The 121,896-nt window shown below is 41.1% G+C and overlaps 7 protein-coding genes across 12 annotated transcripts in view; 4 read left to right on the top strand and 3 right to left on the bottom strand.

Annotated features, from left to right (window-relative positions):
* Positions 1-7,730: 7,730 nt before the first annotated feature.
* tmem161a (transmembrane protein 161A) lies at positions 7,731-12,939 on the top strand. The gene is made up of 11 exons (XM_010730611.3): positions 7,731-7,868; positions 9,116-9,219; positions 9,328-9,411; positions 9,626-9,717; positions 9,915-10,071; positions 10,265-10,480; positions 10,572-10,715; positions 10,799-10,912; positions 11,036-11,210; positions 11,298-11,394; positions 11,644-12,939. Exons 1-11 carry the CDS (start codon positions 7,866-7,868, stop codon positions 11,946-11,948), a joined length of 1,491 nt encoding a protein of 496 aa, XP_010728913.2. The 5' UTR covers positions 7,731-7,865; the 3' UTR covers positions 11,949-12,939.
* Positions 12,940-16,530: 3,591 nt separating this feature from the next.
* mef2b (myocyte enhancer factor 2b) lies at positions 16,531-26,878 on the bottom strand. 2 transcript variants are annotated; one of them, XM_019270830.2, is made up of 10 exons: positions 26,628-26,878; positions 26,420-26,481; positions 22,448-22,533; positions 21,154-21,357; positions 20,831-20,959; positions 20,451-20,640; positions 19,536-19,684; positions 19,237-19,351; positions 18,578-18,689; positions 16,531-17,822 (listed from the first exon to the last, which is right to left on the bottom strand). In XM_019270830.2, exons 3-10 carry the CDS (start codon positions 22,499-22,501, stop codon positions 17,510-17,512), a joined length of 1,266 nt encoding a protein of 421 aa, XP_019126375.1. In that variant the 5' UTR covers positions 22,502-22,533; positions 26,420-26,481; positions 26,628-26,878; the 3' UTR covers positions 16,531-17,509. The 2 variants fall into 2 exon arrangements, with proteins under 2 accessions (XP_019126375.1, XP_010728915.1); XM_010730613.3 differs by having other exon boundaries at positions 26,420-26,878.
* Positions 26,879-30,813: 3,935 nt separating this feature from the next.
* Positions 30,814-35,144, top strand: tmem221 (transmembrane protein 221). The gene is made up of 3 exons (XM_027290239.1): positions 30,814-31,531; positions 33,010-33,143; positions 33,972-35,144. Exons 1-3 carry the CDS (start codon positions 31,215-31,217, stop codon positions 34,514-34,516), a joined length of 996 nt encoding a protein of 331 aa, XP_027146040.1. The 5' UTR covers positions 30,814-31,214; the 3' UTR covers positions 34,517-35,144.
* Positions 33,631-37,599, bottom strand: borcs8 (BLOC-1 related complex subunit 8). Of its 3 annotated transcripts, XM_027290417.1 has the most exons (6): positions 37,458-37,599; positions 37,155-37,267; positions 36,138-36,202; positions 35,940-36,047; positions 35,151-35,242; positions 33,631-33,764 (listed from the first exon to the last, which is right to left on the bottom strand). In XM_027290417.1, exons 1-5 carry the CDS (start codon positions 37,492-37,494, stop codon positions 35,173-35,175), a joined length of 393 nt encoding a protein of 130 aa, XP_027146218.1. In that variant the 5' UTR covers positions 37,495-37,599; the 3' UTR covers positions 33,631-33,764; positions 35,151-35,172. The 3 variants fall into 3 exon arrangements, with proteins under 3 accessions (XP_027146218.1, XP_027146219.1, XP_027146220.1); XM_027290418.1 differs by lacking the exon at positions 33,631-33,764 and having other exon boundaries at positions 35,151-35,256; XM_027290419.1 differs by lacking the exons at positions 33,631-33,764; positions 35,151-35,242 and having other exon boundaries at positions 35,936-36,047.
* Positions 37,277-39,695, top strand: rfxank (regulatory factor X-associated ankyrin-containing protein). Of its 3 annotated transcripts, none has more exons than XM_027290415.1 (10): positions 37,277-37,417; positions 37,877-37,926; positions 38,050-38,154; positions 38,268-38,369; positions 38,464-38,529; positions 38,637-38,737; positions 38,839-38,964; positions 39,069-39,135; positions 39,221-39,301; positions 39,407-39,695. In XM_027290415.1, exons 1-10 carry the CDS (start codon positions 37,413-37,415, stop codon positions 39,457-39,459), a joined length of 756 nt encoding a protein of 251 aa, XP_027146216.1. In that variant the 5' UTR covers positions 37,277-37,412; the 3' UTR covers positions 39,460-39,695. The 3 variants fall into 3 exon arrangements, with proteins under 3 accessions (XP_027146216.1, XP_010728918.1, XP_027146217.1); XM_010730616.3 differs by lacking the exon at positions 37,277-37,417 and adding an exon at positions 37,645-37,788; XM_027290416.1 differs by lacking the exon at positions 37,277-37,417 and adding an exon at positions 37,645-37,788 and having other exon boundaries at positions 37,877-37,939.
* Positions 39,608-64,164, bottom strand: nr2c2ap (nuclear receptor 2C2-associated protein). Its single transcript, XM_019270829.2, has 5 exons — positions 64,064-64,164; positions 63,718-63,808; positions 40,962-41,067; positions 40,764-40,831; positions 39,608-40,135 (listed from the first exon to the last, which is right to left on the bottom strand). The coding sequence occupies exons 1-5, from the start codon at positions 64,102-64,104 to the stop codon at positions 40,013-40,015; spliced, it is 429 nt and encodes a 142-aa protein (XP_019126374.1). The 5' UTR covers positions 64,105-64,164; the 3' UTR covers positions 39,608-40,012.
* Positions 64,165-95,524: 31,360 nt separating this feature from the next.
* Positions 95,525-121,896, top strand: part of ncanb (neurocan b) — a 137,488-nt gene continuing 111,116 nt past the window's right edge. Inside the window, exon 1 of the mRNA XM_027290477.1 lies at positions 95,525-95,971. The gene's annotated coding sequence lies outside the window, so the exon portion shown is untranslated. The remainder of the gene's footprint in view (positions 95,972-121,896) is intronic.

The raw sequence follows: 121,896 nt of genomic DNA, 5'->3' as shown, positions 1-121,896 counted from the left end.
GTATAAGCCGAATGATTCAACAGAAATAGTATTTTTGCAGCACCAGACAAAAATATAACCCAGTCCTGCCTTAAAGCTCATCGGACATTTTATTTATACAAATAATGTTCTGGAAATACGTTGTTTTGTATAAAACACATTAAAAAGGTAAGATTTAAAGAATATTTCTGGTGTTTAATAGCAAAAAAACGTAAATACTGTACACGGTGGCCACTAAACGATGGAGACTAATTCTGTGTTCCTGAATTACGTTTCTGTTTTGTTTATTATGCTTTTATTCTATAAAGCTACAAATGGACTGCTCACCTGCTCTTAAAAGACATTTTAAAATGTCTTTATTTAATAAATTAATGCAATTATTTATTCAGTTATCATTATTATTATTATTAAGCACTACTTTCAGGAATAATGATTGGTGACTTTTTTTCTAATTGATGTGACAAAATATATATTTTACAGATTTCTGTGGTTTTAAATTTCTAAATGAACTCATTATCTGGGATGTAGCCTGGTAAATCATTTCAATATAGTAATAATAATAATAATAATACATCTCACACATAATTCACACCTTTTCATGTATTTAAATATATAAGTTGACACACACACACACCACCCAGGTGAAAAGTTTCAGTAATCCTCCCAATCCAAACTGTTTCCTCTCGCCTCTTAAGTTCATTCATTTCTGTCAGATTTGTATTTGTAGCTGTTATGTCATCATGCATGACCACACCGAGCCCTGTTGGGTTCAATTGTTAATAACTGACCAATTGAAGTGGACACCTCTGGGAATTGTAATGGCCGCTCTTCAAAGGGGCTTGACCTGACACAGGGACATGAAGGCGTCAGAGGTCATACATGAAGACCAACAAGGAGCAAATATTTGTTCTAACCCTCCTGTCACGAGACCAAATTAGCACCTAATAGCAGTTTGCTGATATAAGTTATTGTTCTGTGATGATGGAGGTTCTTTTGACTCTCAGGCGAGGTGATTTAAACGCTTAAATCCAAATTAATAAAACATTTATAAACTATTAGTGAACAGACATGCAAGAAGTAAATAGACACCTTTATTCAAATTCAAATTAAAGGTGTCTATTTACTGTTTGCATGTCTGTGTATAATCTTACAGTATTGTTTCTGGATTTAATCCTTGTGAAGAATGTTTCAAAGTATATTTTTGTCTTTTACCAGCCATGATTTGTACTGAATCTGAAGAAGAAGACGTCTTTACTAAAACTCTCCAAGCTCTCTTAAAACAATTTTGAATTTCTTGGTTGTATTTATGCTGGAACAGCGTTATAGATCTGCTGATAAGTGTCCTCTTGGTTTTCTAAGTCACAGAGAGCTGCTTCGTGCTACAGACATTATGGGAGCATTTTTCAAGGAGCCTCTCAAAAATGGAAATAAATATTATAACAAATGCATTTTTTTTTCACATTACATAACACACAATAGTCATTTTGCTCTCTGCTATAAACCACAAAAACAATGACAGAGTCAGTTAGACTGTCAAACAGGTGAGCAAGGAGAATCTAACACTGATGCTCAGCGTGTCAGCAACTCTTTAAGAAGCTCTTAACAGCCTGCAGCATTATGCTGACATGAAACACAGTAGGTGAAGTTTCCTGTACTGAAGAGGCACTCAGCAGAAATGCTGGATTGGCCCCTAATGGATCAGCACTAGTAGGGAATCAGAATAAAATCAGACACCTCAAGACTCATGAGGCACATTAGAGATGCTGTGAGCACATTTCTCACACGTTCAGGTCATTTTACAGCTGGAAGGAGATAAACATGCAGGTGTCATGTGCCCATCATGACTCAAGTAACATCTCATGAGCAGAAAAGAAATTTACACAGAGAGAGAGAGAAAAAAAATCACAGTTATATCTGTAGATTAATTTGTGTTTAAAATTAAAAGTGGAAATAAATTTCAAACTCATCAACTTACTTTGCAGCTGCTTCTTCTTCCTCTCCTCCTCCAGGTGCTCAGTGAGGGAGAGATGTTGGCTCATTCCCCGCCATGTGAAAACAGACTGGTGTCCTCGCTGCTTTGCTGGTTTAATTGGGAACAGGCTGAAGTTTATGCTAATGAGCGCTGACATCAGTCTTAACAGCCTCCACTCCATAAAGGAGAGGAGCAAAGGGCCAAAGTCGCGCCTCTTTTCCCAGGCAATTCCGCCGGTCAAGTTCAAGCGCAAGCGCCGGTGCTCGCACGATTGTCATTCAAGACACGTTAATGCACGGAGCGAATTCAACTTTGGGGGAGGCGAGAGGCACTGTGAACACACTCAGCTTAAAACGTGAAGACGCTTATCGATTATAACAATTTCAATTTATCAATGGTGAGTTTATAACACACACACAGAGAGAGAGAGAGGCAGTTTCTCCCCCAAAAAACAGAGCAGCTTTGACTTTTATATAAATACATAAAAACGGCCCTTTATTCGTTTTATAACTTCACAATTATTTATAGAATATCCATTTTTTTATTAGTATTTTGTAGTAAAATCCTCTCCTGTGTGGCTAGATTGACAAAATATGAAGAGCTTCTTCTTCTCATGAAGGATGAGGATGACAAGGTGAGTCCAGGTAAAAGCCATTATTCCATACATGTCATATATATACTCTATATCACCCACAGAGGAGGAAAAATAAAAGAGTTTCACGTTTTAAGATCATAAAGTTAATGTTTGTGTAAAAGGGGCTGCAGGTAAAAGTCAGAAATATATTTAATATCTGGCTCATTTTGTGTAAATGAACGTTTGTACAAACATATGTTCATTTGACGGAGAGCTAAAAAAAAAAGAAAAAAAAAGTGTAAGTACAAAATTACACTTGCATGTACATCACCCATCTGTGCATGCTGCCTGCTGGATCATCCATGGGATCATCTAATGCTGCAAACACTCACTGAAATTGAATTAGCAGCATACATTTGCGTAATTACAGCACAAGAGTGCAACGATTCATGTCGTCCAAATCCAGAATGTGTGTGAGCACAAGCCAAAGTAACAGCTTAACACATGGCAGCAGAATCGGGCCGTGCTAATTCTCTCCTGTTTGAATCCGGAGCCAGATACAGTCAGTCATTATGCAGATATCAAGCCTATAAGCAGATTTGTGTGTATGTTCTGTGATGCAGAGGGAGGACTGTATATCTGCAGCCGTGCGTACACACAAGATGGCTTTTAATATCTCCAGAAATGTTCCTGTTGTGGGGTCACTTATTGTTTCGACCAGCCTTCTTCACTGAAGACATTTGAATGTGTCACAGTAGGTAAACCAAATGAACGATGGCTGAATTAGTTGCTTCATTTCTGGTGTTGGCTCAACGTCACACTCAGGAACAAGTCTTCTTCTTCTTACTATATGACAAATATGCTCTGACAAAAAAGGTCAAATTCTTGAGGCTTTACAGTACAAACTTGAACACACTCACATTAAAAATCATATTATTTTTGAGGGGATGTCACATATTTGTTTGCAAACCACACACGCTACATGTCACCACGTCTGACACCATGACATTGGGTTTGATTGTATGCAGCACAGGCGGTAACGAGTGATCAGGAGGAAGGATAGTGCGCGTTACACTGTGAATCACCTTTACTGGCTCTTTTTCCATCCTCCTCGTGATGTACTGTACGTCTGGTAATTAACAGTCATGGGTCTCACTCCTCTTTTAAATAAATCCCTGTGGCAAAGCAGATCTGGGTCCCACCGCCACCTCTCACTGCAGAGGAGGCAGCAGCAGTTAGGAAAGAAACAAAAAGGGAAAAGAGCGGGGAAAATGAAGGGAGACGGGGATGGGATAAAAAAACAAAAAAACAAAAAAAAAAACAACAACCCACACCCACAGTTGTGGTGATGGTGGTGATGGTGGGAGTTTCCTTTGACGGGGCACCATTGCAACATTTGCATATATTCAAATCAGACGATGAATACCATGCATGGGAGCAAACAAAGACAAGCCAATGGGAGGGCTGCATCCCTGCTGCGGGCTCAGAAGCAGCCGCCGGTATCCCAGCAGCTCCCTGGGAGAGACACAGGGAAAGTGGTGTGGGAACCGAGAGGCCCCCCGAGCTGAGCAGAGGGAGGGGAGCCACTTGTAGCCCGTGGTGAATTAGCATTTTATTTGTGTCCATTTTCCTCAGTAATTTCTGGCCCCGCCACTTCAGCCACAGATGGCTAACATGGCAGAGGGATTAGCATTTGTGTCAAAGATGATGATTATGGAAGTGTTTTTCCACCCAGACAGAGACATTTCTTCTCACAGTGTGACTGACGTTTTAATGTGCGAGATGTTACAGAATATCTGACTTATTTCTGTGGATTTTTGCCGCAAATGTTGGTTTTTAACAACATGGTATGGCAACAGATGAATCAACACAATGCTGTAGTTCACCCGTCCATACACCCAGTGTGTGTTTGATCTTCAGCAGCAGCAAAAAAAAACAAACAGAGAAATGTATTCTTTAAAAGGTAAAATGCAAAAGTGACAGTAATTAAAATGTGATCTCACAAACTAATTGCCTCGGGGCATAGGGCTGGAGTTGCATCAACGAGACTCATCAAACAAGCACACAGAGTTTGATCTGAACAACTAATTTTGTGTGATTTATGTTTACAGATGCCGACCCGTTGGTGCATAAACGCCCGCCAGAGATACTGTTGCCTCATCGCACAAAGCTCCATTTGATCAGAATTCACAGCTCTCATTGAAATGTCATGCTCTCGCGCCCAAATTCACGGGGCAAAGGATCAGACACATCTTTTAGCAGAAGGGGTGCCACCAATTAGCAGAAAAGTGGGAATTCAATCAACTTTGGCAGACCACCCAAATAACACGAACGTGCACGCTAAACACAGATTTGAATGGGGAAAGATCTTTTGGAGGGCATGCTGTTGGAAACACTGCGCTCTGTTGGAGGCATACGGGCCTCTGCTTTACAGAGGATGAGCTGACATTATCATGCATGTACAGGCCAGTGTGTGTGTGTGTGTGTGTGTGTGTGGACAATGATTCTCATCCTGAGTGACCAAGCATACCACACATGGAGAAGGCATCAGTGCACCCAGAGCTGTCGCCCTCCTACCACACTATTCCCCGAATGCCTTGTGGTTTATAATAATCAGAGGCTCGGTGATCATACAACATAATACAGCAACAAATTACAATGATATCAACTTTGTCTACTGGTTTGATGATAACCACGGTGGTATTATAGAGTATCTCCTTATTTTTATCCATCTAAATGGAAAAATAATACTTTCATTCATGATTACATCGAAACGTTCCCTTCTCCCCGCTCCCTGGTGTGTTTTAATGCCGAAGTAGAGAACAAGCTGAGGAGCATATCTGAGACTTTAAGCTTCGCCATTTGCATAATGTTTGTTTCCGTCCAATGAAATGTTAAGATACACGGTGGTGGAAGCATGAAACACAGAGATTATCATTAGGAGGATCTCCCAGGGTTCAGGGGTATTGAAGAAGAACAAGAAACTAAGACGGATACAGTTTTACATTTTAATTAGAGATGAGGGGAGTGAGCATGTTGGTGAAATTAAAACTGCTCTACTGGATACTTCACAGTTTCATTTTTTTATTTCAAAGTGTCTAGTATGTCTAAGAACACCTGTCTGCTCAGTATTTCCAGACAAACAGCAATATTATGTCAAAATGATCCGCTTTAATAATATTTTATATATCATTATATTTTTTCAGTTAGTGTCTATGAGCCAAAGAAAGCACTGGCTGCTATGATGCCTTCACAAACATTAGAAATGCTGCTTATTATGATAGATACGGACGCTGAGGACCAGTACGCTTTTAGATGTCACTGTTTGTTCAATTGTTGGACGTTTAAACAATTTTAATAAAGATATTCAACTCAAAGGCGTAGGTTTGTTTTCATAAGTGGGTTTATGTGAATGCTGCTTCCTGTGTTTATATTCATATCAGTCTAATAAACATTATAATTTCCAAAAATTAGAATAAAGGCAGTAGAATTAACACATTAATGTGTCTTTACTACAAACAAAACAAAGACTATACTGCATTATATTTAAAAGATGTTCAATAGGAGAATAATGACTTTAAACAAATTTATGGTTTAAAATGTGCAGAGGGGGTTAAGGAGTTTTTACAACCCCGAGAGTTGCCTGCAGTCCTCCTTGTGCTGCGGTTGCCTGAGAGGTGAAATACGGGGCAACTTAAGTCTTCAAAGCTTTCGCTGCTGCTAACTGCAGCGAGTGCAGGAATAGCAAACTATGCATACAGCATACAGTATTCATATATCTCTTCTTTCATCTTAAAACTGGCGGCTGTACAGTTACAGTTAATACTGTTTAGAGAGATCTCAGTGGGTAAGTCAAACTAAGAGTGGACACGTCCCCTTCATTCCTTGGTTAAACTTAAATGTGCTTTTATTGTGCCGCTTTGTGAAAGTGTAAAAATGTGCTAATGTTTACAATTCAAAGCCCGTCAGATAGACACAAATGTGTTTATAATAGTGTTAGCAGTAGAAAAACTATTTTTTATTTTTTTACTATTACTATTAGTCTTTTCTCAGCAGCCATTTTGACATGAAACAGGTAAACACAGGTGTTTGCATTGAGACTAATTAAGGTCCTGTTCCATTCAGGTTAAACAAAGTCTGAGTGCTGCTGTTTCCAGTGACATGTCGGGTCACTGGAAAGTCTAAAGTTGCACTAAATGGAACCTTAATTAGTATCATTGGAAACACCTGAGTTAACCCTACAGTTTCATATCAAAATGGCTGCTGTGAAAAAAGATCTATTGGACACATCCAAAAGATTAACATTGTTCATTTTGACACAAAGGTGTTAATAGATACACACACACACATATATCTTTTAAATATGTATATAGTTATTTTCCTTATGTTTTATGTTTCTTAAGTTTTATGTTCATGTCTGCGCCTTACCTGGCGTGTTCTTTGTTAAACTGTATGTCCACACCTGTATGTACAATTGAGAGCACAGTGAACAGTAGTATCAGGACTAGAAATAATTACTGGGGCCTGTATTGTTTAGTATTAGTACTGTTGTTTTCTCTTTCTGCCTTTTAAAAATATAACGTCAACAAATAAGTCAACACATTTTTTTTTTTTGCAGTAAAACGAGTCAAAGAATCAATTAAAGGAAAAATAAAAGTTTAACAACCTGCTGTGTAGTTTAACGTCTTTATGTTAAATCGTGTTTTCAATGTAAACGTGTAGTTTAACGTCTTTATGTTAAATCGTGTTTTCAATGTAAACTCAGCCTATATAAGTTTGTAACTAACGTTAAATTAACGTAAGATCTGGTCTTAATTTTTCTTCTTATTTGTTTCGTTGTTGTAGTTTTATGCTTTTTTCCTTTTACTTCTTCTAATCTCTAGTTTTTTTTAATGCAAATGCTCTTTTACCTTAAGAACTGTTAGTTGTTGTTTATTTCTGTTTTTTTTTTTATCTTTGCTCTGTGAAGCAAACAACTCTGTATAAAAAGGTGCTATATAAATAAATAAAGTTGAAGTTAAACTTGGCCGATATGAGTTTGTATTTAACGTGAAATAGACAAAAACAATAAAACATATTTCAGTGATGTTAAACTTTACGTCTCGTGTCCATGAAGCAGCCGCGGCGGCGTCTGTCGTTGTTGTTGTTGCTTTTGGAAGTTTCCAAATTTACAGAGCTTTTCGAGCTGCACCTGAAGGCAGCAGGCGGCTCCACTACTACATCCGGGACATTGTGTCAGGTTCACGTGTCGGCTCAGCTGTCAGGACTCTGCTGCATGTGAAGAAGCTCCGGCTGCTTCTCCACCTCCTCCACCTTTAACTCCAGCTATCGAGAGAAGAGATGGTAACTTAATTAACATCGCAGTACTCTGTTAGATAACTCGCGGTCTTCGCTGTCGGGCTGTTTTTTCTCTTTTTGACGTGTTGACAGAGAGACAGAGAGAAGCTAGGGCTGCTAATGCTAACGCTGGCTAGCTGCTCGCAGCAGGTGGTGAAGTTTCGCTAAATTTAGCAACATAGCCATTTGCTAAGTTTCATTCATTGTGCAGGGGCGTGCAGCGTTTATTTAAGGTCGTTGGTTTAATGCTGATCATTGATAAATCATGTCACTTAGCAGCTAACTCACCTTTGGCTGAGTGAACAGTGTTTGTTCTTCAAAGTTTCTTAAATCAAATCTGATTTTATTTGTAAAGCTCAAAGTCACAAAGTACATTTGTCTCTGAGGGAGTGACACCCTCTGTCCTTAGACCCTCGGTTCAAGTGAGGAAAAAACACAAAAAACCCTTTTAACAAGGTGGAAGAAACCTCAGGAAGAGCCAATAGGTGTCACATGTACAGGACAAATCAACACAAACAATGACTGATAAAATGATTACAGTAGTAGTGGAGCCTGTGATAGAGAAATGCTGTCACAGTTGTAGCTGTCTGATCTGCTCTCTCATGCATTACCTGCTGAGTCTGAACTGTTTTCACGTCCATGAGCTGGATCTCGAACTTTTCCACATGTATGTTCGGCCTCACGCTCAGGCAGTAGCTCAGTCCATAGGGACTCGGATTGGGAATCAGAGGGTGGCCCATTCAAGTCCGGCATGGACCCAAAATATGGAAGGTGGAGGTGGATCCCTGCATCAAAACAATGTATGGATTGTAGTTTTTCTGCCCGTCCTGGGAGAGGGATCCCTCCTCTGTGGCTCTTCCTGAGGTTTCTTCCACCTTTTTTCCCTGTTAAAGGTTTTTTGTGGGTTTTTCCTCACTTGAACCGAGGGTCTAAGGACAGAGGGTGTCACTCCCTGTACAGATTGTAAAGCCCTCTGAGGCAAATGTATTTTGTGACTTTGGGCTATACAAATAAATTTGATCTGATTTGGACTGGTAGCTGGAGAGGTGCCAGTTCAGCTCCTGGGCACCCCACCCCCAACTGCTCTCAGGGTGCTGGTCTGGCTGGCCGCCCATCACTCCACCATCTCTCCACATTTGCATGTCAATGAGCCTTGTACTTGTACTGTGTGTGTGTGTGTGTTTGGGGTTAAAAATGCATGTAAATAAAAAATTTTGAGGGATTGATAAAGTATCTCTTCTTCTTCTTCACAGGCGCTGATGGGAATCCAGCTGGTGGTCAGCTTGCTGGCTGCCAGCATTATGCAGAGGATGGCTCCGCATTGTTCGTTCGCACGCTGGCTCCTCTGCAATGGCAGGTATTCATTCTCACGCTTCCAGTCAAGCTTATATACTTTTTTTTTACACACGTCCTGCGCTGTGGACTGTTTACACACACACACACATGTGCCTGTCTTTCTTTCCAGTCTGTTCCGGTTCAAACACCCGTCAGAAGGAGAGCTGTGCGCGCTGGCCGGGAAGCAGATGCCCAAACAGAACAGGAGAGACAGGTGGGAGTCGGGGGAGGGTCTGACCTCTGCAAGAAAGAGTCACTTCTGCAGAGTTTTACCTTTTGGTTGCAAGTGCTGTACTTTGCTTCTGAGCAAAAATATTGGCCCCTCCAGATAAGCTTGTCTTTGTCTCTGTTTGTCTTCTTGGAAAGACATTTGTTAACTTTTTTTATCTTTTTAACATAGTCGTATGTCTTCTCTGTTTGATTTCTAGGAGACAGAATGGGGAGAGCAAACCTCTCACTGTGCCCAAAGACATCGACCTTCACCTGGAGAAAGCTCCAGTCAACACCATTGACGCTCTTGGTAAAACAAACATTCGTTTATCTACTCTACAATGACATTGTGCAAGTACAAACACTGCTCAAGCTCTGCTGTTAATTTACAACTGACCCACCGTACATTAACAGTATTTAATTTTTTTTTCATAGTCCCTGCATCAAAACAATGTATGGATTGTAGTTTTTATTTATTTACTTATTTTTTCTTGTTTCTACTTTCAGTCCTGCGTTTCTTCCTGGAGTACCAGTGGCTGGTAGATTTTGCAGTCTATGCAACGGGCGTCTTCCTGTTCACCGAGTGTTACTACAGCGTTGTAGATGCCAGAAAAGAGGTCAACATCGGAGCCATCTGGTGTGTCCTGACTGTTCTCTTCAGCTTGTATCCTTCCACTGTAAAGTCACTTCATATACTCAAACATCTACACAGATTGATCCTCCAAAACAAAATTGTCTTTTACTTCAGCTGCAATCTCTATTTTGAGCAATAAACAAACACAATGAGGCGTCTAGTCACAGTTGATGAATGCTACTTTTTCCTCCTTAGTTGTTTTCATTTAACTCGCCACCCTCAGAAAAACCCTTCACACTCTGATGAGCCACTACTTTCGCTCTGAAGAGGGCGGCGAGCGCTCGGTGTGCCTTGCCTTTGGCTTCCTGTCTCTGCTCGTGGCCATGCTGGTGCTGGTGGTCAGAGAGGACTATCTGGAGTTCGGCCTGGAGTCGGGCTTTTCTAGCCTCTTTGACAATTTGGAAATCTTTGCCAAACAGCAGGGCTACGCTGACTGGTCGTGAGTATCCGCTGTTGGTTAACTACTATATATATGGCCTAGAAATGTCTCTGCACACATCATAACCTTTGGTTGTTTTGATTGCCATCAGAATCCCGGTGACCAAACTGACCGTGAAGCTCGGTCTGGCCGCTGTCTGTGCTTATATCGGATCTCTCCTGGCCTTCCCCGGCCTGCGACTGGCTCAGACACATCTCGATGCCGTACAGATGAACTCAGACCGCCCGCTCATCCAGTAAGAAGTGTTTTAATAGCGTGACAAGCAATGTAAATTAGCACGTATGTAGCTCTCTTAGATGTCTGTAATGTTTCCTTCAGGATTCTGCTGCACATGAGCTTCCTGTCTCCAGTCGTCGTGTTGATTCTCTGGGTGAAACCCATTGCAAGGGACTTCCTGGCCAATGCACCTATGGGGAAGACCTCTATCACAATGTGAGTGCATGTATATATTTGCTTATTTTTATCCACTACAATCAATCTGTCAATTCTCAAAAACAGAACAAAGGCCATTTAAAACATGGTTTTCTGATCCTCTTATAATTTCTCCGCTCGCAGAGTCTCCAGCGCGGCATTCGACAGCATGCGCCTGTGGATCATCGTGGCGATGTGTGCGCTGCGGCTTGCGCTGACTCGTTACCACATGCAGGCCTACCTCAATCTGGCTCAGAAGTGGGTGGAGCAGATGAAGAAGGAGGCAGGACGCATCGCAGCGATTGACATTCAGAGAAAGGTCAGCTGTTTGAACAGAGAAGAGTTTATTTGACTGGGCATCAGAGAAGTGATAACTTCCTAACTGCATCTGTGCTGTCTTTTTCAGGTCACGCGGATCTTTTGCTACCTGACCGTGATTACTCTCCAGTATCTGGTTCCTATTTTTCTCATCCTGTTCTCCACACTGGCACTCAAGGCACTAGGTGAGTAGTAGTAGTAGTAACGAGCTGCTGGCTGTGGCCATGTATTTACCAGACATATATAAGAGTAAACCTTATTTCCCAAGATGTCACACTGCGATATTTGCAGCTACAGTGGAGCTAAATATTAGAAACATCCATAGTAAATGTCAAATATGAAACATAACAAGCAATGATTTCCTTCAAAGGTCTACTTTCTTACATTTTCCTCCACAGTCAGTGCTAAAATCTAAATGTTGACCGATCTTACAGGGGACTTCTCCTGGCAGACCGGTGCTGAGGAGACCCCCGGGGTGACACCAGCCCTGGTGATGCCCACAGCAGCACCCGTGCAGCCCGGTGGTCTCGATGAAGACGAAGAGGGGGTGGATGATATGGAGGAGGACATCCAGGCCACAGTAGCGCGCCTGTCGGAGACCTTCACAGCGCTGCGATCTGTCCTCACACCGCTTTTCTTCCGAGGTTTCTTCGCCTTCCTCACGTGGTGGGTGGCTGCCTGCCAGGTCATCAGCTCTCTGTTCGGCATCTACTTCCACCAGTACCTTATGCAGAACTAACTGAGGAGTGCCACGAAGTCCTACCTGCAGTGCGACTCCAGCCCACAGCTGTTGTTATGCCGTTGCGAGAGACAGCAGAGGGGACATTTCATTGAAACACACAAATACAGACAGAATGCACCTTGTTTTTTCGGCTGCAACAGAAGTTTTGAGCGAGGTTTGTTGAGAGTAGACAGATGAATGGGCGCTGTCTGCTGCAACATTGACTATCTTGTTGCCATTATGACTTTTTGTGACCAGCAGGCTTCTGGTATCAATAACACAGTGGGCCTGTATCACAAAACAACTTTAGTCTGGCACTCTTTGCGTTGCCTGACGTTTAATCGCACGTATCACGAAGGTGGTTTTATCGGCTGGTTCGGTTAACTCGGGGGTTTACTGATCCAGCTACAGGTCAGTTATTAATTACATGCGACATCAAAAGAACACAGTGATATCACACACATGGAATAGGATAAGCAATAATTTCCAAATTATACAAGTAAGACTATATAAAAGGGTAAGAATTAAGTCTGTTTCTTTAAATCTCTCAATTAAAAGTGACTTATAAACAGTTAAAGCAAAGAAGAAAAGAAAGAAATTGCAAATACGATAGTACGATAACCATTTATTTTTGTCTCATCGATTCTCCTCCTCCATAAAAAATGTCTCTATTGCTCCTTAATATTTGTCCCTTTTATTGTAAAGTCAATATTTCCGTCCATGTTGGGATCCCATAGAAACGATGACCTTTTGTTTATCCATCCATCTGATGATTGAAGACAGGTTAACCGTGCAGCATCAGTTACCACGGTGATCAGTTCTCCCGATTTAAAAGTGAGCCAGCTTCGTGATACCGAGGGGGGAGAAAAAACAAAAAAAAAACGAGAGCTAAGCTACCCAAAGATGTTCAGCGAACCCGCTGATGAGGCTTTGTGATACAGGCCCCCTGGTCATCTTCCAGCTACTTCAGCGGGACGTTTTTTCCCTGCAACTTTTCAGATGTATCTATGCCAGTGTTACCCGAGTTGTTCTTAATAGAACGTTGTTTAAATGCTGCATATCAGATGTTTAATTGGTACCAGGATAAGTATTAGTGCTTATTCCCTGTGTAGATAAGACGTTTTATTTTTGTGAGGGACTCTGTGTCCCACTTAAGAAACCGATTCAAGAGTGCTAAATGTTTTTTTTTCTTGTTTTTTTGTGTTATCTTTTTCTGCTGTAACATTTTCTTTTTGAATAAGTTGTAGGGCTGAGATCCATCCTGTTGCTTTAAACGCAGTTGAAGGTGAATCGGCTGTGTATTAGCCAGGAACTGAAGAGCTGTTATCTAAAGTTTCCTTCAGAATCTTTAAGTGCCTGGGAGCTCAGGGGGGTTTTAAAATCCTCTTCCTCCTTGATCGTGCATATTTAGAATGAATAGAATCAGTTGATAGTTAAACTTAACACTCCTGACACATTTTTGTTTTTCCTTTCAAACACTACTCACTGGCAACATTTTTTAGTTGCAGTGTCTTAATTAGCTACACCAGCTTTTAGTATTTCTGCTGTTTTTATAGCCAATCAGTCATCTGCGATTGATCCACGCCTATTTAGAATTTTGTCTTTGTTTTAGAGTTTTGCGTCTTTGGGTTTTATTTATTTATTTAAACTTTGCCTCTAATAACTTTTGTTATTTAGAAATGTCACAGATTCTGCAGTTCTGTACATTTTTGTATCCTGTGTGTGTGTGTGTGTTCTCTCTTTTTTTTTTTTAGATAGTGTATTTGAATTGAATGCTCTGAAATCATACTGTGAAGTTCATATTGCTTTTTGAGATTTTCTGAATGCATGGCGTGCAAACTTTTTTTTTTGCCTGTAACCTGAATGTTTTGTTTTCTTTTGTTTGTCTGTGTGGCTCAATAATAAAACATTTATTATTTTCAGCAGTCTCACGTCAGTTTGGTTTCCCCCACGTAATTCTGCTTTCCCTCGAGGAGCGTGGGATACAGCACCGATAAAACATTTCCTTTAAAAAAAAATCTGTGCTCCACTTGACAAAAGACGTCACGCATGACAATGGAGTGTCTCGCCGCTGCGCTGGGTCCTGATCTCTGACCCCCAGCCTCCTGAAAAGATCATTCTTTAATCACTGATAATTGTTATGAACCTGATGCCCCTCAGGACTCTGGGAAGAAATATAGTCTGTAGATGCTCAACTTTACTAAAGGAACTCTTATATTCTCTGAAAATTGTCTCGATTTTTCAGTAGACGGACGCCATTCAAACTACATTTATAAACTTTATGACATCACAACGTTCAGATTTTACACGGCAGTCAGTTGAGGAACGTGACCTTTCACCAGAGCGAGACTGGAGAGGCTCTTTGTCTAAAAGGTGACATGATTTATTGGAGATATCATTTGACTTCCACGTCCAATCAAAAGCCACAAAGCTTCTCTTATTTAGGAAGGGACTGCCACTTCGCCTTTTTTTAAAGTACACTGGGACATGCTTCACTGGAGGATATTAACAGTCACAAAGCCTCTACTTTGGAGGGTACCAGTTAACAATCCTGACATCTCATATATAATATGGCTGTTTGAGATTTGGCACAGAGAATCGGCTACATTTGCAGAGAAAATGTTTCTAATGTTAGATCACATGATTGAGGAGTACTTTAATTTCTTGGAAGTTGCACATTTGGAAGCAACATCCACACCTAGCACGACCAGTGGAGCTGTGCTCCTCTCTGAGGTCTGTGAGAGTGTCCGGCCTAATGAACTGAGAGGTGACAAAGTTGACATATCTATATAATCACATTAATTATGTGCATCTGTGCTGGAGGCCTCAGGCCCCCCTCAGCCTGATCTGTGGACTGCAGCGGGCCAAGTCAGGCAGCCATGGTGGGTTGTGGTTACTATAGAAACCTGTGTGTGTGTGTGTGTGTGTGTAAGTGTGCATGCAGACCCAGACATGCCCTACAGACTAGGCCGGCCTGGTCTCAAGGGAGCAGACCAGACATGACCCCAGTGAGAGTCTCTTTTCATTTAGGGAGGAGAGACGACAGAGATGGGCCGAGGCTCGACTCTGCTTTTTAGATGAAATGCTCCATAGTGGTGCCGTAAGAAAACGTTCTGGCATCAGTTTCTGTGAGACAACCAGCTGTGGAAATGAGCCTTTTTGTGCTGAATGTAGTTTTTTTTTTTTTTTTTAAAGACATAAAGGTCCCCAGGCTTTTTACGTGGTCCATTCTTGATCCTCTCATTTGGTGGCTGCTTGGTGAGCTGCCTGACAGGGGCCAGACATGATAATGAGGGAGTGCGTGTGTTCAAAAGATGGAACTGAGGTGAATAAGACTAAATAAATGGACACATGAAAGCCTGATAGCTACAGAGCAGACAGCTTCTTTTTTTTCTTTTTCTTTTTTATCTGAACAGAATCACATTTTTCTCTCAGTGGAAAGATAATAAACTAAATGTCCTTTGTGGAAGAAGAAAAAGAAAGGCCAAGGAAAACGTACAAATCAAACTGGTTTTATTTAAAAGGAAACACAACAAATGTCAAAAAAAAATCTGTCTCTGTTCTGTTAGTGAAGCAAACATAAAAAAAAAACTCAACTCAAACATCAGAATACTGATAATTTGTTTTTTCATGCTGATATTAATCCACATAACTGCATAATTCCACAGCAGCACTTAAACTTGAAGACCTCTACCGGCCCGGCTAACTGAATCTCTGCAGAGTTTGTCATGATGTATTCGTCACATGTCTTCAGGGTGAACCACTGAACCTGCGTCTTGTCATAGAGATTCATTAGGTGATTAAACACCAGTTCAATTTAGGCTGGTCTTCCCTGCTCTGCACTTTCTCAAACAGAAATCTACATGTTGTGACATAAGATGACCCCTTGTGGACGTTACAGGGAAATTCATTCAGTCGTTTGCGGAAACAAAAAAAGAAACAACAAGAAGTAAATATGCAAAAAATAAAACACACAGAAATCCAGTGCACAAAATTACAGTGCAAAAATACATTTACAGATATAATGAAAACCAAAGATTCCTCGATAAAAACAAAAGTGTGGGGCTTTTATGAAATAAACCTTTGAATATTTAGACTCATTCATTACAGTGTGGCATATACTTCAAAATATCATAAGACAAAGATGGCAGTAAAGCTCAGTAATATCTACAATATGCAGTTACTAAATGAAGCCCTTCAGAAAAAAAATCATTTTTATATCACTTAAATCAAATGAGACCTAATATAGACTATATTATAGTCTTAGGCTGTTGCAGCATTTGGCTGCAATACATAGGGACAACATTTAAAAACTTTGGTCTTAAGTTGAAGTAGACTATTATAACTTTTGGTATTGATGGAGTAAAAACAAAAAAAAAGATGAAACTGGCATTATTTGGAGGAATAATACGACTAAAGTCTTAGAAACAAACATAGAAATAAATCATTTTTTTAAACATCCCAAAAGAAACCATCGTCCAAGTCCCTGAGACAAACTGATGCCCAGAATTTTAAAGGATAAATTCACCTTTTCATGTCTGTCTTAAAACAATACTCACATGTCCACGACGCAAGTGCACTGAAACAGTTTTTTTGGTTAGCTGTAATTGTTCCTCCTGTCCATACTGACCCCAAATATGTCCCCCCGCTTAACGTGCAGGAAGAAATTAGGGATACAATTTCTGATTCTGTCTAAAAATCCAGAGTCAGTCTGGAGGCAATGTGAGGCTTCAGCAGTCTTGAGTCAGACAAATCAAGTTGACATCTTTGCAAAGTTACAGTATTTTTAGCACAAAACTGCCTCTGTATGTTACTCTCTCTCTCTCTGTCTGTGTGCAGGCGAACCTATTGAAACGACATTTTAAAGATACCAACTTGATTTGATGCATTTACACTGCTTAAACCTCCTATTAGCTGAGTTTTGGACTGTATTTTTGCACAGGCTGAGGCTCTTCTTGTTTTTTCACGGCTGTTTTGGATTCTCACAGTGAAAAACTATTTCAATGAACCCATTTCTAGGAACTTATCCTTTAAAATGTCCTAGTGTATTTTAAAAAAAAAAGGCCAAGGCTCCAGTGACGGGTGACATCTAACTGGTTTTATGTGGGGAGACAGTACCACAGATTTTGGGGCTAAAGCTTCAAAGCGGTTTTGGAGATATTCAGCTGGTCCCGATGTGCTGCTGTAGCTAACTTCAACAAAGTAACAGAACGAAAAAAACCAACGCGTTTTCAAATTTGTATTCTTTGACACACATTAACCTCCACACAGAAAACTAAAGCTAAACCCAAACAAAAAGAATTAAATGTCTGTGTGCATCTTTCTTTCTCCTCATGGGATCAATCAAGTGATGCAGAGAAAAATTCTCCATCGCCCAGGAGAGACCAGCTCTGTGTGAGGAGACAAAGAGAGGCATTCCTCTCTGGGATGATGGGGACAAATCGACCCCATCACGCTATCTTCTGTGCTTTATCTGTGTGTGTGTGTGTGCGTGTGTGTGTGTGTGTGTGTAAGAGAGGACTGGTTTAGATGGAAGATAGCTGATTAAATTGGTGATGGTGTTAGACTGCAGCAGCCAGCTATCTCTGCCACCCATCACTTATCGCTAACTGCCTGAGCGGCTGCCCCCCTTCCTCTTCATCCTGTGGGTAGCCGGTTTTGGGAAACTCCTTCGTATCATTGGCCGGACGGCCTTCCGGAGGGGTATGGCGAGCCGAATCGGGGTTGCTCATTGGCGAGTGCTGCCTGAGGTGGTGTAGAGGAGGGGAGGTGGGTGAGGACATGTGCTCAGGGGAGCTACGCTCCGATTTGATGCTGAGGTTGAGGGAGGGCAGATGTGGAGAGGTTGAGGAGCAAGACTGGGAGGGGAAGGAGCACCCTCCACTGGACATCCTGGAAACAACGAGAGGAAAGACAAAAGAAAATGCCTGAACGTCATCAAATCTGCACATCTCTTATCAGGAGCAGCTTGATAACAACATGATGCAGTTCAAATCAATAAAAAGACAGTTTGCAAATTTGTCATTTACATTTCATCCAAGCATTATGGATTATATTCCCTACAAATAAACAACAATAAGATGAACCAGATGTAAACCAAGAACATGCATCGTTTTATATTCATTTAATTTATAGGGAAAAAAACCCAAAGTGGCAGTCCAGCTAAACACAATCTCACCCTCGCACACTTAAAAACACAATCAAATATTATGTTTTCCTTTATTCTACGTATATCTTTTCATTTTCTGTCTATTATTATTTATGTGTCACTTTCTTTTCTTTTTACCATTTTCCTTTTTTCATTATTTGCATTTTATTTTATCTTATTATTTCTTTCCTTTTGTATTTCAATTTCTTTTTTTCTTTTTTTCCTTTTTTATCTATTTATGAAGAGGATAATGAATGCCTAATAATTATTATAATATAATATAATATAATAGAATATAATTAATATAAAGAAGATAATATAAATAATATAATATCATGAATTACAATATAATAATTGACTGAAACGCTGCACAACAGGAGTGAATAAAAAAATAAAAAAACATTGCCAGAGCACAAGAACAGTGTGCAGATTTAACTTTCTGCCATGACTCCATATTTTATCCGCACAGAGGTACCGTATTATGCATTAATATCCTTACCCTGGGCTTATATGAGGCCCATGGGGCTCCTGAGGCGGCTGTGCTGGCTGCCAGGGGTTCACAGCTCCTCGTTGTAGACTAACAGAGTGATAAAAACCAGGTTGGCTGTACTCTGGAAAGAAAGAAAGAAAGAAAGAAAGAAAGAAAGAAAGAAAGAAAGAAAGAAAGAAAGAAAGAAAGGACATGGGTTTAAATTGAAAGATGAAAAGGCCAAAAAGATTAGCTTAGCTTAGCACAAAGACTGGAAACGGTGGGAAACAACTAGCCTGGCTCTAAAACTCACTGATCAACACGTTAGGTCTTGTTTGTTTCATGTGTACCTCTGGGAGTTCTGTGTGGACTGTTTCTTCGAGTAACTTCCTGTAATCTTCACTGTGAGGTTATCAGGCATCCAGTGGAGATGCTATGAGGTCACAGCACCCGGCCAAAAAATAGTCCCATCTCCTGGTAAAAACCACAACTTCTTGTTTTTGCACATCCGTTCGTGTACATGTGCCGGAAGTGCAGATCTCTTGGACGGAGACAGGCTAGATGTTTCCCCCTGTTTCTAGTCTTTGTGCTAAGCTAAGCTAAACTAAAATGTAAAATGTTTTGTACGTTCAGCACATTTATTGAATTCTATTCACCCTAATTTACCATAAAACATATAGCAGACGTACCAGAGCCTCCAGGAGAGGGAAGGCCGTACCCTCCCAAACTGTGACCCAGCAGCCCTGCCTTGCCCATGGCCACCATGGAGCTGCCGCTGTGCAGACCCTGGTACAAGACACCCCTCTGATGAACAGGGAAAGAGAATTAGTCAAACTGATACAATACAATCTGAACATCATATCTGTGAGCGGAGTTGTCTAAGCTTGCAGAACAATTAAGTGCAGGTTTTGGAAGCACTCGTCTGTACAGTTGTGTGGTAGATTCACTTCTGTCACAACTATCACACTTGATCGTGATAGCTACTTACAGCAGAGCTGTGGTTAACACGTGTGGCCCCCATGCCCTGAGAAGCTGAATCCCCTCGCTGGTTCTCAACACCCAGGTTCAGAGGAGGTGGACTTTTCATGTCCAGAGCTCGATTCAGGCTGCCATGGGAGAACACGGAGTAGCCGATACCTACAACAACCAAAGAAAGGAGCAGGAAGTGAAAAGAGATGTGAGTTTGTTTCACTCACAGAGGAATAATTTAATTTATTTTCACCTCACTCTTTCTACCAAGTGTGAACTTCTTCTTCTTAACCAAACTGATCGGTTTTTACAAAAACATGAACAATACGTTCAAAAAAAATAAAATACCGTGACTGTCAATGACATCATATTGCATCCAAATAGTTAAAGATTGTAGAAGAGGCTACCATGACTGGCAGGTGCAATACATTCTACACAGAAACCACAGAGCTGGTTACAGCCACTGTCACACTGGTGGAAGGCCAGTTTCACAAAACAGGCTGAATGCATGTGTGGATTAGTGCGCACACACATGCACGTATGCACACACTTCCTGTGAGTTCACAGCCAGCTGCACATAAGGTTTGATAGTATTCATGTGAATTTTATAGCAAGTACAGTACAGTATTCAAGAAGAGCGTTCAATGGATTTTCATGCTAAATGTTTCCGTCTATTTTTAAGCTCATTGCTCGTTTATTGCTAGATATAGTTTCAATTTAATGGATGCGGTAAAAAAAAAATCACATTTCAGATCGCAATTATGGCATAAAGTATCTAGTAATACACACACATATGCGTGATATGATAATTATAGGCTAGAATATGTGGAATCCATGGTCCTTTTGTCATCTGATGGTCTTGAGTCGACGTCTTTTGTAAAAAATAATCACAAACACCGTGCATACCTACAGTGCAGTAGCCAGTCCTTCTCACCTGAGTGTGGAGACATGAATGCAGTGTGTGCATGCGGTGCAGCAGGGCTGGCGGAGCTGGGTCTGGAGCTCAGAGATTTAAATCCCTGAGGTCTGTGGGACGCCATGCTGGATCCGGAGGAGTTAGGGAAACCGTTCTCACAGCCTGCAGAAACCAAGAACTGAGCCTCGGGTGAGAGGAGCGAAGGAGTCTGAAAAGTAAAATGGATGTGTAATAATAACATGACATTTCACTTTGTAAAAGAAATATTTTATTGTGTCTCTGGATTTTTTGATTTCACTTCATTAAAATGAGCAGAATTCACATTAAAACACATCGGCTTAACATGCACATGGTCATGCTTGTGTATGTGGGGAAAGCAGAAGTGTGTGTGTACTGACATAGAAGCGCTGGCGAGCCACAGAGAGATCCATCCCTTCGCTGAGAGGATATTTATCTGCGGCCACCTGCATGCTCTCCTCACTGTCGAGCTCTGAGCCTTCAAGACCGAGGCCCTTCCTACGCAGAGTCTGATACAGAACAGAAAGTGTGCATGGAAAATTACCCACAACGAAGCATGAAGATTAAAAAAAACAAAAAAACAAAGAAGTGGGTTTCAAAACTTAGTTTGAAACCTGAAAATTGTGCTCATGCTTGCTGGTTTTAAATAATTTACTAAATAATGCTCTACTGTCATTTCCTCCCATAGCAGCTCGGACAGTACCTCCAGTATGTCCGTGTTGGTGCGACTCTCGTGTGGCTCGCTGTACTCTGTGTACTTGAGCAGCACTTTGTCCATGTCTGTGCTGGCATACTGGAACAGACGGTTGGTGCTGTTGAAGATGATGAGGGCGATCTCACAGTCACACAGCACGCTCAGCTCATAGGCCTTCTTCATTAGACCAAACTTACGCTTGGTGAAAGTCACCTACGGCACAAAATAAACACAGCAAGGTTTGTGTTAGCTTATTTTTAACTTCAGCCAATTGTTGATCATTTAGAAGAATATATATACATCTAAATTGAAAAGATAGATCTTAAGTTTGTCGATCAAATAAATACATTCAAAAAAAAGTTTAGGTATGAACTTGGATGTTAGTAGAAGTTGCCACATAATCAGCCTCATGTGTAAACTTTTGCAATTGTGGCATCATTTTTTTATTATTATGGAAAAGCAAAACGCACAAATCCAAACTGATCACTTGCTAACACTCCACATGTTGACATTCAAGTATATTTATACAGCCTTAAAAACACAAGTTTGTCCCAGAGGGGATTACAATCTGTAGAGCAACAAGAACTGTCTATCCTCAGACCCTCAATTCAGATAAGGAAAAACTCCAAAAACAAACCTTATCATCAAAAAACACTCAGTCCTAAAGATCAGATATGAGAGGAAAAAAAATTGCCAGCAGCCTGAGCATTTAACACATTTTTCTTGTTGTCTACTACTTTAATTCCTGACGTGTATTTCATGTAGCTCTTCGTACATTCTGGTCAACATATAAATAGAGCGTTTCTTACACACTGCATAATCACACTGACTACATTTTAGCTTGTGGCGCCTCATAAAATTATATGTAACTTTTATTGTATAATCTCACAGTATCATTTTGACATCAACTATCAATCGTATCGTGCATACTATAATTATTAAAATGTAATGAAAGCCTCTTATCATTCCAGATATTGTAAATGTAATATTTCCGCCACAATCTTGCAGCATTAACAGACACACTTTGGCCACAGCAGCTGTGCAATGTGTATAATGCCACATAATGTAACAAAACTTATTTTTATATCCAAATCAGTGCAACTATCACATTGCTGTCAGACTCTCCATTATATCTATACAATTTAAGTGCGTCAGTTTTAGTCCGCTTTTTGCTACATCACCTCTCCTTACGCAAAACATGTAGTGCTGCAGTAATGTCTATAAACTGTCCTGTAAATATCACTGTAGAAAAAAAAGTTATGGATTTTTTTGCATATAAATAAAACATTTGATGTTGACCCACCTGTCTATTCCTCTGGTCCAGAATACGAGAAATTTGTATTTTCTTTCTTCCCATTTTTTTCTGCTGTCTGACACTCTGTAAAATACCTGGAAAAAGAAAATATGACAATGTTATATTAGCAGAATACAGTATGTTTATACTGTGTGCAATCTGCTGCAGTGACCATCAAGAAATAAACACATTTCTTTCCTTCTGTTCAAGAAAAAAATAAACGTTGTGAAAAATGTTTCTTGACTTGTACGCTGCGACCACAGTGGATTATTTTTACATATATGCGTGTACGTTTTACAATAACCACAGCACGAATGTTCAACAATGCTTCTCTTCACATTCACAATTCTGATGGGAAAATGTCGTCCATTTGGTTTAGGTGACTCAAGTCCCTTCCCCCTTGGTAAGGGCAGGGTGTTTATTTTTACCACCATGAGGCGATGTGGTCTAAAGTTAGAGCGGCCCTTGCCGGGCCAGCAGTCCACACAGTCTGACACCCCCACAGTCTGGGTTACCCCCGGGCCAGCAGCACAGGGCTCGACTGCACTGCACAGCCCCAAGAGACAGGGTTAAAAATACAGTCGATAGCTCCTTTTAAAGGTTCATCAGGCAATAGCTAAAACCAAACAGTGCAAAGAAAACGGTGTGTTTTTGAAAGATGGCTGAAGCTAAAAGCCACCCACTCATCTCTCATGCACAGCCAAGACAGAAAAAAAAAATCAGGATTTGAAGGGGCAGAAGGCAAAGGCATGGATGGATTGTGGTTGGCTTGAGAATGTCCATTTTTGAAACTCACACACTGTTTTTCTGTTTCTCTTGCTCCAGAAAACACCACGTACTTTCCCTGACCCTGCAGGACCGTATGCAGATGGGCAGTATGGAAAAAAATGTGATATTGGAGGATTACTTTCACTCTTTGCATAATGAAAGACAACCGTGAAGTGACTTTGCTGCAAAGTCACGAAACACTAAATCATGGTGCATACATAAATTTGCTCTATGTGTGAGTTATGTCCATTTTACTCTCCACCATCAGTCAAACGACTACATTAAGTGGTGGTCTGACTCCTCTGACCTCACCATATAGTGCTTCTCCAAAGCCCAGAGGAGTTTTCACTGGTTTTCCCCTTAATACTGGACACATATTGGACCTCTATATTTAGTTCCCTGTCCCTCCTGATGGTGCCTGAACGGATATGGCGCCTACGTTCCCACGACCCCGAAGTGCCCGCTGTCCCTCATCGTAAGTTTGGCACAGGCATCTGGGGCATTTTTCTAAAGGAATCCACCTCTTTGCCCTTTTTATTACTTTATAAAGTCCTGTGATATCCGCTGTGCAGAATATACTGCACAGACAAGACACACCTCAACGCTGACAGCTGCAGATGAACTCATCTTTGCCATCGGCTTTACGGTAAAAACAGACCACACTGCGGGCAAATAGCCCCTGCGTACAAGAGAAGGACCGCAAAAACATATCTAACAACTCGACTACAACGCAAGAATTGAACTCGGATCAAGTTGTTCTGGTTTTTTTTTGGACCAGAAGTGAGACAATCATATCAAGGCATGTTAATGGTGAAAGGGAAGTGGGACATATGGTCTAAGCAGGGTACAAAGATCTTTATCTCAGGGTTTTAGAGAAAGTTCCTCTCCTCTCAGATATAACCACCGACGACTATCACCGCCACAGACAGCCCTGTTAAAACACATGACTAGCTGGGTAAATATAGCTACACCTCCAGCCAAGTGGTGCAGAGTTTGCTATCGAACTGCATGTGGTTTAGTAGGTTTGTTCAAGGCCTAAAGGCCAAGACAGGCAGGAAAAGCATGGCCTGTGCCTCACACATCAGCTAATTCTGGATGTTTTCCCCCCCGTACGACAACTGTCGTTTGAGGTCTGTGAATGCACCAGAACGAGTAAAACAGCACACACCTACAGCCTGTGACCTTTCATTTATAAGGTCAACTCTCATTATTGAGAAAATGAGGAATTTAAACGAAAAGGCAGATCTTAATGCAAGCCGACTAGCCCCCTTTTATACTATCACAAATGTTAGAACGGAATCGCTGTGAGTCCTGTTAATAGTGCAATAATTGCACACTCGCACACTTGCCCCTGGGTCTCGGGCTTCTTCAGGGAAAGACGGCACCTTTGTCAGACGCATTCCCAGAGGCGAAACAGTGGAAAAAGCTCAGCAGAGACGCACAGCAGGCACCAGCACAGCGTAGCTCTGCTCTCCGGCATACCCTGGGAGCTTCTGACAGATCACCGGGGACGTCACTGGGACAACAACACATATGCACAGAAAACTAAAACCTTGTGCATCAGCAGACGAGATTATTTAAAAAAAAAGTATGATCAGTCGTGGTGATAGATATTAGTGTATATCGCGCACTGGATGTTTTTCTATGCTGCAGTGAACTGTATGCATGAATGAGAAGTAGGGCATTTCTAGAGTATTAAGGGTTCTGGTTTGATGATTTTCTTTCCATGACTCATTCAGAGCACGGTGGCTTGAAAATGTTTCAAAAACACGTGTAAGAATATTAGTCAGAGTGGCTAATGGCTTGCTTTGTGTTGGCAAAGCAGAACACACAATCATATTTTCTCAATCACGCAGGCTCGTTTGCAGCATTGGTTTGTTAACTAATGAGCAGATGAACCAAAGGCTGAAGTTATCAGTGTGAGTGAAACATTGCAACAATGATACGTGTACTACAATCTCTCTGAGCATTGCTCTTACTGCTGCTGTGAAATACTATCTTTCACACCTTTTCTTCAGTCATGATTCAATGAGATCAAGCTGCACCTCGCATGACTGCTGCGTTACACTGATATACTGAACTCTAACTGCAACGGCGGGACTTTAGCGGTGTGGGTTGACACCTAACTGAGCTGGTGCACAGCCTTGTTTTCACTGTTTTAATCATTTGAATCACTCTTTTGTTATCACATTAAAGTCCTGTGTTAAAATAGTTAAAACTTTCTTACTTGGACCATTTCATTTATTTATTTATTTATTTATTTATTTATTTTTTGCATGAACCAATACACAAATGGCTCAAATAGACGGCCAAAAAAATTGTAACTTTGAAATGTCACTGGCACGGTCCCATTCAAATCAAAACTGAAACATGTTAAAAGAAGAGGAAGCCCGCAGTGTAGCCGGTCATCTTACTAAAGTTTGTGTTTAAAGCTAAATAATTCTTATTTGTTTAAGTAATAAAGCATCAGTATATCAGGACAAACAAATACGTCTGTTATTCTCTATCTCTGTGTGTATGTGTGTCATCTTCAGGGTCAGACAGTTCATGCACTCATGGGTCTTTGCAGAGTAGTGATGGTGAGGAAATATTTGTCTAATTTTAACAGGAGATAATTGAATTGCCTTGATATATTTTTGATAGAGCCAGAATAGCAAGTACGAGAGTACAAGACTGGCCACAGAACATCTGATCTTTCCACGAACAGAGAAGTTTTTCATGACTTTTTTTATAAAGTTATCTGTGCGATGAGACACACCTTTATGACATGTGACCCCCCCATCTCTCTCTCATAAACGAGGCAGTCATCAATGACACTGAGTAGTCAGATGATTGGCAGCAGGTTGATGAGAAATTCAGTCTGAACAGGATTCAGAGAGTCATGAGACGTGTATGTATATCCAAAGCATGCATGGCGAGCTATTTGGCGGCTAAAAATAAAAAATGTAAAAATACACAGCTTAAAAAAAAATGTTTGCGGATAATTAGACCTAATAAATTGCTGACGTCATTCAAAATAGACCGTTTAAGAATAGCCCTGTCTGTCCCCGAGTTGCCAAGCATCCCTGTCTAATATAGCCTCATCTATTGGCTGCTTTCAATAACACAGCAACAGGTAGGCCTGCTTTATTTGCAGCTGTGTCATAACTACAGGAGAGACCCTGTCTGACTTCATGACAGAGATACTATAAAACAAAAAACATCTGATCTCACCTGATCTCGAGCTTCTTCTTCTTCTTCTTGTCTCTCTCTGTTTACCAACCGAGTTTCACCCACTTGATCGAGACCAGTCAACCAGGAAAAGTCGCAGATACATAAAAAAACAACAATAACAAAAAAAATAAAAATAAAGAAACACTGTAATAGAGCACAAGTCTTGTCTTCTTCTGGTCTCTCGTTGTTGTGATGTAGAGATATTCACCTGGTGCAGTAGTAGCGGATGGTTCAGGAGCGCTGCTTTCCAACAGCTGGCTGCTGCAGCCCGCCTCTCTCTTGTCACCGCACACCGCCTCCTCAGCCGTGCCATTGGACACACTCCTCCGCCTCCCATCCGCCTTCGAGCGCACCCAGTCAGTCACTCAAAGGCTGTCTGCGAGATCACAGCAGAAGTTACACTACATAGGCTTTAAACGTCTGCGAGGCGAGTGTGAAAGATCCGCATTACGGGGCAGAAACCAACCATTTGATAAGACTGTGTCCCAAAGGAGCCTTTAAAAAAACACACAAAAAAATAGTTACTGATTTTGTGTTTGAGTTTCATCACTGGAGGAGGGGTGACAGCGGAAAGTGCTGTCTTGTGATGTGTGATTTGCATATTTTCTGTTAGAAAAAGGAAAAGAAAAACAATCTCTTTCTCTCTCTCTCTGTCATATATATATATATATATATATATATATATATAGTATATATATATATATATATATATATATATATATATATATATATACTTTATTATGTATGCTTGCACAATCTATTGCAATTCAACACAACAGCTCATGTACAAAGTATATAATGTTCAGTTTTTGTTGCCATTGTCAATTCAGTTATGTTTATTATTCAGTTTTTGTTGCCATTGTCAATTCAGTTATGTTTATTACCGAGATCAGAGTTAAAGGTGGTGTTGTACTGGACTTATTATTATTATTATGGACTTATATATTGAGAGGTGGACTTTTTTTGGGGGGGTATCTTTCTAAATATATAGCCTTTATTCTCGAAAATGTCCAAACCATCACAGTTATATGACATTACATCAACAAGTGCAAATAAAATTGGTATGACAATTAATGCAGACCACCTATACCTCCGTCTCGGACCACTGGAGGTTCCAGGACCATGTTTTGAAAACCTCTCAGACTGGCATGACTGTTGGTTTCCTAATAATGTTTTAATGTTTTTCAAATAAAATTAACACATAAGAACTATTAACGACTGTGGTGAGACTAAAATACTCACATGTGACACATGTGTTTACCACCAGTTGTTGTGAGCGATGCCACTTCTTCAGCCCTCTCTTATTCAAGAGGAATTTAAATCAGCAGCTGTGTCTCCAGTTTGTTAAAAGCTAGAAATGACTTGGATGATGTATAAAATTAGACTATAAAATGTTTAGATCATATTACATGAAAGACACCATGACTCTGATCAGGGTATAATATGTTTAGAGTATGTGTGTGAACTTGGGTAGCCACAGAAGAGGCCTGAAGTAAGTGTGACCCATCGTGGGTCACAGTTTGCACGGTTTACTTTTTTAGACAGTTTGACCTGAATATGTTTAGGCCAAAAAATATGAGTTTTTTCTTGCTTCCTAATAACCTCATGACCCCTTAGACTCATCACTTGATCTAATATAGGCGTCTCAATCCTCGGGTTGGGGACCCTAACCCTACAGACACATTCTCTAAATGTGTAAATTGGGTGTAAATGACCTTTCATTTCAGAGGTGCTGCATGATTTTAATAGAAATTTGCATTGATATTAATATATATATATATTTTAACCTTATATAAAAAATCCCATACTAATTCAGGGTGCTATAAAGCTGCACTCTGTATGCTCTCAGTATGTGTGAAACTAGAGAAATGACATGGCAATTTTAGCATAGTTACAAAGCAAATTGTAACATCTTATCATCGTATCTAAAAACATCAACCATGTTCTGAAAAAGAAAAAAAAAAGTCAATTTAATGTTACTGTATATGTGTGCTTTTTTGGATCTCTGAATAAACAATAATTCTTGTTGCACTTAAGTTTTATTCAATAAATAATGAACTCTCTAAGTGGCAGTGTATCAATAAAAGAGCTTTGCACATCAGGGTGACCTTCTGCTTCAATACACTGTCCTTCAGCCGAAGGAGGAAGATTCAAGTATTTTGGCAAACTGTCTGCTGAAGTGCCCTTTAGCAATTCACCGAATCCCTCTGGATTAATTATCATGTACTGTATCTATAGGTTTAGTGTCTCAGTATCATCAGTATATGATCCGGTTACAGTTGCCTCTCCCTTACAACATGGCTAAATTCTGCTGTTGCTATGATTAGGTCAGTCAAAATGCATTCCAGTTTAATTTGGTTATTAAAATGAATCCTAAATGAGGCTGTGAACTGAAACTATAATTGTAATTTTGCCCAACGCTGTACATTCAGGCCCATGGGTTGGACAATATTACTGGAATAACAGGATTACAACACATTATAACACAAATCTCCAAATAGATTTGTGTTACATTGCATTATATTGTACAGTCATGAGTTATTCTTTAGCCACTGTGCATATAAAATAAAAAAACACAGACATATTAACCAGGAATACAAACATTATATGCAGCATTTCTATGTGAGTGTAGGTTCTGATTATGAGGCATCCCTTAGTATCACTGATGTAAGTGAATGGGGTGAGAGAGGTGAAGGGAAAAAAAATAGAAATAAAATGCTCAGAAAAGCAAAGTGAAGACACTAATGGAAAACAGACATGCTGTCAGCTTAATAGATATATTTAGAGGTAATAACTGAATCACTGCATGAGCTGCATTATTGACTATTTTTGGGATGTGACACAATGTACTCCTAAAAATAATATAGTGAGGATTTATTAGCACGGATCATCTGTGGAAGTGTGGACAACAACTCACTCTCTCTCACACACACACACACACATATACAAACATATAAGCAGACAAACATAGATAGACACATACAGCTATGTATGCGCAAACACACACAGTTTGAGATCCCCCAAGAGGAGGCTCAAACTGTGCTTCTGATGCAATAGTTAGCAACATCCCTGCAGACCTGGCAAAGCCTTTACCTCGAGGATACACCTTCGTGGGCACCGTCAATCCGACAGAGAATAGTGCAAACCTTGTAAATACAGCAAGCTAATCATCTGCAGCCAAGGGGAAATGGTTTATTTCCTCACCGTTCTGTTTAAGCAAATGTATTCTTCATGCATTTATTCTAAATCGCCGCGAGAGATCCATCAATCCGGTGACTGACGGTTATATTTCAATCACAGTTAGTAAATATTACTGGTAAACACATATGGCAAGAGCCATAAGGAAGAAAGTATAGAGAGAGACAACGGTGCATTTGAGAACTTTCCGTATCAAGTCCATTTTTTTTTTTTTTCATTTTCCTGAAACTTCTCACTTCTGCTTTCGACAAGATCAGCCTCGACCCTTTTAGAGCATGTGGTGAGGCTGTCGAATTCAGAAATAGCCTCCCTGGTCAGTGTACATGTGTGAGAGCAATTGTTCACATTGTGTACCTTTATAGCTACAGTCTTATCTACATCTCAACAGAATAAGGGTTATACCTTTACCCCTCACAGACACACGCAGACAAACACACACACACACACTTCAAACCCCAACCTCTAACAGAATAATAAGGCCCCTGTAACAGAGTCCTTAAGTATGTCTTGGTGTTTGCTGTCCAGTAGTGGTATGTGTGAAGCGTATATATAGCAATTATATAAAATGTTTATTGTATTAAATGGGGCCGTGACTTATTTTATTACAGGATTGCAAGTTCCACCTAAAAAATAAAACTATCAGTGACAGTTTGGGCGATTGTAAAATAAAAATCCCTGGTAAACTGTGCAGGTTTCCACGGCAACTAGAGAAAAGTTAATTAGATTCGGAGAGTCTGGAGGAGCTGGACTAAGAATAAAAGGGGTATTCTGTAATGAGGGGTTAGCTAAGGTGGCTGCTGCTGCTGCAAATTCCTCAAAAGATAGCTGTAATGTACACCTGCCATGGTTTCAGTTTGCAAAGGGACAACTTCAGGACTTTTTCTGTGCCCCTATGCATGTCTGTTCTTGCTTATTTCTTTCGGGGGTTAGACAGGAAATATTCACATGGACTGTTAAACTGTGCAATTATAATCCTATAATCACTTTATGAGAATACCAGACTGCTGAATAAGAAGTAGGTTAATCTAATAGCCAACTGTCATAAGGAGATATTTAGATATTTGAGGTCTGGTTTTGCTTTGAGGTAGGCCATAAAAGCTTTCTAAATATTTATTTGTGCATTTCACACACACACACACACACACATACAAAAAAAAAACATACAAAAAAAAAAAATAGACATTGGGTGCAAGTGTTGCAAGTGGGTCTGCACTGTTTTCACGTCCTTTGTTCAGCCATGGTGTTTTTGTGTTTAGTCGGTGAGCTCTGCCTCTCCTCCCAGGAGCACGTCAAACGCATTGTTTCCGAGGATCCAAGAGAAAAAGTCCATTGTTGCAGCAGAAGTTTTTAATCTGGGGATTTAAAGCACATCACATGCTCGGACTGTGCAGCGGGGCGCTCCAACACAACAAGCAAACTACTGGCAAAAAAAGAAAAAAAAAGAAAAATCCATGCTGGGGAGGAAACTATTCATCCCGAAAGGACTGCTGAAAACATTTTTATAGTCTACTACACACGCTGCAATGCAAGCGCACTTTTGGGGAGTTTAGGATCGCCCGGAGAAGAAAGAGGACACTATTCCGTGGAGAGTAAAAAGATGACGCTCAAGTACAGCCAGCGCTCTCTAATAGTGCTGTCTTTGCTGGGGATTTTATCGGCCATCATGTCTGTTTTATCGGTCATTTTGATTTTCCAGCTCCAGTCTCAACAGACGGCAGTGAAGGAGTCTCCACCTTCCACCTCCTCGCTCATTCCGGCTCCTATCTGGGCCGTCCTGCTGCCCGTGTCCACGGTGCTCTCTGCCCTGTCCCTCACCCTTCATCTAAGCTCTGTGGTTGTGTGTCTCCTCCACAGCTACTTTTCAACAGAGGTCTGCAGAGGAGAGCAGGATACAGAGAGGTATTTAACCTGCATGTAACTCACCTGTCTTTATTTATTTTTTATTTTTTTTATAAACACAACACCTGAACCTACCACAACCCTCTCGGTTTCTTATTGATCCATATTGTTCAGAAACAAAATAGTCCCTGTCAGTTCTGATAGGCTGGGTCACGTTTAAACGCACCTGTGAGCGCCTTACAACTAATTACAATATTAATACGCCATCACGTATGCGGTTAGGTAACATTTAAAGCGAGACTACACAATTCCTAAAAGAAAAAATAACACAATATTTCTCTAAGAAATAAAAAAAAGTTTTATTTATAAGCAATAAAACTCTGATTTAGTTCAATATATTTTGCAGTTTTGCTGCTACAGCCTTACTTGGCCTGGTATGACCAGTAGCTTAAGTGACTAATGTTAACAAACTTTACATGTTGTCCTACTTACTTACTAAACTACATTTAAGCGTTTACTATCATCCTGTTATTGTCTCTTGTGGCTACTGTCAAGCAATAAGCATAAGCATAATTTCACTTCCCAGCCATTAAACTTTACCACATAATGCAAACCAACACCACCACCCTTTAAAAAAAATGGGGCGACCTTTATTTTGAACAGTTGTTGAGGGATGTTAATTCAACTTTAATCTGTTTTTGAGCCTGTAGTTCAGGGTGTTTGTGTTTGTATGCATATTTAAATGAGAAAACCAAAATAATATGATAACTTACAATATTAGACAGAGTAAACACCACCACCAACACCAACAGCCTCAAATAACAGTCCTGAATGGATTAATCCATATCACCTAATGCCAAAAACACAATTATTCTAAAGTTATGATACTGCATTGCATTACATCCTACATATGTTCCTATTTTATGGTCACACAGTCAGTGTATGCTGTTGCTAAAAGTGGCAAATAACATTTAATCAGTTTAGCATGCATGTCTGCCTGAGCCCACACAATCTTTTTTAATTATTCTGTTAACCACAGCGGATCCTGGTGTCCATTTTAAGATTCATTATAAGAAAACGTAGTTTCAGAAGCAGAAAAGGGCCTTCGTTGTTGTGTCAAAGTGCAGAGGCCAGCACTGCAAGTGTTGTTGGTCGACCCCCACCTCTCAACCCCTATGAATCCCATCCAAACAATAGCCTTCCCCTCATTATACACCCAGCACATGGCCTGTCGCTGGCCCTTTCCCACGTCGGTTTACAAATCCAACAGCATGCCACCCAGGACAGAGGGGACATTCCAAGAAAATGTGAATAATAATGAGCTTCTCAAAATATCTGGCATTTAAAACACATCCAAATAATAAAGTTTTTCAGGACTCACAGTTGTTATGCACAAACTTGTCAGGGCAGAAATAAAAAAAAGAAAAGTTTGATTGATTAAAAAAAAAAAAAAAAAAAGGTACACAAGAAACTTGTCAACACAGAAATTATGTTGCATAAAACTCTTCATTTATGCACAGATCAGAAAACTACAATAGCAGTGTTAATGTGTAAACATGTCTGAGGCATTACATTGAACATATGACATTTGTGTTTCACAGAGCAGACTGGTTTCTTTTGGATAGCAGAGCTGTACGACATGTGGCTATTGGACTGTTCTGCCTGGGGGTTTCTGTCTATTTGGCAGGTAAGAGAAAAAAAAATTAAAAATTAAAAATCAGATTTTCTTATTTTGCAAGATTCTGGATTTTCTCTTTAAGAACACGGCTAATCTGGCACAGATATTTAATCCTGAAACAGGTCAGACCAACACCTGTTGTTGCCTTCTAGCACACATTTGAATGTTTTCTTTGTTTATGTGTTAATAATTAGCATGCAGGGTACTTTTTTTTTTAGTCTTTAGTCTTGAACAACAAACTCACAAAAACTTGTGTCCAAAACATTCGCAGTGCAGTGGCAAAACCAGCACGGCTGCTTTCTCTCTGTTCCGTCCAGCCAGTCCAACAGAACAATGCATTCTTTGAGCAGCGTCCATGACTTAAGTGTTTTTAATGCTGAACCTGGCAGCGCTGTGGCGCACTGTTCCACTGAGCGACTTGTACTGAGGGGGTCACTGGAGGCAGCCGCTCCATTGTGATGAGAAGCTGTCACCCCTATGACCCCCCCTTTACTCCCTTCAGCCCCAATCAAGGGGTAGCAGAGCAGGGGAGTGTAGAAGCAATACGGCCATCTCAGGAAGTCACGTCACATCCCAGAGCTGTGCTTTTCTCCCCCTTCCTTTAGCATGCCCGAATCCATAGTCCTTTTCCTGGGGATAAACATAGGACAGCTCAGCCAGCCTTTATATGACGTTTCAATTAAATACAGTTCTGTAAAGCATTCAAGTTGCTGTGGTGTGAAAAATGTAAGGTGAAAATAAAAAATTAAGCAAAAACTAGCAGCAAATAAGGTTTCTGCTCTGCTGGTCACCTAATGTTCCTGTTTATATAATCTCTCTGTTTCTTTTCCTTGGCAGCTATGTCCATTTTTATGCTCTTGATATTTGAGGTGGAGACAGGCATCGCAAGTGCTTGCGTACTCTCCTCTGGGATCTTAATCCTATTGGTCGTGGTGATCCACTCTCTGGTCAAAGCTTCCTGTAGTGCCAAGCACTATCGCGGCGACCACCTCGACACCCTCTACCAGAATGACCACGGGAGCGGCGGCACGCCTCTCTCCCGAGCCTGCGAGCTCAAAATTGGCACGGACAAACCACGGATGCACCGCACCCAGTCTCACCTCCAGCATCCCATCTCCTCCTACCCTCCCTGCAGTAACCCGAGACAGCGAGAACAGTACCAGCAGGAGCAGTACTCTCCTGCTGGAGGTTCCCAGGGCCACTCTAGCGATAAAGACGGCTACAGCAGTGGCGGGAGTTGTCCCCGAATGCACAGGACCCTCTCCACTGAATCTGGTTTACTGCAGACCCAGGCTAAACCCTGGAATGGGGTCAACAATGAGATGAGGAGCGTCCTTGCACGCAAGTCAGGGATTACCGCAAAAGACTCTACTCTTGTGTGACATGAAGGAAGCGGCGCTCGTGGTTAAAGACGCTGATTTGCGGACTGCTAACACATGTGTCATCTCAAACAGATGTAGAACTGTCAATTTGTACCTTTTTACACTCGGCATGTTTATCCTGACTGATTACAGTCAGCATAGGATTGAAAAAAACATACTTTACCTTCATCAACTGATCTCTCTTGTTCACATTTTAAAGCATTTTTAAATTAATTTGAACATATTGAGGACAACCTTTGTAGAATTTGTAGTGTTTTGCATGAATGAACTTGATTCAAATCTCATTTTACACACCAATGTTGCCCAAGGATCAATCTGGCAAATTTCTAGCTTTCATTGTTATAATGTAAATACTTCATTCCGATGTATGTGGTGGCTTTCTGCCAAATATTTGTGCACAATGTGCAGATGCGTTTTGTTAGATATTGTTCAAAATGATTTCGTATCAACTTTAAGTTAATTAATTTGAGAAAGACACATTCAGATTACATGTAGGATGCTTTTTGACACCTAAATAAGGAATTAAAATAATGTTTACAAAACCTGTCACCCTTATATCATTTAAATGCACATTTCATATGATATGAAAACACAGGCCTGAATGTGATTAGTCATGCCCGGAGGGATTACTAACCTTGGACACCTCTGTACAGAGGTCATGAGGAAGTGGATGGGGCATGTGGAGCAGGGACAAGGGGACTGGGAGAGGGGGTCACATCACTTAAGCTTCATGCAGTTGTCAGTGGGAAACAAAAAAATAAATGAATAAATAAATAATAAACAAATAAAACAGAAAACACGAAGCTCCCATTAACTACAAAGAGTTCAGAACAGGCCTGATCAATATTTTGCAGTTAATGGGGGAATCAATTAGTAGAAACTTAAAAAAGGAAAAAGTTGGATTAGCTGATGTCAAAAATATTAACTGATACAAATTATAGGTATGGATTAAATCAAACAAATGGAAACAAAGGTTATACATGAACAAAGGTATGGTGTGGAGCTAAGAATGAATACAAACAGTATAAAACTCCAGACGCTGTGTCACTGATTTACCTCATTGTCCTTTAAAATAAATCAATTATTCAAAGAGATTCAAGAAAATATGAAATTTTTATAGGTGGGCGATATTATATGTTGACATAACAGTTTCCAAATTTGTGTGACAGTCACTATAATGCTAGAAGGATTATATTTTGAGTTGACTGAAAACGAATGGCATGCGTCTAAATTTACATCTTTTGTTGCCTTTTATTGCTTTCTAGACATTAGTCCCAACAAAGCACAGTAAAGAGGCAAACACCAGAACAGTGATGCTCCTGTCTGATGAATAATAAAAGCAACAACAAACAGATTAATCAGTGTCCGATGGCCTTATATTGATATGTTAGTGTATGATTATAATCTCACTGCTGCCTCCTACCTTCTTCCTTGAGAGGTGCTTATCTGTTCCTTCATGCTGATGGCTTGACGGAGGAGGCCGTCAATGTTTTTGAAATACATGCTGCTGTTCGTCATGCTCTTCACTGCACTGCAAAAACAAACAGATCAATAAAGGGGTTAACAGTTATGACAGCAGGATTCTGGAAATATGTACAGTAGGTATTCTGCTTCTTCTCACCTGCATGCATACTCTACAGTGTAGATGGCTCCTTGACTCTGCTCCTCCCAGCTCTGCATGTCTGTCTGTGTGAGAGAAGACAGAACGGGAAGTATTCAGGAGAAAGTATAAATACATTACAGTAGCAGTGTTTAATTAGAGTCCATAACTGAATGGCTGTCCAGAACATCTGAGAGCAAAGCACATATTATATTATCATCAAACACAGAAAGACATGATCTCTACAGCTGATGTTATGCCTTCTGATTTTAAAGTGGATAACTTCAACAAGTACAAATGCTGAACAGATGTCAGAGAGTAGTAATAAAATCCCTTTGATCTATAATTTCTGACAAAAGTTGATACACCTTGGCTAATCCTCACTCCAGTCCTGAGATCAAGTGTATCAACCTTTGTCAGAAATTATGGATCAAAGGGATTTTACAGTGGCGTAATAGGTTTGCTCGCTCCGTATCATGGACTGCATGCATTTGCCATACATTCTGTAATACGGGCGCACTTGATTTAATACACTAGACTATTGTTTTGTTTTCTCAAGATCTCAAATTAATTATCTCGTTATCACGGGAAAACGGATTTTATTCCACCCATTTTCCCGTGATAACGAGTATCACGGGAAAATGGGTGGAATAAAATTTATGTATGTATGGCCTTTTAGGGCTTCCATATGGGAGTTTCTGTAAAGAGAGATTTTTTTCCTACAAATAAAAAGATAATTTTATTTGGTCATAATTTGTCTGTAGCTCATTTTGATTTAAAAAAAATCAATAATCGTGAAAAAATCGTATCGTGAACAAAAAAATCGTGACTCGAATCGAGTGTATCGTTATATCCCTACAGGTGAAGTTAGTGCAACACTACTGTATGAAGTCGTTTTTGAAGTTTGAATTCCCTATAATGTCCTCATTGTTGTGTATATTTATCTCAGGGTAACCTAACAACAACAACAACAACAACAACAACAACAACAACAACAACAACAGCAGCAGCAGCAGCAGCAGCAGCAGGGTGAGTTACCTTGTGTTGCACCAGTTCAGGCAGAGACCTCCTGACGTGCTCCTGCAGCCTGTACAGAGCCACCGACGGCTCGTTAGCCAGCACGTACATGCTCTCCGTGAATTTGTCAGTCACTGCGGTGTCAGAGAGGCACACGTAGATGAACAGGACACAGAGGAAAAAGACACAAAATGGAGGAAACGGTTAACGAAAACACAAGTAGCATACGCGGCTAACTAGCTGCTAACTAGCCTAGCTGCAGGCGTTGCCGGGGCAACAATGAGGTAAGTCATGTGCTGATTAACATGAACGGATGTTTATTACCTCGTCTGACTTTCAGCTGCATCTCCTGGTCCTCCATAATAATAACAAGAGCTGGTTAAAGTAACAACAACAACAACAAAGCAGCTGCAGCAGCTGGAGGGCGGCTCGTGTCAGCTGATTCTCGCCTCTTCCGTATTTTTTTTGTTGTTGTCATGTGCCACACGATAATATTCCGGACAGAAAACACGATTATTGGTGAGAGGAGGAAGAAGAAGAAGAAGAAAAAAAGAAAAAAGCACCAGCTTTCCCTCAAAAAGGTTAAATCAAAACGTGCCTTCAGCTACTTTCGTTTAAAAAGAGTTGATTGATTGAATGGCTCGTCAGCTGAGCGGTGAGTAATGTGTCTCGGTGCACTTGGATGATGGCACAGTTCAAAGACCCGTCGTGTGATTTTTTTTTTTAAATAATTTTACTTTCAGTTTCCCCAAAAGGAAGTTTAGACGCGATTTAGACAGTGAGGCTGGATGTGGTGAGTGCACAATGTAAAACTAATTTATTTTAGCTACTTTTTTTTTTCTTGGTGTCAGTATCACGTTATTTACTAGTTTGATGTCTTGTTTGTTTGTTTTTGTTGTTTTTTTTTATATTGCAGTCATCATGGAAGCAGGAGGTGATGAAGAGTTTGCAGATGGCCAAAATATTCAGTCATCTAACGCTGATGTTTGTCCCTCCGAGCCCAGAGATGAGAGGTCCAATGGTACCTGTGCTTCTTATGTTTTCTTGACATCATGCATCTTTTTTTTTTTGTTTTTGTTTTTCTGTGTGTGGCTATCTCGTTGTGGTTCATCTGATTTTGGCCTGTGTCTCCAGAGAACATGGATGTGGATGAAGAGGGTTTGTTTAAACACTCCACCACTCTGACCAACAAGCAGCGTGGGAATGAGGTTACAGTACGCCCGGCAACATTAGACTGTAAGTACATGGTGTGTCAGACACTATTGTGATATTTCTTTTATTGTCTTTAAACATATGAGGTTATTAAAACTTTTTTTTTTGTTTCCATCAGCTCTGTCCATACACCAGCTGGCAGCTCAAGGCGATGTCACACAAGTGGCTGCTCACCTGTGTAAAGGTGAGGAATCTGGATGTCAGAGCCGGACACAAAACAATACAACGCGAATTGTACACAACTCCTCCTGACGAGCTGTGACCTGTTTTTTTTATTTTTTTATTTTGCAGACAGCTCTTTGCTCAGCAGACAGGATGAACGGGGCTTCACACCTCTCATGTGGGCAGCGGCGTTTGGAGAGAAAGCAGTGGTGGATTATCTCTTGGAGAAGGTTAGAAATAAGCTGGCTGCTATCCGGAAAGACTCTGCTATTAAGACAAAGTGTACCGTCTCACAGATGTTTGTGGGATTTTTTTTTTTGTTTGTTTTTAGGGTGCAGACCCCAATGCAATCGCGAGGGAGCGAGAAAGTGCCTTGACGCTGGCCAGCTCTGGAGGTTATGTGGACATTGTTGAGTCTCTTCTCAGACACGGAGTAGACATTAACACTTATGACTGGGTATATAATGACTATCATCACCAATTTAGAATATTTATTAGTTACGGAAAGGCGTTGCAATATAACTAACATGACATTTTTGAACATTTTTGGTATTTTACCAGAACGGTGGGACTCCTCTTCTTTATGCTGTGCGAGGGAACCACATCAAATGTGTAGAGGCACTCTTAGGTACATTGTATTTCTATAATGTAAAGTTATTATAAATTCTAGTGAATTCTGTTTTATTAATTGTCATTTCTGCACTCTCTTGCAGCGAACGGGGCAGACATGACCATTGAGTCTGACTCTGGCTACAGTCCAATGGCCTTAGCTGTTGCCCTCGGACACAAAAAGAGTATGTATTGTCTTTTTCTACCTGATAAATGTTTTCTTTTTATAAACAGGCGATTGTAAAAAGTGTTTTTTCTGAATTAACATTTTAATTTCTTTTGTTTTCTAGTTCAGAAAGTGTTGGAGGGCCATATTCTGAAACTCTACAAGCCGCCAACATGACACTAGTTGAAATGAACAAATGGATGAGACAGTCGGACACTGTGGATCTCAGATCTACAACCAGCCATCACTGGCGTTGAGATGACACAATAACAAGTCAATGTAACAGACCAGTACAGAGACACTTACACCGATCAAACAGCATTCGTTATTTTACAAACTGTTTATTCCATTTGGATACATAGCTTTGTGTGCATTAGAGACTGTAAACAAGTTTTAATAAAAATGTATTTTTATACTGTGTGTTCAGCTGGAATGGCGCTTTAACTCAAAAGGCACAAAATAAGTACAGAGAGCATGATAATAAATCCATTAAATCTGCAATTATAACTTAGATCCGGACTTCATGTCAAGCCTTCTGGGTTTGAGTGAGAAGGGGTAAGATGGCCTGACAGATCCTTGAAACCGTCCATACCAAAAAAGGCCACATTTAGATCGGTTCATGAGGTGGCAGCACAGATGACATGTTTCCCAAGTGCCACCACACCATCCTGCATCCTATACTTGACTCGGGGGGTCATTTCCTCTCTCATGAGAGGATTTTAAAAACCGGTCAGGAGGCTTTTTCCCCCAGGACGTCCAAGGAATAAACAATAATTCTTCCAAAAAAGTCAGCACTATTCTCAAACATTATTTTTACTTTGTCCACTGCAGGGGCCTCCTGTATGGGAAAGCTGTGGGTGTGGAGTTAAGAACAAGATAAGCGAGCTAATGAAAAGCATGGCCAGGAAAATATTGTCTGATACTTATTATGAACCATCTAGATCACCAACAGGAAACACACTGTGTTCCTGGAGTGACAGGTACAGCTGAGCCGCTTCAGCCAAATTCTTCTGTAGATTTTAACTTTATAAATTAAAGCAGAATTCCTTTATTATTATTTAACTATCTGTTAGAAAAAATCAGCTGAGATAAAACCAATATTTATCTCAGTGGTTCGGCTTAAATATAATTTATTTCACACATCGTTAGTTGTAATTAGAGTTGTCAAGCAATCAAATAAAAATCAAAATAGTTTACAGCTTAAATTGATTGCATATATCACTATTTGTCACTGGTAGACTAACTCAGTTTGCATCTGAATAAGTCTACTCTTATCTTTTTTAAATGTACATTTTCCATTCACTGGGCCTAATCTAATTAATTCATTTAATGAATTTAGACAGTGGTAAATAATATAAGATATTTATTTAATTCTTTCTTCCACATTTTGCGTTGAAATAAATAAATACTTCACAGGGATGGTCTATGGAGCACTATTGACCCTGTTATCAATCATTTGCTGCAGTAACACTGAAGGATATCTGAAGAGAGTTGTCGTCTTCTGGATATAAATGGCTGATCACCGTAAAGTCCCCACCTTTTGGGCAACCTGCGGAACGGACAAACATAAAACACACTTAATATCTTGTTTGCAATGGGAAGCACCAAAATGTTGAAGCTGGTGGATGATCACATGAGGATGATGGTTACAGTTGGAAAATGCAGCCTCTGGGTTTTACCTTCTAATCTGCATGTTTTTGCAGAGAAGCCTCCCTGGAACTGGACCTTTAACTCTGACACCTTGACAGACTGGGGGAACTCCAGAAACACCCACTGATATTCACCCTGTCAAAGACATTTATAATCATCCACTGTGACATTAACAGTATCACACCCGAGTGTCAGTGGGAAGTTTTACTTTCTCAGAGAGACTCATGCATGCTTCTATAACTATAATCAAATCAAAAAATCTGATACACAAGTGCTGACTAAGACCAAAAGGAACACACACATATTGCCTATTTTAAACTCTTTACACTGGTTATCTCTATTGTATTGATTAAGAAAATATTTTATTAGTTTATAAAAGTACTACATGACCTTGCACCAGACTACTTCTCACGAATACTTTTGGTTTATGAACGAGGAAGGCCGCTCAGGTTCTCCTTTTTGCTGTTCTCCAAAGCAGAACAGAAACATTTGGTGATGCTGCTCTCCAACTAAAAACACGTCTATTCTGACTGGCTTTTAGGTAGTATTATACTTATTATCAGTTTTTTTATTTGATCTTTTTAAAATCAATATTTTACTACTTTAGTATAATAAATTGATTTGTACAGGGTGTGATAATTTTACTACTATTACTTGTACTATCTTTTATGATTTTAACTTGACTACTATTATCTTTTCTTTTTGTATTATTCAGTTAACTTTTGGTTGTCTTGCTGTGTATTAGTCTCTTTTTCTATGTCAAAGCACTTTGCATCTTATCTGTTTGAAAGATGTTATATAAATAAATATGTTTAATAAGTTTAACGATTGATTGATTTGAGTATATTTGTTGTTGTTGTTGTTTTTAATCTCCTCCATGCCACATATGAATTGCAGTAGCTCAGTCCATAGAGACTTGGCTTGGAAACTGGAGGGTGGCTGATTCAAAAGGGCGCTGCTCTGGGTGGCTGTCCATCACTCCTCCATCTCTCTCCACATTTGCATGTGAACCATGTGTACATGATCATGTGTGTGTGTATTTCGGGTTAAAATATATGTAAAACTGAGTGAAAAAAGAATTTACCTTCAAGGGAATAATACAAGTATCTCTTCTTCTTCTTTATGATAAAGTCATGATGAGGTGATGTCCTTACAAGGCATGATCATTTCGAGGCAGCATTTAGAGATTTTTAGAAAAATGTTAAATAGGAATTTGAAATGTTGTTTCACTTGGAATTCAAAGACTTCAAAGACACTGTTTCTGATTTGTGCTTGCTGGCAGTGCTTGAAAAACACTACTTTATCTCATGTGTCCCAGGGCCGCGTCCTAGCTATGGGCAATTGTGGGCGGCCGCCCAGGGCGCTGCACGTGCCCCTGAATCTTTCTACTTACTTTTTTTTTTACTTTTATGTTAAAAAGTCCATCGTGAAATAACCAAAACAATGTCAATGTAAGAAAACCTTAACACTTTCTGCCATCTGTTTAAAAAAACTATGAGATTAAAACTTTCATTCTTTTTTAATTTTCATATGCGGTATGATTATTGCAACAGCATCTACAATCTACATATTATATCCAGGAGTCTCAGAATTTTAAACCCCAACCCTAATAAGCGTCCCAGTGTTACTTCGCTTTTACTTTTTAATATAATTTAAAATAAATCAAATTCTGACATATGTGTCCACAGGCCGGTGTAGCTCAAAAAAAACGACTCGTTCAACCCCACCCGAATGGCCTATATGTGTGTGATTTTTCCAAGACATCATTTTCCATACAACCAATTTAGAGTCACCTAATCCCCCCCAAAATTGCATGTCTTTTGACTGTGGTCGAAGTACCTGGAGAGAAGGTGTAGGGAAAATCCACACAGAAAGACCCAGCCGCGGTTCGAACCGCAACCTTTTTGCTGTGAAGCGGACAGTGCTAACCCACAGCACCACCATTTGCTGCACCACCATTTACTTGCCAACCTAATTCTGTGGTTCTCTGATTGGGAAAATTTACTTTTACATGTATGTATTTATGAGTACATACTGCTAAAAATTTTAGGGTTCTCATATGTTGATATTTTTCTTCTTTCCTTCACTAACAGCGATTTTAACAGGAACACCTTTAACATTCACATTTTAATGTATTTAATGACTTAAAACTACATTTAGTCGGATGTCTCCACCCCCTGTTGCGTTAACAGGATCGTGAATTCTTTTGTAAATCATTTTTTCCCCTAAATATCCAGACACAGTGTAAGTGACTCTCGATCATTATTGAACCACAGCGGTGCTTGTAATTGGGCTCTGAATATTTCGGGAACATGTCTTTTACTTCAGGGCATGGGACTGAGCGCTGTGCTTTGCAGTTTCCACAGTATGATCATCTTATTCCATTTCCAATAGTTGGCTAACCCTAGGAAAAACTTCTGTTTCTATCGCTAACGCCAGCACACCTGTTTGCAGCTTGTTAGAGGTGTTATTATGCCCTGACACTGAAAACAGAACCGTTCCTATTTTAATCTGCACACACTTGATGCCGGGCTTCAAAACGATTTCTTTTACCAATGGACTGATAATTCCTGTTCTTATTGCTCAGAGTTGGTTGAACTATTTTTACAGAGTTTTTCTCTGTAACAATGTATTTTGGCAAATGAGTCATGCAAAATAAAAATTGTAAAGAAGATATTGAATAGTCCTCTCAGCACTGCCCTGTTTAATCAAGCTTTTGTATGTAGAAATGTGGGGACGCCTTTCATTGATATTGATATCCAATCATGAAACCTGTACTTAGTGATTTTTAAGCACTTGAACGCAACAACGTAAACACCACAGTGCCAGTAAACTATCGAGTAATTTTGTTGTGTACCATGTTTAGTTTGTTAAATGTTCTTATTTCAGATTCAGCAAACACTGGAGTCCAATTACATTCCATTCATCATGTTTTATTTAATTTTTTATGCACATTCTTTAGCTTTGTTTTAGTCTGCACCTTACTCTTAGTTCAATATCTTGTTCTTTAGCTTCTGTATGTTTCACCGTTGCTTGCTATATGTCGTCTGATGTTATACGGTAGTATTATGTATCACTGGCTTATGCCTCTGGAAACCAAGGGTGACGATTGAAAGATTGAATCAGTAGTGAGCCGTAAAATCAAAACAAAGCGTGAAAGAACTAAAACCACTTTGTAGTTGCTGAACAAACAGGTTCTAAACAGGTGAGTCCATAATTATACGAATGTGATTCTTTTTATAATTCCTCTCTTTATGGAGCTTTATGTGGGTGGATGGCTTTGTTTTGCACTGTGGACACCCCAACCAAACCAGCATTATTTCTCCAGTTATGGAGTAGGCGAGTGAGTTACTGCTTTTATATATGCAGCCTTCACTTTTTTATTCTGTTGTGTTGCGCTTGAGTCTGTTTCTCTGTGTGGTTTTTACTCACTCACTTTCTCGCTCAACTCCACACAGGTTTTCATTTTCATCCTTTCGCCTTTTCTCTTCTGTTCCATCCACGGTGTAACAAAAACGAAAATGTAGACAGAAAATGGGTGGTAATCAGAAAAAGTGCATCAGGTTCGGTTGCCTGAGACAGTGTTGTTACTGTGCATCCGCCACTATAGAGGACTGTTAGGAGCCTGATTCAGCTTCTCATAGTGGTACACGTGATTATCATAATTCCTCTGAGAGCAGCATGTGATAAAAGTTAAAGAATCTGTTACGTACAGGTTTTCTGCTTCATCTGACACCAAGTATTTAGGAGATCCAATACATTTGCCCCACAGCAGCTTTCAAGAACCGGTGACATGAAACACACAACAACAGTAAATTGTGTTGAGTGATCTCCGACGATGGTTCTGCACACCTCTCCTTATTGAGAGAACAGGGAGGAGGAGGGGAGGAGGAGGAGCTTCTGCGGAGAGGGGAGGAGGAGGAGGAGGAAAAAACGGAGGTGGGAGGGTCCTGTGAAGTGTGCTCTGATGCCTGGCTGCTTGTGTTCACAAGGTGTGTTGCTGTGAATAAAGTGAGACCAAAGAGATTAGAGGAATGGGAGTGGGGTCATGTATGCGGCTGGGCTAACCCCTGGAATACAGAGCGGAGGATTACTTCTCCTCCTCGTCTAGACACGCTCGAGCTGAAGAGGGGTGAAATGAAACGATGTGCACCACTAAAAGAACAAAGAATGTGTCTATCTGTATCTGGGAAGCACTTACATAGTCTTAAATGCCACTGCGTGTAATTATTCTAAGAAAACACAGAATGTTACATCTCTGCTAATCCATCGAATTTATCTTCCATTGTTTTCTAGTCTCAAGCTATAAACCTGAAACATTCATTTCAGCCAAATCTCCTCAACCATGAGATCCCCTGCCCGTTTCTTCAGACCAAATCCCCATGACCTCCTATAAAATGATACGCTCTAGCTTCTCTTACCATCTGCGGTCATCCGCTGGTCGTCCACTAGCTGCTCCGGTCATTACTACCGGCCCTTTATTTGCTCGGCTATTCAGATGGCCCGGGGCATGCCGTTGGGTAGTGAGCCTGCAAACTGAGGAGGGGTTGAGCGAGCCATGTCCTGTGGGCTTCCAGCCACATCAGAGCAAGCAGGATTTTGATGCTGGAGCATGACCGTGGAAAGCAGCCACCACTTCATTAAAATCCCGGCATTGCTATGCTGCAGTAGGTGGAGATACAAAGCTGGGGAAACAAGGAATTGCAGTTCCTTACCTGCTGTGTTCAGCTATTTAATTATACTGTAGTGGTGGCCCTACATCTGCAGTGTAGCCTACTGGGTTTCAGGGCCGTATTATGTTGGACATATGTTGCTTGAATAATTAAAACCAATATTGTTTTTATGTTTTAAAAAACTGTGGTTACCTTTGCTTGTTCACCTTGATTGCTATATTAAAAGAATTTACCAGTGTATTCTCTTGATACTTCTGCCAGCCAAGAGTGTCCAAACACTTGGACACAATGCCAACGTAATCGCAGAGGTCCATTATCCTCCGTCATCCCTCGTCTTTCAGTAATTTAAGGCTGTGAAAAGTCTGCGTGTCCACCTTTACGCTGCCAGGAAGTACACACAAACAAAAACACCCAACCAACTCCCCTGTGTCCACACAAAACAGAGCTGCAGGCAACGAGTCAAATATGCTGCTCCCCTTCGTTGCGAGTGAATAAATACAAGTGATCGTGTTTTGTAAGAAGGCAGCGGCGCATATTGCGCAACATGCTCTGCTTTTTTTAATTGAATTTAATTAGAGAAACCTCGCCCTGAAAACCTGGAGCGAAAATTTCCGACACAGGGCTGAGCGAGGAGTTCTGCCCGGAAAACGGCACCATGACTCAAGATCCTGTGTTATTGCCAGCAGTGGACCGATGTGGCCTCACCGTTTCTGCCCATCTGTCTGCTTTATTATTGTTAATTAGTTGAAACCCCAAAGAACGGCCAACTGTTGTCTTCCCTAACGCTAAATGATTTACGACGACTAAGCGGTCATTGTGTCATCCTAATTTCTACGACATACTCTACCCAATTTGCCGAAGGATTTCAGGCAGCTGAGCTTGTTAAATCATTAATACAAGCTAAATGAACCACCCTAGTCCCAATAAAACAAATGCGATAAAAAACTCTAAAAACAACAAATTATCCTTCAGAAGTTTCAGCCTTCTTTTCTTCTTTTTCTCTTCAGCCTTGACGTACACCACCAGGGGACTAGCCTACTAATTTACCCCCAGCTGACTATCCATTGCCCCAGGAAAGTTTTAGGTTTTCAGGCAGACTTCTCTTAATCAAACTAAACTACAAAAAGTTCAATAAAGTACAGGTCAGTGCAGTTAGTTTGTCCTGTGGGACCAAAAGGGTGACCAGCTCGATGTGCCTGTAGTGCTGCCCACCCAAATGCTGTGTCCCTACACTGACAGCCGCATGAGCATTAATCACCCAACTCATTAAGACAATTGTGCACAATGTTTGGCCAGAGCTCATAAACTCTGGAATAGACCCATAGTGCGGACTGTTTTACCTCCTGAAGCATCTGTTATTGCCTACTGGTACATTCCGCCCGAACATACAGCCCATTTCTATATGACACAGGCTTTCGTCTGTTTGTCCATAATTCTGTCTTCATAATCTAAATTAAAGTTTCTCATCCAGAAATCTTTCAAAAATTGGGTCCATTCCCCTAAACTAAACCTTCTACGCTATTAGAAGGGCCACTTAATGGTATGTAAATCGAATAATTTACCTTCAACATTATTAGAACTAAAAAAAAAGAAAATCTTACTTTTCAGTAACACTGTGATTGTACTGAAATTGCAAACAAGGCGCGATACAGGAAGGAAATTGATTTTAAAATTGATTCACTTCTTGTCGAAAAGCACAACACTTGTTATGCTGATAAAATAATGTGCAAAAATATATTGTCAGAGTAACCTCTAGTCGTTGCTAAGACTAGTAGAGGAGTCAACTGAGATGCTCCAAGGGTCCACTTGCATGGCCAGGAACTTTCTAAGAGCAATCATCCAGGCACAGTGGACGTACCTTTTATTGAAAACATATAGTCACATGAAGCCATTGCAAAAGCATTTCTGCTCATCACCGGACAGTTTATGTTCTCCAAGCTGCATTTTAAAGGGGACATTATGTGCAACGCAATCGCCTTGATCACTCCGTGGGACGGAATGTAAGGAGATGGGACAACAACGTTTTTGCCCTGATTATATTAACAATAATATCCTTCTGCTCATTTGCGTAGAGTTCTTTGTAGAGTGAGCAAATGCCACTGGGGGACCACTGCTACAAAGGCTTCTAGTATCAACCCAGCCTCCAATGCAGGACAATCTGTGTTTTAGTTGACAGAACAAAAACCACTATTAAAGAAGCATTAATATCCCTCATTCTAGACTCCAAAGCGTTGATTGTAAAGATACTTACACGAGGTACAACCTGCCAAGGTTATAGTGTGCAATTCATTACAGTTCCTGCTCATCGGCAAATAATAAACAACAGGTGAAAAGAGACTTAAAAGGCCAGCTGGGGTTAAGCCCAAAGTTAGTTTGCTAACCTCTAATCTGCCTCTTCGGACATAACCCAGATCACGAAACATGAGTGTATGACACAAACTCAAATGAGCAAATCACGCAAGGCCGTAATAGTGGTGATAGAAGGTGACACCGATGGCCGAGGGAACATGAAGTTACGCCGTTATGAGGACAGAGGTGAGATAATCCTGTACCAAGTCAGTCTACATCGCCAACTTCGAAAGGCCAGAATTTTTCAGTAGTGCACTCCCCAAGTCCATCCATGAGACGTTAGAGCGGAGATTCCGACAAAAGCTGTCTGTCGCCTCCCTTCCCCTGCCATACATACCTTTCCCAGCCTAAAAAACCTTACTTTTTACAAGGGACGCGCTCAATCAACCCTGCAGTCTGCTCCATCATACGCCCGCCTGTACTATTGCCTGACTCATAATTGGTTTCAAGTTCCTTCCTCCATTTTGACCCTCCATCTTTTACTCCCCCTCTACCTCCCTTTATCTCTCCTCAATCCATCTCAAAAATGGTTTGGACATTTTGTGAAATACACTTTCTTTCCAAGAGTTAGATGAGGAAGATCAATACCACTCTATGTCCGGTCCATTAAAATATAAAGCTAACACCGCCAGGAGTCAGCTTACCACTAAAGTTTCGCAACTCTTCATTTCATTTTTACTTGTATAAAAACAGAGCGTATTTAAAACATAAAGTTGTGTTTTACTCAAACGTTATTCGCATCGGACTATTTCTTCCTGGAGTGCAAAACGGTAAGGACACAAAGAGAGGGCCCATGTGAGGTTGTATAGTACCCTGCTCTGCAGCCCACCTTGGCATTATTACGCAGCTCACATTGGTAAATGCAAACATGAGGACCTTTTACTGAGCAGCGACATTTTATGGCTCCCCATGCCAGCTCATCATTCACCCATGTGAGCGCCACATGGCTCTGTTGGCCAGGTGGGTGTCCCAAAATGCTTACAGGCCAAAATTGAGACCTGGCAAACTAATTGTTGAGCCAGCGTTTTTCTGATTAACACCTCTACACAAAGGACTTCCAATGATATACCTTTCACGGTTATTCACAGATATGGGGACAGTACAATATTACTGCAGCTTTTAAATCAACAATTCATGCTCAGTCTTAAACCTTTTGACAGCCCGGTATTAAAAACCTGATGCTGTTTACGAACCAACATTCGTAATGCCAGGGTGTGTGTGTGTGAGGAGAGAGGAGAGTGTGGTCTGTTGTAGAAGAGGTAAGAGGGTGTGTGTCCAAAAACCCTACCAATCCAGTCACTCTCCCCCAGACCCCTACGCAATTTTCACGGAGCTGGGGGGTTTTTTCATCAGGTTTTGTATTTCAGACCTATTGATTATCTGCAGTGAAGGGGCACTGTGACAAACCCTCAGCAGGAGTTCTCCATCTGCAATAAGCCATGTGCCAATACAAGCTCTCACACACACACAACACCACAACCCACTGCACTGCTTCTTTCTGCGCAGAAAAGTATACTTGCACTAAAAACAGTTAAAACTCGTCCTTGTGTTGGATATTTTAGGGGACACAACAAAAAACACATTCAGTTTATTTTTAACAACGTTGTACATTTTAAAGCTGTCTCTCTTCTTTTTTTTGTTATTCTTCCTTCATTTGAAGGTTACAATCGGTTAGTGATCGATTTCGCCTTTAGTGAGGCCCAGTGTCTTGTCGTACTCTCCTAATCGATCTTATCCCCTGACCTTTTCTTTCACTTAGACAAAAGGGAGACATGCAGGTAAAAAAAACACAAAGAGAGACAGCACACAAGCCCGACCCCCGGCCAGACTGCTGGGCACCACAAGATCAGAGAAGAGTTTAATGTTAACTGCCTCTAATTCAGGGGGTCTTTCACCCAGGCGTCCGTGACCCTAGGAGGGTCCTGTTAGCCCAGTCTCGGGGCCTAGAGCATAACAAGAAGTAGGTGTCTCAAATCTTCCCCCGAGTCCCAAGTAGGCCACTTACACAAGTTTAGGTACAAACAAAAAAAAAAAGGTTTATTACAAAAGTCAAAATCTCAAAAAACTATAAACTAAGGAATCCCATCTTCAGGTGGGACCCAGGCCAAAACAACAACCCAAACACATTATCTGTAAATTAATCACTTCTCTCAGAAAAAATCAAAACCACAATAACGTACCTTCCTAACACTAACAAAAACAGGAGAAAACCCGATCAAACAAAATGGCAGTCCCCCTGTACTCTTCAACAAAAGCTACTTCTAAGGTCATACGGAAACAGTTTTACAAAAGGCCATGTGGCGATAGTTGGGAGAGGAGGAGGATGAAGAAGTGCGTGTCCACCTGGCAGCCCCATCTTGGCTCCTTAAATCTTAGGGGCCTTCAGGTACAGCCATCAACAGCCAGGACCGGGAAATTACTCCACAATCGCCTCCTGGGGATGGCAACCTCCTATTTGCATACGCAAATAGACAGCACAAGCACAGGGACACAAAGAAACCACACACATATACAAACAAATATGACCCCGTCATACAGTCCGCAGATGCACTTGCAAGGGGTCCGCCACCTTTTGTCATAATAAACTGACAATTTTCACCAACATAATTTTTGAGAATTAAAAAATTATAACAAACATGATAAGAGTAAACTGCAAGCATTAAGGCCAATAACAAGCTTTTTATAGGATTATTCCATTATGCATGAACGGTTTTCTCAATCATAAACACTACAGGATAATAACCCCAGTATATACATAGATTACTAAGGAAATAAAAAGGTGAATAAAGTTAAATATAAAGTTATAAGGGACATTTGAAAAGGGTTCTTTAATTGATTAATTTGGAGCCTCTGCGGCCCTTTTAGATGAAGTTTTTTGGCCGAGACGCTCCAGTATTTTGGACGCAACTCGGACGCCATCTAGTGGCGGAAAGACTAAAAACAGCTACGCATTGACCTTCAATGTCGTAAAAAAACAAAAAAAAAACAAGCGTGCCAGGGCAATGTTTGCCGATCGCTTGCCGGCAGCTTTGGTCTTTTCGGACATGGCGTCCTCCTCAATTGACTTGCAGCGAGATCAGAGCAGGTAAACGAGGAAGGAGCACACCTGTAACGTGAGACCACACTAGAATGAAAAAGCTTATTGATGTCCGGACAGACACAGACGTCACGTTTGACGAAGACTGTCTCTTATTGGTTCAAACACTGAAACGATCCTGTGAATGCCACCAATGTGCTGCTTCTACTGCGCATCCGATGTGAGTGAGATGTAGTAACCCTTTATACTGTCAGTTTCAGTATGGTAAACTGGAGGCTCCGATTTCAGGGTGAGTTCATTCCTCAACAGAGATGTGAAGCAGTATGGAAAGAAGTTCCTGTTTTGACTGCAACGAGGAGACATTGCCTGGACACTCCGGACCAGGTAAAAACACTCTGATATATATATATATATATATAATATATCTATATATATATATATATATATATATATATATATATAATATTCATATATATATGGTCATCTATGTTGCTGTTTGCATTAATATACAATGAATCAAATTTTTAAACTTTTATACTAGCAATTATAAACACTTTTTTTTGATTGATTGAAAAATGTATTTTGAACATGTAAAACAATAAAAAAAAGAAAGAAGAAAAGAAAAGAAAGAAAAGAATAATATATTTGAACACCAGAAAAAGTACAAAGTGCGGTGTAATCTTCTGAGATGTTCCTAAATCAATTTCACTACCAGCTACTTTTAAAAAAAATATTTTTTGCACATGTGAACAGCATTGTAAAAGCATTTTTATAGTATGCATATTAACTCAGTTATCAGTTTTCCAGGGAAAAACATTATAGATGCCCACAACCTATTATAATATATAATATAATATAAAAAAAAGAGAGACTTTTATATCCCGAGGGGGGATTCTTTTTTCACTCAGTTTTACATGTATTTAACCCGAAATACACACACACATGATCATGTACACATGGTTTCACATGCAAATGTGGAGAGAGATGGAGGAGTGATGGACAGCCACCCAGCAGCGCGCCCTTTTGAATCGGCCCCACCTCCAGTTCCAAGCCAAGCTCGGGGACTGAGCTACTGCATTTATATGTGGCAGGAGGAGATAAAAAAAAACAACAAACAACAAATATGACTCAAATCAATCAATCGTTAACTTATTAACAATATTTATTTACATAACATCTTTCAACAGTAAATGCAAAGTGCTTTGACATAGAAATAGACTCAACACAACGACAACCAAAAGTTAACTGAATAATACCAAAGAAGATTATAGTAGTCAGTTAAAATATAAAAGATAGTAACTAATAGTAGTAAAATTCACCCTGTACAAATCAATTATTATACTAAAGAGTAAAATTTGATTTAAAAATCAAATAATAAAAAAACAATGATAATAAGTATAATACTACCTAAAAGCCAGTCAGAATAGACGTGTTTTTAGTTGGGAGGAGGCAGCATCACCAAATGTTTCTGTTCTGCTTTGGAGACAGCAAAAAGGAGAACGCGCGGGCCTTCCTCGTTCATAAACCAAAAGTATTCGTGAGAAGTAGTCTGGTGCAAGGTCATGTAGTACTTTTATAACTAATAAAATATTTTTTTAATCATACAAAAGAGATAACCAGTGATATAAAGTAAAGATTTAAAATAGGCAATATGTGTGTTTCCTTTTGGTCTTAGTCAGCACTGTGTTATCGATTTTTTGATTTGATAGTTAGAGAGCATGCATGATCTCTCTGAGAAGTAAAATTCCCACTGACACTCGGGTGTGATACTGTTAATGTCACAGTGGATGATTATAAATGTCTTTGACAGGGTGAATATCAGTGGGTGTTTCTGGAGTTCCCCCCAGTCTGTCAAGGTGTCAGAGTTAAAGGTCCAGTTCCAGGGAGGCTTCTCTGCAAAAAACATGCAGATTAGAAGGTAAAACCCAGAGGCCATTTCCAACTGTAACCCTCATCCTCATGTGATCATCCACCAGCTTAACATTTTGGTGCTTCCCATTGCCAACAAGATATTAGTGTGTTTTATGTTTGTCCTTCCGCAGGTTGCCCAAAGGTGGGGACTTTACGGTGATCAGCCATTTATATCCAGAGACGACAACTCTCTTCAGATATCCTTCAGTGTTACTGCAGCAAATGATTGATAACAGGGTCAGTAGTGCTCATGATGAGACCATCCCTGTGAAGTATTTATTTATTTCAACGCAAAATGTGGAAGAAAGAATTAAATAAATATCTTATATTTTTACCACTAAATGTCTAGATTCATTAAATGAATTAATTAGATTAGGCCCAGTGAATGGAAAATGTACATTTAAAAAAAGTAGACTTATTCAGATGCAAACTGAGTTAGTCTACCAGTGACAAATAGTGAATTGCAATCAATTTAAGCTGTAAACTATTTGATTTTTATTTGATTGCTTGACAACTCTATTACAACTAACGATGTGTGAAATAAATTATATTAAGCTGAACCAGACATAATATTGGTATTTCATTGCTGATTTTTTCTAACAGATAGTTAAATTATAATAAGGAATTCTGCTTTATTCATGAGTTATAAATCTACAGATTCTTCCAGCGGCTCAGCTGTACCTGTCACTCCAGGACACAGTGTGTTTCCTGTTGGTGTTCTAGATGGTTCATAATAAGTATCAGACAATATTTTCCTGCCTGCCGGCATGCTTTTCATGATAGCCTACTTATCGCTTTAGATCATCCGCAGTTTCTTAACTTTGACTATACAACACACGCCACCTATTGTGTCCTCTACAACGGACACCTTTTTCCCTCACTTTTCGCTTTTGGTTATCCTTGTTTCTTCCATTTGAGCCTGCGTTGTGCACTGCGACTTTTCTCTCTCCGTGTGTCACTTATGTCACTAGTCAACTATCACTAATGTTTTGCTGCACAATAGGGTTCTGACACACTTTTTTGCGCCCCCCCCACAGCGACTCTCATTCCTCATCTTGTTCGTTTTCCTTCTTGCTGGACGTCTCTTGCTGTTGGCCGCAAAAAAGCCCTCATGACTTTCCCGGCTTGTTAATACTCCCTTCATGACGAGAGGCAAGATATCTACTTCCCCCCTTTCCTTTTCCCCCCTTCCGATTTGTCAAGTATCGGCCATGCTGCAGGCTATTTTGTCTGCCCCGCTGTCCCCTTCCCCCTTCGGCTGCTACCACTTGCCTGCCGCCACCTATCATCTCTCGTCATTTATTGTGCTTTGTCGCCACACCCTCGGTATCGACAACGATCTAAATGGGCGCTATCTTTCTTGCGTCAGGGGACTGTGTTTCAAAGGATCTTGTTCATTCCGGCCAGTCTTACCCCTTCCCACTCTACATTAACAGACGGTTGAACCCAATTCTATAGCTTCAGGCGACCCCCCTCAAGTTTTTATTACCCACTTGCCTTAGATGTTAATGGACCTTTATTATCCCATGTTTCTTCTCGGTATCCCCTTTTTCCCCCCCCCCCTCTCCCCTTTTTTCCTTTTCTTCCCCTCCCTTTCCATTTTGTGCTTTTCTTGCCAGTCTGTTTTAAAGCGCCATTCAGTGAACACCCCCCCGTATTAAAAATAACACTCTTTCTATTAAAACCGTTTACAGTCTCTGTAATGCCCACATATTAGAAATGCCATCAAATGGAATCCTTCTTTCTTTTCAATAAAAGTTTGTCAAATATATCCCCCGACCCATGCTCCCCCTCCCGTTGCATCGGCTGTCCCCTAATTGCCGCTCTCCCTGTACTGGTCCCGTGTTACATTTGATTCTTGTTATCCTGGTTCATTGTCTACATTACTGCTCTTTGGTGCTTCCGTTTTTGTTTCGCGGTTTTCTTTTTGGTTTTGCGATGGCTGGTCCTTTTTTGTAGACTCTGAGTATTCACCCACCAGTTGTTTTTCCCCGACTTGTCTCATTCCCCTATTTCGCTTTCTATTCACCTTATTCGCTCGTCCACTTTTTCCCGTTCGGCGGCTTGTAGAAGTGTCAGCAACCTCTGGCCCTCCCATTACCACTGCTGAAACTAGCCACAAATACAAAGGAACCACTTAAAAATTTGTTCCTATTCTTCAGAAAAATAAAATAAAACACTTTTTTTACATATCGCTTTAAAACAGCCGAACAAATTATCACGCGTACCGAGAAACACACTGACAAATTACTACTCTTTTTGTGTCCGAGGGCACAGCTAAGCCATGGGATGTTACCAGCGTCAGAGACTCAATGGTCATGTCTGCCCCCCTTCATCGTTCGCTGCAGAGATTTGTTGTTATACCGATTTTTCAATGGATCATTTAATCCTTTGTCCAATTAAACACAGGCCACTTTATACTCACGCACCCCCCACCCCCCTTTATGATAACTTCTGATTCTTTATACGGAATTTTACAACATCGGTCACTTCTCAGCCCTTTTAGCTTGCCCTCCCTTAAACCACTTTTGATGTGGTTTCGTCGCACCTTTTTCCCGCCACATTAATTTTAGTCAAGAGTGAGTTCCCCTACAGTTATCCGAGTATTTCTTTTTTTTCAATCATTACACTACCTTAATTATTATATTCCACCAAACCCCCTACTGCCATCATGTGTTATTCGTTATATTGCACCCTACCGACCCCCCTCATTTCCCGTAACCTGTAACTTTACCCCCCCCAACTATTGTTTCTAACTCTTTTTTTGGTCTGATGATCGTCCCCATCCTTCCTCATACCATAGTTTCTAAAGTCGTTTAATGTCCTACCCGTGTATGACGAAGAGACTCAAACCAATGTCCAACATAACCTCCCGAGCTGGCAGCGTCCCCAGGCACTTTCTCGCCTCCCCTCGCGATTGCCCCCCCATTGGCCCCTTTTTTTTGTTTTGTCTTTCATTACCTAAACATCACAAAAACAAAATCTTACCACATAATTCATACCATCTCACACAACATCCTGTGAGACTTTTGTTGTATAACCTTTGTGTTTTTGTCTTTTATATACCCCATACAGTATTTTATTTCCTGCCGATTCCTCACCGCCGCCCTCAGCTTTCTTTTTTTATTCTATTTCCCTTCTAAATAGTTTACCCCTTTCTTTTTTTCCGCCGATAATCCCCGCCAACATTTTCTTTGCTGTCTCTTTTTACCCACAATTTATGTCCGCCTCTGCCACAAATTTTATGATTGATTCGGTGCCTGTATTTACGACCCCGTTTCATCCCTGTCCGTCCTTGCAGATTCAACCAGAGTTGGCCTGTTTTTTTTTTTTTCTGCAAAATTTCTACAATATCATATAATACACCCAGGTTTTTACAGATCATACATGCGATTTTTGGCCTTTTTTTTTTTTTGATGTTGTGTACATTCGCCGTTGTTATGGTTTGTGTCTCTGGCTTCCTTGTCTATTATTTTTTCTCATTGATTCCCTCAAATTCCCACCACAGTTTCTTTGAGAAGATCCCACTGTGCTTTTGTTGCATACACCTCCCCGCCTTTTTGTGCGTTGCCCAGCTGTTATGGACAGAGCTGTGGAAACTTTTAAAACGTTTTGTTACCAATTACCCCTTCATCGGTTTTAACTTTAGGAAACAACCCTAACCACATATTTTCCACACATCTCTGCCCTGCTGATTACACTACTGTACCTTATACGTCTAATGTTTGCCCCCTTGGGCGTACTTGTAACCTGTCTTATTTTTTGCCCCTACGCTTTTTGCTTTGTGTGGTGTTCAGCCTTTCTTTTTCTCTTTCTTTTCCCCTTTTTCTTCCCAGACGTCGGTGCCCCCGCCGTGCCTCCCGTACTACATAAATCACCTTCACGACTTTACACTCCATGCTCTCTATGGTGCAGCACAGGTCCATCAATTCACCGTTTTGTGTGGTCAATATCTTTACAACGTACCGTTGTACTCGGCTCTCTCTTCCTTTACATCTAAAAAGGAACATACTTTTACAAACTCAACTATTTTTTAAAAATATTCCAATTTGTTTCCCATGCATGATGTCAACTAAACATAAGAATCCAAATGTTTTTGTACACCCTGTGGGATTTACTCTTCCTTATCTCTTTGGGTTTCGGATCGGGTTTACAAAATCACATCAAGCGTTTTAGCTGATTTTTTCCTGTATTTTTCTCTCTTTTTTCTGAATATTGTTTTGGGCATCATCTTTTTGCATTACACTCTTAATCACATCCCTGCTTCAATGCCATGGATCCGCACAATATTATCTTTAAATTTAAAAACACATACTATATTAAAATCATCATTTCCCCCATTTTTACAGATCATCCAATATTCTCTACGTAATTACTCCCAACCCCCCCGTGACCTTATCCCCTCGGACTACTCACCTTTCAAGAAACAAAAATTATTGTTTCAGACTAATTCAATTGAATTATCGAGTTTTCATGGTGCACTCTCACAACCCCATTCCCAAGCATTCGTACTTTTTTTATTTCTGTTCACCTTACATACTCCCGCCCCGTCATAACCCACCCTTCATCCTTTCCCTGTGGGCCGCAAATTCGAATTTCTACGTCAATTTATTGATTTTTGTTGAAATAAACCACTACGACCCGGTATTCTGTGAACCGGTGTCCATTTTCATATTCCAAAGTGCAACGACGTATAACACCATTCATGATATTCACATTCCGCTGCAGCTTATGACGCAGCACGTCACAGCAAATTTTTTTTCAACTCTTTGGTAAACAGATATCAGTGACCTGACCCACGGCTCCGTTTACTTTAACCTTTCCTTTGAGGAAAAGTGGTGCTTTTTTCTTCCTTTGTTGCCTTTCCTTTCTTCCTTCTTCCCCGCCCTCTCAACCCCCTTCAATTCCTAATCGTGCTCTCTTTTGTCCCACTGTGATATTATTACCTCACCCCCCCCGTCTTGTCGGCACACTGCCCACCCACACTAACAATACAAACAACTTTTAACCTTACGGAATAGCAGGTTACCCTGACCGACCGCAGAGACATTCAGCTGATTCCACGTTTAGCCCGCTTTCCCCACCTACACAGTTTCCTTTCTGCAGCCTGATCCCCTGCTCTGTTGTTTCCCTTTGTCGTGACTTTAACCCAGCTCTTTGCTTATTACCTCCTTTGCGAGGGACCAGGAGACCTGCAGCTTGAATAGTCACAGCACGACCTTCTTTTCCCCCTCTCTGGTTACCCCCTAAACATTTCGCCCCCTTCCATGTTTACACTCCCAGCACCCATTCGTATCTACTCCCTCCTTGTTGCCTCCTTGGCACAACTTCCGCCTGTTTAGCTAGGGTCTTACGTTTTCGCAGCTAGTTAAGCCCCGCGTATGCTAATTGTCTGTTTTTTTGTCCCGTTTAACCGTTTCCCTTTTCATATTCTTGTGTCTTTCTTTCCTCTTGCCTGTTCCTGTTTTAATCTCTCACCGTGTGCCTTCATCCTTCTCCATGAAAAACCTTTCTTTTTCCGCATGTGACTGAAATAATTTTCAAAGGAGCGCATGTCCACCCGTGCTGCGCTCAACGAGCCGTAGGTCCCCCCTTTTGGCCCCCTTCTCTGTTATCCACGGTCCCGCAGCGAAGAACCCAGCTCAGGCCCCACCCCCGCGTATACCTCCGCCCCCCCATGACTGTCGTCTCCCTCCCCTGCAACCACCAAGGTTATCCCCCTCACTTTCTCCACCCACTGCTGCTGCTGCTGCTGCTGCTGTCCTGTGCCTTTTGTTCTTGTTTGTCTGTTGTTTAGTGTTTTTTTATTACCCCTGATTCTTGACCCCTATTTACCTTACTATATCCTCACACACAATGTGGACCCCCATTTCCATCTATTGTTTTGACACCTCTCCAAAACCTTCTAACAATTAAGACCTTTCATTGACACGTCTTGGGGTTGTTTTGCCCTCATATTTATTACTCTTCACCCCCTGTTCCCCCTGTGGATTTCTGTTTTTGTAACGATTTACACCCCTCGACTTTCACGACTCGATTCTTACGTTTTTCCTTTTTTCACGATACGATTTTTCCTCACCCCGATTGATTGTAGTTTATTTCAATCAAATTGAGTTACAGACAACACATATGACTTACAAATCACAATTATTTATTCTGCCCTTTATTTGTTAGCGAACCAAAAACTTTTCTCTTTACCAGATAAAATTTCCCTCATCCGTGAAGCCCTAATTAAGGCTCTTACTTCTTCTTTTTTCCCCTCCTCCCTTTTCTCTACCATCACCCATTTTTTTCCAACTTCCGCTTCTTTCCCAGTCGTTGGAACTGTACCTGCCAAAATAATACGATTAATTTTCATTATTTTCGAGTTCGTATCCTCTGCAAGAAAACACATAAAACCTAATAGTCACGTTGCTATCCCTTATATTTCCTTTTCCATTCATCCTTTCGCTGTTCTTTGTTCCGTATCTTAAGATATTTGTATGGTAATCATGCCTGCAGTCCATGCTAAGCGCGTGACGCCCGCAAACCTTATTACGCCCATCTGTAAACACTCTCCTTTGATCCCATTTTTTTAATTCCGATTCAATGGTTCTTATTTACACTTCTTTCGTACCTTCTCTGACGGGACTTTTTGTGTCCATTTGGTTAGACCAACGTGTCTTCAATTCCCCCTTTTGTTCAGGAAACCTTATAGTTCTATCAAAGGGATTTTTTTTTATTTACTCCCCTTACCCTACCCTTCGCCCGCCGACTTTTTTTTTCCATTCTTCTGTTCTTAGCATTTTGTACTTGTTGAATGTATCCACTTGAAAATCAGAAGGATTAACCACCTCATTGCCTATCGGAGATTCATTGTCTTTTCATGTGTTGGTATCGTTATAATTTTTTTTGATTGTAATATGTGCTTTTGCCTCTACAAGATCGGTCCTTTTGGGACAGCCTTCATTTTCAGTTATTTTGGACTCTATAGTTTCCTCTTGAATTCCCCAATCACCTTTTCGCGATTCTTTTTTTTGGTTAATGCTCTATTTGGTTTTTTTTGACCTGACTTTCGCCTGTTTTTTCATTTAATGTGTTTTTTTTTGGTGGTCCCCCTTCGGTCCGTTTTTTCTTCCTCGCCCACACGCCAGACATGCCAGAGCTGGGGGAGCCGATTCAAGGAGCCATTCTACACTGTTAGAGTATGCAGCAGTGCGAAGACAAGCCGAATACATGCTTGTACAATTATTTCCAGACAAGCCTGCCTCTGTATGTAATTGTTAACCGTTCCATTGATCTGTTTGTTTTTGCACGTGCAGTGACGCCGCATGCCGAAACAGCAGCAGTATTCTCAAACACCATCGCCGGACTCCTCCGTTCAATCCATCAGCAGAAGGAACCGATAAGCACTTTCAAGGAAAAAAAAAACTTACACTCACCAACCAAAAAAACCCAACAACAACCCAAATACAAACACCCAACCACAAAAATAAAAACAAAAGACCAAAAACCAAAACAGGGTGGGTTTTGGTGTTTGGGTTTTTGTGGGTTGTGGTTGGGGTGGGTTGGGGTGGGGTGTGGGGGGTGGGGGTTTTGGGTTGGTGGTTGGTGGGGGTGGGGGTTGGGTGGTGGTGGTGGGTGGTCTTGATTGTGCTGAGTGCTGGATGGGTGCTGGGGTACGGTGGGGGTTGTTTTGGTGGGTGGATGAGGAGTGGGTGTGTGGTTTAGGGTTGGGGTGGGGGCTATTATGGGCAGTTGGGGGGTTTGTTGGGGTTGGGGGTTGGGCTGCGTGGTTGGTGCGGGTGGGGGTGGTTGGGGGGGGGTGTGGTGGGTGTGTTTGTTGGGGTGGGTGTGGTTGTGGTTGTGGGTGTGTGGGGTTTTGTGGGTTGTGGGTGGTCGTGATTGTGCGGGTAGGGTTGGGTTGGGGTTTTTTTGTGGGGTGTGTGGTGTTGGTGGTTGGGTTTGGGTTTTTGTGTATTGGTGGGGGGGTGTTGTTGTAGGTGGGTGGGGGGTTTGGGGGGGTGGTTGGTGGTTTGGGGTGGGTGTGGGGTTTGGGGGTTGGTTGTGTGTTTTGTGGGGTTGTTGGTTTTTGGGTGGTGGGTGTGGGTTTGGTGGGGTGGGCGCCTTGTGGAGTGGGGTTGGGGTCCCGGGGGGGATGTGTGTGGTGGTTTGGGGGTTTGCTTTGGTTTGGGTGCCGTGGGTGGGGGGGGGGTGTGTTTTGTGGGTTGTTGGTGGGGCTGGGTTGGTGTTTGTTGGTTTTGGGTCGTTGGTTGATGTGGGTTGGGTGTGGGTTGGGGGTGGGGGGTGGTGTGTTTGGGGTGTGGGGTTTGTTGGTGGGGGTGGGGGTGGTGGGTACCAAACAATCAAAATCCCACTGCCTCCCAACCCCATGTACACAATACACTGGCTCTCCCGCCCGACCCCCGCTAGAGGGTCAGAAGCCCATTCTATCACGTGGCAAGCGGTAACCCTTGTGCGTGCGCCCCCCAGTGACACGAGAGTCCCTCTGCCCTTGTCTTTTTCCAGGTGCCTGTATTCACAGTGATCTATTGGTGCACATCCCTGAGGCAGCCGGACTGTATTTGTCCTCCGTCGTCGCCCTGGGCACATGCATCAGATGTCGGTATTATTTTCACCGCCACAGTCACCACATCATTGCAACCGTCGATCCCCTTCCCCGGTGCCCATTCTCCCTGCACGTCCGCCTGGTCTGTTTCATGCATCCACTTTAGCATCCTCCCCCTGCCTGCTTATTCGACTTCCACCGCACACGTGTTTTCCTTGTCATTTCCTCTTTCACCCCCCTCCCTCTCCCCCCTCTTCCCTCCCTCTCTCTTCATGTACTTTCAGGTCTTTTTCCCCATTTCTCTTTCCGCGTATCTTCACTTTTGATTTAATCTGTCTTGGTGCCTTTTTACCCTGCCTTCGTTACTTTGACTTTGGCACTTTTTTATCACGACCCTCTAGTCTGAGAACTTGCACCTACCGGCTTCTTTTGCGTTGTTGTTTTCTTGTGTGCTGCCTTTGTTGCCTTGCACGCCTTTTCGTTTGTTGGGACTAATTGGGCGATTTCAGAACTGTCTATAGCCCCCACCAACGCCCCACTATGAAAATTTTAGGCCGCGCCCTGTTTCGAACTTGGAGGAATCTTGCTCCCCTCCCCATTCCTACGGGCCCCATGGTTATTTTCCGGGGTTGCTATGTGCGTCACTACCCTCAAATTATTTCGACAGCTCTCTTCACTGAATCCTATTTATTTTCGTGACTTCCTTCGTCACACTTATTTCACCCCCTATATTTGGAAACTGTTTCACTGTCACACACCTTTAGTGTAATTTGACTTTTACTGCCCCCCCCTTTTTTCCACCTACATTACAATGTAATATTTTCTCCCGAATCTCCCTCACTATTAACTGACCAAATTGCTTTATTTTTTTTACATTCTTTCCACGGACCCAATTGAGTTAAACTCAGTGCCTGAGGACTAATCACGGTTTCTGTCCTGAGTTTGTTTCCTATTTACTTGTCTCTGTATTCTTCTTGGCTCACACTCCTCATTATCCTTTTTTTCAGATACAAACCTTTGTTTCATTTTGTTTGATTTAATCCATACCTATAATTTGTTACTCATCCTTAATATTTTTACATCAGCCTAAATCCAACTTTTCCTTTTTTTAAGTTTCTACAATTCGATTCCCCCATTAACTTGCCAAAAATTGATCAGGCCTGTTCTGTGAACTCTTTTGTAGTTAATGGGAGGAGCTTCGTTGGTTTTCTGTTTTCTTTGTTTCCCTATTTATTTAATTCATTTATTTTTTTTTTGTTTTCCCACTGACATACCTGTCATGAAGCTCTTAATGTCTTCGATTTTGTGACCCCTTCCTCTCTGACCACGTCCCCCTTCTTCTGTCACTCTGCTCCCATTCCATGCCCCCCATCCACTTCCGTCTTATGCACCTCGTACAGATCTTTGGTGTCCCCAAGGTAGTAATCCCTTCCGGCGGCATGACTATATATCACATTCAGGCCTGTGTTTTCATATCGTCATGAATGTGCCATTTAACGATTACAGGTCCCCGAACAGGGTTTTGTAAACATCTATTTTCCAATTCCTCATTTAGCGTGTCAAAAAAAAAAATGCATCTACATTTAATTCTCGAATTTAGTCTTTCTCCAAATTTACCATTAACTTTTTACAAGTTGATTACGAACATCATTTTGATACAATATCATACACATAACGCATTTATCTTGCACATTTGTGCACAAAATCTTGGCAGGAAAAGAAACAGCCACCACCATACATGGAATGTTAAAGTATTTCCTCACATTATAACAATGAACAAGCCTTTTTAGAAATTTGCCCAGTTGATCCTGGGCAACATTGCCTTGGGTGTCAGATGAGAGTTCGAATCAAGCGGGCGTTGTTTTTTTCTCAATTCAGCAAAACACTACATAATTCTACAAAGGTTTGTCCTCATATGTCAATTAATTTAAATAAATTGCTTTTAAATGTGAACAGAGAAATAGTTGAACCGTCCTTACTGAGTATGTTATCTTTTTCAATCTATGCTGTCTGTAATCAGTAGGGGATAAAAACATGCCGAGTGTAAAAACGGTACAAAATTGACCCAGTTTACATCTGTCGTCTGACAGATGACCCACATGTGTTGCGTCACTTGTTGTTCTCCGTGTCCGCAGAGATATAAGTCAAGATACATAATCATCGTGTTCTTATACCCGATACTATCACGAGCGCCGGCTTCCCTTTCAATCTGCTAGCCCCAGTATATATATATATACACATATACTATATATATCATAGTGTTTTACCTGGTCTGAGTTCCAGCATGTCTCTTCGTTGCAGTCAAACATGAACTTCTTTCCATACTGCTTCACATCTCTGTTGAGGACTGAACTCACCCTGAAATCGGAGCATCAGTTTTTACCATTACTAACAGTGACAGTATAAAGAGGTTACTACATCACTACATCACACTGGATGACAGCAGAGAGCAGCACATGTGGCATTCACAGATCGTTTCATGTTGAACCAATAAGAGACAGTCTTTCAAACGTGACAGTCTGTTCTGTCTTCATTGAATAAGCTTCATTCGCTCACAGGTGTGTCCTCACGTTACAGGTGTGTCCTCACGTTACAGGTGTGTCCTCACGTTACCTGCTCTGAGTCTCGCTGCAGATCAATGAGGAGGACGCCATGTCCGAAAAGACCAAGCTGCCGTCAAGCGATACGGCAAACGTTGCCCTGGCAACGCTTTGTTTTTTTTGTTTTTTTACGACAGTGAGGTCCATGCGTAGCTGTTTAGTCTTTCCGCCACTAGATGGGCGTCGAGTTGCGTCAAAATACTTGAGCGTCTCTCCAAAAAACCTTCATCTTTAAAAGGGCCTCAGAGGCTCCAAATTAATCAATTAAATCAGCCTTTTTCACATGTTCTATAATAACTTTTATATTTACTTTATTCACCTTTTTATTTCACCTTATTAATCTATTTATATACTGGGTTATTATCCTGTATGTGTTTATGATTGATAAAACCTTCATGCATAATGGAATAATCTATAAAAAGCTTGTTATTGCACATTAATGCTTGCAGTTTACTCATTTTCGTTTTTGTTATATTTTTTTAATTCTCACAAATTATGTTGGTGAAAATTGTCAGTTATTATGACAAAAGTTGGCGGACCCCTTGCAGTGCCTCCCCGGACTGTTATGACTGTGGTCATATTTGTTTGTAGTCTGTGTGTGTTTCTTTGTGTGCCCTGTGTTTGTGCTGTCTATTTTCGTATGCAAATAGGATGTGCCATCCCCAGGAGGCGATTGGTGGAGTAATTTTCCGGTCCTGACCTGTGATTGGCTGTACCTGAAAGCCCCTAAGATTTAAGGAGCCAAGATGGCAGCTGCCAGGTGGACACCACTTCTTCATCCTCCTCCTCTCCCAACTATCGCCACATGTCCTTTTGTAAAACTCTTCGTATGACCTTAGAAGTAGCTTTTTGTTTAAAGAGTAGGGGTGGATTGCCATTTTGTTTGATTGTGTTTTCTCCTGTTTTTGTTAGTTTAGGAAGGTAAGTTTATTGTGATTTTGATTTTCTGAGAGAAGTGATTTATTTTCAAGATAATTTGTTTTGGTTGTTGTTTTGGCCTGGGTCCACCCTGAAGATGATTCCTTAGTTATAGTTTTTTGAGATTTTGACTTTTGTAAATAAACCTTTTTTTTTCGTTTGTACCTAAACTTGTGTAAGTGGCTACTTGGGACTCGGGGAAGATTGAGACACCTACTTCTTGTTATGCTCTAGGCCCCTAGACTGGGGCATAACAGGACCCTCCTAGGGGTCACGGACGCCTGGTTGAAGACCCCTGATTTAGAGCATTAAACATTAAACTCTTCTCTGATCTTTGTGTGCCCAGCAGTCTGGCCGTCGGCGTGCTTGCGTGCTGTCCTCTCTGTTGTGTTTTTACCTGCGTGTCTCCCTTTTGTCTAAGTTACAGAAAGGTCAGGGAGATAAGAATCGATTAGGAGAGGACTACAGACACTGGGCCTCACTAAAGGCGAATCGATCAGCTAACCGATTGTAACCTTCAAATGAAGGAGAATAACAAAAACAAAGAGGAGAGACAGCTTTAAAATGTTACACGTGTGTTAAAATAAAACTGAATGTTTTTTGTTGTTGTCCCCTAAAATATCCAACACAAGGACGAGTTTTACTGTTTTTAGTTGCGAGTATACTTTTCTGCAGCAAAGAAGCAGTGCAAGTGTGTGTGTGTGTGTGTGTGTGTGTGAGAGAGAGCTTGTATTTGGCACATGGCTTATTGCAGATGGAGAACTCCTGCTGAGGTTTTGTCACAGTGCCCCTTCACTGCAGATAATCAATAGGTCTGAAATACAAAACCTGATGAAACCCAGCCTCCGTGAAAATTGCGTAGGGGGCTGGGGGAGAGTGACTGGATTGTAGGGTTTGGACACACACCCTCTTACCTCTTCTACAATCAGAGCCACACTCTCTCTCTCTCTCACACACACACACTTGCATTACAATGTTGGTTCGTACAGCATCAGGTTTTTATAGCCGGGCTGTCAAGAGTTTAAGACTGAGCATGAATTGTGATTTAAAGCTGCAGTAATATTTGTACTGTCCCATATCTGTGAATAACCGTGATGTATATCATTGGGAGTCTTTGTAGAGTTGTTAATCAGAAAACGCTGGCTCAACAATTAATTTGCCAGGTGCTCAGATTTTGGCCTGTAGTCATTTTGGACACCCACCTGGCCAACATAGCCATGTGGGCCTCACATGGGTGAATGATGAGCTGGCATGGGGAGCCATAAAATGTCTGCTGGCTCAGTAAAAGGTCCCATGTTTGCTTTACCAATGTGAGCTGCTAATAATGCCAAGGTGGGCTGCAAGCAGGGTCCATACGACCTCACATGGGCTCTCTTTGTGTCCTCACCGTTTGACTCCAGGAAGAAATAGTCTGATGCATAACGTTGAGTAAAACCACAACTTTATGTTTATACGCTCCGGTTTTTATACAGATTAAACAAATGAAATGAGAAGAGTTGAGTAAACTTTAGTGGTAAGCTGACTCCTGGCTGTAGCTTTATATTTAATGGACCGACATGAGAGTGGTATTGATCTTCTCATCTAACTCTTGGAAAGAAAGTGTATTTCACAAAATGTCAAACCATTTTTGAGATGTATTAAGGTGGATTAAAAGATGGATCATTATTGCTGTCACTACTGTTTCGATGAGCGGTCTTTTAAAATAGTTTTGCTGTATTGTGGAAAAGCAGCTTTTGTCTGAATCTCCAGCTCTAACGTCTCATGGATGGACTTTGTCACACTGAAACATTTCTGGCCTTTCTTGCTGACTGAGCTTGTTACAGGATTATCTTCACCTCTGTCACTCATACGGCTTAAATCTTCATGTTCCCTCGGCCATCTGTGTCACTCTTTTCACCACTATACGGCTGCTGTTGCTCTTTGAGTTTTTGTCACCTCTGTTTCTGGGTTATGTCCTATGAGGCAGGATTAGAGGTTAGCAAACTAACTTTGGGCTTAACCCCAGCTGGCCTTTTAAGTCTCTTTTCACCTGTTTTTTATATTGCCATGGCAACTTAGGTTGCACACTTAACCTTTGCAGGTTATCTCGTGTAAGTATCTTTACAAATCAACGCTTTCATAGAATGGTATTGCTTCTTTTAGTGGTTTTTGTCAACTTGAAAACACAGATTGTCTTGCATGGAGCTGGGTTGATACTATAAGCCTTTGTAGCAGTTTCCCCAGTGCCTTTGCTCACTCTACAAAGAACATCTACCAAATGACAGAAGGTATTTGTTAATTATCAGCAAAACTTTGTTGTCCCATCTTCTTTACATTCTTCCCACGAGTGATCAAGGCAATGCTTTGCACATAATGTTCCCTTTTAATGCAGCCTTGGGAGAACATGAAACTGTCCGTGTGAGCAGAAATGCTTTTTCATGGCTTCAGTGTGACTATATTGTTTCAATAAAAAGTACGTCCACTGTGCCTGGATGATGCAGCTTTAGAAAAGTCTGGCCATTCAAGTTAGGACCTTGGAGCACTATCTACAGTTTACCTCCTCTCTAGTCTTAGCAACAGACTAGAGGTTACTCTTGACAGATATATTTGCACATTTTTTATTCATCATAATAGTTTGTGCTTTTCGACAGAAGTAAATCAATGTTTAAAATCAATTTCCTTCCTGTATCTCCCTTGTTTGCAATTTCAGTACAATCACCAGTGTTACTGAAAAGTAAGATTTTATTTTTTTTATTCATAAATAATGTTGATGTAAATTATTCCGATTTACAGACCATTAAGTGGCCTACTAATTAGCGTAGAAGGTTATTTTAGGGGAATGGACCCAATTTTGAAAGATTTCTGGATGAGAAACTTTAATTTAGATTATGAAGACAGATTATGGACAAACAGACATAGCCTGTGTCATATGAAATGGCTGTATGTTCGGGTTGACTGTACCAGGAGGTAAATAAGCAGATGCTTCAGGAGGTAAAACAGTCACTATGGTCTATTCCAGAGTTTATGAGCTCTGGGCACTTGTGCACATTGTCTTAATGAGTTGGGTGATTAATGCTCATGCTGCTGTCAGTGTAGGGACACAGCATTTGGGCTGGGGCAGCACTACAGCACATCGAGCTGTCCCCTTTTGGTCCACATGACAAACTAACTGCACTGACTCTGTGACTTTATTGAACTTTTTGTAGTTTAGTTTGATTAAGGAGAAGTCTGCCTGAAAACCTAAAACTTTCTGGGGCAATGGGATAGTCAGCTGGTGGTAAAATAGTAGGTCTAGTCACTGGTGGTGTACGTCAAGGCTGAAGAAAAAAAGAAGAAGAAAAGAAGGCTGAAACTTCTGAAGTTTGTTTTTTAGTAGTTTTATCCATTTGTTATTTTGGGACAAATGGTAGTTCATGATAGCTGTAGTTAATGATTTAACAAGCTCAGCTGCCTGAATCCTTTGGCAAATTGGGTAGAGTATGTCGGAAATTAGGATGACACAATGCCGCTTAGCGGTCGTAAATCATTTAGTTTAGGAAGACAACAGTTGGCGTTCTTTGGGGTTCAACTAATTTTAATAAAGCAGGAAATGGGCAGAAACGTGAGGCACATCTGTCCACTGCTGCAGCAATTAACACAGGATCTTGAGTCATGGTGCCGTTTCCTGGCAGAACTCCTCGCTCATCCCTGTGTCGAAATTTTCTGCTCCAGTTTTTCAGCGAGGTTCTCTAATTAAATCATTAAAAAAGCAGAGCATTTGCGCAATATGCGCCGCTGCCTTCATTACAAAACACGATCACTTGTAATTTATTCACTCGCAACGAGGGAGCATCATATTTGACTCGTTGCCTGCAGCTCTGTTTGTGTGGACACAGGGAGAGTTGGTTTTGTGTTTTTGTGTTTGTGTGTCTTCCTGGCAGCGTAAAGGTGGACACGCAGACTTTCACAGCCTTAAATTACTGAAAGACTGATGGATGACTGGAGGATAATGGACCTCTGCGATTACTTTGCATTGTGTCCAAGCGTTTGGACACTCTTTGCTGGCAGAAGTATCAAGAGAATACACTGTAAATTTCTTTATATAGGCAATCCAAGGTGACAAGCAAATGTAGACCACAAGTTTTTATAACAATAAAAACAATATTGGTTTTAATTATTCAGAGCAACATATGTCAACATAATACTGCCTGAAGACAGTAGGCTACACTGCAGATGTAAGGCCACCACTACAGTATATTAAATAGCTGAACACAGCATGTAAGAACTGCAATTTCTTTGTTTCCCCAGGCTTTGTATCTCCACCTACATGCAGCACAGCGATGCACGGGATTTATGAAGTGTGGCTGCTTCCACTTCATGCTCCAGCAGTCAAAATCCCTGCTTGCTCATGATGTGGCTGGAAGCCCACAGGACATGGCTCGCTCACCCCTCTCAGCTTGCAGGCTCACTACCACAACGGCATGCACCGGGCCTCTGATATCCGAGCAAAGAAATGGGCCTGTAGTAATGACCGGAGCACTAGTGGACGCCCGGTGGAGACCGCAGTGTAAAGAGAAGCTAGAGCGTATCATTTTATAGGGAGGTCATGGGGATTTGTCATGAGAAACGGCAGGGGATCTCATGGTTGAGGAGATTTGGCTTGAATGAATGTTCAGGTTATAGCTTGAGACTAGAACAATGGAAGATAAATTCGATGGATTAGCAGAGATGTAACATTCTGTTGTTCTTAGAAGTAATTACACAGCAGTGGCATTTAAGACTACGTAAGTGCTTCCAGATACAGATAGACACATTCTTTGTTCTTTGTAGTGGTGCACATCGTTCATTTCACCCCTCTTCAGCTCTAGCTGTCTAGACGAGGAGGAGAAGTAATCCTCACGCTCTGTATTCCAGCAGGTTAGCCCAGCCGCATACATGACCCCACCTCCCATCCTCTTAATCTCTTTGTCTCACTTTATTCACAGCAACACACCTTGTGAACACAAGCAGCCAGGCATCAGAGCAACACTTCACAGACCCTCCACCTCCTCCTCCTCCTTCTCCTCCTCCTCCTCCTCCCTGTTCTCTCAAGGTAAGGAGGTGATGCAGTACATCGTCGGAGATCACTCAACACAATTTATCTGTTGTTGTTTTCCATGTCAGACTGGTTCATTGAAGGCTGCTGTGGGGCAAATGTATTGGATCTCCTAAATACTTGGTGTCAGATGAAGCAGACAACCTGTACGTACAGATTCTTTTAACTTTATGCACCTGCTGCATCTCAGAGGAGATTATTATAATCCACGTTTACCCCTATGAGAAGCTGAATCAGGCTCCTAACAGTCTCTACTAGTGCGGATGCACAGTAACGCACTGTCTCAGCAACAACCTGATGCACATTTTTCTGATTATTCACCCCATTTCTGTCTACATTTTCTGTTTTGTTACACCGTGGATGGAACAGAAGAGAAAGGCGAAAGGATGAAAAATGAAAACTGTGTGAGTGAGCGAGAGTGAGTGAGTAAAAACACACACAGAGAAACAGACTCAAACTCAACACAACAGAATAAAAAAGTGAAGGCTGCAGTATATAAAGCAGTAACTCACTCGCCTACTCCATAACATGGAGAAATAATGCTGGTTTGTTGGGGTTGTCACAGTGCAAAACAAATCCATCCACCCACATAAAGCTCCATAAAGCAGAGGAATTATTAAAAAGACTCACATGCTTATAATTGTGGACTCACCTGTTAGAACCTGTTTCAGCACTACAAAGTGTTTTAGTGCCTTTCAGCTCTTTGTTTTGATTTTACGGCTCACTGCTGATTCAATCTTTCAATCGTCACCCTTGTTTCCAGAGGCATAAGCCAGTGATACACTACCTGCCCGACATCAAACATCAGACAGACAATATTAGCAACTCGACGGTGAAACATACAGAAGCTAAAGAACAAGATATTTAACTCAGGAGTAAGTGCAGACTAAAACAAAGCTAAAGAATGTGCATAACAAACTAAATAAAACATGATGAACGAATGGTAATTTTACTCCAGTAACAAACTAACATGTTACACAACAAATTACTGATATTTATTACTGTCAGTGTTGTGTTTACGTGTTGCTTTCAAGTGGCTTAAAAATCACTAAGTACAGGTTTCATGATTTGATATCAATATCAATGAACAGGCGTCCCCACATTTCTACATACAAAAGCTTGATTCAATACAGTCAGGTGGCTGAGAGGACTATTCAATATCTCTTTACAAATTTTTATTTTGCATGACTCATTTGCCAAAAAATACATTTTATACAGAGAAAAACTCTGTACAATAGTTCAACCAACTCTGAGCAATAAGAACAGGAATTATCAGTCATTGGTAAAAGAAACTTGAAGCCTGGCATCAAAGTGTGTGCAGATTAAAATAGGAACAGGTTCTGTTTCAGTGTCAAGGGCATAATAACACCTCTAACAAGCTGCAACAGGTGTGCTGCGTTAGCGATAGAAACAGAAGTTTCTCTAGGGTTAGCACTATTGGAAATGGATAAGATGATCATACTGTGAACTGACAAAGCACAGCTGCTCATCCCATGCACTGAGTAGACAGGTTCCCGAAATATTCAGAGCCCAATTACAAGCACCGCTGTGGTTCAGTAATGATCTAGAGTCACTTACACTTGTCTGGATATTTAGGGGAAAAAATGATTACAACATAATTCACTCCTGTTACGCAACAGTGTGGAGACATCGACTAAATGTAAGTTTTAATCATTTAATTAAATGAATATGTGAATGTTAAAGTGTCGGTTAAAATCGCTGTTATTGAAGGAAAGAAGAAAAATATCAACATATGAGATGACCCTAAACTTTTGAGCAGTAGTGTACTCATAAATACATACATGTAAAAGTAAATTTCCCAATCAGAGAACCACAGAATTAGGTTGGCAAGTAAATGGTGTGCAGCATGGTGGTGCTGTGGTTAGCACTGTCGCTTCACAGCAAAAAGGTTGCTGGTTCGAACCTCGGCTGGGGTCTTTCTGTCTGGAGTTTTCTCCCTACACCTTCTCTCCAGGTACTTCGACCACAGTCCAAAGACATGCACTGATTAGGTGACTCTAAATCGGTTGTATGTAAATGATGTCTTGGAAAAATTACACACATATAGCCATTATGTAAATGATGTCTTGGAAAAATTACACACATATAGCCATTCGGGTGAACAAGTCATTTTTGAGCTACACTGGCCTGTGACACATATGTCAGATATTTAATTTATTTAAATTATATTAAAAAGTAAAAGCAGAAGTAACACTGGACTCTTATTAGGATGGGGTTTAAAGTTCTGAGACCCCTGGGATATAATATGTATGTTGTAGATGCATTTTGCAATAATCATACCGCATATTGAAAATTCAAAAAGAATGAAAGTTTTAATCTCATAGTGTTTTAAACAGATGGCAGACGTGTTAAGGTTTTCTTACATTTACATTTTTTTTATTATTTCACTATGACTTTTTAACATAAAAGTAGAAAGTAGTAGAAAGATTCAAGGGGCACGTGAGATAAATAGTTTTTTCAAGCACACGGCCGTCATTCACACCTAAAGTAGGTAATGATGTAAGAGACAGGTGAGTGAAAGACAGGCATATAAAAAGACTATAATAGAAAACACTAGTCCACTTTCTTGATGTTGTGTCTTACCATTAGAGTACCTGGCACAGAGCGAGCTCAGGGACCTGAGCTGGAAAGCCTTTCACACAGCTGCGATGGCGTAGACAACCTGAACACGCAAGGACTATTTAGTTAAGTGTTTCTACAACAATTAAATAAGATGGCACTTTCAATTAGGAGCTCTCATTCTCATTACAGCTTGTTGTTTCTTCCCGGATGTGACAGACAGCGGCGACAGGCAGGTGTAGGTGTGTGCGTGTGTGTATGCAGTCGATGGGGTCAAGTGTGTGGGCTGACGGACGTGCGCACATGTACATGAGTGTCAGGTGAGTTGTTAGGAGAGGAGAGCAGTCAGGGGATGTACATGTGCAGCTGTCTCTAATAGTACATAGACAGGGTGATGTTTTGCTGGCACAGCACAGTTTGTGTGTTTGTTCTGTGTGTGTGTGTGTGTGTGAGTGTGTATGTTGAAGTGTTTAGCTGCTGTCAGACAGGCTGCCTCTTTAATCTGTGCAGACAGCTTTTGTAATTGGAGCACTGGATGAAAAGGGGGGACCTAGCAGCTGATGGTAAACCCACAGTCTGAAAGATGGAGAAATAATAGAGGTGGAGGATGGGTGTATGTGTTGGGGGTGTGTGTGTGTGTGTTTTTGCTGTGATGTGGTGGGGGGTGGTTGGGGTTGAGAACACAAGGACTGGCGGCAGAAGTCCTGGGGATCGGGGTCCTCAGTCCGTCACCGAGGCAACAGAATCATTGTCTGGGTCGATTCACTCGATCCACGTCTGTTCACCCACTCAATCTGCTCCAAACCAATTGAGTGCATTTCTGAACGGATTCCAATGGCAGCCGTAAGAGGCTGCCCGATTCTCATTTCAGTGCATTTCAGACGCATTTCAAACAATTTCACTTTCAATTCCCTCCCATCGTGGTGCCCACCGTAATGTGGTCGTCTCCTCTGGTCGCGGCCTTCTCCCCCGAGTACACCCGCCGCACAGAAGATGAACTCACCAGACAGATGCCGTACAGCTCAGAATGACAATTTGCCTTTTGGAAATCAGCCTCTGGCTCCATTGTGTTCCCTGAAATTGAGTTAGCCCATCAGCAGACACTCAACAACTCCCTCCTGTCCCCTCCTCCCACCACTCTCTCTCTCTCTCTCTCTCTCTCTCTCTCTCTCTCTCTCTCTCTCTCTCTCTGTCAACTCCTTTAATGTTAAAGCTGGCGGGAGGAGAGTGCTTCCTCTTGAACGTGTTCACAAAAGAAGCATATTTTAAATTACATATTATGCTACTGTTAGGGAGATGTCTGTCATAAAGGCTGTAATAATAAAAAAAAGAAAAAGAAACTGGACCATATGCAAGTGAGCAGGCAGCAGAATTCATTTTCATGCGCACAAATGCTATCAGTGCAGTGTGATTGTATTATTTTTTATATTAAAACCACACAGGCAGGTAAGGGTCCAAGCTGTCCATCCTTTTGTAATAAAAGAGGAAATGACACCATGACCAAAACCCAAATCTACAATAGCCTTCTAACTATGTAATTTAGAGTCTTAGGTACATAACAATAACATCTGTTTAAATCAAGATTCAAAATATTGTCATTTAAGTTTTTGTAAACTTTCCTGATACTGGGTTTAACATTTATTACGCAATCAATTAACCGAACCAATCATAAAAAAACTGAAGAAGCTGTTGGTTTAAAAAAAAAAAATCTCTGCCGTATTAACTAGTATTCGTTAAACACACTTCATTCAAACAAATACATATACACAATGCACCTTTACTGCACAAAGTTAAATGTGTATCTTCTTTGGTATATATTTTTTATATAACATAAATAGAGTTATATGTTCTTTCTCTTAGACTTTTTTAATTCTTTTCATCCTGCAGCCACTTTAAACTCATCTACCTCGTGCCTTTGTATATACCTTATGCCTGTTTTTTGTGTTGTAATACATGTGACTGCAACAGTAACCCTTGAATTTCCCTTCAGAGCTCAACACAGTACTTTATCTATCTATCCATCTATCTTTCTATCTATCTATTGAAGAGGGCATAGATAACAGCTTCAGTCCCCCATCAGAAAAAAAGACTGTCTGGCGGCAAAGTAAACACCTGTGAAAATATTCTTAATATAGCGTACACTTAAGCTGATATTGATTTTCTTAGGTGGCTTAGTTTCTGTGCCAGTGCTCCTGAGGAAGATGTCAATCAAAATGCAATCCGCCATGCCTACACAGTCTGGAGAAATGATCTGGACAGCAAAATTAGCTGTTTTTGAAGTTTTCTAATAGTTATGAACATTTCATTCAGATTTGTGTCAGTGCTTAGAGAAACACTCAACTTTTATACCATATATTCATTTTTACTATTTGAAGCCACATTTTCACAGGCTTTAGGCCTAAGCACTGTCCTGTTACTAATAGGGTGTCCCATAAAAGCAACCACCTAGTGCATATATCTCCATCATAGCTGACTAGCAACAACTCTTGAGACATTATTCATGGTCAGGTCAAGCTGGATGGATGCACAAATCTGCTAGTTGGACAACACAGACGGTGCTTGGTCAAGCCTAATTAACTACTGCATCAGAAAGGAAATGAGATATCCATCAGGACAAGTAGCTGAGAGATCCATCCATCTCAGGGCATCCTGCAGAGCAGAGTGCGTGGTCAGAGATTTATTATATTGCACAGGTAGCACAACTAACCTAGTTACCGATGCAATGAGGCTTACAGTAGTGCAGCAGCAGCTCCATTCAGTTAATTGCTTCGTCAAGGAGAACTTATTTGCAACCACTCGGGGCGTTTACACCAGATATTGTTTCTTGTAAAACATTTGCTGTGTGTCTGATAACCAAACAGTGACAGGAAAGCATACAGCATTAAATTAATATGGCTATTAGACGTCACATTAAAGGCTTTAAATCTCTATTTATGAAGACAGATCAGGTTGTTTAACTGTATTTTGCTGCTGTCACTCATCACAAGGCAGGAAAGAGTTCATTCAGTGGTTTAATCTTTGATCAAATGAATGCACACCTCATTTACAGAATATTAAGACACAAATGTCTTTTGTAATAATACTCAGAAGGATTTTCTTGACGGAAAAATAATGAATTTTCTAGTTTAGACGATTAACTCACTTACTGTCCACAGCCAAGTGACCCATGCTCCATCTTTATTCTTTATTTATTTGTTTACGACTGCCACGAGAGATAAAAAATGTATGTAGATGACAGATCTTCAAGACAGATGCCATTTGAAAATACAATATTTCTTCTTCTGTGTGCATTCACAGTTAAACTCTGCTCTAATCAAGTTTCTAGTCGGTCATCCGAAAGCACACATGTACACACATAATTACATATTCTACTAATTACACAGCATAAAACTGCAACTCTCCAACATTCACTGCTTTTGTTTTATTTAATGTGAATGTTCTCATGCTGAGAGGTAACCTGTGTTTTTTTTGTTTGTTTTTTGAGAGGGTTTGTTTTTTTGTCTAAATGGTGGATTTATAAGTACTGACATCCAAAGGCTATGGACTGGAAAACTATCATCTAGAATGTGAGTGGGAATGAGAGAGTGGGGCATTACTTGTCCTCTACTTTCAACATTGTGTATGTGTGTGTGTGTGTGAGAAAGAGTCTCTTTGCCTTGTGTTGTATCCAGCTGGCCGCTCGTTTCCAAATTTGCAGCCAAACTATTGTTGTTGTGTTTGTTTGGATCTCCTTCATACTGAATCTGTGTGTCCTCCTCCTTACATAACTGAGCAGTGTATCTTAAAGTGTTAATTCTGCTGTTCTGGCATCAGAGTATTCCAATTATTTATAGTATGGGCCACATTTTATGGCCAAAATATTAGAAACACTTCTCTGTTCTGAGTTTGTCAGACCAAAGGAGACAGTGTTATTAACCACCTAGCCAAATTTGAATAGTTAAAAATTTTGCCAAGTTTATGAAATTTGGTTTCAAAATCGGGTGAAAATGAGCAGTATTCTCAGCTCCAGGACTGTGCTGAAGCCACACCCACTCATGGGAGCAGTCAAGCAGCAATTTTGAAGCGACTGAAACGTGTCAGATGAGTTCAGAAAATGACATGACGAACTTTGTAACACTCTGAGATTAATTAATCTCTATCTCTCTGCTAGGGGTGCAGGGGTATGCTCAGGGTGGCCTAAGCGTGTCATCGAGCCGCCCTTTAAGGACCGCCCACAAAATCCCGGACTGAAAACTGGTGAAAAACTGTTTTAACCTCTAACTCCACATTTCAGTAATATTTCGTTCAAAGTCTTTCACATGTTTTTTGCAACTATTTTCCAACATATTTAATGTATTTACAAAGAAATCTCAGAATTGCCTTTACACAGACTTTATATTAATGCGACTATGTCAGTCACCATTGAACATAATTATCTTTCCAGAGTGAGTATTCACTGCCTTTTGACCTGTTTAGGACTGCAGATTATTTCTCACATAAACACTGTGAAGACATTACCTTTTTATTTTTACAAACTGTGATGGAGATTTCTTTTTAGTTCTTGTATTACAGCTGGTGACCTTCTGTTGCATGTTGCACGTCTGCCTCTATGCTGTTTGCTATCAAAAAAAAATTCAATTAGCAATTAAATAAAATGAAAGAAAGTGAATCATGAAAATAATTATTAGTTTTATCCCTAGAGGCAATTATATCTTCTTCTCCGTCCTCTTCTTATCACCAAAAAATGATTGTTTACTGTTCGATAGCTTGCCGTAGTTTGAAGGAACACATCTCCAGTGTGTTCTTTTATGTGAATGTTCTCTCTCAGCCAAGCTCACGATGAAAGATCTGCGTCAACACACGCTCTATCAGTGTCTCCTGCAATCAAACATGTTATTCGCTCAGACAGTATTATCTCATATGAGTCTCCTCAGGCACATTTTCAAAACCGGATAATTGTATTTTTCTGGTTTGTTTACATTTCAGATTTTTCTTCCAGTATGCAGGTGCTGGAATCTAAATGCAATTACTGGAGAAGTGAATGGGAATGCTCTAGACCAAAGTAATACATCAATGTCAAGCAGGACAGAGATCTGCTGGTGAAATATGATTTTCTCTCTATCTGTAAAAATAAGTTCCCAACTCAGAAAAATGAAAATAAACTATGCTATATTTGCCAGCCATGGCTCATTTACCAGATGGTAGATGTGGATAGTGGGTAAATTGATAAAAAAAATAACTTGATGTACCTCACATCTACAGGAAGCGATGAAGAATATGCTTGGTCCACAGTAAGGGAAAGACATTACAGATGGATCTGGAACTCTAGGACTCCATGTTCTTTACTAGTGAATATGATTATGACGAGAAATTGGATTTGCAGTTTCATCTCTCTAGTGACTGAGCTTCATGCTATATAGTCCAGGGAGAAGCAAGTTTGTGTTTTAATATTAAAACCGGCTCGCTAACACTTGAATGGTCTTGCCGCAACACAGAAAAAGGTTTCAAACTGCAATGATGATAGCAGTAGTAATAACATTTTGTGAAACTACTGTTGTGCAGAAAAAGAGCATAAAGTACATCTGTTGAACAGAGCATGATGCCAGCTTCCTGCCATTCTCTCTCCATCTCGTCTCTTTACTGTGTCTATCAGAGAGCACCAAAATACCATAAAACAGTAACTACCTAACTGCCGACATTTTATTATGTTGATGTTTAATGAACGTTGTTAAATAATTGGACTTTTTTTTCATTTCATTATTACTTTTTGGCTCATGTCCCTTATATCTTCTCCACATCACCTCATCCACAGGCCATTTCCCTTCGCTCAGATACAACCTGTAAAAATCTTACGAGGGCCAGTAACCTGAAAACCTGAATGGAGCTCACTTAACTGAAACAGTGCGAATCACACTTAAGAGCAATCCATTCCAGTGTGTACTCCCCTCTCCGTCCTCATGTGTCGGTTCATTTTAAAACCTGTCATAACACCTTTTTTTTTTTTTTTCATAACGCTGAAAAACACCTTGAAGGTGAATTATTTTCAAGAAGAGATTTTTATTCTTTGTAACAGACTGAGGCGTTAACAATAACAATGGCATCATTTAAAGGCAGAAAGGTAATTTAATTTTTCTGCAAAAGCGCTGACATGCAGGTCAGTGGGATCTTATTATCACACCTACTTTTAAGAGTCTTTGTTAGATAACGACACCAGAGCTGACAAGAAATGCAGGGAACATTATTTAATGCCTGATCGGTATACTCCTTTTTTAAATATTCATTCAGCTCAACCCTTTGCATTTCTGTTTAGTCCAAGTGAGTCCTTCCCCGAGGGGAACCCGTGAAGTTTTCTATTCTTTTGTTTTGTTTCCAAAATTGGGCTGTAACTGATGATTATTTTATTGATTTAATGGCATTTTCAGTTTATCTGTTTAGACTTAAAAATGTAAAAAAAAAAAATAGTGAAAAATATCTATCTTACCCCAGGGTAATGTCTTAAAATCACCAAAACCCAAAGAGACATAGCTTGCAATGAAATAAAATGTTCACATTTGAGAAACTGGAACCAGAGAATGTTTTTGTCGCTCGATAAGTTAACTCTCTGTTGATCAACAGATATTACTGGCACAAAATCAGAAGGAGCAATTCATGTATTCAAGTATGGATAGTACAAAAGCTACAGGTACAGAGAACAAATGAGGATGCTTTAACATTGATAATTGTTAAAGCCATATAGGCTATAGGAAAATTACTCACTTTGACGCTGCCCAGTGATGGTACCAGAAACAACACTCTGGTCATTGAGGCAAATTGTATAATAGCAGCACATAGACTGCACCAGGATTACCTCATGTTTCTATATCCATCGGAATATTTTGAAAGATGCTACAACCACCATAAAACTTAAACTTCCAGCTAAGATCCTCAAGTTATCGGGAGGGCATTGTTGCATGTTTAACCTGAATCTGCCAGTTGATGAGCTTCTTTAGAGTCTGTAAATGATAATAGAAGTACAATCATTTGACTTTTTTACCTGATTAATATTTACGATTATGCTATTGTGAATGTGATCACACAGTAATTAAAGGAATGAAAAATGACGTCCATCAAAATGGGTCTAGAAACGTTTTTGTAAAAGACTCCTAGTGTCATAAAAGTTGAGGGAATTTCCACCCCTAGCTGGGCTATTTTAAAATTCTTTATGGCTATAGTTCTGCTTTAGATGTGTGTTAGAAATGAGAACTCGAGTTACAGAAGTTTGATAATGAATGTATATATGCAGTTTGATATTTAGAATTGAAACTGACTTTCTCACTTGAAGTCGAAGCCCAGACAGGAGCCCATGTGGCGAGTCCTACAAAGGACTGCTTACATGTTTAATCACGCCGTGGCTTTTTCCACCGCAAATAAAATGCAGTCAGAGGAGACCAATCATTATTGTTTCAGCTTCAGCATATTTTTAGATCGTCTGTCGAGTCAGATTGTACTTTCAATAATGACAGTATTTGTGACAGCACCGCCTTGAATTGACTTACATATATATATGCCGCTTGTATATCTATTTTTGCATTTGTGAGCCCTGTGAGTGTGTGTGCGTCTCACACTAACTTCCAAGTGATTGTTTCAGTTCCCCTGTGAACTTACAGCATCTGATTCCACTCGGTGTAGCTGCAACATCAGGCTGATCCTTTATTCAGTTTGCCAAGAACTACATCGCATTGCAACTGTCTTCTCAATTTCAAGCAGCTGATTTTTTCTCTTTCAATAATAAAGGAGACATAAAGTTATTCTACAGCAGTATATGGCGACGGCTACACACAAGTTTTCCTTGCCAATAAATGAAAAATGTTACTCTAATTGTGCAAGACTAATGGACTTCTGGCAGCTTCTCTGCAGAGTTGCTGCCAGTGTGTGTGTGTACATATGCATTTTAATGTATGCAGAATTATTCTAATGAGCTTCCTTTGCCTTGTGTACCACCTTTTATCAACTGGATTGCTTAATGTAGCAACAGTAACAGCTAATTTGACTATTAGTAGCAACATATTTTGTTTAAGTAAATTCCCTCTAGCCCTAAAGGGACAGTTTGATATGTACTTTTGCCATTTGTGCCTCCACGCAACTACAGCATGCTCTTTAAAAAAAATATTTGCTCACTGGACTGTACCTACTGTACAGCCAGCAGAGTTTCTTACAGCAAAAAAAGGCACCTACAGCTTTGCAGCTTTACGCCTACAGAGTGTTCTGAGGAGCACAGCTGATGTAGGGTAACGTCTGTTAGCTAACCCTTCCCTCAGAAGGTTATTGTCACAACTAGGCAAGTTTGGAATCAATTTCGTCTCCATGTCTTTAGAAAGAATCTTAAAAGCATCAAAGATCATGGAGTTTGTATAACTTTCTGTAAGACATTCCAGTCTGAGTATCCAAACCTACTTTTCTCAATCTTGAATATTTGTTAAAGACAACGTTTCAAAGTCCCTTGACTGTGACAAACACTGTCCATCACAATTCTGAGGAATATAAGTATATAGACAGGATGGGAGCAACCCAAGACTTGCCTTGTATATAAAAATATACCAGTGTGTGCTAGTCAAGACCATTCTCATCAAATTATGTTGGAATGAAATAAGTAATAAATACTCTGACTAACTATCTCTACATTGCACAATTTGATAATATCACAATATGATATTTGCACCAATGCGTTTGGATGTTGTAGCCACCTCCTTTACTTATAATAGAGCGACTCTAAAATGAATTGTGGGTATGAAGTATAGGCTACCTACAGGGGTTTAGATAATTTTAATGAATAATAAAAAAGTGGCAGTCAATCATGGTAGTCAAGCTTACAGTGAAGGCATTAATATTGTATTAAAGTAATTACATTGACCCGGGCAGATAAAAGCATCAGGACTTAAACTGAAATGTAAACACAACATATTGTTTCCCTCAATTGAATTCACCCCGACAAACACCTCATGCCACACTGCTCTCCTGATTATTACACAATGCTAAAATGAGGTGAAACACAGTGTGAGGAGAAGCCTCTGCATGCAAGATTAAAGCTGCGTTAATGTGACAGAAAGCGGAGCTTGTCTAGAGTGTAACAAGTCAGAGAGAGACACACAGTGTCGATGTTTCAGGACAAGACTACAAAGAATAATGCTGGTCCCAGTGGACCCAAATTGTAGATTCCCTTCTGCTACTTCTGTCTCACTAACTGGTTGCCTTTTACCTCCGCCTCTTCTTCTGCTTCCCCAAACCAGGTCCCCTGCCATCTACCCCCTTACTTATCTTCTCTCTTCACAATTTTTCTTTTCTTTCTGCCTTTTAGTCTGAGCCAACGTCAGAGACGTGTTTGTTTTTCTCCTTTTTACCCCCCTTTCTCTTCTCGAGCCTCGTCTCACTTATCCCTCTCTGTCCATCTTGACTTATGATTCGCTCAGCTTTCATACCCTTCAAATAAAATGATCTATATTTAGATGAATACAGAAAGTTGGGCTTGTATCACCTACTAGCTGACTAATGACATCAAATCATATTTATAGTGTGCACCTCTGTATGTGTGCCATGCAGCCCAGATTTATTTTGTTTTTAAATCTGCAAACAACAAAATTCACTTGTTAGCAGCACAAATACTACAAAGCCATAAGCATAACATATTTGTTCAAAAGTTGTCATGGCGTACTGTTTTATGAGAATGATCTATTTCCTGCTAAAAATATTTTGTTTAACTTGCAAAACACAGGTAAACTTTTCCATTGAATGAATTCCCTGAACATTATCAAGCCATTGCACACAGCCATTTTCTTGTTATAGATTTTTTTTTTTACAAGCAAAATCTTTGCCAAGTATCTGTCTTTTTTATCTTCCTCAATGTTCCCTCTGTATATCACAGAGCCGTTGTTTGGAATGGCATATTCCATCCAACCATAACCAACCATAATATATATTATGGTTGCCTTTACACCCAGATGGGCTTTAGTTTGACCAGAAGTATACTGCAGTTTGCCTTTGTTGGATGGTTAACTGTCTGCTTTGGATCTAAAGTGTTGTGAATAAATAAATAAATAAGATTCCAGATTAATTCTCTCTACAGCGCTGAGCTCCCCTGATTTCACCTAAGGCTGGGACAACCAAAGGTTTAGCCTGGCTCCAGGCACCCATAATCATTTTAATTACACCATCCATATCTATGTAGAGGTCAGTCCTGACCATTCAAAAAAAATAGTCCTTTAATAATAGAGTATCTAAAGTCATCTGGATTGCCACATTTTGATTCATGTGTGTTTACAGCAATCTCTGGATTCTACAATTGATGAGTATATTTGCCCAGATATGTATTAAGAAGCGAGTGGCTTCTCTTCAACTGTCCCCTCGTACTTTGGTAAATTGGTTTACACCTTTCCTGAAGGTGTCTATCGAACCGGTATAGCTCCACAGTGGCTTAGAGAAAGTAAAGGGTACACAGCTCTATCTGTGAGCCTCTCCCCCTGCGAGTGCCTGAGTCCCGATATTTATTCTCCAATGAGATCATTAGAGGAGGAAGAGCTGGAGGCGACCATATGGACACGACTGCGGCTCAGCTCAGTCCATTATTTAAATAAAGATCCTGGCAGAGACCACCAGTAGGCTTCCTCCATGTGTTGGCATGAGCACATGTGTGGGATGCATGACAGTAACTTGATGGCCATGTATAACAAAGTGACAGTTAGTATGGCCATGGCTGAATAATTTATTTCTGGGAGGATTTTAGTTTAATATCGAAGACAAAAGAAATGTGGGGAATTCTCCCCACCAATGGGGGTCACATTGACTTGAATATTTTTCCAGTTAAAAAGATTACGCCACAGAGGAAGATACAAGAGCTGAATAACAATGACATGCAATACTGGTGCAAGCGAGAGCAGTCACCTTTATTAGAAGAGGCATGAATAGACAGACATAACTGTCTGAAAGAAAGCAAAAAAGGTTGCAAATTCACCCTGAAACTGCCGTGTGACACGAAATCGCTGTGTTCACAATATCCTTTTTTTTTTTTTTTTCCCTGTTTGAGTCATCGGCCTGTAAATATGTTCAGAGATCAGAGGGTTTTAATTGTGCATAAACTGCTCATTTGAGCAGATGTTTTAACATTCAAATACCAACATTCGCACAGTAGTACATAACATGTATGTGACATTATGCATTACTGTAGCAGCGTGATCGCCGTTTCTTTTAACTGTGGCATCACCATAATGGGGAGTCAGTAAAACGGCAACTTGGCTCCTCTTTTGTTTCGTTTGACTCCAGAAGACAAGAGAAAGATCAACATGAAAAAGAAGCAAATTCATAAGGCCCCAGGCATGCTTTGCAATGCTAAAATATGCATAGGGAGCTGTGATTATTATGGCTGCATCTCTCTATGGAAACCAATGGAGCAAGATTATTTGGTTTTGCATAAAGTGCAGCTTAAGATGCAGTGTATTTCTATGACTGACTAGAAGAAAATAAGAGGGAAGGTTAAGAGATAAGTGTATTCCTATCTCATAAAACATACAGTTATATGTATATGTATATTTAATGTTGCTGTGTCTTTTAGTTGAATTTAATGACAGCAGAGATCTTGAATGTTGTGGCAGGAATTGCTGGAGGTCAGAGAACAGTAAAGTCTGATGCAAGAGTGGAAAAAGAGGGCAGCAGTGAAATGACATGCACGAGGTAATTATGGAGTCTGAAGTGAATAGATGAATAGAGTCAAACGCCTCCCAATCCCAGATGAATGAGGGGCCCTACAGCTGGATACTGGGCTTTTGGGCTGAAATATATATCCACTCTTTTTCTGGCCACCGATTGTACAAATTGTTCCCCGCGCTGCTCTACCTACACATGCTGTCTTTTCAGATAAAGCCAAGCCAGGGGGGCCGGGACGGTGTACTGCATTTGGGGGCTTGATTATGCCGAGTGGCAGACTGAGAGAGAGGCATTTGGAGACGCTTCAACAGACAGATCACTGCTGGGCCCCTACGGGTTGTGTGTTTGCCATCCAGCAGCCGAGCGTCACCGACTGAACTGCTTCCTTGTTGACTGGCGACACTCAAAACGCCCAATCTTGGATTGAATGAACTCTGTGGGGAGCAGGCGAAGATAAGGAGGAAAATGGGTGAAGATTGAGGAGAAACAAAGAGTAGAAGAAGAAAGAGAAAAGTACAGATATTAGGAAGGGGTGGAGAGAGGACTTTTTTTTGTGTGAAACGCACGCGTTCTAACACCAAAAGCAGGTTCTGCTTCACTTGTTTTCATTTCATCGCTTTTTCTGTCTCTCCCTGGTGTCGAACTCTACAACTTTCAGCATTTTCGCTGCAGTGAACAAGGGTAAATTCTGCCAGGTGTCGACTTCCATTTATCAGATTTTTTTTTTTTTCTAGCATCGCTTATCTCCCGTCTACCTCATCAGAGTCATTGGCGTGTTTTTGGACGAGTCTTCTGCACTATAAAATCGTGGCAGGCATCGTCCGTTTGGCTCTCTGCACCGCCGCTTGCGATTTGTAGAAGTCACACAATACACTGATTGCCAATAATGATGAGCTGGTGGAGAGAGGCAAGAGGGAGAGATGAGGTGGTGATTGCTGCAGCTCTGTGAGAGTCGATAATGGAGAATATATGTCATGTGCCATTATGTATCTTACTGTGTGCCTGTAACCCATATGCTAATTAATGCTGATTTATGCCTCATTATGTTGATTTATAACAGGGCTACAGGAGTGCTGTTGACTGACTGTAGGAAAAAAAAAAACAGAGTTGGCTACATTCAAAGACATGATGTTAGCAATAGTCTCCCTCTCTGTTTTCAGGATGAAGCTCTTAAAAGAATTCTACTTTTACATTTTTTTGGGGAGGATTATGATGATAAAACTATACCATAAAAGTTTAAAACCGAACCACTCAAGTACCATAGCGGCAGTTTTGCACATTCTAGCCCATTAACTGCAAATCATGTATACTTAATATTACTGCTGACCATTTTCTAAACCATAACTTTGATTTCCTACCTTCCAGTCAGCCACTGGTCTCCCTTCATACACTATGCAAATTAGACTTGAAACTTGCTTGAGATCGGTAATACATCACATGTAGTTAAGCCACATTTTTTTTGGTCACACACTGATTATTTTGCGTAGTAATTCATTTGGGAGTGTGGACCATATTAAAAACTTTTCTTGGCAGTGCTTTTAGGGATACTCTGACTTTTAGTTGATAGTCAGCTACTAAAAGATAAATCATTTGCTATATATTTGGTGCCTCTTTTTGTTACTTCCACTTGGTGCAGAAAAGTTTTTAAGAGTTTAAAGTTGATATGGCGGTCATGTTGGCAAACAGTTGCCTATTTATACCAGATACTAGAAACTTTAGCGTTCATCTTGAGATGTATATGTCACCTGACAAATGTAAGTTCATTATTTGCTCTGTCCAGCTTGGAAGGGGATGATAGGAGTGATGTAACTGGACTTAGACAGGTCAGGTTGTGGGCCATAAAATCAAAAGAAAGAGCTGAAAGACGCTAAAAGAGCTGAGCCTTAGAGTTGCGTGATAATTCTATGTGGGTTTGTAACTAAGAGTGATGCCTTTCACATTAAACACAGTGGAGAGATATTTAGCAACATAGCTAGTATATTGCATGGTTAAATTGCATGTCACAGTACATTTATCATCCTATTATGGATGTGAAATGGTGGCTTCCATCAAAATATCCCTTCAGGAAAACCTGCATATTGAAACTGAATTGTATGAAATGTTGGAAATTGGTCTAAAAATACTGAGGAGAATGGTTAGCAGTCATGTAAAACATGTGCAACTTGTTTTTAAATGGGCTAAAATATGCAAACTATTGAGATGACTTTACTTCAGTAACAACAGCTGCTGCTTTGTAGAGAAATAATTGCATAATCAAATGCCAGGAAATCCAACTGATCATGCATATTAAACTTAAAATAGTTAAGATTTTATTTTGGGCACAGGCTATATTTAGGCAAATAAAACTCCTTTAGTATGCTGATGTAAGAAAACTGTGAAGACGGTGTCTGATCTTGCCACTGTCTCTTCCCCAAGCTTCCTGGATTCATAGCTCAAAAGACTGGCTAACATCAAGACAGATTTACAGCTGCTTTTTCACTGAACTCCTCTTCATGGTTTATTGTAACAGTAACTACCTGTGCATTTAAAGGCTGTGCAGTGCTCTGGAGGATGAGGAGGTCCCACTCCTTCTATAGAGGACGTTGTTTGGGTCACAAGGCATCTTTTAAACAGTAAGATGATAGCATAGCCTGTTGAGATGAGGAGAATAATAACAGAGCGAGGATATTCAGTTCTCGGGGGAGGAAGGGGTTTCTGGTGTCAGTACTGACTGCTGTCAAAGCTAAGCATCTCCTGCTTTAGTTTGTAATACAACCAGGCCTCAGGATGCAGTCTTTGATCATGACATTGTCTCTCTCTGCTCTCTGCTATTGTTGGAAATTGAGTTTTGCATGCTATGATGATTAGTTTGTGTCAGTCTCTGAGTGTTGACCAGAGGACTTCAATAGATTGAACCGTTACATGTTTTTTATGAATCTTTTTGTTCCAATGGGGCGACCATTATTGCGGTATGACTGATGCTATTAATTAACATGTAATTGCTTTGTTAAGATAATATCGGCTTGGCCCACAGTAAGACAAAATATAAAACAGGTTTGCATTCATCCCCAAGTTTCTTTTTCTGATGACACATAGAGTCTGTTTCCAGGGAATCACAACTGAATATTTTGCAGTTATTTATGCACAGGGTGCGATTTTCTCTGATCACACTTTCCATCTGTCAGCCGACAAGACAGGAGGGGGAGAACTATTGTTGGTTTTGGATAAGAGCTGCCGGTAGAAAGACAGCCAAGAGGTGCTTCCAGAGTAATGCCCTCGGAAATGATGTCTGTTACTGTTTGACTGCCATGAGAAGAGATCTGGCAAGTCGACTTTCTGACTAAATACGCCAAAACATGGAATTTCCATCATGTGCAACATTGTTGGCCTTTGATTATTTGTCAGCAAAATCCTTATAAAGGTTCATTCTTCTACAATCTCAAATTGCCAATATAAGTTTGGCGTCTGCTGCTTGTGACTACCATGTGGCTGCATAACATGAAAGCGTTCAGGACTGCCACAAGTGGTAGAAAACGAGACCTTCCACAGCTTACAAACATTGACCATTATTAGCCATATAATTCAATATAGTTTAACCAAATGTTTGCCACGCATTTCAGGGAATGAAGACAAGATTTTATTGTCATTAAAAGTCTTTAGGCAGTTTGTGAATTAGAAATAAATAAGATCAGTCCAATTTTGAATTCAATTACTTATAGTTCTGTCATTTTGTTATGACATATGTGATATATATTATATGGTTGGGCAAAATGTCATGCTGATAAAACAACTTCCAAACTATCTTGCTGCTAGTTCACTGATGGTTTGTGAAGATTGCAAATAATGCTTATGGTTTATCATTTATATCACTGCACTGATAAGTTAAGCATCAGCGCTGTTAACATCCATCTATCCATTTTCCGTAACCGGATCCTTATCAGGGTCGTGGGGTGCTGGAGCCGATCCCAGCTGACACTGGACAAGCTAGTTAAAGATAATACTGGAGGTATACTTTGAAAGATTGTCCACTTAATCTGATATCTGCCGTGGATTTGGCAGTATCAGACCATGCAACCACCTCATAAATGTGCATGCCAATCGCGCCTGAGAATTCCTACTTGTGCTTACCGTGGTTTACTATAAGTGGCAATAGATGTTATGAGACAAAAGTAGAAGTGTAACAAAGACAAAAAGGCACAAGCTGCATGAGGTCAAGTTGAAACTTGCTTAGACTGAGTCAGAGAGGTTTTGATTTAACGTTTTTTCGAACAATACAGTGCTAGATTATGTCCACCCTTGTACAAAGACCCCCTACCAAGACATATTGGTGTCATATTGTTTTAGGCTGGTTTTTGGGAGGAAAATATTGGCCCTTTCAACACATCCCTGCTCTGTATTACACTCATACATCAAGCCATACATTCTCGGCTCCTTACCTCTCCACTAGGTCAGTCAGAGACTCTCTGATTGGTCATCTGTTTATTATAGACCCAACAAAGTCAAGCAAACAGCCTTTTGTCTCCTCCCCTCTCAGCTTCATTCATAATAGATCACCTGCCCCCACCTGCACGGCTTCATTACTCCCTCATTTACAGCTTCTCTGGTCTGCTGACTCTTATTTTTTTTCCACAGAAGTGCAGTTGTTTTAAATCCCCACCAGCCCCCCCGCACACACTCTTTGTCTGCTTCTCTTTCCTCCCTCTATCCTTCACTGTCTGCCCCCCACCATCCTTCCTCCTCATTTTCACCATTGGGTAATTTAACCCTTCATGCAGGAGGCTATTGAAAGTGATGGCAAATGACTGCATGCAGTTTGTTGATGGCCTTTTAGTGCTTATGTCAGTCGTTTCTGGGTCAGTGAGCTGTGGAGTCTAGATCGGCACCATGAGTGACCCCCACAAACGACACAAATAAGCCTCCCACATACACACACATATACGCTGTTTGTAACATCAACCCAGCACTTCCTTTGTTCAATTGTTCACCAGTACCACTAACCACAAAGCTCTCTAAGGAATTGACGAAGCCAATAATTTAATAAAAAAAAAAAGAACATGCCCACAATTATTGGCTTGAGAGCCCAGAATCCCTCTGCTTTGCTGTAAATACTCAATGGGCTTATTCATGCACTTGGGGGTGTAATATTGCAAAAGGAGTAACAAACTAATTGACTTATAACTAAGCATAATTGATTTGAGCTCGCCATACTGAATTTATTCATATTGATTCATATGCTCTCCATCTGTTTCTGTACTTTTTATTTATAGCTTTATAGCTTGTTTGGTACTCAGCAGAAAAAAAACGTCAAAAAAAAAATTGCAAGTACAAGCAGAAGTTTAGAAAGACAGGAGCCTCCTTGGAGTGTGCAGGAAACCCACACACACAGACCAGTATTTACTCTTGGACTATTACCACACACTAGAACACAAGCTATGTTATCAGAATCCTGCAACACAGGGCTGATAAAGTGCCAACAAATGGCCCAAAAAAAAAAGAAAAGAAAAGAAAAGAGCACCAACATTTGAAGGGTGCACTTAAAGTTTGTGGATACCTTTTGGGAAAGTGGCCAAACAAGGTCCAGGAAGGACACTAACACAGTGGGTGATGATGGGCCTAAACTAAATCCAGTTGCCCCAGATTGAACTTGTCTCAAAAAAAAGATGACCTGGACAACTGAGAACTCACAGACTTCTAGGACAAGCATAAAATTAAATGTATGGTCATTGTCACTGTCAAAAGCAACTGTACAAGTTTACCTGTGTGTGTGTGTGTAGTTTATTTTGCCGGAAAATGGATTAAAATGTTTCCAACATGCACACGCACACATTCAAATACAATACAAATCCACCTCTCACCATTTATTTGTTTGTTTATACTCAATAGATGCGCATCAATTTCAGCCTCCGTTTAAACGAAGGCAGCCAGTGTGTGTGCTATCCTTTCAAAAGAATTAACATCCATTCTTCGGGATGGTTATGTAATATATTAAACATATTTCCATCTCCATGACAGCAAAATAACAAGAAATTCTCAGATGAATTAGGAGCAGCAGAGTGCCTAGGTTGGCTTCACCAGATGTCTGTACATTCGGTCGAAATAATTTAAACAAATCTTTTTGGGATAAATGTAACTGAGTTTTGCAGCCACTTATGACGTGTGTGATGTGATTAAATGATGGTCAGTTTGTACAGACGTTCGTGGTCCGCAGTGGATGGATTCTACTTTAGTGATTCCCTGACTGTTCATCTAGCGCCAGCATGAAGCTGACATTTCTAGTTCTTACTGAAGTGCCTCAACACAGCCAGTGAAGAAATTTTTGCAAATTGGATTGAATTACAGGTGGCTCGCAATGCGATTTTTTTATCGTATTTCTACAGATACATCTCGGTCTTGATGGTCATATCAGTTTCTTTTGAATCAGTTGAACTGCAGGATCCAACAACAATGTCAAATTCAGAGTGATGGAAGTGCATCAGAGCAGCTGAGCAGAATCATGCTGCTCCTCACAGAGCGGTATGGAGGACAACATGGAGACCAGCAGTCAGTGGACAGACGCTGCAATAAATTGTCTCCTGACACTTTGGGGGGAGGTTTCTATATAAACAAAGCTGCTCGCGTGTTGGAAAGTAGCGTCACCGCCAGCGTACATTTGCTTGTAGTCTGAACAAAACCTTAGTGTTGTTATTATTAAAGTATTTCTGATTCTGATTCTGATATAAATGCAAAAAAACAAAAGTATGCAGTGTATAAACTCTGATTCACAGCCAAATGGAGACATCGGTGCTTTCGAGTAATTGTTTGAAAGATAAAGCTCACTCACTGTGTTACTCTGCTCTCTGGATGAGAGGTTAAACATATTTATTGTTTTTGATTGAGACTACAGAGGAGACAGAGCATTTAAGATTAGAAAACAAGAGTGAATATAAAGCTTGAAATCTGCCCGGGCGTCTGTATGTCTGCTGACCTTTTCATTCATTTCCTCTCCCTCACAGAAATAAAACAAGCGGCAGTCAATTTGTTTACTTACCTAACAATATCTACATTTTATGTTCATTATAAATGAATGTCATTATCCCAATCACTTTGTTTGTATGCATTTCAAAATGATACATATTGTATCTGGAGATATTTTCAGTGAGTTTGCTGGGGATATTGTTGTCATTAAAGCTAATTTGGGTTTTATTATTGTTAATGGCCTCACAATTGAATTTTCGTGCAAACAAAAGCACAGCCCCTGTCTCAGACGAGGAGGTAGGAGTAAACTTTATTCCAAAATCCTCTCAGGGACAAACATTTCTGCGCTGTGCCTAATTATTCCATTGGGTTTTTAGGGGTGGCTGGACAGTATTTTAAGAAGCCAATTCTGCAGGGATTAATTTCTCTCATGCTTTGCCTAATTAAGGTATTAACAAAACGTAATAAACTCTTGCCAGAGGACGCTTCCAAGCAGTGCATAGCTTATAGCTCCAGTCACCACATCAAATATGTATTTAATCTAAGTATAATGTAGTGGCTACACAAGATAAACACATTTACCCAGAGCTATAAAGCCGAGGGATCGATATAAGCTGTTTCTTTGTTTACTCGCTTGTTTGTAGTTTGATTGCCTTCTGGTCATTCCGGGAAGTGGAAAAAAAACAGAAAGAGCAGAGATGTAAAGAGTAAGAAAGAGCGAGCAGAGAGAAAGGAAGCATTGTCTCTATAGTCTTCATCATCTCAACCATCGTCATCATCTTCTTTATCAAAAGGTCTTACCCTTTTTGAAGAGTCTGTATGTGACGAGATCTGATAAGCTCGGTCTTAGGGTATGTGGCACTGGAGTTCTTTTGGTGTCAAACCCACTGGAGAGTCTGTCTGGCTTCAACTGTTCTTTAATGCCGATGACAATCTCCAGCACACAACAAAAGTTTGAGTGTAGCTCTCATGTGTTGCTTTCAACAGGATGGCTTCAGCTGTCCACACAGCACAGCAATTACCATCAAGAAACTGTCTGAAGACATCACATGGTTTGTACTAAGGGATGAGTTGTGTCTTTAAAAGTCTTCTCCCAGGCAGTGGTCATTAAAGTTGCATCTCATGTTTTTTCATCGCATCTTAAATTAGATAATATTCTCAACACCACCTTACTGCATCTGTTGTGCCATGTCATGTGGTAGGTTACAGTATTCTGAGTATGTATGTGTTTGCGTGTGAGTTGACTGTGAGTGTTGCTGAAATGGCTTATAACATCGGGATTAGTTCACTTTGATGCTCAAGAGCAGCGTACTCTGCTTTGCACAATGCTGTACTTAATGAAACGGTATAATTTTTGATCTTGATCTGAATTTCTATCCCGTCAACTGTCTTTTGTGGTCTTACAAATATGCATTTCTCTCACGGTCAGGTAGTGAATACTACCTGACATGCTTTTAAATCTACCAGCCACGAATAATCATCTCTTTTTTGCTCTAAAAAAGCTTTGAATAAACTGCAGACCGTACAAAATGCAGTGTTACAAGTGCTGACTATGGGTAGAAGAACAGAATACATTACACCTGTTTTAAAGTCCCTTTATTTGCTATTTTTATAATATATTTAAGATACTGTTCATTTTTAAATCCCGCAGAGGAACCAGCATCTGAATGCATAACATTTATGCTCATAGGATATGTAAGCTCTCCTTTACTTGGCCTTTTAGGTTTTTTTTCCTGTTTCAAGTATGTGTCAAAGCAGGTTTTAGTGTCATGGTTTTCACCTCTAGAAGAGAAGAGAACCTGCTGACATCTTCAAACGCAAGTTCAAGGTAGACTTCGTCAGCATGGCATTTACATAGTGACACACATCAGATGAGGTCAGCGTTAAGTTATTCTTATCCTAGTTATTCTTTTACAAATAAGTATGCTTTCCAGGTACTCATTGAAATCTTGCCTTTACTTTATTTTGAGATACCTTACAGCACCATAGATCAGGTCAAGAGAAATTTCGGACCAGATGGTGATGCTTGACAAAAGGTCAGGAGGTCACCAAAATCATTAGGAAACATCTGGGGACCTCCTTGCTTCTACTATTAGAAGCTGACGTTCTCTTTAATTGTTATATATCAGTAATAGAAGCCAAATCCATGATTTCCTGTCATGTTCTTAGGCACATTAACATGAGCTATAGAAGCAGGCAGGTTTTAATCCTCTCGGAGGAAAGAAAAGGCTTTGTTTATATTGTGATCTATGTGAGATTGGAGATGCAGTCGCTTTCATTATTGTGTTTGGTTTCAGAGAGAGATTTCATTTATAGACTCCGGGTAAGATGATAAAGTTCTTTGATAATGTTATGTGTGAAAAGTTATGTTCTGCCGACAAATGTTCTACCAGTGCAGTTGTGTCTTGTAAATCCATGTGGGCTGGGCACTTATACTGTGTGAGGATGAAACAATCAATAATGCTATGCAGGTGTTGTGGTGGCTGGAACATGCTGTACCACAGACACAACATATGCAAAGTTTGTATCTTTAAATAACAAACTGATTGTTTTCCAACTGACACCTTAATGTAGGAGGTGGAATTTGCATTCTTTTAATTATAAAGCAGGTCTCGGCGTTGGATAAATACTGCAATCAAAACGAGCTATCAGGAATTTTGTACAGTTGTGATGTCACAACAGTCATCGCTCTCAGCCACGCTCTGAGCAACAGCAAACAGATTATAGCCAGCCAATCAGACGAGAGGCTCATTAATATTAATGAGACAAGACAACACAAAACTGTTAGTGCTAGAGCTCCAGGGAGAAGCCTGAGAAAGTGGCTGTGAAAGATATAATTTTTAAAACCACAAATATTATAATATCTTACAAATTACAAATATCAAAACTTAGGACCTGAATGTAGTCACTTTTATGGTTGATCTCCTGAAACTATAAGATGCTGGGTAACCTTTCACCATGTACATTTTATTCACTTCTGAGATTTCTTTCAAGTTAAATATGTTGGAAAATAGTTGCTGGTTTAAAAGGTTTTCAGTCTAGGATTTTGTGGGCGGATCTAAAGGGTGGCTCGATGACACACAGAGGCCACCCTGAGCATACCCCTGCACCCCTAGCAGAAAGATAGAGATTAATTCATCTCGCTTAGTCATGTCATTTTCTGAACTCATCTGCTCCCACAAGTGGGCGTAGCTTTTACCTGATTTTGACACCTAATATTAAAAACTTGTCTACATTTTAATAACACTTTCCTCTTTGATCTGACAACTGATGATCTACTCGAGGCATAACCTTGACTTACATGTTTTCCATGTTCATGTGAATGCTTTATTATGTTGCTAAACTAACCCTATTCAGCACCACGGTCAGCTCCTTTCTGTCTGGGAAAAGCTGCATTGATGCACTACAGTGTTTTTCCCCTTCAGTGACCTTCATAACAACATCACCACACAAGTTATAAAAAAAGTATACTGCTGGCCTATGTAGAAAACATACTCTGCCTATAGAAAAAAAAGAAGTTTTTTTGTTAAACCAACAGAAAAATAATGCAAGCAGCACGAGCTGTGCGTTAATCTCCCTGCACGCGGCGTGGCGTCTCGCGGGGGATCATTATTCTTCATATGCAACGAAAGAGATGGGTCTCTTCTGCGCTGAATGTACACCAACAAGCTCTTTTTTAAATGGCCACAGGCATTACTCACCAACTGCGCTTCTTACCAGCGCCATAATAATCATCTGTATGTTAACTCGCATGATTACAATAAGCTGCTCCCGCTGCATGTTCCAGGTCAGATCCCTCAGTCAAGTGAAAAAAAATAAATAAAAAAATTGATTCAGTGTTTACTGCCAACTGAATTTGAGCAATTTGGGCCTTAGACTAATCTAATTTGCAAGTGTAAACTAAGCCATTGCAGGTCGAGGTCATTGCTGCACTGCCAAACAAGGTAATTCTGTCCCCGAGGTTATTAATTACAGCTCTCAGACAAAAGGCAAAACTGAATTATGGGACCTACAGCTGGGCAGAGGTGCCAAATCACGTCTTTCCAACCCTCTCCCTCCCTTCTTGTCTCAAAGATTACATCAGGGGATCAGGACTAATAGCTCTCTCCCTCTCTCTCTGTGTGTGTGTGTGTGTGTGTGTGTCCCACATGAGATAATTTATCACACCGGACAATAACACATAAGCGGATCATCAGCTGCAAATGTAGTTATATGACGCGCTTTTGGATGAACTTTTTTTTTTTGTTGGTATTTGTATTTGGTATACCTCAAGACCAAATGCACCCCCCACCTTCTCCTCCTCCTCCCTCTCTTCCTCCTCCTCCTCCTCCTCCCCTGCATCCCTCTCTCGCTATTTGAATAGAGAGCCTGCGGAGCACTCTTTTGTTCAGTAGCGCTCAGCTGCTGGAGAGGTGAGCACCACTCTGGCGCTCATCCACTCATCGCGGCTGCTGCTGCCTCGGCTTCGGTGACACAGAGACAGAGAAGCGCGGACACACACCACACCACACACTACAGCTCGGACAAGACAGTCACTCCACTGCTGCATGCAGAGACGACACCGCGCCGCTCTCCCTCCCGTGCACTCTTGCTCTCACCTCTCCGGACACCCTGATTTTTTTAATCTTTTTTTTTTTTAACACCCGCACTCGCAGGGGCTTGTTGGATGCTTCAGCTCCCCCCGGTCTGTGGCGCTACCCACCTGCACCGTGTCAGACCGACGCTCTTGTGAGGCTACAGCATCGCTCTACATTCCTGTGGACTGGATCTCACTTCATCCAAAAGGTAAAGGCGAGTTGTTTTTTGGCCGCTTTTTGACTAAATAAAAAAAAAAGTCTTTTTCATGTTGCTGTTCTGCCACATCCACAAGTAAAAAGGGTGTTTTACAGTTTCTGATGAATTGGACATGAGCTTATCAATACTGCTGTAAGACAAAGCTCTGTGATCAGATTCACAGGTGCACTATAAGTGTAGGAGTATGCTTCATTCCCTCCTATAATCACTTTATATTCTTCTTTTTAATGCTTGCATTGAGCTGTTTTTCCAGAAAAGAATGAACTGTTTTACCATTTTGGAAATGCATTTTAATTTCATAAGAGACCTTTTGTTTTCACTTGTTCTCTCTGTTTTTCATTAAATCCTTTTCTTGTAACCAAATCCATCCCATCACCTCACCTCTGACTTCTATTAGAAACAAAATCTACCATTATCTCACCACAGTGTACCCCTTTTGTCGTCTTTCCTGCCTGTTTGCATGATGTCATGACTGCCCAATTACAGTATGCTGCATGTGTTAACACGTAATAAATGTGGCAGGCTAAGGTGCTAAGATTCTCCCGTTTGGGAGCAACTTATGTTGAGCAACTAAAACAAAAAAGACATTCAGCCTAACAAGGTCAGCGTAGGGTTTGGATCTGTATAACCATCATTCCACCTCTTGTTGTAGAGAACCTGTGTAAGCCTCCAGGTGAGGCAGATAGGAGACAGAGGGAGCTGCTGGCTCGGGTGAAAGTCGATAGGCAGCACAGCCAGAGCTGTCAGTGCTGTCAGCAAACCTAAGAGGGGGAAACCCGAGACATTATCTTGGATGGCACTTGCACCCCGCCAAATGGGTCTCTCAATTATTTCTGTTGGAGGAAACTTTGCCGTCGCACAGCAGAACCTCGGGGCTATGAACTGATAGCGGTGGTGGGTTCGAGGACGGCTCAGTCGTGCACTGTCTTGAGTTGGTTATCTCGCAGCAGGGGATGTTTTTGTTGAGGGTGGAGGGAAGAAAACAGTGTTGGACTTTGCCTTTTTTGTTCTGTTTGTCTTCATTTTAGAAGTGTGGGCAGTGTGTCAGATAGAGAATGGCAGCGAGGGTAGGAGTGGAGCAGGGTTGCTCGTGACCCCCTGGGAAATTAAGCAGAGATTCAACCATGCAGTTTGTGAAATGGTTACTAGTCTCGCTCTCTCTCTCTCTCTCTGTCTCTTTTTTCTTCCTCTGCTCTTGCTCTCTTTTAGCCTCTCATTCTGTCTTTCTCGCTCTCAATATGTGTCTGGTACTTGCACATACAGGCACAACAAACACAAACACACAAGTCTACAGCTGTCCTTGGCAGAATTGATCCCACACTCCTTTTCTCTCTGATATTTTATCTCTCCCAACCTCCCATCGGCCCACACATGTATGATCCTGTATTCGGCCTTATCATTGGCAGAGTGATCCTTAATGTGCAGGGCCAAGCCAGTGCCCGCAGAGAGGCTGGCTGATGGAACAGAAGCTTTTGTTTCCCAGCTGATGCAGAGCAACACCACAGATATCACAAAAGACCCAGCTTCGTTTTCATTCTGTGACTGACTGTAGATCAAATGTTCCCGACTCGCTGGTTGAGCAACCATGTGAAAGCTTTGTATATATGTTTGTGTGTGTGTGTGTGTGTGTGAGAGAGAGAGAGTGACTGGTCACCTCTGTTGCCAGTTTCTGAATTGTGTCAGCTCCTGTTGCACTAATAGGATCTGGCTCCACATTTAACTGCTCTTAAAGTCATTCTGCTGGCTTTTACTTCTTTCTACCTCTTGCACTCTCATGCATATTGTAGAACGTCTCTGTGTTTGTCTCTCTGTCTTTCTCCCCCCTCTCTCTCTCTCAGCTGTCTGTTTCTTCCCCTCGTCTCGCTCCGTTTGAACTCTATCACTCCTGCACTGGATCACAGGCTGTGCGGTTAACGCCATTGTTCTCAGAAGAGGTGTTCCTTTCTGTGGTGTTGCCAGTTCACTGCCCCTATTTTCACATTTTCTGTGTGATGAGGCATTACAATGGATGAACAATATTCTTTTAGAGAGGGGTTCATTGCTTCTTAGTGGCTCCACTCCAAACTGTGGTCAAGGCCAAAAGCAGCTCAGAAATGTTGTCATCACACCCTCCGGGGGAAAGACAGAAAGAGAGAATGAAAGGGATGGAGGTAACAGACTGGGAGAATTTTACCAAATTATCTGCTCTTTGCATGAGGTGCAGTTGTCACATATTTCAATAATGTGTCTTTTCTGTCTGGCTGCTCTCAGCTTAGTGCAGACACTTGTAGCGGAAGACGTGAATGGGCGAGAATTCAATTTTGCACTTGAGTAGGGTCCAAGCAAGTGAATAGGAAACTGTGAATTTACAGAGATTTTTTGCAAATGTAAGACATTAATATTCCCACAATGAACCTTCTGCTATGCTTGAAACAAACAAAGCCACCCTGGCTTGGGATGAAGCATGGGAGAGCAGCCAAGCAACTGCACTGTATCAGTACGGAGGATCTCTGAGCTCGGGTTAGGCTTTCTGACTGCTGAGGGCCTCCAGCTACAAATCCTAGAGTTGGAAGCGTGTGGTGCTATGAGTCAGGTCTGATCCTCCTGTTGCTAATAGCTGGCTTTAATCCTCGTAATTCTACAGTGGAAATAGAGATATATATTATTTAGTATTATTTAGTGTTTTGTGCTTTTGGAGATGGATGGAGCTTTTTTGGATGGAAGGTAGAGAGGGTAGGAGGGATTCTGGAAGATTCCTGCAGAGAGAGACTAATTTAGAGATAACCCTGATCCAATTAAGCAGTGAAAACATTCACAGCAGCTTACACACACACACACACACATTTGATTCTGTTTCGTGTTTTCTGTTAAAGTTGACATTTTTCTGAAGCCTGATAGCCCATATGATGGTAATAGTTCTTTGTGGAGGCTTGGCACCTCCATTCCTCCAGTCACAGGGTGGTTACGTCGGCTTAATGAAGGCTGTACCCTTGTGGACGTCAATCTGTTTGATCGACAGGTCCGCATCCTTTCAAGCCCTCCTTTGCCTGAAACTGGCGAGCAGATGGAGGAGAGCCTAAGTGGGCCGCTGCTAGTTTTGCCTTGGCTAATAATATAATAGTCTGGCATTAGCCATATTGAACTAGCCACCGCACCAGGAGCCAAGCAAATGAGCAGCGCAGCTGGGGCCATCATGGCCAGTGGCAGAGCAGACAAAGCCCAGAAGGCACAGAGGCAAAAAAAAAAAAAAAAAGGTAGTTTACCACAATCCCTCCAGACGCAGCTCGTGAATATTCATCAAAGAACCCCCGCCGCCCCCTCCCCAAACCCAGCTCTGCCCCCCTCTCCCACCAAATGTATTATTCAAAGGAAGCATTTTCCCTATTAAATACTATAAATAAATAATGACATCTGGTAACAGTTTTTGTCTGCTGAATTAATGACAGGGCCACAGTCAAGTATCTTCCAGTGATTGGAGGAGGAGGGTGGCTTTTCTTTCAGCTACCTTTTCCTCCGCTGGCCTTTCCTTTGTCTCACCAGTTGGGTGCGATGCTTCCTTTGTTAACATCAAGGTGGCATATCAGTAGACCTGAATTGGATTGCATCTCTATCAGTCACTTCCCTAAGCACCCTGGAGGAGAAGCAAATACTGCATAGCTGTTTGTTTTACCATTATGCCGGTGTTCTGCTGTCTGAGTTAATCCTCAGAAAAAGGAAAGCTCCCCGTGGGCTCTTTATGTGGTTTCAGCACTGGACAGCTCCTGGCTGTCTCGTCTACCTCCATAGTTTTTCCATCCTGTTTAACAAAAACCTCGACATCTTCACACTCTGTGAATGACTGAGGGATGCATCACTGAAGGATATCAAGTATGTAATGTTGGCATCATTGTTGTACAAGCTCTATCTGTCAGAGTCTGATGAGCTGGTAAACAGGGAGTGCTTGAGAGGCCTACAGATGGCCAGTGTTTTCCACTCTTGTGTGCCACAGCTCCCAAAGGACTGTGTGTGTGTGCGCAAGTGTTCGATTTTTAATTTATGGACAAAGGAATCTTTAGGATCTCAGAGAAATTGGAAGTAGAGCCAAAGAAAAGCAAGACATAAGCAGGCAGAAGAAGAGAAACATAAGCCACCATCATTGAGAGTGATTTCTGTCCATCTTCCTCTACCTGACTATGCCTGCCTGGATTCAACACAGCAGGACTATTTATGAAGCCTGGGCACCCAGTGTGATACTTATAAAGCTCTCCTCGCTAATCAGAGATCTAGCTCTGGGGTTGCCGAAACCAATCACAGGGATTTATGGCAGGGAATAGAAAAGTAGTATAATTAATTTCATTCAGATCCCTTGCACCCAGGTCGGGCTGATCCATGCACGCTGACTTCCTATTTCATGTGATGGCTTTGTTCGTGTGTGCGTGTGTGGGGGGTTGTGCAGTATTTGACTTTTGTTGCCATTGATGTTGCGACTAATAATTTCTAGCCGCACAGAATAACACACAGTGTGACTTTCCCTCCTTTGTATTAGTCAAACAAATACTGAAAGGTGAACGCTAAAAGAGCATTATGCGTGGAATGCCATAGTGCGTAATTACTGTAAAATATTGTGCCTTCAAAAGGTTTGTTGACAGTATGTTTTGTTTTGAAAGAATCAGTTCTGCTTTTTATTCGATACACCAACCAAAAAAAAAAGAAGAAGAAAAAGAGCTGGTTTCTCTAATCCTTCTGTCTGTCTCCCTGTAGGCACCGAGCTATGAATCATATTTTTTGATTGTTGCGGTAATACTGCCTTTTAATGTTTGCGCATCAATCCATTTTTTTTTATCATGCTGCTTCAGACATACTAATAAAACCAGAAGCAGACAGACACGTACACTAAAGTAGATATATTTTATAAGAAAAATATGCATCATCACTGTCATCTTAATAAACCCTAAAAGAAATATAAACATCTAGTTTGCCAGCGAAATCAAACCAAATCTGCTTATTTTGACATTTTTCCGTTGAAGGAAAGTAATGAATGGAAACTCGTTAATATGCTTTGAGCTAAATGCTACCACCAGAGCTGAGGCTGAAGGAATGTCATTAACTTTTTATGTATTTGGTCATAAACCAAAGTATTGTTCAATGAGCATGATGGTGCTACATGTAAAGTCACCAAAAGCTTTATGCTGCATCCTCTGGGAGCCATGGATATCTGTGCGAACTGAAATGGTAACCCATCCAAAAGTTGTTGGGATATTGGAACAGCGAGCATGCAGGCTTACAAACAAGGTTGAAGCACTTTAGTGAAGAAGATGTCCCTGGGGGATCCAGACAGATGAAAGACAGACGGAGACGTCTACACAGATAGACAAAGAAACAGCCAGAGTGAGCAACGACAGCTGGTCAACCTGCAGCCCCTCAGCAGGTGGATTTAGTCAGTTGTTTCCAAATTCAGCCTTTGGGTGACACTTGGATCGGGTAGCCCATGTTTGTTTAGCCACCTGACAGATATCAGCAAATCTTCTACTTCAGAGGGTTAGCCCAGTGTGTATATACATGCGATTGTGTGTGTGTGTGTGTGTGAATGGACAGGTCAGTGGGATCCAGAGATGTGCTGAGCTGAATAGAATGAGCCGGGAAGCTTAGAAAGAAGGTGAAAAGGACAGCGTGAGAGCTGCCTTTATGTTGGCAGTGATCATCCTTAAACTGGACGTGCCTGTCTTTCTGTCTGCCTGTCTGTGTCCTCCCTCACTTCATATCCTCTCCGCCGTCTTGGGGGTACTGAATTAAAAAAACCTGGAGACATCATCAAATTGATTTTAATATGGAATTTGTAAGGCTCATAGCAGGTCAGATGTCCTGCCAGTAGACTTGCTACTCATTTTGCAGTCAGTAATAAGATTGCCAATGCTCCACCAAAGTGGTTTTTACATGGAGCTATGAAGCGTGCTGCGTTCAAAGCTCAGAGGCATTAGAGTCGATGGTAGGAGTGGGGAGCCAGCAGATGTGCAGGTGTGTGTGTATGTGAGCAAGTAAAGGCTTGAAATTTTTTTCTCAAGGACTGTGCCTAATGTGGGAATTAGTTCGTTAAGAGGCCCACCATTTTTGAGGAGAAAGAAAGAGCATTTATTTTGCCAATGTTTCTTGCAATTGTTTACAATGAAATTGAATTTTTCCAAAGTTCCATTTCCCTTCAAATTGCTTTCACTGTGTTTTGTCAGCACAAATTATGCAAAGAAATCAAAATAATGAATGTGTTTTGTGTCCATTCCCAAATCAGAAGTAAACCAGTCGGTCACCTGGTCACACAATAGCCGGCTGAATACGGAGGTCACTTTCTGTGGTCACAGATTTTAATGTACGAGGCTGTTAAACAATTACCGTTTTGTGGCCCTGGTGCTGTGCGCAGAAATTCCCCTCTGTGCTTGGAGTAGTTTTTCTGTTCTGCTCTGGCAAATTCAAAATGAACTGTCGGGGTGGTTACCACTTCTGTTTTGTAATTAACTGTCACGCAGCAAAATTAATAGAGGAGAAAATATATGGGGGTAAAAGCTGAAAACGGAAAGACGTCATTGCAGTCACTCAATCAACAAGAAAAGTATTTGTCGTGTGTGTGAGAGTATGTGCCTTTTTCGTGTTTGAATCTGCAGTAACACACACCTGTTTTCATCCTGATGGTGCTTCCTCTTCTATATCCTCCCCTCGACCTGAACTAAAATACTGAATGATAAATTATGATGGAACATGTCCCCATGTGTCCTTTCTCTGTCCACTTTCTCCGGGCTTTTCCCCTCTGCTGTAATTAAAGAGCTTGTCTGTCTGTCTTTCTGTCTGTCCCGATAATTACTCTTAGTGAGCGGTGCTGGATGTCTCCAGTTTGCTCCCAGACCTCTGATAAATTTGGTAACTGCTGTCAGAACTGTTGCTGGGGCACCTCTAGTGACTGTGGCATGTGTGTGGGTGTGTGTGTGTGTGTGTGTGTGTTAGAGAGATAGCGGGTTCATCTGAGAGCATTGCTATTCCCAGTGTCCAACTCTTGTGCACAGATTGATTGGGGACTGCTGTCTGTGATGAATCACTCTCTGCACTGGACTATTGACTGAGCTGTTGATCACTGATCACTGAACACTGTCTGTCACTGTGTAGGGGGTTACTGTAGCTCCGCTGTGTGACTGTGTGTTTACATTTATTAATAAATAATCATTGTTTTACTCTCACTCTTATTATCTGCATTCACTTGCTCAGTCCAGCAGTTGCATTAGTGTCTCATCGGCTTAGTGGAGAGCAGCAGAGAAAACAGAGCAGCTCGTTTCTTGGAGAACGGTGCCGAAATGCTGCTTCTTCTCTGCCGATGTCCTTTCCTTTGCTTTAATGCACGGTGGGACACGGTGCTCTCATCACGCTCCACTGCCCTCTTGCTTGCTTGATTTTGTCATGCACATGCTAAGGCACACAAGTCCAAATACATAACACAGAGAGAAAAACACAGGGGCTTTTCTAAGCTTGCAGGACTGCAGGCACCTCAGGCGTTTGAGGCCAAGTCCTAATTGGGCCTCATCTTAGCGTGACCTTCATTGTTTTGACAGAGGGGATCAGAGGGAGACACTTAAAAAACTAAGGTTATCCCCTCTCCTCTCCTCTCCTCTTTCTTCTCCATGTCAAACCACCAAGCTCAACAGTGGTTGAGCCCCCCCCCCCCCTCCCCAAAGCGTTTCCGGGAGGGTCAAAACTGTCTGAATCTGTGGAGTGGATGTTTGGCACTCATCTCAGTGGGTAGTCCATGGCTTGACAAAATGTGTATTTTGTTTTTGTCTCATCTTGACGAGCACCCAAGAATTGCAAGATGGTCCAAATAGCGAGTCAGCTCTATAGTGCGTGATGTGATTTACCACTGAGCCATTAGCAGTCAAGCTGTGTGTGCTTCAGGTGTTCTCAGAGGGAATGGAGAAAGAAATACTCCCCGCCGCACTGCACACTGATTTTAAAAGCTCCCTAGTGATTTATTAGGAAAACATTTCTTTAGACCACCCACCTTCACTTCACTGCCTCAGAACCTATAGATACAGGGTTTGCACACACTCTTACATTCATTGCTGAGGTGGCAGGAAAGCAGTTTGGAGCAGATTTAAAGTGTCCCGTGGAGATTCAAAGTCAATCATTGCTAGAGCTTGTCTTCAGAACTGTGTGTATAAGAATATGAAACTTTGTTAAATCTCCACATGAGGAAATTGCCCCGTTCTTTCTTACCTCCTGTCTCCTTCTTCCTCTCTCGCACGTCTCTGAATGCAATGCATCAAGGTCACAATTGAACTTGGGCACATTTAAGAGGCCAATTCGGCAATCACGCTTCTTGATTGCACTGTTTATTCTTAATCAGGATCTCAGACAGGACAGCGTCTTCAACAGCCCATCCCCACACAGCACCGCAGCAATCACAGCGTTTGTCATTTCTTGTGTATTACTACAAATAGCCTTAATTGGCTGCTGTTTCTCGCTCATCCACCCTGCTGCTGTTGAAGAAGCTGCTCAAGATTAATAGCACCTTTTAAAATGCAGACTGAAATTAGCGCTGTAAATGAATTCTCAAGATTGTGATTTGAGTGTAAGTGTCATTGATAGATGGCTGCAGTGAACGGTGGTTTTTAGATGGAGATGCTCTAGTTGTGTTTCCCCTGACTGGTTTTATGTCTGAGCTGAGCTTTGTTTTACCTGCCCACCAGCGTGCCATGCAGTTGTCGTGTATATCCAAGTGGCTATTGCTTTTTCCTAAGTTCAGGAGCTCAGGCTGCTCATCTTGTCACTACCGCAGATGAGATTGCCAGCTCCCTCGGCCTCCTGTGGCACTTGCTCTTTGCATTGGCCGCCAGATAAATGAGGTGTTTGCTTTTCTTTGGCAGAGCGTACCTTTTAGAAGGTCAGCGAGGGTGGCTTCACTGGGGACAGTGAGATCTGTTGATGCTACTCAAAACTGAGCTCTTGAAAGGCCAGTAGTTCTGAATGTGTTAGCCCATTAACCACAAATCATGTATGCTTTAGGTTACTGCCAACCATTTCCCAAAGCTGACTTTAAGTATGTAGATGGATTTCCTGTCTTCCCAAGAGCAACTGGTTTTATTGCTGTACAGGATGAAAATCAACTTAGAGAAAATTGAGAAAAGCAGAGTTTTCAATTGAATTGTAAACAAGGGCCTCCCAGATGGTTTGGAAATTCTCTAAAAACACATGCTGTGCTTTAGGAAGCTGATTATCTGCAATCTTTGGATGGCAGTGTCTGTTGTTTGTAGTTAGTCAGTCCACCACTTTGGTCTAGACTGAAAAACATCAACAACAACTGAATGAGTTGGCATGAAATCATTCATGGTCACCCGAGAACGAATCCTAACGACACTGGTGATCACCTGTTTTCAGTTACCCATTGAAATATCTGCTTGGATTGGCACAAAATTGTGTGCATGGTTTTAAAATAAATAATCCCAATGACTTTGGTGATCCATTGATTTTCACTCATCATAAGGTTGACATTTTTGTCAGCCTTGAGGCAGAAGTAGTTCTTCTTGAGGAGGTTGTAATAGCTAGTTAGTAGGGTTGCAACATTCCGGTAATTGGAAACTTTCCATGGGAATTAACAAGACTTTTATGGGAATATACTGTGAATTTACAAAAGGGAAGGTTGGCCATTGACAGGGAACTGAAATATAGTTAGGGAAAATATATTTTAGCACAATCTTGACTAAAACAACCAGATTTCATGTAAGTACACTTGACCCCCAGACCCCCTACATGCACTGTGTTAATTTTTAATTCCCATGGAAAGTTTCCAATTTGGAATATTTCCAAACTTGCCCATCTTAACTTCCCATGGAACCCTATTAACTGGAAATGTTCCCCCGTTTTGCAACCCTACTATTTAGGCATTTTACATCCTTTCTTCTACTGTACCAACAATCAATATTTCTTTGATCAAAATGTCTCTTAACATAGCCAAATTGTTTTTAGCCTAGTGGATTAATAGTGTTAATCCAATAGTTAGTTTGTTGCTGATATTCATGGTGCCCAGAGGATAAATCTTCTTTTCTTATTGCCTGACATTATTGTCTTTGATACAGACACTCAGTGAATCTATGTGATGATCCTGATGACTGTTAATTTCCTAAAATGTTCCTCTAGTGGCACCGTGAGGTTTTTAGTGAAATGTCTCAGCAACTATTGGACGTGCTGTCATAAAACTTGGATTAGTTAGTTATGACCCCCTCAGGAGACAGTCAGCTAAAGTGTCTGACTTAACCTGTCATCATCTTAAACTCTTAAGAACACCAGGGTGCTCAATCTGCAATTTCAACTTCAAACATTTTTCTTTTTAAATTTTTAAAAAGAAAAGAACTTTAAGAAGAAAATAATTTGGTGCTTTGAGAATTGCATTCTGCCAGTGGGAGAACTTGGATAAAACCTGTGCCTGTAAATCTGTAAGGAATCTCATCTATTGTTTTTGAGATGAATGCAAGACATCTCTTTGTTGTGCCAACATTCTCAGTCAGCACGCCTCCCATAGTAAACAGATGTTTTATATTCTTTTACCTCTTCGTGCTGCATCAACCCTCTACTCATCCGTTTATCCACAGCTCCATATTTCCCCCCTCCTCTTGAGTGCCTTTCAATTAAACCTTCCGGCTGATCATTTACTTAACAAAGCTCCCTCCGGCCCCCCGTCACTCCGCTCAGCCTCTGCGTGGAAGTGCGTTTCGAATTAGCGGCAGGTGTTTGTTTTTCCTCTCTCAGTAAACATTGTTTGATGAGTTAAATTAGCTCCCTTCTTCAGAGAGGAGTGGGGAACTGACATCAGTATAACTGAAGGGGCTTGGACGGGCTCGAACACCAAGACCTGTGCTGGAGTTCATGGTCAGGCTCTCGTCTTTGATTACCTTGTAAAGAGTTGTAGTGTTTTTCCTCAGGTAACATTCATATCTCTCTTGGTCTGGATCTTATTATGCAGCTCCTCGCTTCCTCTGTGACGTTGGAGCAGCTTTCATGTTCGTAGTCATTAATTATACAATTCGTACGTAAAAAAATCAGGCACTCATAGTATTAACGTGAAAACCTTGGAGCACTTTTGTTTGTCTCGCTGCTTCTTGTTTATTTGTCCGAGCCCCAAGAGAATCTGTAACATAACTTTAACAAGACAAAACAATTTATTTCTCACAAATATGAAATACAGTAAAGTAAAAGAGGACTCTAATAATAATCCCCATCTGTCTCTCTTACCTCCCTTTTTCCCAAATCTCAAATTCACAGATGCCATATCGCGTGTGTCGTGACAGCCTGTTGTATTATTTTGCACGGACACACTGCACCACAGCACTTTGCACCACTTTTCACACCCTTTTTACACCGTCTGCGCCTCACAGAAGTAGTATTTTCCATGCCCCATGGCACGGTGCATGCAGCTACTGTACCTTGACTTCTTTCCTTGTCAGGTGAGAGCAGGTATTCTTCTGTGGTCTTGTAGCTGTCACAGCGGATGAGGAGAAACATATTTTTGGGAAGAAAATGTCCAGCTCATATCTGTCCATCATATCCGAAAGATGGCAACTTGTATTTATTTGCATCAAGTAAAATAACACCCAAAAAGGCAGCTGAACCTTTACGCTGATTACTGCTTCTCATTCTGAGAGTTTGATGAGAATCTATACGACTTTAATGTATGTACACTAAATATGAAGCTACAGCCAGTTAGTTTATCTTAGCATAAAGACTGGAAACAAGGGGAAACAACCAGTCTGTTCAAAGGGAAGAGAAGAAAAGAGAAGTTATGGTTGTAGCTTCACAGGCAGTTTTGTAAATGATCATAATGTATATCCTAATTCCATCATTACGACAACAGTCATACCACTCCGCTGCTCTTTTCTAAACAGAAACACTCATTTCATCACCTGTTAATTCTAGTTTTCCACTTTGCTGTTTCTCCTGATCTTCTTGTAGATTTTTTCAGATTAAAAGCCCTCGAATAATAGAAAGGTTGGAATACTTTTAATGTGAACAATCTGCAGGACGTGTTCAGCCTTATCGACGGCAGCTCAGAACAGAAAAGTAAAGGGATTAGAACTAATTGGTGAATGAAAATGGCATTTCTGTTAGGCCGTGACGCCGTAGTATTGACGGGATTAGCGCTGTGTACATAACACTGAATTTATCAAGACAACAGGTAAACATGGAGGATGTTTTGAAGGTGAAATTAGGAATAAAAGCCTGTCTGTGATATAAGGTCTAAATAAAGGCCTATCTCTGCCACTGAGATAGATAATTATTTATTATTTAACAGACAGAAATCTTCTCATCTAACTCTTGGTAAGAACATGAAAGTGTCTTCATCAAAGTCCTTTTAATATATCGCACAGTCCTTTTGACATAGCATTTCGTTCCTTCTACTTTCACGTGTCTCTCAACATCATGGCCAAAGAATGGACAGAGCCTGTATGACGTCACCCGTAGGTTTCCGAAGCGCTGTAATAGGCAGCTCTGGATGGTGCCATGTATCTAATGTATCTAATGTATCTAATCCAAATATTGGCAAAGACGTGCATCTTCGACGGACCTTGGCACCTGGGCGCTCTAATAAGTAATCTGTAATGACACTTACCTGTCAATCAAGTGGTCACACTGTTAATTATGCAAAACTTTAAGCCTTAATATAATTTCAATGGGTGAGTAAAAAAAAAATTTCACCCCCCACACAGTTGTCATGGACAGGTAAATAAGCTACAGAGACCAGAACCTGAACCAGGCTGTAAACATGTTAACTGCTGCTGTGAAGTTGGACATTTTAATATGGCCACTTCTGCAGCTTGTCTCAAGCGGCTTCTCGAGGAACTACACTTTTTCTTTAACATTTTCACATTGGCTTGATTGTGACACATTGATCTTGTTACGATAATATTTAAGAAGAACCCTTAAATAAAGAGGACTGGATTCAAAGTATCAAAGTTTAAGTTGAATTTATTATTCTTGTACAAGAAGGAGCGTTTAACAGTGCAACACACAAGAGGGGTTACAGAGAAAAGGCTCCCTGAGCAGCACTACCAATACCTTGTACCAAAATGCCGTCTCTGTCTTTCTGTTGTGAGCTGATCTCTTCAGTTTATCACGTGCGAAGGGTCTGCAGAATGTATCGAGCCTGAACTGCTATCAGGCACATGTTATCCACACCGCAGCCTGGAAAATTTTTCCAGCTTCTTTGTGATGTGATTTTTTTTTTTCCCCACTCCTTTGGGCATCACCTGCTCCTCCTCTGAGTCCCTCTTTACCTCCAGCCAATTCTCCAGAGGTAGAGGAGGATAAACACGAGAGAAAACGCTTTAGGAAATGCAAATTTAAAAGCAGCTGAACTAGCAGTTTGCTCTGAAATACTTGACCACTCATCCAAAAGCTGCGCCTTCTGTTTTCTCGATATTCTATAACCCGAAGGACTGAGAATCTTCACAGTCATTTATTGACAATTAATTGAACATGTGGGAAGCAGTCATTATAATCTAAATGTGTCCCTGGGCTGCCAGCACTGCATCTGGGGAACGGCAAGGAATGGAGGGGTGAGAGGCAGTCGTTGCTTGAACAGTTGGCTGCACTGACAGGACAGCATCCATCAGGGCCTGATGGGCGACGGCAGGTTACCAGAGAGAGAGATAGAGATAGAGGAAGAGAGCAGGCTGCACCGATAAATGCATATTCACAAATACTGCGCCGATATTTAACCCGTCATTGCTTGCGAAATGTAAAAAGCTGGTTCTATTTTCTTGAAGACCACGTCTGTAATTCACCTCAGTTGTTGTAGTGGGACCTATTAGTTGATGCATCACTGCTCTGTCAGAAAAGCAGATCATGCCCGCTGAAGTCCCACTACAGTGGTAATGCACGAGGACTGCTGAGAGCCTTTGGCTGTGTGCGGTTGTGATGAGATGTGTAATTAGCCAAAGCGGTCTGACAAACTGCTGCAGGTGCCTGAGAGATGAAGGGGAATGAGCCGAGAGAGAGGTCAGGGAAGAGGAGATGAGAAGAGAGGAAAGGAGAGGTTATTCTAGCCTATAAAATTCAAGGTTGATCCAGATTTGTGCATATTTTAATATTTTATCTATATATCAATACCAGACCCATATCTGAACCCTCTCTCTCTCTCTTCATATATCACACGCTCTTCCTATCTTTGGATTCATTTTTGTGAGGTCTGTCTGAACAGTGCTTGGAGTACTGCTGCAGTATTGGGGATAAATAGTACGCAGGTTACAAGGCTACAGTATGAATCAGCCAGTTTGTTTGCACCGCCAAAGAGTCCAGGTGGAAGAGGTGGAGGTTAACATCACCGATCAGGGTAATTAATTCCTCCAATTTAGTCATTAAGTGTTGAGTTGGAACTGAGGGCTGACACCTGCAGGGTCTCAAAGAGAAAGAGGGGGGGATGGAGAGAGGAAGGAGGTGAAGAAAAGTATCGACTGTGTTGTTTTTTTAAACAGCACATGAACTAGCAATGAATCAAATTCAATTGCGCTCAGGAAATAAGTAATATTGCTCCAAGAAAGCAATATTAATTCATCATGCAGCCCATATTGACTGTAGTATATCGGTATGGTAGTTCGTGTGTGGTAACTGTGAGTCTGTGTGTGTGTGTGTGTGTGTGTCTGTGTGTGTGTGTGTGTGTGTGTGTGTGTGTGTGTGTGTGGCCATTGAGGGATATTCTGACAGGCCCCTGGAGTGAGACCTTCCCTGGGTCTGCTTCTGCCAAGACACTCATCAGTGCTCCCACAGAGAGAGGGCAGAAGGGGGCAGGAAATTGGATGGATGGATGGAGAGAGAGAGAGAGAGAGAGAAAAAGAGAGGCAGAGAAGAGAGGAGGGGAGGACTGGATAAAAGAAAATAGTCAAGATGAAGAGAAAGAACAGCAAAAACTACTTGTTGTACACCCACGTATAGAAGCATATATAGCAAAGCGAAGTATGGACAGCTGTATACATGCACTGTACAATATATTTTATTTTATCGTATTTACTGTACAATATATTTTATTTTATCGTATTTACTATTGCTTTTTTGATGTTTTATTATGTATAGTTTGCTTTATAGTATATTTTTATTCTTATGTTGTCACTTGTCATCTATCTATCTATCTATCTATCTATCTATCTATCTATCTATCTATCTATCTATCTATCAATCATAACTTATGTTACTTCCAATCAAAAACTATCGAGCCAAGCACTTGAGTAAGTGCAACAACACATGACATAGCAGACAGGAAGCTCTCGCCACCGACTAAAAGTGTTTGGTCACTCTTTTCTTTTCTCTTCTTGCTTCCTTCGCCTCTGCAGTCGTGTCCATAGAGGCTGCCATGCCCTGTTGTATTACCTCTTGCCCAGCTGTTGTTCTGGCACAACACCGTCTCCGCTCAATGTCAGCATTCCTCCCCGCCCCGGGCCTAAAAAAAAACCTCCTCCTCTTCCCGGTGGTCGAAAATGCCTGTGGTACAAACACTAACACTCCACTGGGGCTAATAAACTGAGCTAACATGACCTAAAATCAGCTATAGTTTGCAGCAGTTTACTTTACTGTAAACTCTGTAAATCACAGAGAGTTGATTGCACAGTAGCCGGAGGACATCGGAGGGAAAGCAGAAAAACATTTTCTCCATAAAATATGATCCAATGTCACCAAAAAAAGTGAAATAGCTGGTTGGTGGTGTGGGCCGTAATATGTTACATAGTCCTCGTGGGTGATCTTACCTGGAGCACAGTTCATTACGTAGAGCTGGGGCGGGAATGGGAATGACAGAGACACCGTTCACCTGATTTTATGTGAGTGTAGCATCGAATGACTTAATGGTAGAATATTACACAATAGGGCTTTAAGCACTGCATAATAAACAGCCAGATGTGGAGGTAAAGTCTTTGTTAAACTATTCACATCCTTGAGAGATTCATTTTACCAGCACCACTTTAGTAGTTGTATTTGTAGTTACTCGATGAAACTCTCCTGTGAATAGTTTTGTAATGGCCATTATGGAAGGCAGTAACCGAGGGACCTATCTTGTCATATAGATCTAAACACCAGAGGGGACAGATCAGAGACAGTGACGTGGGTCATTTTGGAGGGCGATTACAAGTTGAAAAATATATATTGAAGCAAGACGGACTATTACACAAGAAGAGATATTTGAGTATAATAACTTCAGGAGATAAGGAGAAGAAATACAGATAAAGAAGGAGGGGGAGGCTAATTTAAACAACCTAATAAGTACGGCGTCATCCAGAGAAATCGGTTGCTCCTAGGCTCTCTGTCTATGGCTGCTGTGTACAATTGGGTTTTCATGTAACAGATGGTCTAAGGAAACTGCTCTGCATCTCTGTCCCATCAGGTTAGCCCGATAAAGAGGAGAAAGATGGTGTTAACTTCACACGCCGCCTCTCTCCTAAATCACCTCCAACTTCTGTCCGCTTCGGCCTCGCCTTCTTTACTTCCTCCTCCGGCTCTCCACTCTTGCTTCTTCTTTCCTTTCATACGGCTCCTCAAGCTCCTTCACCTGCTCTCATTGTCTTCAAACATGCCTCCTTTGATGTTTCATAAACCCTGTGTTTCATCTTCTCCTCCTAGTGCTGAGTAATTACTGTACAGGCTGGAGGAGGTTAGGTTGGCACGCCAGCACGCTTTCTCTCTGATATTCAAATGAGTCCTTGCATCCTCGTTTGTCATCAATAGTGTGTGCGTGTATTTGTATCTATGTATATGTGTGCCCATGTGGTGTCTAATCTCTTATTTAGAGTATCACACAGGAAAGGCCTTAACGTCGGCCGGGTGAGAAATTAAAAACGGGGCTGATTAATTCCCGGCAAAAAGGAATTAAAGGGCGCTTCCCCGCCATCGTCTTTGTTGCGGGGGCAGGATTTACCTGCGGTGTGATTGAAGGTGGCTGCTCTGCGCTGCCACTGTCATTAATAATCACCAGCCTTCAGGAAGATTCATGCTGCCATGAGCTAGTTGGTTCAAAACACTTAACCATTACACATGACACTGAGGGCTTGATATATGACGGGCTAATAGCTTTACACTCCAGCTCCAATACTGTGGAACAACAATAAGGACCATTAAGCTATTATCAAACAAGATTAGGAGCATAAATGGCAGCTTGTCATAATGCTGAATTCAAAATGAGTCACTGTAATACACACTTAACACAGTTTGGTGTTATTCATTTGTTTGGTTTATATTGTTATAAATTAGGAACCTTCTCTCTTGCACATGTGTCTGTATGTGTTCATATGGTGCAAAGTGGGAAAACATGCCGTCACTGTAGCTCTGCGATGCCGATATCATTGTCGTTTAGTCAGCTCACAGAGCGAGAATTTCCGCTCCTTCTTCTTCTCTTGAGCAGGACAAAATATAATAAATGTGATCAAATTTACAGGCTGCTAACACTGTTCTCCGCTGTAAAGCAGGTTAATTTGCTTCCAATAAAGCAGCAGTAGAAACTAAATCACCTTATTACTTTACATTCAGGCTGGAGAGCTTTAATTCTTCTCCTGACTTTTCTTCTGAAGGTGGATTCAGCGGCCGATGAATAAGCACTTTATGGCTGGCTCTAATTTTCTCTGGTCAAGTGTTAGGCTGCAGGTACTAATCTGTTTCATTACATTAACTCAGGTGATAAGGCCACTTGGGTGATTGTGCAGAAAGAGGAGTGTGTAGCACTGCACAGCCTTGTCCTTTACCCTGAACTCTTCATGAGTTTCATGCGAAATGCGACAGTACGTAAACATAGACGTGACATAAAATATGGATTCTTTACTGCAATGCAAAACCTTTTAGATGTTTTAATGGCCATACTGCGGGCAACTGCCTCCTGTGTACATGAAATACAAAGGCCATAGGATATATCGGAGGACATTAAGATGTTTTGTGTGCATGTTGCAGGGGAAGCATCCGTGATCCGAGGGCTGTCAATTACCGATAGGAACACGATCGAGCTGAGCTGATCAAAGGCCTGTCTGATGGAGTCTGGCCTCTTTGTTCCTATCTCAAGGGATTGGGGGGAAGGGGGGGTCGATGCGCTGCTACATCTGGTTCACACTCCAAGGGCTTCTCATCACTGCCTACACACACACACATACGTATGTCCAGATCAGAAAGCAAACATAAAATGAATGCACACACAAACTCCACGAACACGACTCAGTCAGGCAAACACAAGCGTGCCTGGTGATTCATCACGTCACACGTTCGTCACAGGCCGTGCAAGAAAAAGCTTAGAATCGCGTAAAAAAAACAATATCATGCATTTTCCCCCGTCACACTCCCACAAAGACCTACCGGGACCAAAGAGATGATCGCCATGCCTGAGATTATTTCAGAGGTTTGTCGCTAATTATTTTATGCCACCGTTTGAACTGTCTGTTGAAATCCAATTATCAGGCCCTCTTTGTAGTTTACAAGATTGGGGCGGCGACGAGGGGAGGGGAAGACTGGAAAGGCTGAGCGAGAGATAGCACGTTGTGGAGGAACACGCTGTCTGGCTGTGAGATATGAGGAATTTTATTGAAGGAAAACGACGACACAGAATGCTTAGAAACACGTATTTACCTTGAATGGTGGCTAATATTTCTTTGCCTTTCTTGTCACCACATAACAGCAAGAGCCTAAAGCAATAGTTTGACATTTTCTATTTCACTTTCTGGCAGAGATTTAGATGAGATGCTTGATCTGATGTCTGTCCATCAAATATAAGACTAAAGCCAGGAGCCGGATAGTTTATGTTCCATCTAGAATAAAGAGTAAGACAGGAGGAAATGCAAGTATGTCTCTGTTCAACAGTAACAAAATCTACATACTAACACCTCTAAAGCTTAGTAATTAACACATTTATAGCTCATTTGTTTAATTAATACAGTATAATAGTGTAAATTACAATTCCCTTAGAAAGAAAGTGTAACATGTATACACGTACACGTACATGTATCTCACATAAATTTAGATTTTTCACATAGTGTTGAGAAAGTGTCAAAATGTGAAGAAGAAGCCTCCGGAAATCACAGTGTTGATTGAAAAAATAAAATGATGACAGGGTGTAATTTAAAGACTGTAAACTTTGCAGCAGGGAGTAAAGAAAATGGTCTGTTTTAAATGAATCCCTCTGGTGGCAGGCTGACTGACTCATAATGACATCGCAGAAAAAAAAACAGCCTAAAACTCTAACCATCAAGCGCACCTCAAATGAAACTACGCCCCTCTGTGAAATGTCAATTTGTGTTGACCGCCCCTGTCTTGATTTATGGAGGGAGTGCACGGTGTAGGTGGCCTGCTGCATGCTCAGTATCTCATCCCCCCGCACACACACACACACACACACACACATACACACAAACACATGCCCTCAAATTAGTTGTCATGCCTGGACATTTGGAGCTGCTGGGTCTCAGTAGGTAGCCTCATATTCTCAGACAGATGGGGCCGCGGCCAGAGATAAATAAGTAAATAAACCTTGGCCTTAGGCAGGTCTCATCAATTCTGATTCTCCCAAATGAGTGTGTCTGAGAATCGATATACCTAGGGGATCCCAGTCTGTCTCCATCTCAGACCTGGAGATCGTGCTCGGACTAAGACCAGACCGCGTCGCTCTGCAATAAAGCTGGAAATAGCCAGTCTCCACCACCAAAACCCCTGCCAGCCTCTCCATCTCTCTTTCCCTTCCTTAGTCTTTCCTGTTATCTTCTTTTTCACCAAGGTCTTAACTCTCCCCGCAGTCGTTCCTTTTCTCTGCATCTCCCATGGCTCCACTCCCAACGGTGTCTCACACCTTCCTTCGCAATCCTTATTTACACTGTAGCAGCACTCTCAATGTTTCGGCGCTCCTAACAGGATACTGGAAACATCTGCAGATTTTCACAACTCATTAGCCATTCTAAGCGTTATTATTTAATAAGTATAGAGCACGCTGAATCTGCTGCCATTATCAGCATGCCACCTTTCTATTCAACCTCTCCCCCTCCCCAGTTTCTTTCTTTTGGTGCTTTGAGCATTTGATTTTTTCCTCTTTCATTCCTCACACGAGTTCTTTTTTCCTGCACGGTTATCACAACACAGTGTCTTTCTCCTTCACGCTGTTTCTTTGCTCTCCACGTCTACCCCTGACAAAATCAGATTTTTTTCATTTTTGTCCGGCTGCAGCATGCTCCATTTCCAATTTCTGCTCAATTTATTCAGCATACTTTGACGCCCCTCATCTTGTCTCTGTTTCTCATCAGTTTTAAAACCACCTTTTTCTTTCTCCAAATTTCAGCTTCTTTCCATGCCCTTTCCGTCACAACCACATTAACCTCGCTGTCACTCATTTTTCTCTTTATTTGTCTGTCAGACTTTTTACCTGGTAAATCAGTTGTCTCTCCTCTTTAGCTCCATTAATAGCCTGAGATTACCTCCACTCTGCCTTTCCAGCTCGGAAATCCTTCAGTCACATCTGACTACCCACGGTTCACTCATTTATTCAATGTATATTAAGATCTAGTCAGTATGAATTGTGTGGTAGAGAACAGAGCTGTATAATAATGATGTATTACTGCAGATTAAATCATCCCATATAACTAAGTCTATGATTGAAAGATAGAATGAAACTTTCTTATGCACTGACATTGCCTCTTCAAAGTTCATCTCACACTTCTAACTCGTTACAAACCTTCAGTGTTAACAAATTGTGTTTTATAAAGCACAAGGACAAGTTTATATTAAACGAATAGATAGGATGCTTTTTGAAACAATGTCAGACACTCCTCATTAATTTTTCACAAGCTGTGGGTATATTCTTATATTCTAACGCATACTCTTACATTTTTATAGGCTCCACTTCATTTTGTAGAGACACTTAATGTCTCCTTCAGGATTAATTGGAAACATTTTTATTTAACATTAATGACTAAATATCTGCAAAACTACTGGAATGTATACTTTGTCTTCGGTGCTACTCAGCAAAAGTTGGCGTGCTAATACACTAAACTAAGACAGTAAACATGGCAAAAAAATTATTATAAAAATTAAATTTATTATATTTATTATATATTTTTTACGTTAGCATTTAGCTCAGACGTTGCTGTAGACCGTTGTGTCTCGATTCCACCGGGCATGACTGCGATGTGGCCGACTGAGCTGATCGCGCCCATTCGAGACAGTAAGTGGGATTCCACCAGAAGCACAGTGGCATGTTTCAGAAGCTGGTTTATTCTTGACGGATGCTGCGACCAGCCGCGTCAAGTATCGAGTAGATCAAGCTGACGGGAAGTCAAAATGAAACACCCTGTGCAGACTTTGGATCGTAAACGCAGACAAAATGGAAACTATTTATTTATGGAAACTATGTAGCAAAAAATATGAGCAAATCTGAGCAAGTTAACAAAGTCTGGTGGGCAAAACACTGGGGAAGGAGCCCGGTGGAATCCAGAGGTTGTTCTCGATTTTCCGTTCATGGTTTGTTGTTTTCACTTTTTTTGTCTTTAAGTTTAGCACTTAATTGTTTTAGTCAAACTTTCTTTCTTTTATTTATTTATTTCTTTTGTGTGTGTGTGTGTGTGTGTGTTCTTTGAGCCAGACTGGTTAGGTGTTAGCCAGTAGCTGTTACACTGAAGGTAACAGGACACAGTCCAGACTGTCTGGGTCTTTGCTGGCTCAGAAGCTCCCTCTCAGGTAACTGCAGTGCTGGATGAGAACATGGACATGATACAAACATACCATCTGTCTGTCTGCATCCCTGTGATGATTTCTGTGTGTGTGTGTGTGTGTGTGTGTGTGTTTGCGTGCATGTGTCCTCCAAGGTGCTTCAGATGGATGTCTGTACCTGGCAGTCACTGACTGTGTGATTGTGATGAGATGCAGACTGATTTAACTGCACATCAAAGCTGCAAATTACCCTAGCCCCCCTTCCTGCCACTCGGTTTGTGTGTGTGTGTGTGTGTGTGTGCATGTGCATGTGTGTTAAGGACACTGAGGCCACAGACGCATATGCTTCACAGTGTGTAGTCTGCTTGTGAGATGATTTAATGAGCAATATAAGTGGATTGGATGGAATTTGGAACTTGAAGAGCTGAGATATTGGACGGGAGGGGGAAAAGACACACAAACACACACTGTCTGGGTGTCATATAGTCTCTGAATACATGCCTCCCTCTTTCTCGTTTGACCCTCCAGTCCCTCACTCATCTCCCTGACTGCCTCTTAACTTACCTGGTAAAATACAAAAGAAGATTAGATGAGTTCCCTAAACGACGGCCGTCTCTTATCACTCTGTTAATTAGTCTGGCCTCTCGGTGTGGCTGGATGGCATGACGAGTGGGGTGGATGAACGAGGACAGGGAGGGAATGTGGCAGGAAGGATTATTTGCTGTTTTTAGCTCATGCATGATATATTCCCATTACTGCGGCTGTGTGATTAGATCTGTGATAGATGTTAACCTTTTTGCTCTGGGTTCATTGGTCCATCATGTATCATCCTGCATGTGTTAATGGATAAAAACACAGTTTCAGCGTCAATTTCTGGTGGGTCCACCACAATGAAATATCTCAACAACTATTGGATGGATTGCTATTTAAGTTTGTAAAGATATTCACGTTCCCCAGAGGATAACGGCTGCTGTCTTTGGTAACATTTTTGTAAATGACACTTTATCTTAAATCATTCATTTGGACAACAGAATACCACAATGTAAAAGACAATAAATCAAAGTATTTATCACTTCAGCCTTCTCTGTACTCCAAGCTCAACCCAACACATGATACTACATGCATGGTACAATCCCGCTGATAGGCTACCATTGTATTTATTCTGATAGGTGATGGGGGTCTGGTGCAGGGCTGATAGTGCTGGTTTACTGACCGGCTCCCAGGCCTTTGACCCGGCATGATTCAGTGTCCCCGCACTGCTGACTTTGATTAACTGAGTAGTCTTTACAGCCTGCAGTCAACAGCCAGGATTTACTGTATCCCATACATCCCTGGATACTGCCGACAGACAAAAACACAGAGAGGGAGACAGTAAAGCAAAGAGAGAGTTGAAATACAGAGATGTACAGGCTGGAGAGGAGCGTCAGAGAAAAGAAACAATGTAGAGAATCGAGAATAAGAGTGTGAGAGAGGTGCAGAGAGGGGAAAAAAAAAAACTGGCAGCCTTCCCAGTGAAATATGTGCTGCTCCCAGACTTTCTGTAATGAACCGATAACATCCTTTCACCACAGCTGTGCACAACTGCATATAGGTTATGTTCGAGGTGGCGTATGTGGCAATGGGTGGCCATAGCTGATCTATAATGCCAGGGGCTGTCATAGGAAGAATCATTATGTAATGTCCTTATGTTGTATTGTGTGTCTTATAGAGTGTGTGTGAATATTGATTAAGAAACAACCGCAAAACAGACGGCACCAATATATCATGTTGTCACGCCCCCTGTACTTGTATCAGTCCAGCTTTAACAGCCACAGGTGAGACAGATTTGCCTTTATTTAGTCACAGTCTCCGTCTTTACGTGATTTAATTTCAATTTTTATGATTATAAGCATCGTAATTAAAATTACACATTGTTTTTGTCCTCAGACACATCCTGCTTTGCTTTGATTTAGAAAACAAGAGGCATTAAAATTTTAATTTAAATGTCATAGAGTCGATTTAAACTAATTACCTTTCAGACAGAATTGTCAAACATTCCCTGGATTCAGCTGAGACTACGTGAGTGAGGATCCTGCTTAACTGAGTTTTGCCTTAAATTAACATTTTACGCCTTTTCATCATTTATATATTAAGGAATAAATTCACTAATCAAAACATTATTTGATATAATTAATAGTTTAGAACAATAATCATCAGTCACAGCCTTAAAATGTTTAACCACTGTTCAATGCTGTCATGGGACCAGAAAGAAAAGCAAAAGAATTCAGACATTTGTCCTTTACCCAAATCCACATAAACGTATGCGTGGACCAAGACCAAGTCTTTTGTCCACATGGACCCTGAAGGTATTCACCACTTTGCCTTTTTTAAACCCTTGTGTACAAGGTGTCGAAACTATTTTTTCCCTGTTCACTCGTCTCAAGCCACATTTATATTCCAGGCGAAGACAAGCAGGCGGCCAAGGGGACCTTGATGTGCCCAGAACAAGTTTAACATTTGCCACCGTATAAAAGTGGCTTTGCAAGCCCCGGCAAATGAGAAGCCTCAGACATTTGAAAATTGCCTGGCCACCCTTCCTGCACGTAAAAAGCTTTCTGTCATCTCATTTTTCAGGAGAATCTCTTTCTCTCCGTCTCTCCTTCGCTACTTTCCCTCTCCCTTGCCCCCTTCCCTTTGTCCCTTTTGTCGGTACAGTATCTTTCTCTCTCTATCTCTCGCTCTTGCCCTTTTTTATTCACATGTACTGTAGGATGAGCTCACCTTTTCTGACCACAGCGAACAAGTTAATGTGTCTTACAAAAAGGAATGGGTGATACTCCGCTTCAAGCCAAATCTTTAACAGGGTAGCCTAGCTGTGCTGGCTGCAGGCTTGTGGGTGGGTTGGCGCGTTGAATAAATAAGAGAGACCCGTGTGGCTTTAAGATGTAAGTAATAGGTTTCTATATAGTTCTGGGCAGCCCTGAAGCTTATTCCCACTCTGCACCATCAGGGCGCTCAGCAATGTCACTCCCGCTTTGTACTGTATGGTGGAGCCTGGTCAGCATCATGTAGAACACAGTTTCTTTCTCTCGTCGCTTTGCTTTTGCTGTTTGGACTGTCATATTGATTTAAAATTGAAGAATTAAAGCAAAAAATACTTAGTCCGCCATCAGCACTAAAAGCACATAATGCACTATGTGTGGGTTTCGGTAAAGGCGTGCGTGCACGCTGTGCAGTGAAACACTTCACTGTAATTGACAGCACTTTTCAGCTCCACGGCGATAACATTGGAACAAGCACTGTCTCGTCCTTGCTCTTATTCCCTCGTCCTTTCTTCCTTCCTTTCATTCCTCCATCCCTCTTTGCCCAACTCCTGATTAACTGCACCTCTTCAAATGAGCACGAGTGGCTCCTCATTCATGCACAGCAGAGCTTATTAATAATAATCTGCATTTGTATAGCACCTTTCGGAATTACAATTTACGAAGTACTTTACATAAGCTAAAATGCATCAATCGTCAACTCTAACAATAAGAAAATAATGATGCAGTGACAACAAAAGAACCGAATCCTGTGCGGTAAGTTAGTAGAAATCTACAGAAAGCATTCAAGTGTGTCTTGAGTTGATCTCCATGCACAGATGTACGAACTAATGAGCTTATATCATGTGCATGCATGCATGTATGCGTCTGAGTATGCATCTGCCCGTGTCATTCACACTCTAAGAGCAGAGGTTCATTTGCATTCCCATAGGTGTTTTGTACATCGCAAATTCAATTTTCATGATATCGCAGACTTCATTATAATGCAGAGCCGTTGCAAGTTCTCCTCCCTCATAACCTGCATCTTCTTCATCCTCTCAGGCAGTAAGGGAAATGTTATTGCCAGAGCGTGCACTGTTTGTTTGTGTGCATGCGTGCATGTGTGTGTGTGTGTGTGTGATGGAATGAAACTGTCTCTGGCTTACGCTATGTGTCTAAGCCCATATGGTGGGCTCTGAATCTGATGGCAATTTCTTCTTTTTTTTTTGGGAGCCCTGCCACCGTGCCTCACATTGGTATAGCAGCTCCCATTTCCTTCCATGCGTATACCTACGTACAGCGGCAAGCCCAGCAAAGCATCGGGGGGGAAATTTATGGCTGCTTAAGATTCAGGTTTCCCCCTCATCCTCTCGCACTTGGCATTTGAGTAGGGCTGAAACAAGCTTCAGATTTGGGGCGTACCACTCACTGTCTATCTGTCTCTGTCTCTTTTTGCCTTACTTCCTCCTGATTCTACTCCATCTCTCACTCAACATCCAA

The sequence above is a fragment of the Larimichthys crocea genome, chromosome XVII (assembly GCF_000972845.2).
Source record: "Larimichthys crocea isolate SSNF chromosome XVII, L_crocea_2.0, whole genome shotgun sequence".
Taxonomy (NCBI): domain Eukaryota; kingdom Metazoa; phylum Chordata; class Actinopteri; family Sciaenidae; genus Larimichthys; species Larimichthys crocea.
This window is presented reverse-complemented; position numbering and strand designations above follow the sequence as displayed.

Coding starts and splice junctions, on each gene's coding strand:
- tmem161a (XM_010730611.3), top strand. Junction 9,412..9,625: donor AAACAGAACAGGAGAGACAG/GTGGGAGTCGGG, acceptor TTTGATTTCTAG/GAGACAGAATGGGGAGAGCA. Junction 10,716..10,798: donor TCAGACCGCCCGCTCATCCA/GTAAGAAGTGTT, acceptor TGTTTCCTTCAG/GATTCTGCTGCACATGAGCT.
- mef2b (XM_010730613.3), bottom strand. CDS start 22,501: ATGGGAAGAAAGAAAATACAAATTTCTCGTATTCTGGACCAGAGGAAT. Junction 20,641..20,830: donor TGGCTCGCCAGCGCTTCTAT/GTCAGTACACAC, acceptor TTTACTTTTCAG/ACTCCTTCGCTCCTCTCACC. Junction 19,352..19,535: donor GTGTTAACCACAGCTCTGCT/GTAAGTAGCTAT, acceptor CCTGTTCATCAG/AGGGGTGTCTTGTACCAGGG.
- tmem221 (XM_027290239.1), top strand. CDS start 31,215: ATGACGCTCAAGTACAGCCAGCGCTCTCTAATAGTGCTGTCTTTGCTG. Junction 31,532..33,009: donor GAGAGGTATTTAACCTGCAT/GTAACTCACCTG, acceptor TGTTAATGTGTA/AACATGTCTGAGGCATTACA. Junction 33,144..33,971: donor GGTTTCTGTCTATTTGGCAG/GTAAGAGAAAAA, acceptor TTTCCTTGGCAG/CTATGTCCATTTTTATGCTC.
- rfxank (XM_027290415.1), top strand. Junction 38,370..38,463: donor ACGCCCGGCAACATTAGACT/GTAAGTACATGG, acceptor TGTTTCCATCAG/CTCTGTCCATACACCAGCTG. Junction 38,965..39,068: donor ACATTAACACTTATGACTGG/GTATATAATGAC, acceptor GTATTTTACCAG/AACGGTGGGACTCCTCTTCT.
- borcs8 (XM_027290417.1), bottom strand. CDS start 37,494: ATGGAGGACCAGGAGATGCAGCTGAAAGTCAGACGAG. Junction 37,268..37,457: donor GCAGCTGAAAGTCAGACGAG/GTAATAAACATC, acceptor CTGACACCGCAG/TGACTGACAAATTCACGGAG. Junction 35,243..35,939: donor AGCACCTCTCAAGGAAGAAG/GTAGGAGGCAGC, acceptor AACTGCATGAAG/CTTAAGTGATGTGACCCCCT.
- nr2c2ap (XM_019270829.2), bottom strand. CDS start 64,104: ATGGCGTCCTCCTCATTGATCTGCAGCGAGACTCAGAGCAG. Junction 63,809..64,063: donor TGCAGCGAGACTCAGAGCAG/GTAACGTGAGGA, acceptor CTCCGATTTCAG/GGTGAGTTCAGTCCTCAACA. Junction 40,832..40,961: donor AAAAACATGCAGATTAGAAG/GTAAAACCCAGA, acceptor TCCGTTCCGCAG/GTTGCCCAAAAGGTGGGGAC.